Genomic DNA, 144,179 nt, shown 5'->3' with positions numbered 1-144,179 from the left:
AAACAATAATTTTGATATAACGAACAAGCATCCGAAATATGCTTCCCATCAAAGCTCTACGGGCGTTATAAATTTGCATAAATTTCTGTTGGGTGTATAAATTTCGTTGGGTTTTCGAAAATTGTTTCGACTAAAAATGAATTTGTGTCAGATACGTTCATTGCTGCCTCTCTGTCCATTTTTTGTGATCCAACTTCGCTGTGTTGTTTGGGGATCTACTTTTTCACCCTAATTGGAGTTACGATATCCAGTCCTGGTGAAAACGACAAGTGAGACGATATTTATTACTAACATTAATTCTGGATTTTCCCGTGTATCTCCCCGTACCATTTAATTTTAGAATACCGTTTTAATGTGGAATCACTTTTATAAAACTGAACCAATAGAATGGTATAGATATCCAACCGCAACTGGAACTGAAATTGTTATCTATTTTCGTTTATTTTAGATATAAGCTGCAAGCTTTGTTGTTACAAATATGTATCGGTGTTTTGTCAAAGAGTAAAAAAGAAGAATAGTTACAGGACTGATGCTGATCCCTACATTCATGTAAACATGATTCTTCATGAATGTAATAATAATTGTCACACAGCAGGAATTGATACTCTTAAAGGATGAGCACAATGTCATTGAAAGAACTATCCTGTATCCTGTCTTGTATAACAATAATGAAACCACATACAACAATGCCAAAATATAACAACAATAATAATAACATTGACTTCATATGGCATAAATATTACATATAATAAAAAAATATATAATAATGATTAAAAATTCTATTTGTTAAATATTTTTCATTCTATAATATAAGGCTCTTTTTTGGTGACATTTCATTGTGATATACCGCCAATTCTAATCTATAATTCTTAGTTCGTATTGTCTGCAGATTTTTTTTGAAATCTATGCTAGATGCATTTGAAACTTTTAGGCATTATATATATAAGTCACATATTTTCAATGTCAGAGCTGTTAAAAGTCAAAGGAAAAGTTAGTTTTAGTCCTTAGCTTCCATAGATAAGAAAAATTTTGTTCAATTTGAGTTTTTGACACAGATATTAGCTCCACAGAGCTTAAATTCAAATTGTGTAGATGTTCAACCGATTTCTAACACCTATTCCTGTATTTTAAATAAAACTATTAGTGTATTTTTTCTTTTTAATCAGATAGCGAAATTACTCTTCAGGCTCCAAACGTGTTACACTGGCCTTAACAAAATTCTAGCCTTCAAGTTTGTCAGGCGTTTTAACTTTTGCTTCCTTTTAATCGCTTAGAAAGAGTATCTTATTGCAATGGAGTGTTGGATTTCCAACGATGCCAGTACCATGGAATGTGTAAGACTGCCTTCTTTTTCTAGCTACACTTCTATCAAGTCATCGTTTGTGATTCGGCATTTTTAGTGAATAATCTTCAATTTTGTACCAGATTTTTCCTGTGTATTAACAGCTGTCTAAATTCAATCCTTGCGTTCACCTTATGTTGTTTCCCCATGATAATTTCAGTCATAGTTTAGTTTCTAATGATCTTCAGATGTTCTAAATCTATTGCATCACCATTGGCGTCTCCAGGATTTTGCTTAGTTTACCTTCCGTAATAAATTCATAACTATTAACGGTTTTTCTACGAATAAAACTATTATTTATAATATAAAGTAATTATAACATCAAAACTATTTCACGCTATTCAATGTCATTTCAGTGTAAAGCAGACGAAACGGAATTTCATACTAACCATAACAAAAAGTACTGATGTATTCAACATAGCCTCACATTCAACATTTCATTTAAGAGATTAAAAACTTTGACATGATACTCTGTTATTAATAATATGAAATGAAACAGGAAATTTTTATTAAAATATTTTTTTAAATGTTTTCGCCATTATCTTGTTTCCGGCTGTCATTTTGTTATAATATACATAACAAAAATATAAATCGTATTATATTTGTTAAATATAATGCCGCGCCGTGAAGTTTTTAAAGTATAGGTATATGTATGATTGAAATCAATAACCGCTTCCAAAAAAACTTAAGACGTTCTTAAATGATACATCTTGAATATATTTAATATAATGCCTGGAGCTTATATTATAGTGTATTACTTGTAAGTGATTAAAGGGGAAAAAATTATTTTCTCCTATGATCCAATCTATTGTATATTAGTTATACAAATTTTGCAATTCGTATTTTTTATGAAGCGCTAAGGGTCTATGAATTTACCAAGGATCTATTTCCATATTACAAAATGGATTATAACTACATTGTTTTGTTTAACTTAAAAATGAACATTTGAAATCCCAAATTAGATTGGGAAATTAAATTTTTTAATAAATTTGATGTAATTAAATTTTCTTGCGTATCGGGATGAAAATTTTTTGTACACTTTAAAGACCGTAAAGTCTTTTTAAAATTTTACGCTAAAATCTGTGACCAAATAAAACCAACTGGCCCACATTAAAGTGTTTTATTTCTTATTTAGAAAATTACTGAAAATTTTAGCATTGATCTTGTCACACAGAGGAAATGTAAAAATGAATTAACATATTGTATAAAAACACGACTTAACAATGGGTTACTTATTTGTAAGTGATTATATGAAAACAAATGCGACATGCTTTAGCAAAACGTTATTTTAGTTATGTGTACCATCATTATATAATTCTCAACCTTTATATTTAAGGGGTAAAGTTGGGAAAGCTGTCAGAATTTAAAGAAATTATCAAAAATTATCTTAAAAATTAATTTTCATAGAAATCAGGAAAAAAAATTGTACCCTAGTTTGAAAAATATTAGATTATTTCACATAAAGTCGAACAGAAAAATTCCTGTCCTAATAGCATTTATAGAAAGTAAGAAAGGTTTTGGAAACGTTTTCCCCAATTTTAGAGGAGTATCCTAACTTTAGAGAGTACGGGTTTTTATTTTATTCTACAAATAAAAGCACAGTACAGAACAAAAAAAATTCGTGGCACCGAGTGGTTGAAATAAGCATTAATAATTCTTATTTGCTTGGAGTTAATTATGAGTTAGAATAACCCTATTTTCGTAATTTTACTCTAACAGTAACACCGTGAATGTTTAAGCTGCAAATTCTTTAAAATAGATTCTTTAATTGGCTTAAACTACTAATATTTCGTTTTGCTGGTATTTCGTGAATCGTAATTAAGATCAATTTTTAGCCTGCAATATTGATTTTGCTTAATCCAATATAAGATTATTCTACACTTGCCCTGTAAATAATAATATCTGTTCAATAGTATTACCCATTTGGCAACTATCCCCTACATATATAACTACTGTATTTACACAATGATTTCAATAAGAAATGCGCGTATGTACGTACACCTTTTCACTTTTCAGTTTGCTTACTTATTTAACGTAAATATAATACAATAAATATCTTTGCGTACTGACTCCAGCACAAAAAATTGAATAAACAAAAGCATTCTAAGTACAATTACCTATAGATACAGTAAAATAAAATCATTTAGAATGTGAATAACTTGCTCAAATATATTACATTGAGTAAACATATGACGTAGAAGTATACTAATTTTTTTTATGTTACATTGGAAGGTGTTTCCTTCTTTTTAATCTTATTCCTCGTTGCTTGCTCATCGTTTTGTATTCCATCTTTTGTTCAACATTACAAAACAAACATGGATAAAGGTTGTTGCTTTATATTATAGATATTCATACTATCTTGTTTTCAAGCTAATTTACTAAACTAAGTTTATAAATTACAGGGATGTATTAACACAGGAATGGCTTTTTTCAACTCTCAAATTAATTAAGGGTTGGGTTTTGAATTTATTGGTTCCATTTTGATAGCCTCATAGAATCGATATTTTATTAGATCCTCGTCGACATCGTCAAGACCGTTTAATTATTATCCGGAGAAGTAATTTTCAATTTTCTGGAATACTTCATATGTAGTTATATAAATCTATATTTTTTTTTAATGTACTATGATATCCTTTGGGACAAAGTTCAGGATTTTTAGTGAACTGAAAGGATCAATTGTCAATTTGGTAGTCTTTTTATTTTACCGCAAATCAACAGAATTTTGGATATATCAGTTCCTTTTGAGAAAAATTTCTTCGCACGTAAATGAAGTCAGCCGTTGGTGTTGTGATTTACAAAAATTCCTCTAAACTTCTTTGATTCTCCCTGATAGACGTTGAAATATCCTGAAGAATAAGTTAATATCTACGAATACAGAAATGCAAAAAGGCACTCATAGAAAGTATGCAGAGATTCGAAAACCCAACAGCCACCGGTTGCATTTACTTCTTTTTTTTTGGTTTTGTCATGCAAATCCATGAAAAAATCTGTGAAAAATAATTTTTAATTCTCGAATTGTCTGTCTGTGGCATCGTAGCGTCTAAACAGATGAACCGATTTTGATTTTTTTAGTATCGTTTGAAATTAAATTTAATGGAGAGTGTTTTTAAGTTTCAAAGGCGCGTTTAGAGTTCCGTACCCGAAAAACTAACAAATTTACGATGATGCTCAAAATCGGTTCAATTTGGAAAAGGCCTCATGGATAACGGTAATTCAATGGAGAGTTATCATAGATATGTTTCAAGTACAAGTTTAGGGTTTCGTACCCGAAAATATCAAATGAGTTTGAAATCAATCGTCCCACTTTTCCGTACCAATTTTCGTAAAACAGTTGTATATATTGATTGTAAAAATTGCAGTGTTTTAACGAATAAGAATTTTATCATGTTTTATAAATAAAATTGTACTTAATCCATCGCTGTATTCAATTTGTACATTTTTGTATTATAATATTATAAAAGTCATCGTTAATTCATTCATTTCAAGTAAAATTTATATAACATTTATACAACAAATAACACAAACATAACATAACACAAACAACAAACAACAAAAAGAATAAGAATAAGAATAAGAAACATGTGCTTTCTGTTCTGTTGGAAATTTGTTTGACACAAATGGAATATGTTTTACAAAAGTGTTTATTTATATAATAATAATAATAGACGTTTTGTATGTATGTATGAATGTATGACTGTATGAATGTATATGTGAATAAATGATGATCTTCTTCAGACTTTGAAAGAAATAAGAATATGAAGTACTTTTGCACACCTTTGCATCTTAGTTCATGTTCAATTCCACGTTCTTGTTCAAGATATGCGTTCAACGGCAAGTGTTTATGATAAAGTGTCTATTCTAGTTTATAAGATTCGCTTACACTAATTCCATTTGTTTCATTTTTAACCCCAGAACTAAAAAAAGGGATGTTATAAGTTTGGCCGCTATGTGTGTGTGTCTGTGTGTTTGTCTGTGGTATTTTGTAGCGCCTGAACGAGGTTTCCGTATCCGAAAATCAATTCAGTTTGGAAAAGCCATGACATATAATTTTATCATATAAATAATTACTATGGAAATTAATGGTCAAATAAACCTGGCTCAATTTATTTCGAATAGTGAAATGGTAAAATAATTAGGTAATTCAAAACAATAATTCAAAAGAACAAAGTCAACTCAAATATTTCAATTTCAATTAAAATATTTCCAAAAATTTGTCCTAAAAAATGATAGCTTTCTAAGTATCCTTTTCATCTCATCTGATATCCTTGACCATCACTTTGATATTGATTTAGGAGTGTTATTAGTTTAAAGTGTTTATCTGTGCGTCGGTGTGTTTTTCAGTGGCATCGTAGCCCCCTAAACGGTCGAACCGACTCGATTGAGAACATTTTATAGCTAAGTTTCCAAAAATCGGTTTACAAAGAATAAATCTCATTTATCGGGGGTTTGTTAAATTTTGTAAATTTCACTTGTCACGACTCTGTTTTCAGATTTATACGAGTGATTACTGTATAAATGGAGAGTCAATTTTATCGTACTTTTATAATAATACATTTTGATATAGTTTTTCATCTTCGTCTCTCTCTTTCAGATATATTATATGATATTTAGTATATATATGTATGCAATAGTGTATAAAGATTAAAATCATGATTGTCGTCAACATTTAAGTGTATTATATCTCCTACCTTTAGGTATAAAATATCCTGATTGAATAACAAAACAGCTGCAAATATTCACAAACAACCAATGAATAATTATTATTTGTTACATTTTGTGTTTAATATAAATATATGTATCTTTTTATACCATATACATATATGAAATATATCAAGGTATATTAAGGTTAGTCCCAAGTGTGTAACACTTAAAAATACTGATGCTACGAAAAAAACTTTGGTATACGTGTTCATAAAATCATCTAATTAGTCCATATCAAAAAATAAACAACTTTTGTTTGAAACATTTTTACGTTAACATCACTGTTTACCCGTGAGAGCGCAAATTAAGTGCAAATTGTACAGTATGTATTATAATGAATATCAGTTATGTATGTGTGATAAGTATGTATGTGTAATGTGATAGAGTAAGCAACACGGTCTATACATGGTATTTCAACAATTAACTCAGTTAATTGTTTGTTTTCACTTGCTTTTATATTATTTTATTAAAAACATCATGGAACAAAGTATTACATATCAAATATTGAAGATTGAAATCAAATTTATGTGATGATTATAATAACTGAATCATAAACATATAGTGTTTTAATCTTTAAATTATATTACATATCTTATTGATTTATGAATATTTTGTTTAATAATATAATATTGGAATGGATCGTTTTTATGATAGTTTAATCGTGGAATCATGAAATAGAATCTACATGCTTTGAAATGAATTTTAAATAAACCAAAAATTTACTTCTTTAATCCGAGTTTGATTTGGAATTGGGATTATTAAAACCACTATTTGAAGATACACGGTAAGAAATGCATGACGTTTACTACCATGCTAGTATGGTATAGAAGCAGGTATTTATAGTATCTATGTTAGCATTAGTAATATTACAGTATTGCATACGGCTATCTACTATTGTGGGTATCGCCAACCAGTATGAGCCTGACATTCATACTACATTGACTCGTCCGCCTAAATTATTCCTAATGTTACTATTACCACAATGATCAAACCAATATGGTATTCACACCGATACTGACATAATGATAGTCTGACATAATAAATTTTTCACCGATTACGTTGGTGTGTTTGTCCATTCGAATTAACAAATACGATAGTTGCCGATGTTGAATTTGTCATATTACGTGAATTGATGAAAAAATGAAGAAACTATAAGCATTCAAAGATTGTTGCCCACCTCCTTTTAGCAAAACAAAGTTATGTATGTATCCCTATAGATAAATAGGATAATTACGTCACTAAGCTATATCTTCCTCTTTGTTTAATTAGGAATTTTAAACGTTCATATTTTGTGTTCTTCTAAATATTTTCAAAAACCATTTTCACGTTTCTGCCCGTGCAGTAAAACTTTTTCTCCTGTGATAAAAGTGGTAAAAAAATTTTAGTCAACATGCCTATTAACTTAACAAAACTTAACTTATTCAAAATCTCAGAGTGTAGGAATTGAGATTTAAGTAGGGGAATGGGAGTTTATGGTGAACATTATGGAGGTTCTGCTATAGGAATTTGAGTAATTTCCGGTGGGCTATTCTGATAATTTTTCGACTAATTTACAATTTACTTTTTTAGTGAATTTGCTAAAACATAAAATTTAGACTTTATGTAAACCATCTACGTAGTTTGAATTGCTAATTTTATAATGGTCAAAAATATTTTGAGAAAATTAATGGTTTTTTTTTTTACTATGACCAGTTTCCAACATGAGTGAACCACCTTTAAAGTAAGACAAAATTGATAATAATCTACACATACTGATTGATTTATGAATATTTTATATAAATAATATGTAAATGATTGGTTAGTTTTGAGACTTGTTTATCCACTTAATTAGATTCTTTGTTATCAATCAAAATTTAAAGGTGAACCAAATATTATCGTTCCAGGCTTTATTAGCCCAGGTGAAATTTCTTATTAATATATTTCTTATTCATGATACAGGCTAGTTTTAATGTTTCATAGATATCTCAAAATAGAATATAACACATCTAGGGAGCAAAAGTAAATAATGTCTCAGATCTCTGAGACAAATGAGGCATTAAAAATACTAGGACATCAAATGGAATAAAGATTTTTTTTAAATAAACTAATTTGCATTAAAAACAATTTTTAATTGAAAAAATTAAGAATGCATGAAACAAGAACTGTAAATATCTCACGTGAAATTCTTTCAGGCAGATGGACCATTCATATTTACAAATATTTCTACTTATATAATTAATTTAAATTTTGATTTTTACATCAAGATCATTAAAAAATATCTTAATGACAGATGTATTTTTCTAAATTAAAAATTTCAATTTATATATGAATTTAATTTAAAATTCATGTTCCTTTATTACATTTCATTAACATTAAATTCCAAAAATAAAATAAAATTAAGAGAAAAATTTAATTTAGTGTAAATGTAAATTTTAAGTTAAAAAATATATAATAGTTTGCATATCAAATTAATAATCTTTACACCTTTTTAATGCATATGGCAAACTTTTAAAATGAAAAAACGAATTAAAGTGTGTTATTTATTAATTATTATTTAATCTGTTCCTAGGAATAGAGTTTGTTTAATTCATAGTTGTAATTAAAAACAAATAAAAATAATATTAATTTATAAAAGAATTAATTTTTTTTTTGTAGGTACATTTGTATCTGGAATATTAAAGTTTTAGTTTATGTATCTGTGAGTACTGTTATTATTTTGAAGAAATAGTGTAATTTAATTTATATAAGAGAAGGTCGTCAAGGTCTCCCGTTCTACGAAAAAAGTCATTGTGGAAAAAGGGTATTTTGCTTTATATCACTCAAACTAAAATTATAAAGAGACTAATTTCTCCTTTTAAAACAAAATCTATCACGTTATATTCCTCACTTATCCCTCCTTTTGTTCACAATTTTATGGACTTTAAGTTTTTGGTGGGGAACTTTTTTGAAACTGAAGTTTTACATACATTTTACGTACATAAAGGGATACGTACCCCTTAAAAAAATTCCAAAAAGTCGATAAATTTTTTATCTCCTATTTTGATAAAACTCAGTATATAAGATAATTTTGAACCAAAAAGTACAAAAATCGGTTGAATTTGATGACTGGTCGAATATTTTTTAAGATACGGGCAATTGCAATTTTAAATATAAAGATAAAATTTAAATATAAATATATGGAATACCAGAAAAGCAGGTTTTCTGGAGTCAAAACGGTAGTTGAAAGTCAGATAATCTAAACACTTGCAGTATGTCAATCTAGACATACCTACCTAGACAATTGTCTCGTGTATAAATAGATATATTATTAAGTTTTGTAAATTCACCCTATAGCGTTTAGTAATTAGATACTTTTTTGTATATAGTTTCTGAAACTTAAATTTTATTTAGTGTTAAGAATCATTGTAATTATTAGTTTTAAATTCATAGATTCTATACATGCAGATGCTCTAATTTATCAGTAATATATTTTATGTATACTTAAATTAAATTATTAATTACACTTTTTACCTCTATATTCTAGTCTGGATACAGGGTCCACCATTTCAGACTACGAAAAATCGAGGTTAGTTCAACAGATACACAGTTTATACCATTGCAACGACAAAGTGATTCTTATTTCGTTTTTATATTATACAAGATCAATTAGATCTTTGGGTATCAGACCATCTCTTCCCATATATTACTTTGGTTTCGTTAGCAACCAATTATACTCAGAAAGTAGACTTCAAATCAATACAGTTACAAATATTCAATTTAAGCCAAAAACTTCATTAGAGTGTTAATTCTTGTCTATTTAATTTGCGTTTCAGTAGCCAAATTCTTGTATTTTATTGGCTAGTAAAAAAATTTCTAGGTGCTCCTCTGTCGTTCTAAGGATAGTTAAAGATTTTCTTGAAATACAATTTACAAAATAGTTTCTTGTACTTCAAAATGCACTGTCTTTTAGTTTGCCATTTCCTATTTTAAATTATATTTTCCAATATATAATTGGAAGTTGTTTGAAAGACCTGTACATAGAAGTCCTTTGATGTTTCATATTATAATTATTTTTCTCTGTCTGTTTTTAATTTGATTTACGTAGTATAGACCAGAGTAGATAATTTTTGAAACCAAAAAAAATTACAGTAGGATGAAACCCATTAGAAAAGTAGGGGAATATGATCAAAATGAGAGGAAACATAAATTACGGTCGATCCGAGTTCGGGAAGTGGGAGGGGGTGAGCTTTTAAGGGTAAAAAATGGTTTATCTTGATTTCCGGCAAAACTACAAGTCCTATGGAAAAAAGATAAATGGCAAAGTTGTAGGCAATAAAAAGATCTACAACTTTTGCATTTGCAATTTTTTCACATAACCTCAAAATTTAGGTGAAAAATTCAAAAAACTAAGTTTTTGGTTTTTTATTTATATCTTTTTCAAAAAAAATTTTTTTTCTACGAAATTTTGTGAAAACTTACCTTATTATGTCCCAAATACACTGTAATTTATTTGATTAAAAATATTTATTTTTTCGCTTCATTTTAACTTTAATATCAAAAAAGCACCCTAATTTTCAATCGAAAATTCTGACGTCAAAATATCAGCTTTTTTCAAAAAGTTTGGGGGCTTTTTGTTCCTTGAAATATCTACTTTCTGATGGTGTAAAAAAAAATATACATTACTATAGGAAATATTCTTAGAAAATGCAAAAAATTGAAAAAACAAATTCGAAAATTTTTTTTTAATTACTATGTACAATTTCATCAAAAAATGTGATTGCTGCAATTTTTTTTAGTTAAAAAGTTTATTTATTTTACTCAAATTACATTCATGTCATAGAAAATCTCATACAAAATAAATATACATGTAAATCGTACTATTGAATTTAGAAACTGAATTCTGATTACGTTATTCATTAAATTTTTTTTTAAAAACGTTAAATTTGTTATTTATAAATACCTTATCTGAAATTCTAATCAGTTATTCATTAGTTTTTGTCTCGTTGGAGGCATTTCTTCATCGTCAGATTCGACAAATCTTTCCAACTCTAGTTGATCGTCGAAATCTTCAAGACCATCATCTTCGTCTCCAATGTTATTTCCAGTCTGCATTGGTTCTTCATCCATAATTTCCTCTGAATCATTTACTTCCTCGTAGATTCTTTCTTCCATATTGGAGCAATTTTCAGAACCATGACAATAAGTGTCTTAAATTTGTGCATTTTAAACCATGTTTTCGGCAGCCACATTTTAAACTGTTACATCCAGTTTCACAGCTGAAGCAAATAGTTTTGAGCAATACTTCCGGAATTAAATCCTTTTCTGTAAATTTGGGCATAATGCCACGCTGATGTTGCTTCCAGCCCCAATCTGTTGCTGTCAATTCGTTACCCAACCAAGTTTGAAGCTGATAATATGCTCTGTAATAATGTTGTTCTGCTGCTCCTTCTGTGGGTGGGAGGTTTGCCAAAATGAAGAATGATTTAATTTTTGCCAATTGATATTTTTGAAACCTTAATTGATTCAGTGTTATTTTTTCTTTTTTACATTTATAAATAGATTTGATTAATTGTAATCCATTTTTTTTATATTTTCTTTACTTTCATCTTTTTTGTAAAAAACATTGGCCAAATTTGACAAATTTTTCGCGTCTAATATAGAATTAACGATACTTTTCTTTCCTTTTCCGGCAATTATCTTGAAACAGCCATAAATAGGCATCTACAAATATTATTTAAAGAAGATTCTACAACTTTTTCAAAATATTGTAGATGTCTTATTAAATATTAACTTTATTAACTTTTTTGTTTGTTAATTAAGAAGTATATTTTAATTTGCAATTTTTTCGTTTATCAATAAAACATGAAATCTTACGTTTTTTGAGTAATTAAAGTGTAAATTTTAATAAATACCTCAAAATTGTACATAGTAATTAAAAAAAAATTTTCGAATTTGTTTTTTCAATTTTTTGCATTTTCTAAGAATATTTCCTATAGTAATATATATTTTTTTTTACACCATCAGAAAGTAGATATTTCAAGGAACAAAAAGCCCCCAAACTTTTTGAAAAAAGCTGATATTTTGACGTCAGAATTTTCGATTGAAAATTAGGGTGCTTTTTTGATATTAAGTTAAAATGAAGCGAAAAAATAAATATTTTTAATCAAATAAATTACAGTGTATTTGGGACATAATAAGGTAAGTTTTCACAAAATTTCGTAGAAAAAAAATTTTTTTTGAAAAAGATATAAATAAAAAACCAAAAACTTAGTTTTTTGAATTTTTCACCTAAATTTTGAGGTTATGTGAAAAAATTGCAAATGCAAAAGTTGTAGATCTTTTTATTGCCTACAACTTTGCTATTTAACTTTTTTCCATAGGACTTGTAGTTTTGCCGGAAATCAAGATAAACCATTTTTTACCCTTAAAAGCTCACCCCCTCCCACTTCCCGAACTCGGATCGACCGTAATTTATGTTTCCTCTCATTTTGATCATATTCCCCTGCTTTTCTAATGGGTTTCATCCTACTGTAATTTTTTTTTTCATTTTCTACTATCTTTGAATGCTTCGGCACTGGTCTAGTAGGTCGATGTACATATACAAGATAATGATTTATTTTGATAAAAAGTTCATTGATCATAAATTAGTCAAAGTATAATTATAACATGTAGATTTGATATGCTATTTGATATATTCAATTATATTAGATTATAATTTTTTTAATTTGAATCAGAGTGTTTTATAAATAAAAATAAAGGTCTTTGTCTTTGAAGAAATTTATCTGAAGAATTTTCAGAAAGTTCTTGATAAGTGATATATAGATTTTCTGTTTAACACAAAAATAAATATTAGAAATAATGTTACCGCAAATTATTTGGACTTGCAACAATTTCCATATGGTGCCAATTCCAATGAAATCGACACCATATGAAAATCTTTTGGAACTATGATCTTTATCGAACGATATTTGTTTGCTAGTTGGAAATTACAGCCAAAAAAACTACAACAGACACCAAAAACCGACATTTAGGTTACCTAGGAACATTATATGATTGGTAGATGATGTACAAGCGTTTTTTCCCACACTTTTTTATAAAATCGAAATTACTATTCAGCATAAGGTAACTTGTTATTCACCCAGTAGAGTAAATTCATTTTTTCCCGCTCATAAAATACGATATTCCATTAATAAAATCAATAAAATATCAATTACATTCACCAATAAATAAAAAGATAAATGCCATCCTTGTTAATTCTCTTCTAAAAAAAAACGCATACAAATTCTTTCTAAGAAATACTATATGGTTTCTATAAAATTTGGTAACAATTTCTCAGGATTAAAAAAAAGAGGAATCCTTATCGAAAAAAATACCTTAGCTGAGAATATAATCTATCACAGCATATAAAAGTTGCAGAGGTGAGATGATATCCTAGTGTGTTTTGAAGTGTATTTAGTATTTAAAAATAGATACCTTTCGTAACACAAATCTCACGTTGTAATCTTTTTAAATGTAATCTACCGACAAACTAAAGTTAAATATTCAACGACCACCATCAAAGTGGTGTAAGTTTTATCTGCTATAGTCAGTCATCCTTCACTTTGTGGGGACATTTACAAAAAATTACATTACTTATCTGCCATTCACTAGGAGTATTTACAGGGTGGCTCTACTTATTAAATGGAACTTAGATTTAAAACATGCTCGGCAAGATGGGCTTAGCAAGGTATTAATACGCAGAAAGTATATGAAACACGTAAATATATATCAAAATTTCAATTTTTCGAGCCCATCACAATAACTTTCTTATATGGGAAGTTAAAAACAAATAAGCATTTAATATCGAAAACCAAATACATTCGGCAGAAATTGAATGCAAATATATCCCTCTGCAACAGTATATTTTTGTGTAGTTACTGAAAATGATAAAAATATCAAATAGTTTTTGAATTATTTTTTCAAGAAACGATTTGTTATCAAAAAGAAAAGTTTAAATTTTGTCTTCGATTTCTGGAAACCAATTTTAAGAGTCATGATAAAATTCAAAGGCACTTTAGTATAATTCATTTTTTTTTGAGCCCCGCATATTGCCTTTCCAAACATTTTATGGAATAAATTTTAATCTTACAGATTTCATATTGATATCTCTATTTAATCTTGAAGCTCTCGAATCTTGCCTTTGTTTAAAGGTGCATCCAAGTCGGAATAAATTGAATAGAGATTTCTGGTAATAAATTTCAAATTCCAATCCCTTGAAATTTCATAGTTCGAATGGATTTGTAACGTGAAAATGTAACTTTTTTTGTGTAGTGCCATCCTGTTTGACGTACCTATGCATGTGATATATTTGTAACTTAAGCTCTTATTTCATGTAAATATAGGTTTTATATTTAAGCACAGTATGTGGTAAATATTTTGACTTTTTTTTATGTAATTTTGACTTATTTCTTTAATTCAATTTTATACACTTTTTTGCTATGTATAATTGAGAAAATTTTCGGCAAATGTTTCTTTGCTTTTTTTTTTTATTGAGCATCGATGTGTGTGGTAATTCGATTTATTACTCTTATTGATTTAAAACTGATTTATTTCTTAGATAATGCATCAATACATTATATTTTTTTAAACTGGTGTGAAAGTCACATAATTTCTTACACAGACAAAATGGCTAAAACCATATCTAACAACATAAGTCGTGTTCTAAGGGTATGTTACGGATTTATAACAAACGCTTAACCATCCCGGTTGACCTTCAGTTCAATGTATAAGTATATATTTTCGGGGAAACTACGTTTAGAAAGAGGAATGATTAAAAATTAAAGTTAAGTAAATATTTATGTTCCTCCATCTTAGCATTGATCCCAACTAAATTCTCTTAATCTTATGAAATATATATGAAATTTTCCCATTCAATTTTGCACATTTCTTGACGTGCAAACCAAAGACAATACCACAATACAGAAATGCAAACCATAATGGTGGAGGCTACGGGAAGACATATATATTAGTTAGTGTGTTATTTGATTTTTAGTCTAAAATTTGAAACCCATTCATTTTTTAAACTATGGATACACATTTTATTAGCATGTGGACTGAAAAGTACTAAATAAATTATATGATAATGTAAAGTTCATTGTTAAAAACTATATACAAGAAAAAACGCGCTTGCTTAGTCTCTTTAGAATAGAATCAAATGACCTTAACTTTCACTATAAATTAAAAAAAGAACATCAATTTGAATCGATTTTGTACGACAAAAGATGATTTTTCATAAACTAAACTGACCATAAATACTTCTTTTCAATTTGGTCATACAATTGACTAAAAAATTAGCAAAGAAAATGCCGCCTACATTATCCACCCAAAAAGAAGTAAACAAATTGCAAAAGAGAAATCGTTCAATAAAAAAGTCAAAATAGAACATTAATTATAGACCAAAAACATAATTTTCAAAAAAAATAAATAACTTACCTTTCTAAAGCTATTAATTTCATTTTATTACTTTGAAGGACAAGGGCATATGTGATATGTGAAATAGATAAAAAGGACCATATTCTATCTTTGTTTATCATGAATAATACTTACCATAATATGTGATCCTTGGATATTTATTTTTGTGTAATACATAAACAACTGTCAAATAACACAGCATGTACCTATTGAATTCGGCATAATATTGTGACTTTTAATAAAACCACACTGTACCTATTTAAGATTATAATATTATACCACCTATGCATATATAAGGTAAGTAAGTATCTTTACATATGGATTGCGACAAAGTGATCCGACTTTTGAACCTTTCTTTAATCATATATAGTGTGTCCCCGGATAGAGGTAACTATACTTGTAAATTTTCTTATTTTTCATTTAAGAAAAAAGTCATTCATTATAAAAAAAATTTGCTTATTCTGAAAAATGTACAGGGTAGCCAAAAAATTGAAATCAATATTTTTCTTTTTGATAAACTACCCTTTCTTTTTATAAGTTGACAAAATTTTATTCACAAAACTTGCTCGCAATTAACAATTATGACTCTATACAAAATATCAAGAAGATCCGTATACTTTAATTATAGAATCATTTTTTATTTAAATAAAAGTTGTAATTACAAAAAAACGTAACAAAGAGAATAATAATAAATCAATTAACATGTACTATTCGAGAGTGTATTTTTTTTACGGACTAGGTTAAAAAATTAAAAAGAAAATTTATTTTCACGAATAAATATTCACTAAGAATGGAATTGTCAAAGTTGGAAAGATCTTCTTGAAATTCAGTCATGAATTTGAATCTTGAGTCATAATTGTTAATTTCGAGTAACATTTTGTCAACTTATAAAAAGGATGGGTAGTATACCAAAAAAAAATTTGGCTACCCTGACATTATTTAGAAGTTTTAAATATTCCTACATACTTTTCAGAATAAGCAAAATTTTTATAAAGAATGACTTTTTTTCTTAAAATGCAAAATAAGAAAATTTACAAATATAGCTACATCTATCCGGGAACACACTATACATATATGTTAAGGACGAAATTTGTAAAAACTTGATGGCTGCAGGAGACTTTAGTAACAAAATAAAACAACATGTGAGGTATTTTGATGTTAAAAGTTATATATTTTAACGCTAATGTCAACGTTTTAAAAAATAAAATGTCCTTTTGCGGCATTTCTTTACATACATATCATTATTATAAAGGTAAAACTAACTGCTTTGCTTGTTCAATGCATAATGTATGTACGTATGTAACTGCAATACCTATTTTCTTTGATGTATTTTTTTCTTGTTATGAAAACTTCATAATTATTTGAAAGTATTGTTTTGTTTCTCTCTTTTGAAGACTACCTTTTCGTCTTCTTATGTTGATTTTATTATTATCGATAATAATAACATTTTGTCTTTTAAAATATGTAGAAGACAATCATTACGACATAATTGCTTTTGGTATTATTGTTCTGAGGTTAAATTTATTGTTATTTCTAAAGTATTATTTTTGTTTATCAGGCACTTGAGACAGGAGCGGAATAAATCAAGGCCAAAGGCGGGGACGTAAGTCTACTTTGGTTTCAAGAAACAACCCACTCGAGGAAAATGCACCCGACGATATTATATTCAACGACAATTCACCCTTAAAATAAAGTCCGAACCCTATAAAAACATTTAATTTCATTTACACTTTTAACCATAAACCATTATCTAACAATTTCGTAGCATTATGTATCAATATCACGGCGTAGGAATTTTAATGTGGTCGAGTTAGTATAAGTCTACGGGGTTTTTGATCTTTGCGTTAACCTTGTGAATAATATTCATTGTCACTTTTCGGGTTGGTCATGACTGTAATGGAGGTCTGGCTGTAATGGATTTTCAGATTTTTTTGGCTGTTTACTCTGTGATTTTGTCCACTCAATGATCTTCGAGTTTACTCTAAGAGGGATGCGTTAGCCTTACTTAGTTAATTCCACTCACTTATCCATGGGTTGGGCATGCCTCTAATACGACAGAGTTAGCATTGGTCTGCGGATTTTTTGGCACATGTGTTAAGGTTTGATTTGGTGGTGGATCGACCAACGAATGATTTCTCGTGGGTGATTTGTCGCAGATAAAATGATTTGTAGGTGAATTGTCGTGGGTGAGTTATCGTAGGTAAATTGCCTTTGGGTTATTTGTTACTCAGCCGGTTAATTGAAACGATAAAATTATGCTTATCTGTCGTGAAGTCATCGAATTGAAATAGATTTTATATAAAAGCGCCTTTTTTCGTTCCCATTCCTTCGATGAAGAAAAATTGTGGGGTTTTTCTTGTCAAACTAGCGGTAAATGATATAGATATTTAATAGTCAAATCGAATGAACTATTAAAAAAGATAGAGTACTGTTTTCAACAAATTTTTAAGAAGCCTTTTCCAGAACATATCTATCTGAAAAATATTAAAAACTCTGTTATAAGACGGTCACAGCTTTGAATCTGGTTAGCTTAAGTTTACCTGTTTTCTTGCCGGATGATGGTGCAATATTTGTAATGTTTGTTTAAACATATAGTCAATTTTAGAAGATAGGTCCGAATTACCTATGATTGGCTATTTAAAGGAAACTGGCCACATTCTCCTAAATTACACTAAATTATTTAATGTCTACAGATTACGGTATAATTTAAACACACACCTAAGGTAGGTACACGCAATGCAAATATTTATTAAAGAATTGAACAATAAATTGAATAAAAACTAAACGTAAAAATGTGTCGTGTATCACCTGGCAGATACAAAACTGTCACAAATGATCATTAAAAATAAAATTTATTATTTCCATTTCAAATATTCAGAAATTAAAAAGTATAAGTTTAGGTAACTTATATTCTTAATTTTCTATAAAGTGATATTCTTCATTCATTTTTTTGTTTATTTGTTTGTTTATTTAAGTAAGAATCGTGCAATAATACAATGATCAGAATTATATTACATCAAATGTTTGTTTAAACATCTGTATTTATTTAAAATATGAAGATTTGTCATAATACAGTAGAATCTCGATAACTTAAACCTCGGTAACATAAAAACCTCTGTTACTTCAAAAAATACTATGTTCCCTTCCCATCAGAGCCCAAAACCTCTATAACTTAAAATACGCAACCTCAATAACTTAAATAAATAATCTCTGTATAGGTTCTCAGTAACTACATAGAAACATGTACATACCTCTATATTAAGTAGGGTACATAGAAACATGTACATACCTCTATATTAACCTTTACCTAACATAGACACTTGATAACTTAAAACCTCTATAACTTAAAATATTTTGTGTTTCCCTTGGACTTTAACTTATCGAGATTCTACTGTATTTCAGTTGTTGAGGATATAATAGGAAGTCATATATAAAAAAAATTTCTGCCTCAAAGTTATCAAAAAGTTCTTTTCTAAATGCCTTCATTCATTGATTGGAGAGGAAATACGACTTGGAGGCTTGAATATACCTTAATCGTATATTCGCTTCTTCGTTGGTTCATCTTCAATCATACAAAATTTAGTAGTCGTTGTTCAAATTAAAATTTTAAACTGCGCATGGAATAAGTTTATGGTATAAGACATCGAAATGTGACGAAAAAGTATATTTTTCACGGGCAGATTTCGGATATATGTTATCTTAAAGAAATTAAGTGAGATGAATTACGAATGACATTTATTAGGCTATGTATTTGCACCCTATTATCGGTTATCCGATATAAGGGTGCAAAGAAATCACTTTGTTTAGCTAAATTATTTCAAAGTTTAAATTATAATATTTTCATTGCAATCCCCTGAAAAATCCAACACCTCAAAATTACGTTTTTCAATTCTATACATGCTGGAAAGATGGAATTTTCACCAATGAATCAAAATAAACTGAATACTACGAAAAATTTCCGTATCGACATCGTAACTCCTCGAAAATGGGGAAAACTACGCTAAAACTACCTTTTTCATTTTTTTTTACGTTAGAAAGACTGGCATCAAAATAAATTTTGAAATTATGATTATTTCATTATATCAATAAATTATGTTCTTATATCGGATATCCGTTATTATGCAACAGTTTCGAATAACACGATTTCGGCCAAGATTCTGTTATTTAACCAAAACTGAATTTTTTCCAGACAAAATGAAAAACGATTTTTGTTTTTCTGCGCTACCTCCATATTTTTATAATTTTTCATATTTGTTATGACAATCCATTTCCAAAACTATCCTTTTGTGATCCGCTTTACAAATTGATACATTCGTGATTTCAAATAGCAAACCAAATGTCTGCCCAACAATGTATTTAAAACCGTCACATAATTTGTATTCTTAGAAATACAAAATATCAAATAAATTTGTTTTAAAGTGCGAGGTCAACAAAATTGACTAAACATTTGTTTAAACAAACCGATGCGATATATCCAAACGTTGAACATAATAATTTACTCATAATAATATTATTTTTTTAAATATTATTTATTACAATATTTTTATAAAATGAAGTTATATAAATCAAAATTCAACGAAAAACCGAGTATAACATTTCACTCCATACCCAAAAAAAAATAATAATAATAGTTTATCATTAAAAAAAAAAAAGACTATACAACCATCAGCGAACGATTCTTTACAAAAATTATAATAAAAAAATACATCGAAATGATGCTGTCACACAGTGGCGTAAACAAAGGGAGGAGAATTAGACATGTATGACTCGGTAATTTTACTCTCGACAAAAAAGAGAGGTTTTAAAATTGATGCAATTGCCAGTCTTAGAGGTATCGTAGATCCGAAATGGACCAAAAGAGATTGAAAAATGGTGCTTTTTATATAGTAATGAAATATTAAGGATATTATGGAAGCTAAAAAAAAATTAGTCACTTCTATGAGAGTTTCATCACTTGAGTAAAATTGGTTTAAAAACCCAAATTTGGATGCCTTCTTTATACTTCGGCTATCTCCGTAGGTACAATGTGTTTTGAATGTCAGATGACAGTTAATTATTATTACCCGACTGCAAGACGCAAAGGATTGGAAATGTAACCAAACTAGAGACCAAATGCGTTAACTGATTTTGATTATTCTTATGTAAATCGATTTTTCTTAACCTTGCGAGTGATACTGGCAGTAATGAAAATTCAATATGGCGGCCACCAGAAGTCATATTGTGAAAAAGAAATAAATAAAAGTCGACAAATCGTGTTTAGTCCATTATTTTGTAGCTATTAAATAGACAAATCGATTGACTGGATAATCTTTGGAATCGGGTCACATGTTTGGTCTGTCTGGGGCTTATTTATGAAGACGTAATAAGCGCCATAAAGGTCGGGACCCATTAGTAGAAATATTTAAACCGGTCTAGATTTTACTAGGTCCCGACTGTTAAAGTCGCTATGTAAACTTATATACGCTACTGAATATGATGCTGTCATATCTAAATTTACAATTACAAATATTATCTATAACAAACAAGGGACAAACAACAATATAAAAATACAAAAAATAAAAAGAAATCGATATATAATAATTCACACTAATAAATAATTACCTCTCTTTTGTTGTTAGTTAACAACAACAACAACATATAGAAGACTAACAAATTACAAATGGCGGCTAAACCAAACCAAACCAAAAAAAAACATAAATATATATACGTTATGCAGCTGTTATTTTTTCCATGGACCAATCACCGTCATCATTTTTATAAAAAGACCGTAAGAAGAGCTATAGATGTGTGTATGTGTATATATAGCTAACGTATATAAACGTAATATGTTACAGGATCGTTAAAAATGTTTGGTAGATTATCAACATATTAGTTATAGGTAAAGTATAGAGTGCCCTTCACAGCAATTTCATATTACTTACATAGCAGTCAAAACAATTCGAACTAAAGTTGTAATTATGTTCGAACGAAATAAAGAAGTTGTCGAGAAAAGAAGCTTATAAAAATATTGTCAGTTTTCACAATTTGTTGCTACTATTCAATCCGTGCGGAATTTCGCAGTGTGGTAACCGTGATAAATAACAGGCTAGTAATATACTTTCTTTTTATTGTGTTTAGGCAATTTTATTACATATAGGGCATACAAATTATATACTGAACAAAATTATTTAAAAAAAATCAAATCGGTACATTTTTAGGTCGTGGGTCTAGTTTTCGTCATTGTAAGAATAAAGAAAATATCGCGGAGTGAAGGAAAATCAGGTTGGAAAAATAATATATAAGATTACAAAAGGTGATTCAATTTCAATTCCGTATGTTTGCAACTCTGTAAATTAGAGTGCTGTGAATACTTTTGATTGTTTCAAACGTCAAATTTTAGTTGAAAATATTCCATTTACGATATGAATAGTGAACAAACAATTCGCGTCACAGTTCGAGAAAACTGTACGCATTGTAGATAGACGTTTGTATCATCGTAGCTTGCATTCAGCCAAGAATATTCCATTGGATTTATTTTTGTGGAAAAGTCGCGTCTATATCAACAAACCTGCATCGTTGAAGAACCTAAAATAATAACTAACCGTAAGTCATAGAAAAGGGGCTACATAATTTTTATGGACCGAAATAAGGCGGGATGTTTTAAGTGCTGCTTCTTATAAGTGTTTCCTCTACGAAAATTTTCAATTTCATTATCTGGAGTATCTCTCTTTTATGCGTAATAATTAAGTATTCATAATCTGTAAATTAACAATTTTAACAGTTCAAATACTAAAATATAAGTAATTATAAGTAGAATATTTAAGGAATTGATGGAATTGATGGAATATTTAAGGAATTGAGCTCGACTCTATTTTGTAATAATTCTTGTTTCACCCAAGAAAAATGATCATCACAACTGATAGTCGCTATAAGCCCTATACTAATTGACACACTCGTGATCTAAAATAGCACAGCAAAGGAGTTTCTAGCTATACAATAGCAAATGTATACTAACTATACATTTTTAACTTAATTACAGCGAATATCGATTATATATTCACCGATGTAATTCAAATAATGAATACCGCAGTTTAGTGAATCTTGAATTTCAGAATTAATAGCATTGGATAAATAATTCAAGGATCATTGCTAGTAATATTTTAGAGCAATTATTATACCATTGTTCAATATCAGTCATTTTTCTTAATTGGAATGATAAAGGTTTCCAATACAATAGCAAAGCTCATTATTACAACATCAATTTAAAAAACCCCCGATAAGCATAGAATTTTAAAATGCCTGTTTTTCCATTTACCGAAAATTCTTCGAGCTTTTCTTTGCGAGATCATAGACATAACATTCTATTTGGTGGGACAATCTATATAATATTATATTCTTTATATTAATGTTGTATATTATTAACCGCATCCCTTCAAAACAACACACACACACACAAATACATGAACACATAAATATAATAATAATAATACACACATACATATACAATAATATAACAAAAAAAGGTGCCTACCTCATCATAACCTTCGTCTGCTGTCAAAAGACTTGATAGGTTAGGTTAAAATCATTAAATATATGAAATAATATAGATGGTTATAAAAAAAAAAAACATGGTAAAAGTATAATGTATATCGTACAAAGATGATGCACAATGTTAAAACTTTAAAGATTATTATTAAACTTAAGATATATATAAATTAAGTCATTTGAAATAATTGAACATGTTGAGCTTTGAACTTTGAAAAAATCAATGTGACAAAATAGATCAATAAAGCTTCTAATATGTGACAAGGCATCTACTTACGTATCTATCTATTCTCAAAAAATTTGTTAAGACTCTGAATTTCTTTGCTTTAATAAAAGCTTATTTATGTAACAAACAGCAGAGAAGAATTATATTTTTACTAACTGTAAAAAAAAAAACCAAAATAAAAGCCATCAAAGATTTGCTTGTATCTCTTTCTAGCAAACCCGAATTGAATTCAGTATGAAGTTCTCTTGGCAAACATAGTATGTGACGTCAAATTCTATTATCGACCTCTCTGTCGCATTGGTAGTTTAAAATGCTTATATTATCTGCACTTCTTGGTCGATGTTAATGAAATGAAATTTTAATACAAATGAAAGTGTAATTCTTATAAATTTAACAATTTAAACGATAAAATACAAAAATTAAGTAAAAATCTCTAAAATATATTGATGAAATTGTTTTTGTATTTCTAATAGGTATGGGAATAGGTTGTAAAGTATTTTTCACCCTCTTACCCTCCTCGAATGATATTATGAAATGCCGGATATTTCTAATTTTTACTAAGCTTTCCCACTTAATTTTTACTAAACTAAAAATTCTAAGTCTATCAATATCCATATTCACTTGTATATCAAAATATGGTGGAAGCGCATGGAAGAAAAAAGAAATTTAGTTTAGCATTTCTTTTTCAAAATATTTTTGTTATTGGTGCCATAAAGTTGAATAAACATACAGTTCTCGCATATTTCATTGAGTTTTAGCTTTCTATCTTATCGATAAGTACCTACCTTGTTTCTAAAATCCAAGACAGACTTCAGAAAGTGAGTTTATACGCCAAAAAGCTTATAGATAATAATAAAAAAAAGGATGTGATAATGCAATAAAATACAAAACTCTATCTATATTCACTAGTTTGTATATCTTAAATTAGTTTTGATGATGGTAAAACATGTTTTGTAGTGGTGCTTGCTGCTACATTAAAATATATTAACAAAAAAATAAAACGGTTTCATGCTGACTTCACGTTCTATAACACGTCGTCATTTCTATTGTATACCTCTATATCCACTTATATTAATATATTATTGAAACAACCAACCCTTGGAGCATCATCTACACATGTGTATATGTATTATGTATGTGCTTATGGTGAATACCAAGACCAAGGAGGAGATTGACTTGAAAATTAGTTTGTATAGTTTCTTATAACAAAGAATTTTAAAATTAAATCCAGTAGGTAAAAAAAAATGTGTCTGCTGCTACAGATGAAATCCAATAATTATTATTTTTGATTGGTTCTTTTTTTCTTTCTTTTTTTTTTAATTTTATACTTAATTAAGATCTTAATTGTAACATATAATTGATTCATTCAAAATGGATCTTAAGGATAAAAAAATTAATTATAAAATTTAATTATTATCTACAAAGAAATATTCAATTACAGTGAATCATACAAGGTGATAAAATGTTCAAAACAAAATGTCCACGTGCGTCCAAAATAAGAAGCACATAAAAACGTGGACTTCATTCTCCAATTTCTCCACAGTTATTCTCCATAGAAGTTCAAGTGAATTTATTTGAAGCGCTACTTTCTTATGAAATGTACAATAAATTACACATTTATTTAAAATATGTCTATTTTTCAATTGTTTACATGTAATTAGTATAGTCAATGTCAAATGAAAATTATTGAATAATAAAAATTATGATGAAATTGCAGAAATAAAATTTTTCAAATGTAAATTAACAAAATAACTTACTAAATTTGTTAGAAAATAGTATTAAATCATCAATGTAAACCATATATAGAAACCACTTGTTTCTTTTTTCAATTTTATATCATTTTTTAATCATTAAGTATTTTGGACTTTTTGGAACAGAACAACAGGCCTTGGCGTTTTTTTTTAGTGTAGGCCAGATGTAGACTTGAACTGGCGTAGACCAGGTAATTGTATGAAGTAACATCCCATTAGATATCAAGCCTATCTATAAGGATAAACAAAACACTGAGGTTACTCGGTGATTAATCGTAAAATGGCAAATATTCAAGAATCAAGGATGTAGATTTGTTTTTTATTCTTTCAATATCGGTCAATTTAAATAGAGAATTATATTTTTAATTGATAATTCCTGTCGATGTAATTAACATTGAAAATTATTTTATTTGTGTATTGATGTGAACATATTGTTGTGAACAACCGATTGAATTTCGAAGATGTGAATTCTTATTAAAAATGCAAGATAGAGAATCTCTTAACTGGAAAACCCAATAGCCATTACTTCACCCCACCCGCTTTAATAAAATACTAGAACCCTTAAATAAATTTTATAATATACAGACACTGTACTGCAAACAATACGATATGAAAGACATAATAAACAAATTATTGACAGTGAACATAGAGTCATAAATTTATGATTGGCTATCATGTATAAATATAAAATAATAAATAAATATAAGGTACATGATACAAGTACAAGTAAAACTTATACATTACATACACAGAGCGGGCTGGCTGGCTACATTCATTGTAAATAAATAAATAAATAATTAAAAAATGGGAGTAAAAACAAACAAAATGATAATATTTATGTTAATCAAATATTCATCATTTTATGTATATTTATACCATAATAGTTACGAAGAGTTCTTGTCTTTGTAAGTATATAATATTATGAATATATTTTATAGTCCTAAAGCTAGCGAATATTTTATTACCTCGAGTTTATAAACACGCTTTCTTATATGTTTGTCTGTTTGTCTTTAATGATCCAAGAGACCACACAGGGACCAGACTTTCAATCCAGGATACAGGTAAGAAAGAGGAATAGAGTATCCAATTTTGTAAAAATTTGAAAAAGAAAGCAAAACTATTATGTAGATGGAGCAACAAGAAGTTTTGAAATATTATTTCTTTAAGTTTTAAACCAATCCGACAAAACGTTTTACTTAACCAAACGAGCACACTATTTTTATCCCTGTATCATTTTCTTTTAGTTTTTTTAGTAAATTTCTGAATTCATGAATATTTCTTCATCTTTGTTACTCGTTTCTGATTTGGATAGTGGGTAGAACTGGTGTCCTTGTGTTACTTACGTTTTTGATAACACAGGCACAGGGATATCACAATCTGGGGATAATCGATCCTACGTATATTTGCTACGTATATTTGCTGTGCTATGTATATTTTACGCTTTAAATCTTAGATGATGCTACAATCAATACTGAAGATAAAATTGGTAACCGTACTTTTTTGCATTGTTTATGTTCTCATCAATCGTTGACACTTTTTCATGCCTCATTTAATGACAGTTAAGGCATTTGACTAGCTAGATTCCTGTACTATTTTACAAAATCAATCTTGCAATCATTGTAATAAACTCACAAAACCTCTATACAGAAAACCAAATAAAATAATAGTGAAGAAGACTTTCCTCCTTTAAAATTTTTTCCCGTAAATGCTTCTACGCTTAAATTTCAATAAAGTTCATTTTATGGAACATATTTTGAAAGTGGTTTTTCGAAGTATTTCCCAATTGCTACTTGATTGAATTTTTTCATAAAGTTACTTTATTTTGCTAAAATCTCTAATGATGTAATATTTATAACAAAAACTCAAAAAAATTGTAATTGTTTTTTGGGTGTTGGCGCAGGTCAGTATAATTAAGTTTTACTGGATGAATTTTTAAAAAGTTTTCATTCTTATGTTTTGAAAACAAAAGGAAAAGTCTAAAACGCAAAAACTTTAACTTTTTTTAAATTAACTACAAAAATTAAATCTTCATAGATCACTCATATGGACAAATATCTATTATTAATTCACACAAATTAATGACTGAGAATAGTGGTTTTTCGTATATAAAGGATATTGAGCGAATGAAAGCTCTAATGAATATAATCTTTATATGGAAGTTAAATACAAAACAATTTCCTGTATTTTGTCTAAAATTCCATGTTCCAGTCAATTAAGCATCATAATTGACATTATGATTGTGATTACAAACATGTATTGATATTCAATTAAACTATTCCATTCCAACTCCTGGACTAAAGTCACATGTGGCAAGATTATTATAATATTTATTAAAATTTTAAATGAAAACTGGTTGAAATTCGAAAAACAACTACATATAGTATATAAACAGTCGTATATTTCTAGACTTTATAAAAAGATAAAATTATTTCATATATATACACAATCTTTTAAAAGTACATGCTATGCCTTAAAGCGCTTCTGAACGAGAAAATAAAAATGTTACCTTAAAGTTTTGGTAATTTTATAAATTTTAAGTTTTAACAATTGAAAACAAACAATTGACTGAGTTAATTGTTGAAATACCATGTATAGACAGTGTTGCTGACCCCATCGTGGGGCTGACCCCATCGGCGGACAGATAGACAGGCGGACAGATAACCGAAAACGGACTAATTAGGTGATTTTTATGAACACCTGTACCAAACTTTTGTTGGAAGCATCAATATTTTCAAGCGTTACAAACTTGGGACTAAACTCAATATACCTTGAATATATTTTATATACATGGTATAAAAAGTGAACAAATATCTTAACAAAATGGTGGAAGCGATTAGAAGATTAAGCAGTATTCGACAATTGTGCCGGTTATTTTTCATTTTAAAGACACACAATTGTGACAATATGTAAAATTCCTAGACAATGTGTTTTTCCAAGTTTTTTCATAATCAATTTCATAGCTGCATTAATGTATCTACACCAGACTTAACAATATTAGGCCAAAGCAGTAATTTTTAGAATACCCAGTACATAAAGCTCCATCCATTCCAACATATAGAAATAATATTATAAATATTATATTATATATATATTTTTTTAAACATTATACATATATAAATATAAATATAAACATATTATTGCCTCAGGTATAAAAATAATATGAACCAATCAAGTTAAAATATCTCAATAATAAATTTTAGTATTCAGACATCATTATTTTTATATCATCCAACATATAATAATAATAACTAACTCCATAGAATACCCACTGCATTGAACTGTTTATACTTTATACCAGAGGACTTATTTATACTAAATTTAATTGAAACTGGTTTCAAGTTTTTTGTTTTTAAATATATACATTTAAGAAATTGAACTGTTTCAAGATTGTATATAAAAATATATTTCAAAATATGTTAATGAAATTTTTGTATAAAAATAAAAAATATTTTTGTGATGCATTTTTTTTAGCTTGAATTTTCAAGTTAAAAATATAAATATCGAATAAAAAAATTGAATTGAGTTGTAATAAATAATTACTTTATTAAAAACAAATTGGTTTTCTTTGTTTTTTCTAAATAATTTTATAATCTGAAGGTTTTGTAATATTTAATTTCATTTTTCCTGATAAAATTGCAGGTAGATAATTATAGGAATAAATAATACCCACTCGCGGTATAGATTATACCATGACAATATTTTAATGTCAATTTTCAAGAACTGTTTATCAAGTGGAACTATTAATAAACTGCTCAAAAGGTTATATAAAAAATACTAAAAGTATTCAAAAATTTCTAGGGGTATGAGGAAATATGCATACTCATAAATATAGAGGAAAGGGATTCTTTTATTGAAAACCCACTTTCAACGCCTTTAAAAAGATTTATAAACACCTCGTTTTGGTTCCATTTTACCATCACATCGAGGAATATTTGACGACACTTTAAAACATTAGACTTGGTAAAAAAACAAAAAGTTATTTAAGAAAAACAAAATAATATCGAAAAAACAAAAATATTAGAAAATTGTTGAAAGATTTTTTTTTTTGGTTGCGACTTGCGAGCATTCTAACTTTTTTCATCATAAATTTTGATGCCAACGAGCGAGTGAATTTACCTTGAGCACACAAAAGGCAGTAGAGAAACATTCAGCATCTTCTTTTTTTTGTTAGATGAATTTTTTAGTTATTTTTAGATGAAACCAGCATGATCCGTTTTCCCCGGAAAATATTGCCTTTCGAGAGGTTCGGAAGAGAGATCAAAATTTGCGGTAATGCTGAAGATAAGTTTTCTTAATTACTTACTTGAACACTTGCTGAAATATGTTTTGTTTTTTAGATTAAAAATGGTTGAAGTGCATGTAGATACTCGAGATATCGTTTGTCTCCGAACTTATTTGCTCAAACGCCAAATGAACCCGTTTTTTAAATTATCAAATTCTGTGACATAAAAAAGTAATCAATTTTCTCGAGAGAAAAAAGAGGTACAACCTTTAACAAAAATCTATTAACTCGAGAAAAAAATTTTCCTTTCGATTGAATAAAACCAATATTATATACGGTAATTTTATTCCAAAATCGAGGTCATTTAACATTTGAACGATTAGTTTTCAAGATAACGTATAATATTAAAATTTTTATGATATTTAAACATTTTAAGCTTATAGCGAACAGCAATTCGTCAAGGCCGGAGTTTGCTGCTTTCAAAAAACACTGCTTCCTTAATATCGAACCTGGTCAGTGTTCTTAAACTACTTAAAGACAATGCCTACGAAATTTTTGACTCCATACAATTGATCTCATCGAGAAATATATTTTTCTGATCTTTCTATTTCAATGTCGAAATTGAACAAATTGGTTAAAAATCCTAAAGAAAATTGGCTAAAAACCATTCTCTTTTATCTGTTACACTAAACAAAGAAGGTGATAAGTATTTTGATAATAAAATTGATGAGCAGCTATAATTATAAAATTTAATTTCTAGTTATAAATTAGATATATAAAACTAATTTCTAAAATATAATTATATTTAAAATAATTTATATATTACAAATTAATACACTTTTTATTATTATTTGTATCAAATAAAAATTAATTTTTATTATACATTATTTAATAACCTATAGGTTTGCTTTGTGTGAACATGATCACAGTAAAATTGCCGCTGCCAGACCGCTCTAAAATAAACTTTTTTATTATAATTTAATATAGTGTAGCTCTGGCTAGCTATAGGTACTTAATTGTGTTAAAATCATTAACTATAGTAATTTACAAAATAAATTGATTATTATAAGTACATTGAAATGTAATAAATTTTATAAAAATTCTAAAATAATAATTTCATCTCGTTCAAACAACTTCCATTATAGATAGATAACTCGTGTACATAGTTTTAGGGATAGTTTGCAACCAGTCAAAAATTTTTGCTAAAGTTATCATAAGGTTGGTACTCCAATAAAACGGAGCAATAAGTCGAAGAAAATAAACTCTCCCTAAAAATAGAATGGTACACCATTCAAAAATTAATTTTTCTCCTCCCACCGAACGGAAAGTGTCAACTGTTGTCTCGCTGTGCTAAACATAATTGCGGCTTTCCGCGGAACAGAAAAATTGTATATACACCACGGGAGCAACTAAAGAATGTCTCAGTTTCAGTTTTTCACCATCGGGAAAAATAGACCCGCAGTATGGTTGAAATAACGAGTTGGTTGGGTTGATTTTGTCAATTTCTCTATTTTTATTTTTTAAATTATGCATGCAGTCCGTGCATATGTCAAGGCCTATATAAAAGAACGTCTCTAGTATTCACGCTACAATTTAAATTAATAAGTAAACCCACCCTGATGCTGCCATCTAACATAAGGTTTGCAAACTACGGGAGAGAGTTACGAAAAATTCGAAAAGTAGCAAAGTTGTGTTTTTTTTTTAATGGAACACTCTGTATATTATTTCATTTTCAGATTCTTCGATCGGAATAAAACTGAGTTTCATCCAAGTTTGCCTCAAATTCTCAAAGATATATCCGTTTTTCCAACTACTACTAATCCATTGAGTTTTTTGTCGCTATTGTGAATACTTAAATTGCGTATACAAGTTGTCCCGAAATAATGACTAAAAATTTACAAGTTTTAAACGGTAATAACTTATTTAACTTAAATATAACATCATGTATTTTATTAACATCAGGTGCAATTCTTTATCAAATACAATCAACTTTCCTATGGCTAACTTGTTAGGTTTTCATTGATAACACACATTCAGTCATTAATAAATGTAAAAATCGATTCGGTTTCAGTTTTACATCTATAGTAACTGATTAAGTGGATCTCGATAACATTTCTAGCACATCACATTTTAATACAAGCATCCTTTAAAAACATTTTTGAAACTATAACTCTAGATTTGGAATTTTTTTAAACAGGGGGAATAATACGTACTTCCGGCTTTTCTTAAAACTTTACAATTAGATAATATAATGGAAGTATTAAATCGTTAAAAAAATGAAAAATATATATATATTTTTATTAAGAATTAATTTCTTTGACATGTTGTGTTTTATAATTTTATTTTATTTTTTTAATTCGAGAACAATTGTAATGTAACAAAGCTTAAATTAAAAATTATCTGAGAATTCTACAAAAATTACTAATTTTTTTTTGTACATATTTTTAAGTTTTAGAAAGGTGTGTTAATGATTAAATGATGTTTTCTTTTGTTCGTACCGATATACATTTTTTTCAAATTAATATACTTTAAATTTAATAATTTTTTTATTGTAATTTAAGTACTTACGTAAATTATCTTCTTGTTGGTTGGTAATATAGATAATGAATTAGTTGCTTGCTTGAATCTACAGTTATTGAAAAATAATACACTTTTTCATATTTGTGAGAAATTAGTTTAATTATTTCAACAGAATTTTTATTATTTATTACATTATTTTATTTATATTTTGTTGGAACTTGAATTAGAATTGAATTACTTAATAATTCATTTAATTTCATATCTTAAATTTTTTTTAGAAATCATCATCAAAAAGTTTTTTACCCACACAAAAAAACATACATATAAAACGTTATTTTGCTAAAAGAAAATGGGCAACCTTTGATTGCTTATAATTTCGTTTTTTAATCAATTTTAATTTCATTTTCAAGCTTTGTCATGGTATCAAGTCTAGTTTTTCATTTTTATTGGTAATATGGTCAATTCGACATCAATATTATCCCCTATTAGATAAGTTTAGAAAAACAAAAACATTTTTATAGAAATAAATGGCGATCATTCGGCTCCCTATTTCGAAACTTCGAAAATTATTTTAAGGTTTAATGTTATCAAGTGGTCCTAGTGTCCGACAAAGTTCCTGCTGCGTTTTTTCAGAACGATATCTTAAATATGCCGTCATCATGCTCAGTTTGAAAATGACGCACTTTCGAAAAAAAGTCATAGAGAGAATTTTGGTTAACTCGCTAAAAGAAAGTCACTCACGAAATTACACGTTATTCATTTAAAATAGCATCCTTTCTGTCTCATGGTCAAACTGTTTTCCTATATTATACTATTATTGGCACATGGTTGTCCTTAATAATTATATCACAAATTCGAAAAAGAGACTTTCTTTTGAAACAGATATTTTTGCAAATATTACTTACGCGTAAAAATATAATCTCTACAACAGTTTTGAAAATTTCATAATTTTTCTATAGAATTATTATAACACTTCGATAATTATACTTGGAATTATAACATTATTTTACGCATTAGTTCATGCACGATTTTGTCGACATATTAAATCTAAAAGATTGAATAGCCATGTAATTCATAATAATAAAACATAAATGCAAAATTAAATACATTTCAAAATTAAACTATTTCATTTAATATAGTAAGTCGTGTTAATTAAAATACCAAATAATTAAACAATTAACACGTAAATAATTATAAATAGTTATAACATTTAAATGTTAATTAAAGAAATTAAAAAATTTAATTCATCAACAAATATGTCTAACAATGGTACTTGTTTACACTAATTAATTTACAATAGATATTATAAAAATGTTTCAAGATTCGTTTCAATTGCCATAATAATTTTCTATTGAAATAAATAAAAAAACAACAACTTGGAATTACCCAAAAGAAACGAATCGCTATATGTTCAAATTTATTGTAACTTCTTATAAGTTTGGAAATTTTCATGTTATTTAGTTTTTAGACCATTGTATTTTTATCAAAAAATCAGTATAAATATGGTGGGAGCGCATGTAAATATATATGTTTTCAGATATGGAAATCGTTATTTCTGAAAATCCTGACCAGGATAATCAGATAAACTTATTAAATTATTGTATTTTCATCGGTCCTTGATAAGTATGCCAAATTTCGAGTTAATCGGTCGTTTTCAAAAAGGTCAAAATCATGTTAAAAAATTCCGTTATATACTAACATGCGTATGAAGCTAATAAAAACGTGTTAAAAAATAGGAAAATTACCTTCAAGACATTATGCTTAAGTTTTGCTCATGATTTTTGGTTTAGTCTAAAATTTTGAGTGAAAGTAACTACATGAAATATTTATATTATAAGAAAATTTCACAATCGATAGAAAAATTTCTTTTTTTGTTTGTTTATTAATTAAATACACCATAATCAACCCTATATTTTAATTTTATCAAATTTTAAAGAAAAATAAATTTGAATTGGGATTTTGATCCAAATTTTTTTGCGACACAAATGAAAAGATCATGTATAAAACAGTTTTATAACAAAACTGTTTTTATTTTTAATTTTTTCATGATGATTTTAAAGTTACAGTTAGTTTTAAAAGAACTTTTCTAATGAGAAACGAAAACGCCCGGCAAAAAAAATGTTCGTTAAACATCGTTGTGACGTAATAATGTCAATTGAATGGTATACATTGTATACAATTATTAATTATCATTATGATGTTACACGATCTTTTGCGAACTTTATTTTTATCGGGTGTTTTCGTTTTTCTTTGAAAAGTTCTTCAAAAACTGCCTGTAACTTTAAAATTATCATAAAAAAATAAATAATAAAAGCAGTTTTCCAAATCCCAATTATTAAATTATAACATTAATCAAAGAAAAGATGAAGTTAAATTGAAGGTAATTGTCTGGCGAAGCAAATAAGTAACAGCTAGTTTAAGATATAGTTTTTTAATGATTATTAAATGTTTTTAAATGCAATAATAATAATAATACTAATAATATATTTATGTATGTACAAATAATAATTTTATTAGACATGAAGACTAATAACAATAATTATAATTTATACACGTTTTAACAATGTTCATCATAATATTAGTTATAATATTTATAAATTAGTTATTATATTCAAAATATGTGTGTATGAAGAACAGGATGTATTAAAAGTGTGTTGGTGTTATTTTTTATGAGGTGATTGGTAAGAAATAATTGTTTCGTGATCAAAAGTTTTCTTTTGTAATTGCATTTCCAAACATTTAGATCACTTAAAACAAACATGTAGAAATTCCCGCTCATCTAATTTTGTTACTGAAATCATGGAGATTTGAAATTTCTTGGAAAATATTAGAGTCAAAGGAGTAACAATTAAACGACTGGGTACCTGCGATAGTGGACGGTAAGAAATGCATGGCGTGTACTACAATTCTGGTATGGTATAGAGACAGACTCATACTACGAATCAGAAAAATACATAAAGTACGAAGCGAGGAATGACAGTAAATTATAAAATTTTTCCGTGATTTTTTCTATGCTATAATATAATTTATGCTCATGGTTCATCGTTTTTAGAGTTATCTATTTCAAGATAAACAAATTTAAAACACACTGTAATTTATAATAATAATAAAATAAGTATGTAATAAAAAAATTAACGACATTGATGAAACTGATTTACTTATTATAAAATATAATTAGTAATAATTAGCAGTGTCAAAACACGTCAAAATTATATGAGAACATTGCACGCTAACTTACCATATATACCTACATATAGATACACTTACAGATAGATAGATATACATATATCTACAAACAGATACATTCAGATACTTGTACGTTAAAATGTTTTTATAAATATATTATCTGTTGCAGCTTATATTATAATATTATTATTTATGGGTAGTTCTACAAACTAAGTAATTTTCGACGACTCAGCTAAAATATCATGAAAAATGAATTACAAATTAATTTTTTTGTATAACATACCGTAATTACCATTAAAAGTAACAAATTCTCAGAAAATTTCAGTGTCCCTCGAATAAAATCTCGGTAAAAATGTAATGTGATTTATACAACGGCCATTAATTAAACCAAAATAATGAAGTTTTGATTATTTTGTGAGGCATGTTATTATCTTATTTTCCCAAAAATATATTTAAAAATCTCATCCCAAAATTTTTCCCTTGAGTTTTATATCAGATTCCTGTTCAATGTAAAACAAGCGAATATTCAGCAATCTATACACCGAGAGAAATTTTCATTGAGCTAAGTAAATTGTACATACAAAAGACACCACCTATATTTTTTTTATCTGACGTGTTGTTTAATCAGCCCGGTACTGTCAGCATAGGAAGAGGAAGTCACGCCGTAATCAGTCGGCGTCTTTCAGAATCCTAAAGATGTTTATTTACGAAATACAATCTATAATTTTAGCTTTTTGATATATACCTAAGTAACTTACGCGTAATTTGTGCAAATTTTCTAAATCTATGTTTTATTTAATATTATTTTAAAAATCTCAGGATCTTGTAAAATTATATGAATGGATTGGAATGAAATTTGTTACATAGAAAGTTTATAATCTGGATTAACACAGAGAATACTTTTTGTCCTGAGCCTAATTCTATAGTCCGTGCAGATAGACAATTTTTTTCCGCTAATTTCTTTTAAATGGCCATAAATAATTTTTAAAATATTTTGACTGCTCCACTTAATTAATATACGCTAAAAGAAGTTGTATTATACATATTACACTAATTTGTGCAACTAGATTTTACAAAAAATGTCGCTCGGAAATCAAACTTTTTTCTTTAGTTTGTAGAATAGCCCATATATAGCTTGTAACATATAACTTATAGTACAATAGCTGTACTTATATGTGTGTATTTATATGATTAATGATGAGAATAAAATAATTATAATTTCTGCTATATAAATATTAAACTGTATATGTAATTTGTAAATCATAATTCTTACAGAATGTATAAGTATATACATACATTATGTAACAGTGTTTTGTTTTTCAGTTTACCCCCGACCTTGTCCGTCTGATACTCCCAGCGAATTGTCATTTTGAAGAAAATTCGCACTAAAACAAATGAGATGATATTAAGATTAGATTAAGATTTACATTAATCAAACGTCATGAAACGTGCACTCTTTATCTATACACTTCGAGATATTCGAGTTTTATGTAGAAAATTAACATTAAAGTGTTTGAATGGTGTACTTAAATACAGAAATAAGAGGAATGACCCATTTACAACGAATTTTTACCCTAATTCTTAGTTCGAATTACATTTTTTCTTAGAAAAAGTTTGAAGAACACCAATATTCGGATATTTGAGACGGGATAAATTATCACGAAAAACATTTTGTAGGTGAAATATTAAATTTAAGGCTCATTTTTAAAATTAATTAATTTAATTAATTATTGTTAATAACAATTTACAATAATTATTATTCAAACTATCCACAAAATCATCAAACGCAAAATTTGTTTTTTTTTTGTATATAGATTCTTTGGAATATATTTAAATGTATAATGTTTTGAACTTTAATTAATTATTTACAATTTAATAATTTATGTTTATGTATAAACATATGTAAGTACATGTCGTTAATGAGATTTTTTTAGCACACGACACGTAGATTTTTTTTAAATTTACTTAATTCCAAACAACCGCCATATAGAAACTAATTAAATTTTTAAGTCGTTCAAAGTAGGGTTTCTTGCTATAACAACATCCTCAACATAGGTCTTGCAACACTAAAGAAACATAACGATATAAATGATTAAATTGAAAGAGGAATGAAATATAACAAAAGAATCAGCCTTCAGCCATAGAATATAATTTACATAAACGAGAAACAGCTTCGTTAATTATCGTTTATAATTATGAGAATTTGGCGATTGATATTTCTACAAAAAGCAAATAAAATTGATTAGAAATTTATCCTCTTGCCTTTTCTAATTTTAATATTAACGCTAAGTCTCAAGACCGAAGATCAACTCCTAGGATTTTTTATTACACGTTGAAGTTTAAATTAAACTTCTAAAATCTAGTAGATAAGGCGCAAGTTTGAAATGATGCGAGATATATGTGACGGCTGTAATCACGAAGAGAGCTTTTTTCGAGTCCAAGTCCATACGTTCAGTACAAATAAACAATATTGTCAAAGCATCTCATTTTTTAAAATTGTATATAGAAGTTGAAATTAAATTAGTATTCATGTATAATTAGAATTTTTTTTCTTTTATTTATAAAAAAAAAAGTAATTAATTCCGGAATTGATTCTAATAATGATTTTACATTTATAAATGACAATTTAATTGTAAATATAATTTGTTTAAATATTTTATTTCAAATATTTTTATATTTTTATAATTATTTTATTTTGAATATTTTTTATAATTATTTTTAATTATAGAATATGACATATTTTATATTTAAAAAATAATAATAATATTTTTTTATTTTTTTGATGACAAAATTCATTTATTTTATAGATAAATTAGCTTATTAAATTTTTTTAATTACAGTGGTATATGAATGTTATTGTCTATTAAGAAAATTTATTGTAGATAGAAATTTATTTCTGGGTTTTGTTTAAAGAAACATGTAATACAAGAAAGATGTCGCATCTTTTTGTTTGAACTTTTAAAATAAATTATTTTTTGTTTAGATATTTGTCTATTTACAAAGATCCACCTGCTGCGTAGTGGTTTCATCGTTTCTACAAAAAAAAAATTGTTCTAAAATTGATTAGAAAACTTTTTATTTTTACAAATTTTTTATTTGTTTAAATATTTTCAATCCTATAATGGTACACTTTATACATTTAAAAAAATATAAAATATATTTCTATGAATAAATAATCACTTTTGATTAAACAAAGATAAAATTATATGTATTAAATAAAGATGCAGTCATTCTTTTGTATAAATATAATATAATTAATTAAAATTGCAATAATTATATTAATTATTAATCTTTTGTATTTTCTTATATTCAATATTATTTATAACGAACGATATTATTCTCTTTTATATGAATTATGAATAAATATATTCAATATTTTTATAAATATTATGTTTGTTGTTTGGTGATTGAATTTTACCGACTGACAAATGATTGGATCCAATTTCTATAGAAGTTAAATTAAAGTGCTAGATTGCTGAGTATTATAATACAGGTATTAATAATCTTACCAACGTTTATAGTCATTAATTGTATATCAATAAATCGTTACGACAAAAAACATCCATAAATATGACGAAAAACATACAACTAAATTATATTTTCCTACCGCTTTCACCATATTTTTATTTAAATACCCTTTTTTGATTTAACTTAATAAATGCCATTTTTTCAAGGGACTAAACTATATTAAATAATTGAATAACTTTTGCTTAAATAAATATTTAAATAAAATTACCATTTTACTAATAATACAACAAATTTTCTAATTTTGTGTTTCATAAAAGCTTGAGGCGCTCAATTTAAAACATCAAAAATGAATCGGAACGCCTCATCTACTCCACATACCTAATTATTTTTCGATTCATTCTTGATATTAAGCGCCTCAAGCTTTTACGAATTGTCGGGTATGAATGACTCAAAGATAAAAATTATTTTCTACTTTTTAGTACAATAAAAGCTTGTCACTTAAAAGGTATTTTTTATTAAAATTTTTAATTTAAGACTAAAAAAAATGTATGTATATCAAATATGGTGAAAGCGAAAGGAAAATCAGGACGCATTGTCATCCAAACTAAATATGCATGCAAAATTTCAGCTCAATCGGAAACCTGGAAGTGGATCAAATTTGACTTGCAAGATTTTATTACAGGCAGACAACGGGACAGGTGAAACAAAATAAAAGCTTGTAAAAAGAATAATAAAGATTCAGGAGATTATCCAAATATTTGAATCAACCATTTTAGACGGCAAATTCCCCCATTTTCGAAGGCAGATTGCATAACTGTGTTACTAAATTCCGACATTTCATCGATCAATGAACAATTGTATTTCTTTTTTTTCTAAATTATAATAATTTCATTTTGTTTAAAAAAAAAATATACAGGAAATAGCAAATAAAACAATGTGCCAATTATATTTCACTAAACTGTCATAAATATTATTATAACATATTTTGTAACTTGAATAACTTCCCTTATGGTGCTCTTTTTATTTTTTTGTAAATAATTTCCAAAAAAATAAAATAATTATATCAATTATATTATTTTTATTTATATAAATAATATAATATAGTATAAATAAAATAATTTGTTTTTATAAATTAAATTATTGTATTAAAGCTGTTGTAATTCGTGTCTTCTTTTTTTGTATTTTGGTGTTGAGGTTAAATAAATTGGTTTATTGCTTCAGTTGTTTGTTACATTTTGCATGACTTGTGTATAGTGTTCCAAAAACCATGACATGTCCACACACAAAAAAATATATAATTGTCTAAACGATAAAATAAAAATATTCATATTTTTAAGTAAAAAATGGTTTAAGCAGTAAATAAAGCATGAAAATGCCTTTATCTCGCCGTAAAATTGTTCTCCAAAGTCTGGAACCCTCTCTGCGATATGTTTTCATGAAAGATATTTCATAAAAATTAAATGCTTTCAATAAAAAAGCTTTCGGAGAAAAATTATTTTAAAAAGAAATTTATATACAGTCAGTTCCGTGCATTAGAAATTTTAAGACAAAATATTAAATGCAATAAATGGTGGAAACGCATATAAGTAATGCATTAATATTACCTTACTATATGCTTAAATATTTTTTTGCGCTTCCACCATAGTTATCTATAATTATAAACAGATATTTGAATAGTATTGAGGTATTATTTATTATTTTTCAGGTATTGTTAATAGATACTTATTAGAGCTATATGCGAGTGTGGTGCTCCACTCGGCGAGGGTTATGTCTTTGACTGGGATTTATGTATGTATGTTCATCGGTATATTCATAACTTTTGACCTACTTACCATAATTTTACAAATGAGGTATAAGGTAAAGTTTTTAATCTTAGAGGTCTCCCGACTATAATGAAGATTTTACTTATAATAACAATTTCAGTTAATATTTCCTTGTTTCATACATTTTAGAACGTGATTTTGTAGTCTTCGGAGTTTGAATTTTTGAATTTTATTGTGATTTCGATTGAATTTTTTACGAATCGTTTTCATTCCATAAAATTCTAACCATGAAAAATTCTTGTATATCATGAACTATTTAATCAATTGAAATTCATTATGTAGGTATCAACTCTCAAACCTTTCAAAATGGTCCAGTGATTTTTTAAACAGCCCTTATAATAAAGGTTTATTGCATATAAGAGTTTCATAACATTGTTTTAGACATTTAGTGTTTTTATGTTTTTTACAACCATTCGCATCACATGAATGTTTGTGTGCAGTTTTTTAAATACATTTAATGATATAATTTCATTTGTTCTGTAGTTAATTTTCTCCCATTTTTTTATTTTTTTGCTACACAAACCATGTGTCGTCCCATTTCGCTTTTGTTTGGTTCTCTGCTCGCTGTATTATTGTTGTATGCTTATTAGAGGTATTTTTACGATTATATTATATTATGGCCAATTATTATTTATTATTTTTGTTCTGGTTTTCATTTTTGGATTTTTTTTTTTTTGCAAACATAAATCTTCTGAATGAATTTTTTATGATCATGCGCGTATCATCATTCTTCTCTTACAGTTAAGGTAGTTTAAACGTAAAATCGAATTCTCTACCTGTTTATTTATCCGGTTCAAATTTTACATTGGAAACTTAAAGTACTTTTCGTCATTGAAGTCAGAAAAATTCGAAGAAACTGTAATCATGTAATGTAAGTAACATAATAAGGTGGGTCATTTTAATCTAAAATGGCTTACAGCTCGTTTTGTAGTTAACCAAGCAAAAAATAAATTTAACAAAAGTTGCAGAATTTGATGGGAGACATCATGTTCTGACATCAGAATGAACCTAGTTCATCGGGTTTTTCAATAGGCAATTTAGATTCTGAACAGTAAGAGGTAGAATAATACTTTAAATTAGAGAGTTTATCCTCATAAAACAAGAAACATTTTTCAACTAAACAATTTTTTTCGAAAAACGTCAGCTTTTGTAGGAAATGCGACTTAGAAATGTGTAATTATATATAATAAACTTTAAGCGTATTTGCTCTCGATTAAAAGAGAATCAACTTTCTAATTTAAAGTGTTATTCTATCTCTTACCGTTCTTGACTCTCAATTGGCTATAAAGCAACTCGAATAACTAGGTCCAATCTGATGTCAAAACATTATGTTTCTCGTCAAACTCTACAATTTTTCCTTTAATAATTTTTCTTAATTTTTTATTGGTTAATGAGCCATCCTATTTACTCTGATATATTTCATATACAGGGTATACAAAGTTTGTTGTTAAATTACAAATGGTGGTTTTCGTTATTAGTTGTAGCTCTTATTAAATACATATGTAAAGTTTTTGTTTGATGGTTGTTAAATCTTATGCATTATCATGCACGCACATAGGTACTATAATTAATATAAACTTAGCGGCTGGTTAGTTAGTCTAGTCGTTTTGTTAAGTCGATAGTTGCAACATGGTGTGCGCAAGTATCATATTATTATTATTATTCTTGTTATTATTATTAACTAAACAAGTTAAAATATTAACTCTAACAATATGATGTCTGTGTTATTTATGAGCATCATATAACTAACAACTTTTTAAACTTACAAATAAATTATTAAAATATTATATTTTATATAATAGTACAATCATTTTGGGTTTTTCATCTCTCATTTTTTGTAATCTCAATTTTATTTTCTTCGCACATTCAATTTCCCGGATGATGAAAATAACTTTCTTTAACTACCTATAAAATTTTAATAATAATATTAATCATGTTGTCGAATTGGTCATATTACCAGTAAAATGTAAAATTAGACTTGATACCATGACATAATTTGAAAGTGAAATTAAAATTGATTAGGCCGTGCTAATTCTTAGTAAAACGAATTGAATTATAAAATCGACTCCAAGAATTCTTACAAAAATTTCGAAAGATTGAGTTAATAATAAGTAGGTACTCGAAATCACCTAATACAATCAGAAGAATATAGTGCACACACCTAGGTATAAAACGTGTAAGAATAGTGTTAGAATTCCACAATATAAGCTTTCATTTGGTTCTCAACTTGGGTGGTCCACAAACAGACTACACTAACAGAGTCAAGTTTATAGGCAGCAAACAAGTAATAACTATAAGCGATATACACTAAACACATACAAACAACACAATTCAATGATCTTTTTAAATAATAAATAAAAAATCTGTATGACGTGAAAAGACATCAGATAGCCGCCATATACAGATGGGAAAATCATCTTACGATTTCATCTCCAACAAATTGCAAACAAGAGATATTTCGTGGAAACACAGGAAGTTAAGTATTATTTTTGTAATAACTTTATTTTGGCGGGTTGGCAAACAAAACTTTTGGGCGGGCAAACATGGAAAAACCGTTCTACAAACAAATGGAATCTACATTTTGAGAATTCCTTAATAAACAAAGTAAATATTTGGACAAACCGTTGCTAACGAATGGCATTTGAACTTTGTTAAAATTCACATTTGTGGGTGCTGAACTAAATTTTAATTTCTTCTTAGCTTAATGGCATTTGCATTTTATGAAAATTTGTATCTGGGGTTGCTGATGTATAAATTTTTACTTGTGCTACAACTTTCAATTAGAGGGTGGATAAACAAAAATTTTTGGTGAACAAATGCGGACAAATGATCGACAAACGAATTCAATCATCATTTTATGAAAAATCGCATTTGAGGATGGTATTTCCACAGGGTATAAAAGTATCCTTATGCAAAGAAAACTTTTATAATTTTTTGATGATATATAAGCCCTGGAAAGTCTGTTTTTTAACTTTTTCTTTTACACACAAGAAAGTTTTTCCTTAATTTTACTGTATAAGACCAATTCAAATTGCATGCTGTAGCCGAGGCTTTTTTTCGAATCGAATCTCAAATTTCTATAGTTCGTTTACTCATGTTACGTTTGTATATAGAGGTAAAATGAATTGTAATCATTATTCATTGATTTTATTATTATTATGTGAAGATTTCTGTCTATATTATATTATTATGTATATTTTATACCGTGTGTATACATTATATTTACCTATATACAATACCTAAGTTTAGCTAAGTAAGATACAAATAAAATAAATAAATCGTAAACATCGATAAAAATAATCTTTCTAGTTTAATATTACATTGCTGATTCAGCCTGTGCCAAATTCACTTGAAATAAACTCTAGAACTATTTTGAAATGCATTGAACCACTCTAACATCTGGATAAACATAACAAAGGCATAATTGGTTGGATGCCCGGACATTTAGAAGTCGCTGAAAACGAAGAGGCTAATAAATTGGGTAAATCAATCAAATTGGGTACATGTACCTACTGCGTAAGAACGTTTTGGTTCTAAAATAATTATTTGGGATACCGAAAATTAAACATACATTCATAGGCAATACCATGTAACTCTTATAAAAGGCTTATGAAAAAAGGCCTTATAGCGTTTATCACCGAAGAGAAGTACTTTGAGGATACTTATTGACTTGGCTTGATGATACTTATTGCTTTACTCTCTCTCTCTCTCTCTCTCTCAAACGATACCATCACTCGGGTTGGACTCTTATCCAATCAAGTGAAATAAATGTCGTTCAAAAATATGGATCATACGCACATGAACAGCTTGTCTTAATTTTATTTGGTGAATACTATTTAATAAAAAGATAAAAGTAACATTGTTAAATAGCATCTCATAAAATATATTATTATTATTTTTTATTTATTATTTATTAAGTAAATTTATTAGTAAATATTATAGAATTTTATATCTATAATAAAAATTGATTTTATTTTATAAATTGATCGATATAGATACATAAACCTAAACAATATACCTCTTCTCATTATCAACTGATAAATTGTATATCTATATATATATTTACTTCCTTGTCTATAAATAACGATATGGGATAAATATGTTTTTCGTAAAGCCGCTCCTTAAAATACTTCATGTTTCTGTCGTTATCTAGTGCCTTCCACAGTTTGTTTGAAGTAAAATCAAAAATCCATATTTTTCACAAAACTTCATAGAATAGCACTCAATTTTATTATATAAGAATCAACAATACTCTACAAATCCATTACCCATTTTGGACTCGTTTCCATTAAAATTCAAAATTTTCTATAACGCATTTGTTTGAATATCACTTTCAAACCAAATGTACAATTTGGTAACTTACTTATCAGAGAAAAATTTATAAAATGATTGTTTTTGCTTGATAATGACTATTTAGCCGAAACATTTTGTATTATTACAATAAATAAATTAAATAAAAGTGGAATATTAGCTAAAAATATTTTTTGTTCTGTTTTTATTTAAAACATTTGTTTGTTAAATAAAAATATATAAAGCTCCAAGCGATAGAGTTGTGTGTATTTGTTGATAGGCTTAGAGAATGAAAATTTTTTGATAGGTTTATAGAATGAAAAAGTGACAGTAGAAAAGTATTAGGTATAGAAAACATCCTGTCATTCAAATACCTACGTATAAACTGGTAAATATACAGAATTATTTTTCAAAAAGATTCCACTCTTACTCCTCGAAAACGGAATAGAAATACGTATCGGCGCTTTTTAAGGGGGGGTAAGAAAACAGTATTTAGTTTTTTTTTATATTGGGTCAAATAAGAGTTAACTTTCTTTTTAACAGCTTTGATATAAAACAGCTTTGCTCTAAATAACTTTGCCAAAAATTAATGGGATTACATACCTGCTTTATTGAAATCGGAAAAAAATTTCCACGTGATAGTTGCCCAAATCTTATTCAATTTTAATGAATTTGTTTTTTGAAACTCACTAATATTAATCCTTGTGTCAAATGTGGAACCCATAGTAGTGCAATATCGAAATTTATTGAAGATACGTTAAATTTGATCAAAAATTTGAAGAATATGGCCCAAAATTAGTGGAATTACATACTTGATTTATCAATATCTCATAAAAATTGCGTTTGACAGAGAAAAATAAAATTTTTTTGATTTTGATGACGTCATAAAGTATAAAAAATTAATTTTTTCGATATCTTACATAAATCTTATCCAATTTTTATGAATTTTTTTTTGAAACCCACTAATTTAAGGTCATATTTTCTATTTTTGTTGTTAGATATTTGCTAATATTAATCCTTGTGCCAAATGTGGGGCACATAGTAGTGCAATATCGAAATTTATTGAAGATACGTTAAGTTTGACAACAAATTTGAAAAATATGGCCCAAATTTGGTCGGATTACGCACTTGGTTTATCAAAATTGCATAAAAAATGCGTATGACAGATCAAAATCTAATTTTTTGGATTTTGATGCCGTCATAGAGTACAAAAAATCAATTTTTTTGATATCTTGCCCAAATCTTATCCAATTTTTATGAACTTTTTTTTGAAACCCACTAACTTGAGGGTGTATTTTCTATTTTTGAAGATAGATATACGCTAATATGATTCCTTGTGCCAAATGTGGAAACCATAATAGTGTACTATCAAAATTTATTGAAGATACGTTAAGTTTGACCACAAATTTTGAAAAATATGGCCCAAAATTACATAAGTATTATACATTTTGTTTTTTTCCTTTCCACTTTTATTCCGTTTGTGAAATGTAAGGGTGGAAATTCTTTAAGAAATCATCTTGTACAAAATTAAAAATATGTTTAAACTATGATTATAGATAATATTATATAGTTGACATATTAAGTAAATAATATTTATTATACTTAAAATTATAAAATACTTTTAAAAATGAATGAATGCATTTTGATTTCCCATTCATTGACTTTCTAGAATTTCCATTCATAAAATTCAAAATATTTTTACAACAAAAATATTTGTGACATATTTGTTTTATATTAAATTATAATAATAAGTAATTTTATAAATATAATAGTTAATTTATATTTTATTTTAAATTATAGGTATATGACATTTTTTATAATAACCGATAATATTCATATTTTAATTTATTTCGAAATCCATGTCAATCATTCAGTAACGTATCTGACTGACCTGCAATATCCACTATACCACAAGGTTTTGACTTAAGGTTCAATTTTTTTTTTTATTTGCTTGTAACATAAAGTTTCACACTTCCCTAAGGGGTCAAAACAACAAACCAAAAAAGCATCTTTACATCGCGTTTTGTGATTTTAATGTAGAATTTTACTGGCGTAAAATGTGTAAAGTTTATATTCATTTAATTAATTAATTATCAATTTCTGATTAATTAATATTGTTTTATTTAATTTTATATTTATTATATTTAAATTAAAATTGAAATAAATATAATATTATATATCCTGTGAAAAAATACCAGTTGAAAAAGACATGATTTAAATACACGTTCAGCAGGGTTTGCTTGGTTAATTATGCACTATAGGGAGTTAATCCCTCGGGAAGTAGATCACACGTTTGTCTAGCAATAAATAGTATGTAAAATCAGTTTCTATATCATTCACCCACTTTAGTATCGTACCCATTGAAGCTCGATAAGTAGGTATGTAAAAAATCGTAGCGCATTAGTTTATCTTGCATGTTTAGTTTTCGAGATATAACAGTAGGTACATTGGACATGACACACTAAATATACTTACAACAATAGAATATTATTGTAATTATTATAAGTAAATGGTGTAAAATGAGATTTATTGGTACTTCTACTTTCGCCAAACTATTTAAATAAATTTAATACAATAACATAACAATTATTATTTTAATCATACAAGACCTCCCACATTTAAGCAATTCTAATTAAACTTAATGTAATGATTAATACCTATCATAATCATATTATATTATAATTGTTCAAATATTTTTTTTAACTAAATAATGATAATAATTGAATAACAAAATGTTTTCTAACCGATATTCGCACCGTGCATGAGTTTTATTTCAAGAGTTTCCGTGGTAACAACATACTAATTGAATAATAAAATTTTATGTATGAACATATAAGTCTATGGATTACATATATGGTTAACATTAAAAAGTGCATACTTTTCTAACAAATTTACCTAAAAAATAGTATTAACAAGTCTAATTAATTATTATTATTATTAAAAAATATTTTTTATTTGAAATTCACTATACCAATTACATGTAAACAATTGAAAAATAGTAATATTTTAAATAAAAAGTGTGATTTATTGCATATTTTATAAGATAGCAATTCTGTGATCGATTCAGTTGTCACCTGCATCTACTTTGCACACAGCGAATAAGGGGATTTTCAACAGTGACGTAAACATAGGATGAAAGGACGGGTAAAGTGCCACGAGTCCCTGGCTACCCCCGACCGTGAGCACAAAATATCTAAATATTTATTATAATAAAATTTAGTAACATTTATTAGTTTTGTTTCCAATATTGATTCAATACTTCCATCCTTATAAATAACAAAATACAATCGCTATGTCCTTAGACAACAACCTTTAGATATAAAAGGAAATATTGTGCGATGGTATATGTTTATCAGGTTGGAATAGAACAGCTAATATATAAATTTATAAATTCTACAATTCAATGTCAGTCAATTCAAAAAATTATTCATAATCGTTTAATAATGTAATTTAAAATAAATAAAAATTTATACAATAGATAGATAATATAAAATGATATAAACAATTATATATTGTTATTATAATTATTATTATTTTTAATATTCTATTGAATTGAAAAAATAATTACAATACAATTTTACTTTAATTTTTTTTAATAAAATTTATATATTTTTAATAAAATAAGCTTAAATCCTAGTTTTTATCAAAATAGGAACCAAAAAATAGTTTTCGAATATTTTAAGTATGCCTTAGCAAAATTTTAAAAAAACCTAAATTTTTTTGTCTTCGATTTTCATAAAGGTTATTTTTACCCAAATATTACGAAAATTTCCATTCGACTAACAAACTTACGTATTTCAAAATATTAGGCAGTCAATTTTACTGAATTTTGAATTTTAAAACTATGAAGCTGTTATTTCGATACCCAAAAAGTAGAACGTATTTTGGGTGGAAAAAGGTATTAAGAAATTAATTTTTTTGGTCTTCGATTCTTATAAAAATTATTCCCTAAATTTATTTTGAAGTATTCTTATCGAGACAATTCTACATTTTAAATTTTTAACTTTTAGCTTAGTCTTTAAGTATGACTGGCTTCAGCAGTGAGGTACACGTAAAACAGGCTGGAAAATTAATATAATATCAATAGTTATTTACTTTATTTCTTTTGATAGGCAATTTCAATTGCACATATGAAATACAAATTGCATAACAACCAAAATTAAATGTTATAATTTTAACATTTAATTTCTATAGCCTTTATCTTTCCTAAGCAGTACAAGAGTACGATAAGCTTGAAAATGAGGGGTAAATCATGAAAATTGATAAAGGAATAAGAAAAATATCGCATGGAAAAGAAAAAACAGGATCGAGAAATAATATATAAGATATTCAACACCATTTATAAAAGGAAAAAAATGTTCCTGACGAACTGCACGTGTTACGCCAATTTTATCTATAATATTATAATACAGAATTATCCAAGTTATAACAGCAGTCCACCAACGTCCTGTTTCTAGAAAAATCCATTTTAGTTTCAAATTAATCGTGTAACAATAACAAAAATATAAAAAAATAAATAATTATTTAAATAAACAGAAAATTGATTGATTACTAATAATATTTATAAAATTTTAATATTATTGTTATTGAAAAATATAATAATAAACAATAGTAAGTAAAATAATTTACATTAATTTTATAAATATTTTATTTATTGTTAATAAAATAAATATTATTATTGAACAATTTATATAATTATAATTAAGGAAATGTATTGATAAACACAGGTAATAAGTAATAATATTTTGCTTTTCTATATTTGTGGACCATGTAAAATGGTCAAAATGTTTTTCAATATTTTCGAATGTCCTGTAGCCTTCAGGACTATTTTAACAAAATGCCCGTAGCCAGGTAAAATAGCCCTCTTACAAAATCGCTCATAGCTTGATAACATAAAATTGGCGTAACACGTGTCGTTCGTCAGGAACATTGAATTTTTTTCCTTTTACAAATGGTGTTGAATATCTTATATATTATTTCTCGAGCCTGTTTTTTCCTTTCCATGCGATATGTTTCTTATTCCTTTATCAAATGCCATGATTTACACCCCATTTCCAAGCTTATCGTACTCTTGTACTGCTTAGGAAAAAAAAGGCTATAGAAATTAAATGTTAAAATTATAACATTTAATTTTGTTTGTTATGCAATTTGTATTTCATATGTGTAATTAAAATTGCCTATCAAAAGAAATAAAGTAAATAACTATTGATATTATATATTATTTTTCTAGCCTGTTTTACGTAGCTCCGCGATCTTAGCACCTCATGTGCGGAATTTCGATTGACCAATTATACCATCTGAAAGGTCAGAAATTGGTCATAAAAGGTCAGTTGGTCTCATTAATTGGTCAGCATCAGAAAATTTTTTATTAAAGATTAAAGTTTTTCAAGGTCAATTAATAAGTTTAGCACCTCATTCGCAGAAAAAATAAAAAACTCCACCTATGCGCGATCGGGAAGCATTCGCTGATAATTGGTCAGCTAATATAAATAATTGGTCAGTTTAATTTAATATTAAAAAAAATTAAAAAAGTTGTCTCTGTCGTAACGCGCATGCTTTGAGCCGGATGGTTTTATCAGGGCAGTGAGTACTTACGCACAGCTCTTCACTATAAACCAGACAGAGTAGGGGAAATATTTTTTTTATAATTTTTTTTTTTTTGATATGTACTACTATCAAATATACATGTATATTTGATAGTAGTTTTTTTTAAGATGAAATTAATTATATGGAATTATGTGCAAGTAATTCGTAAATAGTTTTTATGTATTTTGATTTCATTTAAATAAAGTTGAAAACTCAAACCCTGTTTTTATTTTATTTTTCCCCATCTCTCTGTAGCTATACAATATTATTTCAGTTAAAAATAGGTGAGTATTTCGAACTTCACGATAGGTAAGTATTTCAAACTTCGTTTGCCATTTTTTTTTGTAATAATACTAATCAAAATTTTCCGAAAATGAGTTTTACTTTTTGTAATAATTTAAGAAAGTCGAAAATATGAATATAATTATTTATTAATACGAATAACAGAGCCCTAATGGTATAATGGTTAGCGTATCTGACTTCGAATAAATAGTTCCTGGGTTCGAAACTAGGTGAGGACATATATTAAAAAAAAGTTCATTAAAACTTTTAAGCAAAATCTGATTTTAATTTTCATTTTTTTTCAAATTTCCACCACAGCATGTTTGCCTAGTAAATGATGAAAAAATTAGTTTTTTTTCGTTCAAAAACTTCAATTTTTTTCACATTTCTACTAGGAGAACATCAAGGACGGACGGAATAAGTAGTACCTGATAGCAAGGTAATTGTTGTCACCTCGCAAGTCAGAAAGTTAGTGGTCTGCACACCCGTGTTTGGTGAGTGTGACCTCTAGTGGGCAGACCAATATCTTTCTGCCAAAATAAAATTTTAGACTTTCGGGGTGAAAACACTTACCCACCTTTCTCCTTATCAGGAACTACTAATTCCCACTTATGTTCTCCTAGTACAAATGTTGAAAAAATTGAAAATTTTTTCGAAATTATATTATTTTTTGAATATAAAAATTAAACTGACCAATTAATTATTTATATTAGCTGACCAATTATCAGCGAATGCTTCCCGATCGCGCATAGGTGGAGTTTTTTCAATCTTTAATAAAAAATTTTCTGATGCTGACCAATTAATGAGACCAACTGACCTTTTATGACCTTTTTTCATGTAGAGTCTGAAAGCATCAAGGATGACAAAGTTACATGCCTGTAAATAACATATATTTTGAACGGAATAAAAAGAGTCGCGTTTTTATTTTTGTGGGATGTATTATAAGCTACAAATTATGTTTTAGTTACATCTTCGACAACTCTCATACGGATATAAGAAGTGATTTGTAAAACATGTTACCATCCACATATCATATAATATAACACCATATCAATATCACACCACTTACCACTTACTTAGTGTTATAGTGGTGTTAATACACCCAAACATCACCACCAAAGAAATATATTTATCGTATTAATAATATATGTCGTTCTGCCCCGTTTATATAAAACGATTGTTTCGTTTTTTCTTTGAGGGTTTACAAAAAAAAAAACGAAACGTAGTAAACGGATGTGTGTATGTGTCATCGTAATAATATAACAACCACCAAAGTGTGTTATGCTATGATAACACCCGAAGAGATTGCACAAACCGTCTCAATATGGTGTAGAAAACATAGTTGGTTATATGTGGTAAATACAGAACGTACACCCATCATTCCGAAAGCTCGTGACCGTTAAGTATATAGTTCTAAAATACTCCAATCATCTTAGGGTTTCACCTCGGAATCTAACGAAACAACCTTTCAGCTATAGTACCTTAGTGCAGGGTCAATATTTATAAATATAAGGTATTAAATAACTATTTTAGTAGTACTTAATGAATAATTAAGGAATAAATAACGGTTAGTACGTCTTGAAGGTCTTGGAAAATGGGGTTCAAAATGTCAAAGAAAAGTTTTGCTAGGTATTACAAAACCTGCAATTCGTCGTTTAGCAAGACGAGGTGGAGTAAAACGTATCTCTGGTTTAATTTATGAAGAAACTCGCGGTGTACTTAAAGCCTTCCTTGAAAATGTTACTCGGGATGCTGTTACATACACTATTTTAGCTTTTTTAAAATTATTTCACATTTTCAAGTTATGAAACATGCACTCACTTTGTTATGCCGTTGAAAACTAAAACCCAACGTTAAAACGGTCGCGTATTTATGTATGGGTGAGGTTGCCTTTTTGTGGATTGTGAAATATGAAATGAATTAGTGGATTAATAAGTGGATAGTGGATATTTCAATGATTTGAATGGATACCTTTATTTTACAAAAGTTTTGCTCAGTTGGGTGGGGGTGATGACTTCTCCCATGGAAACTTTCTTATTATTAGGGGAATTTTTGTAATGAGTTTGAAAATGTAAATAGAAATTCTTAGAATATTACAAGAAAGCGAATTAATATAAACATGATAAGTTATATACAAATAAAGGTTTGTAAATCCAAAACTCCTTCTTTTGCAAATTATATAAAACAAGCTTAACACCCTGTAACATATTATGTACGCCAATAAAAAAGGATATAAGGATGAGCTAATATTAAATGGGTAACACATTGCAATAACTGCCGTTTATAAGAAAAATAATCTTATTATATATATATTTCTACATAAATGTGATATTTACTTGCTTATTTTGTGTGAATATGGAGAGCCGTCCGTGTTCCTGTTCATTCTAAAAAAAATTCTACCCAATATCTGTTATATAAACAAAAAATATACCTACTCAAAGAAAACTAATAAAGGTCGGAATAAGTATCAAATTACTTCTTTTCCTATTACTCTATCTGGCCAAGTGCCAGTTCCTACCAGATCACCAGTCGATAAAATATGTTGATCTATTCTCTTTGCATGTTGTTAAGGCTCACCTAGCGTGATCCGACAAGTCGATTCGGGTCACGCCTAGTATGGCCGTCCACGTTAACCTTTCGACAGAGTACAGCAGTCGTCATTTCGTTCCAAAACAAATGCTAGGATATTAGTGCTGCAATATCGACATTAGCCAATTCAATAACAATAAATCTATATCTTCGGATTGAAATATTTTACATTTTTACTATTGCTACTTTCTTTGCAAAGCAAGTCCAAAAATTTAGAGGGACTTTTGATTCCTTTACTGGAATAGATTAAATTTTTTGTTTGGCCTCATAACAGTGTGTTATAGAGGACAAAATGAATCTATAATACGCAGTCAGGCAAATATTTTAATTGTAACTTAAAAAACCAATAATGGTTCATTAATGATTTTTTCTCTTTCTTTAATTAGGAGTTTTAAACGTTCATATTTTGCGTACTTTCATATTTTCAACAATTTCACTTTTCTGTGCAGTATGAATTATTCACTTGAAGTGATAAACAAAATTTAATCATTATCCCAATTATCAAATATCTTCCCCCTCCGGTTCCAATTTCTTTTGGCAGTCTTTTTTGCACATCTTGAGGTTATTATGCCACGATTGCCTCAATCACCAGAAATCTTGGTCAAAAAAATGTCCCCTAACGCAAATGACATACAAACGTCAATCTAAAAATGGTGTTAAGACATTGTCCTGACCATGAAACGTAAAGATATGATAAAAATTTCCAGTTCAGAGTTAATAATAAATACAGCCCTGTTGGAATAATAAAAGATATCGTTTAGATAGATATATTAAAGTGTTAGGATGATAGTAGGTAGTTCATCTCTATCCATTTGAGACACTCCTCCTCCGCTACACATAACCATTCTGGCTCCATCCGTATGGTACATGGGATGAATGTGGGACATTTTTAATATAAAGTTTTATATCACCTCAGAGTATGGTATAAACGTGACTACGATTTTATTAAAACGCGCTTGCAAGTAGAGTGGTAACATGGTGTTGTTAACAGCATCTCAATGTAGTCGAGTGAACGGTTCAGAATATCGTTATATTACGAATGCTTGTAAATGTATACAGCGTCTTCTAGGCTGATTTTCAGTTCGAAAAATAGGTCGCTACTTCAATTTTCGAATCGTAACTCTTATCAATATAGTTTAAATATCTTTAAATTACGTCAAAGGGTCTTGAGTTTATTTGCGATTCAAGAGTTTTTAAGTTGGCTTTTATTAAATAAAGAATCGATTATGGATAACCGTGAAGCTAAAGGATCTTGTATGTAGTTTTTCTGTAATTCTCTATTTTGTTGGTTGTGATAAAATCTTGATCCAATGAATAAATCCAAGTTTAAAAGATAATGGAGTCTTCATATCTCTAAGAATGCAATATACTTCTCGAATTCACTTTTGAAATTATTTAGCATAGACAATATACGTAACGCCATCTCTTGACAGCTACGTTAACTTTATAGTTGTTAAAGTCATGTTAAATTATGATCAAAATAGACTCCTACTTTATCATCTCTGTTAAAATACAATGAAGCCATAAATATTTTTTTAAAATTATCTTTAGAAAAAAATATGAAATAAATTAATTATTTAATTCCTTTTCTGTGACGTTAATAGAAAAAAAAATTATATTTAAATTTCATTATGAAAATTAAAACAAAAAAGTTTTTCATCATTCTCCAGTTGGTATTTGTTGAAATATGTGAAAATTTGAACGACCATGAAGTTAGACATATGAAAAAATAATGAAGGTAAAAGTGGTTCCTACAAAAACTTTAACAATGATAATATATTATTTTTGACTAAAAAACAAAACTATTGTTAATTCATAATATTAGTTATGATTAACAATATGGTGTTAAATAAAATATATATTATACAAATGTAAGTATAATTTATAAAATTAAAAATATTTTATTGAATTGAAAATTTTATCTTCTTGACCTTCCGTACCGTATTGTATTTGGTTATTTGATCACTTTAAACAGATACAATTAATAATAAAGTGATTTATTATGCAACAATTTAATTAACATTGTTATCTTTGTTATTAACAATGTCAAATATAATTATATAGCTGAAAATATTTTTATCTACAATTTAATTTATATTAAGTCACAGATTTATGTTTTTTGTTTAACGGAAAAGGTACTTTATTATAGAAGTATTTTATAAAATACAGTGTTTATTAAATAAAATAATTATATTTGACATTGTTATAACATCGAATAAACTGGACTAAATTTAGCCTTAATACGATGATTACTTTAATTAAAGACTGCAAACAGGATTTTGGAAGAAAGTTTAATATATAATGTAACTATGTTTAATTAGTTAAATCAACTTTAGTTTATTTAACATCTTCACTTCATCATTAAATTATTTTCTTAAATATTATTCATAATATTGAATTTTTAAATATGCAGGTAAAACATATGTAGTTGCTAATAATTAGGCATAGTAGTATTCCGGTACGGATTGTTGAAAAAACTGTTAAAAATCTAATATAATGCTGGAACTGATACAAAGCTTTTGGTATTGGCTTCTGGAACTATCCAAATTCCTTCCGGTGGAAAATCGTATACCAATTATTAGCGATAAAAATTCTGAGGATTTTACTTTTCAGAATTTCAGTCACATTTTGCGTAAATGTACTGCTGTACCGTGTCCCAAAAAAATAAATTACGATAAATAATTTCCACAATGTTAGAATAATGATCCTTCTTCGTACCATAGAGTGTATATTTGACCTCTAAGTTTAAATTTTTTCGGATCGCTATAGCGAATCGCAGTTTGTACCAGCCAAAAATTGTATCCTAGAAAATACGATATATTGGACACATTATAAACATATTTTGACATAAATATCATGTGAGAAGTTATACTTCTTCGTTAATAACGAATATAATAATTTATGAATAATGTAAACAAATAATACATACTCTAGTTAATTCCTTGATTATTTCATCAATGACAGTGCTATGGTAGACTAATCTAAAATTAAATTTAATTTTTTAGATGGAACGCTATTCGTCATTAAAACCACCACCCAATTTTCGAATATTGCGTCCTTCTTTAACATCTATATCATCTAGTAGTGGAATATTAACACCTGGTGAATTAATAAAAATACGTGAAAGACAAAGTAGAAAATATATGCGATGTCTTGTCATTTTCTTTGGAATCATAACATTTTTATTTCTTCTATATATACCAGCATATCATCAAGTACAAAATCGGGTCGATATGAGAAATGGTATGAAAATTTATTTTTAACTTTCACGATGACTCCATTTTAAAAGAAACGGTGAAATATTTCTTTAACGTGATGCTTTTGGACAAATTATCTTGACTTATAATCAACTCATGTTCATAATTGGTGAGAAATTGAGGAAATAAGAAAATTATTCTTTATAAAATAACAAACAACTTTTGTTGGAAAATTCGATGCAAATCGGATACAAAAATCTGTCAAATTTTGGTAATGAATAGGTACATATTATTGATCCTCAGACCAGAACAAATTTCAATGAAACCTTTTTCCAAAAAACGCATCATTAAAAAAATTAAGCTGCTTCATTTAAAATGAGTCACCCTGTATAAATATATTTCCTGTATAATAATTCAGTGTATGGCTTCCAAAATCATTCAAATTATTTATCATAAGTAACGTATAAAATTTGTTTATAAAAAGGGCAAAGGTTACTTAAACCAATTAGTTTGTTTAGTTTCAAATATGCGATAAGCACATTGATATTAATAAAATCTATTCAATATTTTTCCTACACTCCTCTCATTAAGAAAAAAAGCACATATTTATAAAAAAAAACTTTTTCAATAATAAATCCAGTTCAAATACTAAATCTAAACAAATTCATAAATATCTACAATTTATTTTTTACAACCGTTTTTGCGCATGAACGATGTAGAGCCCAAGCGTGGTGCAGCCCTTTCTTGATGTCTAACACAAGCGTGGTCCTGCGTTTTTTAAAGGAACTCTGAATTTCTCAACGTTTTTATACTGTCTAATTCAGACTTAATAAGTCTGGATAACTCTAAATTAGACAGTCCAAAAACGTGAAATACAGAGTTATACAGAGTTCCTAAAATTTTTTCTAAGACTATTTTCAAATTTGGTTATTTTTGCGTAAAATTTCCTGCACTATGATAAATATTAAATCTGGATTGTTTGTTTTAGCTGGTATTCCTGGCTGGGATTACAATACATCGAGAGAAGTACGAACATATGTACTTCCTGATAATACAACATCGATACATGAAGCATTAAATCTATGCCAGTGTAGTGATGATGATACGACCGAAGTAGTTATACCGGCTGGTCCGGATCGTAAACCAATAGAATTATTAATTATTGTATCTTCGGCTGTTGGTAATTTTGAAGAAAGGAATTCAATACGAAAATCATGGGCTAGTGAATACAATGCAACTAATCATAATAGTACTGTACGAATTGGATTTTTATTGGGATTACCTGAAAATAATACATTACAAGTGAGAAAATATTATTTGATTAATTTAATTTTTAAATGGATGTAAAGTTGGCCAAAAAACCACATTCAGCTCAATTAAAGTTTGATCAAGGTCTGAATCGAACAAACCGCGAACTCAAAAGAAACCATGTTAACAAAACGTAGAAGAAGATTCCGATATACATAATCTTACAGGGAAAGATAAATTACTTAATACCATCTGATTCAGAAAACCGGTCTGGATAGTGAAGAGGCGGCTATGTCTCACGATCGAGCAGAATTCTCTCACCCCTCTCTCTATCTCTTTATGAATTGGATTTACAAAAAGAATGGTCATAACCAATATATTTTTCTGTTGAGATTTAGATTTGAAAATAGTTTGCAAATAATTGGTTTTCATGATTATTTTCCGACTATACGACTACATTTTGAAACAATTATTTTTAATTTTAGGCTAAAGTAGATGAAGAAAGCAATTACCATAAGGATATTATTCAGGAACATTTTATTGATTCATATAATAATTTAACATTAAAATCAGTAATGATGTTAAAATGGGTGAGTTCACATTGTTTATCACGTATAAAATATTTAATGAAAACGGATGACGACATGTATGTGAATGTACCAAATTTAATAAAATTATTAAATGCTAGAATTAATCCTAGAGGAATGTTAATTGGTTCATTAATATGTGGTGCACGTCCTATAGCTGACACCAAAAATAAATGGTAACTATTGATCATTTAAAGTAGTTCACTCGTAAAATAACTTTTTTATTTAGAATTAAAATGCCACAGACTTATAAAATAAATATAGAGTATAGTATGTCATTTTAGCTCCGGCTGTCACGAGTGAACTATATTAATTCCAAACATTCATTTTTATTTGTATATTCACTTTATGCGCTTTTTGTTAGGTATTCACCGAAATTTATGTATTCAGGACGAGTGTATCCCAATTATTTATCAGGTACTGGTTATGTTATGTCAGCAGACGTTGTTACAAGATTGTATAAAGCCGCATTAAAAACACCATTGCTACATTTAGAAGATGTTTACATTACAGGTATAATTTTATTTACTTTAACTAGTTTTAAGGCACCTTATACGCCTATAATGGCAGGGTTCTACATAATATAATATTTCTTTTTTAATGAAAAAAAAGAGATAGATATATAATACCTTCATGATGGATAGTGACTTTTTGCTCACACTGTATAATAAATAATTAAAATATTATACAACTTTACCATTTTTAAATGCAGGTTTGTGTGCACATCAAGCTCATATTACACCACGAAGTAATCCAGCATTCGCCTATGAAATACGTAAATTTGATCCATGTATATATAAAAATATCGTCACCTCACATAAAGTATCACCAGAGAATTTAAGTAAAATGTATATAATGTTAAAAAATCAAACCGATTTAGAAATAAAATGTCATCTACAACATCAAGCTGAATTAATAACATCAGCGACATCATCACCACAATTACCAGTTGCACGTGTGATGGAATCATTTGCACAAAAATTAAGAAATTCAAAACGTAGTCGAATTGTTGTTGGCGCAAAGAGTAAAAATAATTGTTCGTAAGATTTATATACATATTTTAAAATCACAACAAAATAAAAGAATTATATTTTAGATAGATTTTGTATAACAAATTTGTTTTCACAAAATGTGTTTTTTGTGTGTAAATACTCATTTTAATTGGTATTTATTTTAATCACCTCAATAAAATGTGTGCCGTTTTTTTTTTTTAAATTAACTTAATAGTTGGGGAAATACATTTGACTCAGGAATGGATTCCACGCCAGTTGATTTTTATCCAGGGAGGTAACAAATGTTTGCCTGGGTGTACTCAAAATCATATACATTTGAAAACTACTCACTCAGACAAATATTTTCCACCGGCTCCCATGAAAATCAACTTACGAGGAGTTGATTCGATTTTATTTCCTCGAGTAAAAGCCATGTCTACACTGCACTTATATACATTGTTGAACAATTCACTACTGGCGCTTTTTGAATAGATATAAATAAAAGTTCCAACCAAACGTAGTAAGACCTTTTTTGTAACACCAAGATCTAATTTTTTTTTAAATCAAAGCTTAGACCATCTTGAAAAAGACACAACGTTTTATAAGCTTTGAAAGTGGATCAAAATCTATTCCCCTTATTATATATAAATATAAAAATTTTGAAGGTTTTAGCTCACTTGAAGTTTTTTTAAATCCCGTACGTTTTTAAGTATGTACTGTAAAAACTGTAAAATCAAATTTTATTATTATAAAACAAAACTTTGAAGTGTAGACTTAGCTTAATAATAATTATCGCACACTATTTTAATTTCTTATTTATGTGCACAAAGTTGTTTGATTTATAAATATACATTTATATATAAAGAGTTCCGTAATGCACGCATTCAGGCAATACAATAATTTAGAGAATAAAATTTTTAGCAAAATAGCCCTTTATGATCGATGTAAGAGAAAATGAGTTTTATTTTTTCAATATAAGGAAACGATACCTGTCGATAAAACTATCTAAGAATTAAAAAATTCATTCTCTCATCTAGCGATGCGGTACATTGGATCAAATATTTTCTTTATATTATCATCGCTTTGAATACGTGCATGACGAAACATCCTGTATAAGATGATTTAAAATATTTTTGAAAAATTTTATTTTTTAAACTTTTTTAATCGATCGTACAGTGGATATGTTTTTAAATTATGTCTATTCTAAAAATGTCTGCAACTATTATCTTGTACAAGCAGCTTTCGCAACCAGAGCCATATGATTAGCGCGTCAATGTGAATAATGTTTGGTTGGTGTGTAGCTTTTTAACCTCCCCTGGTGGAAGAAATATTTGAAAAAAAGAATAAGTCTTAAAAACTCTGAAAAAGTCTTTGGAACTCTGAATTTCAAAACGTTTTTGGAATTCAGACTAATTAAGTATGAATTAGACAGTCAAAAAACGTTGAAAAATTCAGACTTTTTCAGAGTTCCTAAAGCTTTTCATAGTCCTAAAACTTTTTCAGAGTTTCTAAAACTTATTCATTTTTCAAATATTTTCCCCAGAAATAGACTACTTACGAGGCAACAAATCAATCCATTTTACGATCGTCTATAATTTATACAAATAAGTTTTAATTTTGTATTATTGCTTGCATTTTTAAGCTGCATAAAATTAATTTTAAAGAAAATTGCCAGTGCTATAATATTAAATGACAATCGCTCGTAAATATTTTAGTAAATCAATAATTATCGTAATTATTCTAAGAAAAATATACCTATATATACAATAATATCATGAAATCAATGATTCGTGGCTTGAGGCTTACTCGAATCACGTATCGTTGAAGACCTATTCATCGTGGCTCGAAGTAGCTTGCCAATTACGAATAGCAAACGCCAAGCCAAGATCCATGAGAACAAGGGTAAAAATAACTCAGTAATGAATGTAATTAAACCATATTTGATTATTTTTTAATGGTTTCAGTAATTCTCGAAATACATAAATTGGATCGAACATGAACATATTTTACGTAAGTATAAAATGTTTCATATTTATATAAGTAGTGATTTTTTAAAAGAAAAAATTCACTTGTGAATATTTGGACCAGATCTCACCTTTTTGTTTTTGTATTAAAATTGATTTTATGTAGTGTGGCCATTTTAAAAGAAGTGATTTAGTTTTAGAATGAAAATAGGTAATTTTCATACGACATCGAAAAGGTTTCAGTTGTTTACACTTTTTTTTTTAGACTGTTTAATTAACCGGGGTATATCTCTTTTTATTCATTAAGTACCACCGTAGATCGAAGATTTTTTATCGGCATAATGTAAATCGAAAAAACGTGTGCACTTTGATATACCTGCACGATTATCCAACTATCGGCCGACTATTATTATTATTATTATAGGATCGCTGTTATTCTCATTTTTTAATTTTTATGTAAAAATAAAGATGTTGTATGAGTAAAGAAGACTGTAGGATTTCTATATTTTTAACGAATTAAAAGGAATGTTAACGAAAGACTTTTTGGATTGGATTTTTTTCTTGTGTATATTGTGTATATTTTATTGTAATCTCTGATTCCATCCAAAGTAGAACATAAGTAGTTTTTAGAATTTATCCAAAACCTTCATTTCAAACGGAGATTCGTTTTTTTATTTATTTATTTAAACTCGTATAACTCCTGAATATTATGATTCAGAAGCTTTTAAAAACAGTAATTGTTAAGTAATTTAATTAAAATGTATTCATATGGTTGTTTTTCAATTAATTTACTTGATGAAATTGTAAATATATTTGGTTTTTTATCCTGATATGATTCCCCAGTAAACATTTTTTGGACATTAGCAAAATGTCACAGTTGAATCACATTTTATGTCCAGAATTATATGCAATATGATATTAAAAATTTTATTTCATGGAGGTTTTCATTTGGCATTTGGCCAAACCCGAGGATCAGTGAGTAAACGCAATCATAGGGTTAACCAGGCTTTTGCAAACTAGACCGAATCCATTGCAGGATATCAGTTTTATCAAATCTGCATTCAATTTTATGTGTTCGCTGGGTCATTTATCACGAATCATATCAGAGAATTTGAACATCAAGAAATTATCTGAAAATTTACCACAAATTTGTATATTTTATAAATAATAATAAAAAATTACAAAAAAAAAAAAAAAAAAAATACAAATTAAAAATAGTATAAACAAATTAAACTAACAAATAAGTGAGATTGAGTTAAGCAATTCAGAATTAAATAGAATGTTTTAAAATATTTTTTACACGAGCTTTTAGAAAATATTTTTATTTCTTGATAGCATTTCAAATTTATGTTTTACTGATAAAATACAAACGGAGAAATCCATTATAAATATATGACGTGAAATTTTCCAAATAGTTAATAGTTTTAGTAATTTTAAATAATAAACGACTATAGCTCAATAATTAAACTTAAATCTAGTTTTAAAGATAGCAGCTATTTTTTTATATCCACTTAATTAGCTCATTGAAAAGTAAAGTTACTTTCCATCATGACTATTTATATTGGTAACATTTCCTTCCAACCGGCTCTCTCGAAAAGATCCGCAAATTTATTAAAATAGACGCCATTTGATGAAATTGATAATTACTCCAAGTGCATTATCATTGTAAAAAATTAATCGAAATCGAAAAGACGAGTTCGTAAATAATCTTTTAGTAATGTGCTTTTTTTCTTAAGCTGAAATAGTATTTATCAAGAAAAAATTTTTTCACTTTCAAATATTATCTTCCATAGAATATAAATTTATGCTTTTTTGTTTCTTTTCAAACGATTTGCATCAATCGCAAGCCCATATTTTTTATTAAAATTGGTTCACTCATTTACTGGAGTTTGTTATTTGCAGCTATTTTTTTATTTTTCTTCCCGTAGTCGTACTTGAATAAAATTTATCAGTAAAACTAAAATAAAACAAAGATGTTTGCGCAGGGTGCCTTGAAGACAACATATGTTGGATGCATTAATAAAACGGGTTTTAGGCTTAATAAAATTGTTTGTGTCCATTGAATATTAATCATTATTTTAATAGGTAAATCATTTCGAAATTACATATTGATTTTAATTATAAAAAATTGATATCAAAATGTAATTATAATTTCTATTTTTGTAAGTACAAGATAATGTAAAAGTAGTTATCCCGTTTTGAATAATTTTTACAATATTAACATGAAGTTAATATCATGAAAATTATTATTGCAGATTAATCATACACTTCAAAATAAACTATTAAAAAAATGTTAAAACACTTAAACGTGTGATCGATTATGATTTTCGTGACGTATTCAATACGATATAAAAATTGTTTTATTCGAATAAAGATTATTATTATCGAATAATTACTTTTTCGTTATCTTGTATTAATAAAAAATAATACTCTTTGCTTAATAATTGTAAAAAAAAAAAGTTTAGATTTTTAAATGAAAAAATTAATAAAAAAACACGTTTTTGTTTTGAAAATATATTAAAAATTGTTGAAATTGATGCAAATTTTAGGTGAGTTAGAATATAATATTGTATATTTAAAATATTTCTTGTGAATATATTTTGTAATTATAACTGAAAGAAAAGTAATTCTATTTAAAAAAAAAAAAACGTTGATGGAACGATAACTAATATTGTTTATATTGTTGTAAATATAAATTAATATTAAAAATAAAACAATCAATGTAGTGAGATAAAACACTGATAATAGTGTGCATGATACTTAATATAAGTAGATTATAATCTTTTTCAGTTCACTTCCTTGCTTAGAAAATTCAATTGTATTCTGAGTAAAATGAATCGAAAAAATTAACTCTTTATTGAAATTCATTCAAAACTTCGAATTAGGAAAAAGCAAATTTTTTTACTCATTTGTTTTTTTAGCGTAAGAACTGGTCTGTCGAAAAAAACAGTTGGATTTCAATCAGCAACCATTATGATGGTCGAAATGTATTGACATCAATATATGAAGTACATTTTGTAAACATATATCCCCTTCAGGGCCAAATAAAAACATTCTAAAGGATATATTTCTTAACAAGTTGTATAATATAGCCCACAAAAATGCTTATCTTAATTTGAATAACATGAAGTGCAGCTATTTCGTGAAAAAATAATATAATTTTCGCATTCATTCGTTTTATTTTCGATTCAATTCTCGGAATTCAATTTAATTTTTTACTCAAAATTTTTATTTGTTTCAAAAAAGTGTAGCTAAAAATTATCTAATTCGATTTTAATAGAAATTTTTAAATTAATGTTGTACGAACGCGGTTACTTCAAAAAGGTTAAGGCTAGATTAAAATTAAAACATTTGAAAGTAGATTTGATAACGATATAAACTGAGAAAAGTATTCGCATTCAAGATAATGATATCAAGTGATTAGTTCTTGGCCCATTCTTTACGGTAGTTGCTACCTATTCTTCTGTATCGTGCTCGTATAACCTTAAGTCCATTTACCCTAATAAAACTGTAGTGTATAATTTGTCCAGTATATTGTAAAAAAAATTCAATAATTTCAATAGCATTTAAAATTTAGGGTGCTAAAATTTGTATTAAAGTTTGATTAAAATATAAAATTTCAAATCAAATCTTTAAGGGGGTTCTCTTTTGAAAAATTATATAAATTCTTCAAATTGAATCGATTTTTCGTGAAAATTAGTAATACAACTTTTTATAGGATTTTTATGATTTTTTAAAGGATGCTCTTTTAATAATCTGAAAGAATTTTTTATTCCCGATTTGAATGTTAAAAAATAAAAAAAAAATTATAAAAAATGTTGTAAGATGTAAAAAAAAAATTAATAATTATTGAAACATAAAAAACAATGAAAATAAAAACTCATATTGCTTAGAAAAGTTTTATTAATAATTGTATAAATACAAATTGAAATTTGTATTTATTTATAATAATGCCTCTTTATAGATAGAAACTATATTTACATAATAGCAAAACAAATATTTTTGTAAATTTGAGTAGATATAAAATATATGGGATTTCAATTCTTCATTTTAAACAACCCTTACTCAAAAATCCAACTCCTTGTCAATCTTGGAGTTGAAATGGAAAATGGGTTTCAATTTTTTTCTATTAATTAATTCCTATTGAAATCCTTTCAAAACTCTGAATTGAACTGAAATGGTTTGTACCGCCCAGGCAACATATCAATATTATAGAAGATGTATGTCGTTAATTGGCGCTCGAATCTTTAATTTTCAAAACATAGAATTGTATTGAATGGATTTCAATCGAGAAATATTATTTTGTTTATTTTTATATCATTCAGAATACAATATTCCTTTCAGTTTTAATCAAAATTCCGGAAAGAATGAAAACATTTAAGTTTTCAATCACATACCTCTAAATATTTATCTTAAGTAAAGCTCAAGTTAAGACTACCATGATTTTATTTTTTTAAGTGACTCATTGCATTTTTAAAATGAAAGTACATATATTTTATTTTTATTAGTTTTGAATACTCTTATTTTAATTTTAAAATGGTGCTTCTTTGTTAAAAATTACGTAAATCTTCTGATATTATTATTTATTTTTGTTCCCATTAAAAAAAAATTTTTGCTCGAATACAACAAAAATTGAGTTATAATTAAAATTATGTTGCCTGAACACTTTTTGTTATAAGAAAAATTATGTTGGCTGAAGCTTGTAGGAAAGTGTGTAAGTGAATAGCTATCAATATACGTTAAGAAGATCGATCGTCCACCTTTAGAGAAGATTCTCCTTAACCATTCTTATATATGTTCTGTTTTTCCAAAGAAAATATTCTCCTTTTCATTTATTATTTGGAAACTAACGTGTAAAATAACTAGTTAGCATTTTCGAACACAAAAAAAGGAAAAAGTTTAAATATAAAAAGCTGTTGATGATGAAAAAAAAGCTAATATATCTTAAACCAAATAATTATATCTCAATTATTTAATTCTAACTCAATTTATGTTGAAATGTTTAGAAACCTAGAATTTTATACATATTTTAATACATTAGAGATAAAGTTGATTATCATTTTAAAAAATATTGAGTTTACACTTAATGTTGTTGGAGTATATAAACAATGAAAGCACCCCTTTGAGAGTGAACTGCAGTAAAAACAATTTTTATAATTACAGTAAATACAGTACAGTACCTATTGTAGTATTTTAACAATTTTTTGACTAATTTACATTTCATATGCCAATAGTTAGCATATCACTTTCACATTTAAACAAAAAAAACATACATTTAAAAAAAATCATCAAACAACAAATACGTTTTGATATTATTATAAAAATAAGTGCTATTTAGATGATTAATCAATAATGAAAAACTTTTTTTAAAACCACTTTTGCAACTGTTTCTTGCTATGTAAAAAGAGGCACAATTGTAATCACTCTGTTTTGAATATCTGTAGGTAAGGTTAGAGTGACTGTCCTGGGGGGTGAGACACACTTAGACCATAGGGTACGTTGTGATATCGAAAAGAGTTGGCCCATCCCCGGCCAGTTCTCCATGAACCATTTGGAGCTGTTTCAGAACAGCATGAGTGCTTTGACGTCAACGGACCTAAGGTCGGAGAGGTGAAAAAAAGGCAGGCTCAAGCCAGTTCAAGCGATAATCGTGATACAGTCAGTCGTAGGCCTTCAACATGCCTGCCGCCAAGCCAGTGTCCTTTAATAGCCGCTCGGGCCGCACTTTGTAAGTGAAAAAGATACTATATCAAAACCCTCCGGCCTTTTGCTTGGTCGTTTAATGAGCATCTCCAAACATGGTTATATATTTTGCCTACTGACCAAAATGATGTCACCTTTCAATAGAGTGATTAAATTTGCGCCAATTTTATATTTAAATTTGCCACAGTGTGCCACCTTCTAATAATTAAAATGCTAAAATAATTTTTATGAAATATATAATATGATTTTTAGTGAGATTTGATTTGTTATAGACCTTTTTATTAATAATAATAAAAAAAGAATTTTTTTTCGGGCAGTCTGTAAAAAAACCTTTAAATGAGAAAATGTCATATTTTCTATTTTTATCAAAAAGCGTTGTTAGAAGATATTTGGTATTTTATTGCTTGAATAGTTTTTCGACAACTGCCCGAGATAAATGCAAATCGGTTAAAAGGTCTATTAAAATAAAAACAATGTGTTGTATTGTTCTTTTACATGTACACGCTGAGACATTGAAAGTGGAACGAGTACTGCAAATAATAAATGAATTGTATGTGAAATATATACATACAGAAAACCAAATACTTTGATATCGCACTTGTTTATCAAGCCGGCCTTCGTATTTTAAGTTTCCTATAGGAAAGTTTCCTACTAGAGTAGCGTTCATTACACACCAAACTGTCGTGCGGTAGTATTTCAGTTTCTAATCGTGCGATAGCCTTCTAGCAGTCGACCGACAGTTAGCAAACTAGGGAATATGAAACAAATCATATTACCCAAAAAAATTGTATTTACGACCGATTTTAAATTCTTTGAGTATGCATACTCTCGCAAAGATCGATTAAACAATCTATGCTGTCTCTTCTACCACGTAAAACGGCATTTTAAATTTTGGTTATTTTTAATACAAGAATTAAAAAACAAGTTGTGTCAACTTGAGTTCCAAATTATTGTACTGTTTCACTCTCTTTGTCCTTAAATTGTGTTTCACAGTTTTGATTGTAATCTCACATAAACAGCTTTATATTTTATGCTTGTTAGAAATTACATTCCTTTAATGTATTTGTCTCCCTTTTATTGTATATTTTAATTGCTTTATCCAAAGATTTTTATTAAAAATTTTTTTTTTTAATTTGTTAGGAATTGCTGTGATGTAAGCATATATTTAGATAATTTAAAATAAATATATTTCTTTTAAATAAACTGTGTTAATCATTTAAAATCATAGGTAAAGCATAGATCAACAACAACAGTCGCCCACATTCTCCCGGAATTTTCGACTAATATTGTTTTGTTTGCCTTAGTTAGCATGTCTGTGCACAGGCGTACGTACTATTTGTCATTTCAGAACTGATTTTCATTTTGCTTTCAGAACAATTTTTAACAGCGCAACAGGCTTTAATGTTTATCGAGGGCGATAATCCAATAAGAAGATAAAGAAAAAAAAATGGAAAAATCATTTTGTCCAACACCCAACTTTTAAGATTTTCGACAATGGTCATTTCGTTTTTCACTCATCTTGTTATTGATAAACCAATTTTAAACCGAATAAAATTTATGTACAAAATTTTTTTAAACAATAGATGTAATAAACTTACAATCTGTGATTTCAAAGCAGAGTTTTAAGAATTCTAATTGATAGATAAGTATATTTTACAAAGTGGGAACATCCTAATTATCTGATGTCATCAATACTATTCCATTAGTTTCTGCCCCAGGTTTGCGTATACGTTATGTTATTACCAGTATTACGGAGAATTTTATTTTGCACCCAGTTGAGGAATCTTCCCCCTGTCTTCCTGCGCCGTCATATAACTTGTAATAAAAGAAAATTTGTGTTGAATTTCGTTTTATTCCGAAGATAAATATACAATTTACAATATATTTAAATTTTTCTTAATAATTACCAACAAACACTTATAAAAAATAACACAATTACAATTTATTATCGTATTAAGTAAATCTGACTGTATTTTATTATTTTAAAATAACATTAAAATAAATAAAGACGGAATTTTCTTTTAATTGTTCTAAAACACAATTTTAGTTAATCCGACATGTTAAACTTTTCTAGTGAATCCGAAATTTTAAGCAATTGTTTTTTCATTCTTTTTCCTTTTTTATTTTTTATTTTATGTTGTTTAATTGACGATGTATTTTTAACAACAGATTTTTGTTCTTCTTCTATCGATGATGTACCAAGTTTTCTGCGTTTATTTTGTGCATTTTCTGATTGTGGACTTTCATAAATTTTCGTATCTTCGTTTGGATTTCGTACTCTTTCGTATTTTGAATCAGCGCCTATAAGCAGAATAAAGAGACATCGAGTTACAAATCTCCATCAAATCAGAAGTTCAATTTTTTAACTAATAATTTTAATGATTTTTATTCTCACTTAATTTATTGATAAAAAAAATCGTCAAATCATGGCGCCACGGATAACATGATCGTGCTGATATCAGCATTAGTATTCAACGAAATTATTTTTACTTTAATGAAGATTGATTGTAGTTTTTTCATGCCTTACCTACATACGCTGGTAACGAATCGTGTATGCCATTCAATTTTCGTTTTCCCAATTCAGATTTTTTTACGTTCGTATTACTGGAATCGGCGTCAAATACACTACATCGGCATCGTTTATGATTACAAAATTCACACTTTTTAGATTTTTTTAATTTTGGTCCAATTTCAATTAGCGAATCGTTTAATCCAATTGAAAAGGGATCCGTTTGTTGTTTTTTAGCAGGAACTTCTTCGTCTTTTTCTATTAATAATGGTGATACTTTAGACTTTTTCTTACTAACATGTGTTTTTGCATCCGAATTTCTTTCTTGCATTTTCTTTAATAATTCTCTTTCCTGTTCTTCGATACGCGCTAATTTTCCTTTTAGATTCAATCCGTGACGAGCACCTCTGAAAATTTTTTTAATACAAAATTACTCTATTGTAGAATTTTTTAGTGAACTTTAAGACATTAATTAACAAGAATTTATAATTTTATTCGTTAATTTTTGACAGAATTTTTAAACCTATTTACCTGCGATTTTAAAGATAATTGTTTATAAAATTGAAGGCATGGAAACGACATTGAAAATTATCTGTTTACAATATTTAAAACATGGATATAAGAATATTTTAAAAGGGATTGAGTATAACCGAGTGGGGGAGTGTCACTCAGGGGGAAGAGGCAGGGTATCATTGTGCCTACTTTCTATTGGCTGTTAACTAGGTGCATGCTGAAAACATGTTTGACATATGGTTGACGTGTGTGGACAACATAAATAAGTATTCTTGTATTCAAAAGAAAAGTAAAATTTGTAAAGAAAAATAAATACGTGAAGTATTTATGGTTGTTTTAAAACAATTTTTTTAACGATATAAGTAACCTAAACGCAACAATATTCTATTAAATTTAGTGAATATTCAATCTTCAATCCTAGTGTTACAACTATTATAAGTTAACTAATGAAATTTAAAAGAAGACTTAACAATGTCTCGAAAATACGTCGATTAATTTTCAATACTAAATTTCAACGTATTATAGAATTTTTAAAATATGAAATTAATGTAAAAATTTATTTGGGGAAATTATTACTTATTTATGTATTGAATTATGTACCCGTGAACCTAATCTTAATTTAAATAAGTGGAGTTTTAGTTTTATTATTTAACGAATTATTTACATAGAAAGATTTTTTGCTCGGATCAATCTACAACACACGCAGAATTCGCTACTCATTTAAATTTTCCCGCAATTAAGAGTGCGAACAGCCGCAGCCAATCAAAAGCAGGCATATTGCTTGAGGCAATCTAAAACCATGGATATAGAAATATTAAAATCTAAAAACACGAAATATTATCTTTCTATTTGAATTTCCCGCAAATGAGACCCGCAGCCAATCAAAAGTAAGCACATTGCTTCCCTCCTGAGTGATACACCCCCTTGTCTAAAGTAGAACTTTATACAACATTCCTACTATAATTACTAGATTCGTGGTTTAAAACAATGGGTCTTTTAAAATTGAACACATTTTTAACTGCCGTATTTCGATTGCAATGTAGTGTTCATCAAATTAACTAATCGTAGTTATATTCAAAATTATTGGTGACACTTTACGAAAATGTCAAAAGACGCTTTTAAAATATCCAGGCTTTTCATCAATTATCGTTAACATTACTTAAAAGTCTAAGTTATAGCGTTAAGAGAGTTATCCAATGGAAGCTATTTTTCCCTATTCTTTCACTTCTAAATTGAGCGAAGTATTAAAAGGTTGTAAATGTATTATTAAAAATAAAACTAACCACCTATACTTACTTATGAGCCGTTCGACCGCCACAGGCTGCAAATATTTCTTCATCAGTTAAGGAACTAATTCCACTGTTACGTTTTGACTTTGGTTTTGAGGTATCATCAGTGACTTCTTCAATTATTTCTTCTTGCGTTCCTTCAATTAACTCTACTCCCGATGGAGTAAGAGTAGACTTTTTTAAGAACACACCATATTCCATTGTATTCGAATTATCCTTGTTTTTACTCTTTTTAAACTTTGTATACTTTTTTGTTGTGATATTTATTGAATCGTCTTTTAATTCTACTGATATCGAATCCTTTGTTTTCTTTACCTTTTTAGAGAATAAATTTTTAACGATTGAGTATAAACAATTTTTTGATAAATCACATCGAAGTGTCTAGAAATAAACACATTGAAATTAAAATCGACTTACATTAATATTATTAGCAGCTTGATTATAAACATTTTCCCACCAATGATAAGTAAATTGTTCGGCTTGATCATGACCAATTCCAGCACTATCAAATTTTAATTTTGGTCGAATTGCTTTTGAAATACCATCTTCATTCTTTCCTAATCCTTTTCCTGAAAATATATTGCAATTGTTAGTCGTTACACGCATAAATTTGATTTCTTAAATTAACCTTCTGCCCATCCATATTTTTCCAGCTGTTTTCTTGCAAAGTCCATATTAGATAATCGTAAAATTCTTAAATCAGGTAACACGTGTGTTTTTATTAATATTTAAAAACATAAGTGACATGTAATGTACATTTATATTATTAATGTACTACGAGTTCTATTCTAACTATATGAAACAGAATTTACATAAATCTTTAGTATTCCTAAAAGTATATATTAAATATTTACATTTAAAATTGTTACTTTTTTCTTTGTCGACATTATTTAGTTGACAGATAACCTTACTAATGGAATGTTCGTCTGGCGAGCGTCTCGCAGCAGGATGAATTGGGCTGCCGACACCAACTGTGACAATGACATAATCAAATGTTACTGCCAATTGCTCAATAGACCTTTTTCACATTTTTTTTTAAATGAAAGTAAATGTAAAATAAAATATCGGATGAATACATGTCATAGTATGTATCATAGTCGGCCATAGACATAGACTTATATGTCTATGTAATCGGCAGCCATAAGTTCACGAAGCATTAACTTATAGTTGATTACGTGCAGCGTTGCCAATTCAGTGATTTTACCAGTAAAACTAGTATTTTTACTCTAACTTTAGTTGGAAAATAATTTAATATTTTAATATCAGCAAGGTTTGTGGTAAAAATACTTTTTTATTTGAAACTTTACGTTTTCTACCGTCTATTTAGTTAATGGTGGTTTAGTGGGCTTGCGAATTAAAAGTTGGCATTGGTTGGCATCACTGCAAAGCTTTCTTGACAGAAAACTGCAAAAAGCGTAAAAGAATAGCAAATAATTTATTTGTTGAGCTAAACAAAAATATAAAAGGTAAAAAAGAATTAAATTCAGAATTAACTAAGAAAAATAAAATACCAGAAGGCAGAATTAATGATATAATGGAAGAAAAAATACTTAACAACAGCAGTATTAGTGTTAAAAATGAACCTATTCATGAAAGTGAAAAACCCGCGATTAATTATGAAAATATTAAACTTGGAAATCAAATACATACAGAATTAATAATCAAAAATGAAATATTAGAAGATAATTTTACGATGGAAGATGAACGAATTCAAGATAAAATATTAGAAGACAGTAGAAGTGATATAATGGAAGAAAAAATACTTAACAACAGCAGTGTTAGTGTTAAATATGAACCTATTCATGAAAGTGAAAAACAATTACCCGTGATTAATTTTGAAAATATTAAACTTGAAAATAAAATACATACAGAATTAATTATCAAAAATGAAATATTAGAAGATAATTTTACAATGGAAGATGAACGAATTCAAGATAAAATACCAGAAGACGAACCCGTTCTAGAAAATGAAAAAGTATCACATCGGATTCATATCGAAGATGGAGATAAACAATTTTTATGTGATATTTGTAATAAAGCATATACTACTAAACCCGGTTTAGTTATACATAAACGAATTCATAGTGGAAAAAAACCATATTCGTGTGATATTTGTGATAAAACATTTAATACACCAAGCCTTTTAGTTATACATAAACGGATTCATAGCGGAGAAAAACCATTTTCATGTAATATTTGTAATAAATCATTTAAGAACCAATATGATTTAGCTCGACATAAACTAATTCATAGTGGAGAAAAACCATTTGCATGTGATATTTGTAATAAAACATTTAACCAGCGCAGTAATCTAATTCAACATAAACGGATTCATAACAAAAAAAAATCATTTCCATGCGATATTTGTCAGGAAGTATGTACGACTAAAACCGGTTTAATTATCCATAAACGAAGTCATAGTCGAGAAAAACCATATTCGTGTGATATTTGTAATAAAACATTTCAAACACCAAGCTCTTTAGTTACACATAAACGGATGCATAGTGGTGAAAAACCATTTGTATGTGATATCTGTAATAAAACATTTAGCCAACATAGTAATTTAATTCAACATAAACGGATTCATAGCGGAGAGAAACCATTTTCATGTGATTTTTGTAAAAAATCATTTAATAGACAAAATCATTTGGTTAATCATAAACGAATTCATAGTGGAGAAAAACCATTTTCATGTGATATTTGTAAGGAAGCATTTGCTTTTAAAACTGGTTTAGATAAGCATAAACGAACTAAACATTTTTGTAATTCTTAGTGGAGAAAAACCATATTCTTGTGATATTTGTAATAAAATATTTCATACACCAAGCAATTTCGATAAACATTAACGGATTCATATTGGAGAAAAACTATTTTCATGTGGCATTTGTAATAAAATATTTAATACACAGATTATAGTTTTTAATTTAAAACAGATCTGCAACTCCCTGTAAAATTTTTACTATTTTCGTTCTCTGAAGGTACCTTTCTCTAGGTGGCTCTACACGTTATATCCGTGTAGAGCCATCTATTAGTTTTGATAATAATTTATCCATTTCAATGGTTGTTGGGGAAACAATATTTTATATATTTTTAAATAAATAAACAATAAGTCTTTCAAAATTCGTTTGCATGTCATTAAAATTCGTTAAATTTCTTTGTGTGTATTCTCAATTGATTGTCTTTATTAACATTTTGTGGATTATTTGTATTCGCTCCGTGCGTGAGTTTCGTTTCCATGGTAACGATACACTATTTTAATTATAGAATTGTATGGATGCATATATAATTGTATTGATTGCAGTTATGACTTACATTGAAAATTTCATATTATTGTCTCACAAATTTAAATAAATAATTATTATAATTTACATTTGAAAAATAATATTTGTGCAATTTGATTTCTTATTTTCACAATTTTTAATGCATTAAGTTTAATTAATTCGTGTTTTACAATAATTTTAATTTGACATTTGTATAACATTAACATGTAAAGAACTGCAAATTAGTAATAACAGCCCCCTTTAACGCCAAAGTGATGAAAAAATGAACTAAATGGTTGGTTATCATGAGAAAACCAAGGATTGGCGGATTTATTCCTTCACCCTTACTGAGTATTTAAAAAACTTATTGGTCTCTATGGTAAAGTGTAGTAATTGTGAGTCATCTGAGAACGGCTGTAAATTTCAGAGTTACTAGTCAGTGCTGCGTCTTCAACCGTGTCTATTCCGCATTCTCAAAACGGGAAGCTTTGGCTTGAAGTGTGTGTCAAAGAGGTAGTGTCTCTCCTAAATTTGATGATTTTAGGATGGTAAAAACCCATTTTAATCGACATTAAATCGTGAGGTAGTCCGAAATAGTATTGTAGTGGGGTGAGGTGAAGGAGATTTTTTTAGGCTCCGTTTCACTTGGGAGTAAATTCCATAAAATTTTTATAAAAGATAATTTTTTTGGAAACAGCTCCCATACAGCTTAAATAAGTTAAATCATTTTTTAAATGAATGTTTTACAACATTTTCGTTAATTGATACCCTGCTGTTATTGAATACTTCTAAATTCATTTTTATTTATTAAGTTTTATCTTACTAGTAGCTGTGAAGGTTGGGATATAGTATAATGTAGTATGTAGTCGGCAGTACTAAACTTAATGATGCCGAGGCTTTACTGTATGAGATTTGTATCTTAATTTATCACAAAAATTCACAGAAAGTACAAATAAATTATAAGTTTAAAATTATTTTTTGCATTAATTAAACTAAGCAAAGTACATTAATGAATATATCCTATTATAATTTCCAAAGCTTGTGAGGATGGATTAACCAGGATTAACACATAGCATACTTTTTATTCCGATAGTATGATCCCGTGGGATAATTATTGCTGACCTTTCTTTTTTTTGAGTACTTTATAATACTTAACAGCTACTTCCAATTAGTAGAATTACTCAGTGGCGTAGCGTGCCTTGTCGGGGCCCCGTATAAAAATTTTTTTGGAGGCCCTTATATGGAGGTGAAGATTTTTCACAAAAGAAAAAAAATATTGTGAGAAGTAATATTTATTTATCACATAATTTACCCATTTTACAAATAAAAATCGAATGTTAAATATTCACTCTCCTTGCCTTTTTATCGACAAACTGATTTATTAAATCATTTATGGCTGATGATGATTTTAGTTTTTCTAAAGTTTCTGCCTCTATGGACAATAGTGAGATGTCTGACAGCCGTTCTTGTCCCATCGAAGTTCTTAAGTAATTTTTTATTAGTTTTAATTTTGAAAAACTTTTTTCTGCCGTTGCGGTTGTAACTGGAAGGGTCAAGAATAAAAAGCATGCTGTGATTACCTCGGGAAAACTGGATGCAAGACTATTGAATTTTACTAGCAATAATTCAATGAGTTCTTTAATGGAATAAATTTTTTTAATTTCAGAATTTAAGCATGTTTTTAGAGCCTTTAATTGGTCACAAAGATTAAGTGAGATGTCTTTACTGTATTTAGCAGACAGTTTTCCGGAAGCGTTTAATATCTCTTCGCTTGAAGAAGATAGGAGTTTCTCCGGTTGTAATATTTCGAATATTCTACTCAGGTTGCAAAGGCTCTGAAATCTTTCTTTAGTTTGAGAAATTAATATATCTAAACAGCAATAGTATACATTGACTTTGAAATAGGATTCCGGGTCGGAAATTCTCTCATCTTGTGATAACTCATCAAAAAAACGCTTCGTTATCTTTCGCCTACTGTTTTTAAAAACAGTTGTTACCCCCCACTTTTTTGCTAAATCTTTGGATTCATTTAGCAAACTATTAAATGAATTCTGATTTCTTAATTGGCACAGTCTATTTAAAAGATTACTTAATAAAATACTAGATTTCTGTAAGTCATTATTTTCATGCTGTAGAGCTTTAGAAACAGGATTAATAATTCGCCCGCCATAACGATGTAGTGTTGCCAACTTTTGAACGCACGCTTAAGGCGGGAAAAAAAGGAATTGCTTTATAGAATTTTGTCATTTGTAAAATAAAATAAATTAGAAAGTTTTTATTCTTTTTCCTTACACACTTTGGGGGCCCCCGTGGCCCGGGGGCCCCGTATAATTGATACGGCAAATACGGCGGTAGCTACGCCCCTGGAATTACTAGAAAGTTACCAAAAACCAGCCTTGGCGGCTACTTTTTGTGAGGCTTTCGCGGTTAGGCCTTCGCGTTGAACCGGAAAAAAGATCAAATGGACCAAATAAATTTTTTGTAGTTGGTGCATATAAATAATTTTAAAATGTGTCGGATTTCATTCTGTTATTCACCTTTAATATAGGTATTATATACATTTGCTAATATTTCAAAGAAAAGAGTTCAATGCTTTTGCGTGCTTAGTTCATAGCGTGACTTTGTGATTATAAAGAAATATAATTTTATTCCTGTAGTAGGTACTGTAATAATTATTTTAACATTTAATCTTTTCGTAAACAAAATTATATATCATGAAATAGGTACTGACAGCAAAAAATTTTTCAGTTCTGATAAGGGTATTATAATTGCATTGAAACATTATATGTTTATTACTGGTAGAAAACCTTTTATTCCACAGTGTCCAAAGTATATTAGTATTGGAATTAGGGATAGTTTTTATTGTTTGAGGATGTATGTGCGGCAGGGTAATTTTTGATAAAAGACTTGTTGGTTTTTTATATGAAGTTGGACTAAGTCTAAATCAATTGTGAATATTTTAGGGGGGAAGGAAGCAAAGCTCATTAATTAACAATTTTAATTCAAAAATTGCATTCCAAGCACGCTTGATGAAAATGGAATTTGGAGGAATCCATACGAGCTTTTTAATGGCGTTTTTTGAGTAGGGAAATAACAGTAATTTCATTTCATATATTATATCCTGGACCCTTGGTATAATTTAATTCTCATTATTGAATGGATCCAACGGCTTTCCAAAGAGTCAAAATTTTCTGACTAGGGTTTGAAAATTATTTTTCTATTGCTTGAAATCGTCGACTTCAAAATCCAATAAAATAAATATGTATGCAATTTAAAAAAAAGAAGATGAATATTACGACGGATAATGTATAATTGACCCTACAGGTCAATCGCGCCTGTCTACACTACAATATGCGGTCGCCAGCAGAAAGAAGAAGCTCCGATAAAACTCCCACCTATAAACTCAATAAAATATTGGCATGTATATATTCTGGCGAAAAGATTAATTTTAATACCATTGCAGTATTTAATAAATATTATTAAATCAAACTTTCTCCAAACTATTATTTTTTTTATAATAATGGTAAATCTGTCACTTTATAAATGTGAAGATTTTTTACATTTGATTGTTGGCATCGGCTGCACGCACATTTATTTTAATGTTAAATGTTTGCCAATTGTAGAAAATTTTTGTGTAAAATAAATCAAGGTACGAAATATCGCCAATATAAAAGTAAATGCAAAAAATGGAAATTAAAATCGGGCCTTTAAGTGTTGCACTTATTAGTGTCTTCACTTCAACTTTATAAATATTGATTTGAGCTTTAAATGACTTAATTTAAATGCAAGGTATACTGAGCTTAGTCTCAAGTTTGTAACGCTTAGAAATATTGATGCTACGCACAAAATTTTGGTATAGGTGTTCATAAAATCACCTAATTAGTCCATTTCCGGTTGTCCGCCCGTCTGTTCGCCTGTCTGCCAACACGATAACTAAAAACCAGTAGATATCAAGATGAAATTTTTATAGCGTGCTCAGGACGTAAAAAGTGAGGTCGAGATCGTAAATGAGCAACATAGGGCAATTGGGTCTTGGGTAGGACCGTAGGACCCATCTTGTAAACCGTTAGAGATAGAACATTCCTTATAAAAAAATAACCAACTTTTGTTTGAAACTTTTTTTCGTAAGCATGACTGTTTATCCGTGAGGGCGCAAATAAGGCGTAATTGTATAGTATGTATTATATGGGAATACCAATTATGTATGTGTGACATGTAGGTATGTGTAATGTGACAGACTAATCAACACTGTCTATGCGTGGTATTTCAATAATTAACTCAGTCATTGTTTGTTTTCACTTGTTTTCTTCTAGTTTTGCTATTTGTTAAGAATTACTAGTCGATTATTCTGTTAATAAATATACATCCTTTATGCACAATTAAGTACAAGACTACGGGTGCACATTTCAGTACAAATTTGTATAAATATAATCAGACATTTAAATGTCTGATTATATTTCATGTACACTAAAATGAGCAGTCTTTTCTACGTAAAGGGTTTTTTAACTAAAATGGTACCTATTAATATTTCTAAAATATATATTTCTATTAATTTCAGGGTGAGATGAGACATAGTTCATATCTAGCTCGGGCCTAGCCCAGCCTTAGTTACTTGAAGACAAACAACGCGGAGGATGATTATCGATGTGTTTTGAATGTTTAAGTAAAGTGGAAATAACATTTTTGTAGTGCTTCAAAGTATAAAATTTTTCTTTTAATATTATTTTTATCTATAAGTTGTCTATTGTTTTTCGTGTACTAAATCACATTCCATCTAAATCATTATTTATTGGAGGATATTTTTAACCGACTTCAAAATAGGAGAAGGTTCTCAATTCGACTGTATTTTTAAAAAAATGTTTGTTACCTGAGAACTTTCGTCTAAGGGAATCGATTTTAATGATTCTTTTTTGTTTAAAAGCTGGTACTTTCCGTGTAGTCCCATTTCTGATAATTTGGTCTAGTTCTGACAATGGCATCCATGAGAAAACCTTTTAAATTGATATGATATGGACTGTGACTATAGGATATTGAGTGTTGATTTGAATATTTTCATTTTCGGTTTCTGGCAGTAATTATTATAGTGTTAATAAATATATAGGTATTATTATTGGTACATAATTATGCATTCGCATACATAGTATGTCTAGATGTACTCATCATGACTTGTGAAGTTACCTCCTTATAAAAATTATAAGTACAATATATCGTCAGTTCAAACACAATTTTCAACGCCCATAAACAATAATCATTTAATTATGAATGTTTCTGACGTGATTTCAAGTTAATTTACATTTATATTTTATACATATAATTATTACGTATTTTTGGTTAAAAGTTCAGAATAATTTCTTTTGAATTTTGCTGAAGAATTCAACAAAATTTTACTTCAATTTATTTTTTATATTACGATTCCTTTTAAATTGCGTAACAAAATTTATAATAAAAAATTGGGTAGCAAATTTTTGTTTAAATACTAAACTAGTTTAAATGTCCCACGTTAATTTATAACTTCCTAGAACATTCTGTATTCATATTTTTAAATGTGGCTTAACTGGTTTTAGTGTACTAACATCCGTAAGGTTTCTATCAGCTACGAATGCGAGTTTAATCCCCGTTGTCGCAATTAACATATTTTGCTCATCTACGAACTCGGCCTCACTTTTTACGTCCTGAGTGCGCTGTAAAAATTTCGACTTGATTTATTTTTTCGTTTTTGAGTTATCGTGTTGACAGGCGGACAACCGAAAATGCTAATTAGATGATTCTATGATCACCTATACCAAATTTTTTTTCGTAGCATCAATATTTTTAAGCGTTACAAACTTGAGACTAAACTTAATATACTATGTATATTTCATATACACATGGTATAATTAGTAGATATTTTTTAAGTTTTGATGATGCAAAAAACGAAGCGTTAGCTAGAAGAGCGACTTTTGTGGCTTGTTAGAGTAAATTTTCTGCCATTCTCAATCAGTTTCCATTAACAGGATTTTGGAAAATTAAAAATAGCCAGAGCAGATAGAATATGAATACCTTTAACATATCTCAATTTCAAATCGATAGAGTAAAGAGTATAATGGCCAGTAGCGGATTTAGGGAAAAAGGTCCAGTGGGCAAAATTTCTTCAGGCCCCCCAAAGAGTTCAAATATTGCAATGGACTGTGCTTGGTTGAATCAAGTTCTTGTGAAAAGTATATATCCGAAAAACTGATTAACTCGTACTTTTGGGAAATTGTGAAAAAAGTTGGATATTTCTCTATCAATTTGCACACATTTTTGTCAAATTCTTTCTCTTCCATGTTTTTGAAGACATCTTAATGCCTTCCGTCGGAGGACCCAGTGGGCAAGCACACTTTTGCCCACTTGTTAAATCTGCCACTGATATTGGCAGTAGTCGAAATTCTACTTTTTCTTATCTGAAAAACCGCTTTTCTTTATAAATCAAAGAATGATTACACGCCAATCAAAAATATGTGTATAGAAGAGCCTTAAAATTAAAATTTCAAAATTGACATTCACCCCCATAAATGGAAATTTTGGTGGAGTGCAATATTTAACATCCATAATTAAAATTTGAATTGGTGGGTTTTTAATTCATTTCGAGAGAAATTCTATCGTTATATGGACACCCTGCATGCTTTTAAATATTCAATTTATATGCAATGAGAATAAATTATTGAATCGTAGGCGTAAGAAACATATTTATTATCTCAACTGTAGTAAACTACTTTAAGTGATGATGCTGTTTTTAGTAAAAATAAAAATACTTGGCTATTGATATGTAATTTTTTTTCTTCTCAAGTAGTATTAGTAAATAAGTAAACTCTATAAGAAAAGTTTGAAATTATTTTGTAATTTTGTAATTTATCTATATATATATAGGAGACTTTCTATAGATCTAGATAGTCACTCATTTTTTCGCGTTTTTGAGCTGTTAAGAATAAATTTTATGAAATTCTACTCCCACATGTCCGTGCGTGGGCGTAAAATTAAAAAAAATTGTACCTTTTAATCTATAGCAGCTAAAGGATTGAAACTTGGCCAGAATGATTTTTTTGGAGTTTTTGAGCTGTAAACGTATATTTTACGCCACGCGAAGCGGGCGGGTAACAGCTAGTTAATAATATTAAGGGAACCAATTGTAAGAAATCCTACCTGAGAGCACTGAAGTTCATTGTTCAAGTGTTTTAATTTAAAGTCTTTACAATAAATGAAGAGATTCAGGGTTACTTATCCAAAAGTTGTATGCGCGCGTATTAATTGCACAAAGCTCATCAATTATCACTCTCACAGCTCTGCTAATATCTTGAAATCTTTTTGTCTGGTAGATAAACGCATACGATTTTCGTTATTTTTGGGTTAAAATAGCCCTAAAAATTGGTTTTCAATAAAATTGGCAACATAATATATTTTTCCAAATTTCGAAATTTTTCGAAGGGGTACGTACCCCTTAAAAAAATAGCAAAAATTCGAGAAAATTTATTTATATCCAATTATGATTAAAACATGGTTTTAGACTTATTTCAACGCGACGAAAACAATGGCGAAGGGTAAAATACGACCCGATTAACGGTTCTGAAGATATCACTCTCACAGCTCTGGGATTCCAAATTCGAGGACTTGAAGATCTAATTTCTTGAAATCGTTTAGTCTGGTGGATAAACGCATACGATTTTCGTTATTTTTGGGTTAAAATCGCCCTAAAAATTGGTTTTCAATAAAATTGGCAACATAATATATTTTTCCAAATTTCGAAATTTTTCGAAGGGGTACCCCTTAAAAAAATAGCAAAAATTCGAGAAAATTTATTTATATCCAATTATGATTAAAACATGGTTTTAGACTTATTTCAACGCGGCGAAAACAATGGCGAAGGGTAAACTAAGATCCGATTAACGGTTCTGAAGATATCACTCTCACAGCTGTGGGATTACAAATTCGAGGACTTGAAGATCTAATATCTTGAAATCGTTTAGTCTTTTGGATAAACGCATACGATTTTCGTTATTTTTGGGTTAAAATAGCCCTAAAAATTGGTTTTCAATAAAATCGGCAACAAAAAATATTTTTTCAAATTTTGAAATTTTTCGAATGGGTATCCCTTAAAAAAATAGCAAAAATTCGAGAAAATTTATTTATATCCAATTATGATTACAACATGGTTTTAGACTTATTTCAACACGGCGAAAACAATGGCGAAGGGTAAAATACGATCCGATTAACGGTTCTGAAGATATCACTCTCACAGCTCTGGGATCAACTGCCACACGCGCGCCCCTTTGTAAATTCACGGCTTTAAGCGCGAGCCTAGTTTTCCTTGCGGATAATCCGTCTCTAAAATTCTCTGTTACAGGTAGAATTAAAGACCTTTGGTGGCACAATAGTCGATACCTTAATTTTGTTGACTTGTTTATATAAATCACGGAAATACTAGTAAATACAGTCATGACTGTGGCAACAACGATCAAGCTATCAATTATTATTAAAATCAATTCAACACGTTACTTTTACTCAATGTAATTGATTGTGCTATATTTATTTATAAAAAAAAAGTGAATTTCTTAGGTTTCTATTTAACTGCAAAGAATGAACATACGTTCATTTTTCCAAAATTTCAAAAAACCAAACAAAAAAGTAATCGGTTTTTGATTCAAATAGTTATATGGATTTAAAAAAATAAATCATCCTTTGATTTGACATGATCTCAACTCAAAATATACTTCCACAAAAGTAAAACATAAAGTTAAAAAAACATTGCATTAATATCTAGAGATTTTCTTTTAATCTGACAATTTTTTTATTTTGTTAGTTAAACTATGCAAGGGTAAATGCCTTCATTATTGGCGTCTTATCTAAGGCGATTAATAATTCTTAATCATATTCATTGAAAAAATTAGCTAAATCGTTTAATAGCTTATAATTTATTTCAATAATGTTTATTACTTCAAAAATTTGCATTTATATTTATGCAAATTTAATGAGTATGCTTAAATATTAAAGAGATATTTATAATACTTGCGTCTTTGTATCTTTGTATCCAGATACAACGGGGTACAAAAGTACTAGTTTTAAATGAGTGATATTCTTCCAGTTTTGTTAAGTACGATTGAAAATTAATAGCTATGGAGCTTGTAACACTTTTTCGGTCAGTCACTCGTCCTACTATTATAATTTATTTATTGATTAATTAGGCATTGCTCAGAATCAGACTGATCGCAACATTGTTCCAGATTTGACATTTATTCTTAAATACATAGAATTAATATTAAAGACAAGAAATCACTCCAAACAAATGTGCTATTATTCCCAAAGGATATACAAAAATATTTAATATTTTATATTAACAGAATATGGTGGGAGCGCAAGTAAATGTTTTAAATTAATTTTTTGTTCTTTAATTCACGATGATCAAAGGTTCGTCGTAGTGAAAGCTCACAGGGCTCAATTGCGAAAGCGCAGTGAAATAGAAGATTCTAAGACAATTCTAAGAACAAAGTTTCTTTATAGTTTCTAAAGAATCGTTATCAAGATATGGCTTCGCTAATTATCGTTTTAAATTTTGAAAATTTCTCGATTAATATTTCTTTGAGAAGCAAAGTTAGCAGAATTGTAATTTTTTTCAATCAAAACATGCCCGAAGACATGATATATGATTTTGGAATAAATGTTAAACCAACTCTAAGGACAGAATTTATCAATCTGTTTTTTCGTAAGTGTATCAGGAAATTTCATTAAAAATTCTTAAAAAATGAATCGTGAAGGCGAGAAAAAAGGATGTAAAATGGAAATAGGAAAATAATATTGCATATGGTATAAAATTTCATAGCTCATCACCTGAATGCTGTCTACAATAAATTCTTTCGATATAAGATGGTAACTTTTGTACCATCCAGTAATTTAAATATAATGTATACGGTAGACATAAAGTATACTTTATTACATAAAATATTATTTATGAGCTCGCGGTATTACTTAACACTTTTTACAATTATTTTTTAAAATATTATTAACCTATGTATATGTGTATACGATACATATCACATGCTCATGTATACTTTACGTAGTTCAAACGGTGTAAGAAAATTATGAATATAATCATTTTGTTGACATATTATAATATTTTATTTCTAAATTTATATTTATGTATATGGTCTAATCTCTTGGTCTTCTGGACTAGGGGATAAATAGTTTTAAGGATGTTTGAGAGGCATACAAAAATGTTACAAAACAAATGATTTAGTAGGATAATCGTCAATTAATGCTAAAGCTACTCTGAATTTTAAAACGATTTACAGTGTTCGAGAATATTTTAGAATATTCTTGAATGTTATAGAATCATTACGAAAGTTCGAGAATGCTTAAGAATTTTTTAGAAAGTTCTAAAATCTAGAAAACTCAGAAAGTCTCAGAAAATTTCAGAAATCTCTTACAAATTGTAAAAAATATATATATCTTTATATATACAGTTTTAAAAAATACAAACTGTATAAAATGCTTGAATAATCATTATTATTAATAAAATAAAATAATATATCATTAACTATTTATCTGATTTAATATAGATATGAACTTACTTATAGGTACCATGTAGCATGTAGTACCTAGAGCCCAATGTTCCTTGAATCATTCAGTTCTCCTGTTCAGATATTGAATATAAGTATTAACTGAAAAAACTGAACAGCATTTGTATTGAAATGCAGATCTTTTATCAGGCAGGCTCAAGACTGGTATTCAATGTGGTTTTGTGTTCGAATAAACTAATAAAGAGTTGAAAAAAGTAAAAATTTTTTTGATTATCTGTTTAAAAGCTGATGAGCACTTTATTGTATAAATCGTACTGAACGTAAATCATTGATTATTGGAAGTAAGTTGTTATATCATATTTTACTTTTAAACAAATTAAACTTCGAAGAGGTAAAGTTTCAAATATGGAAAATGATGTATCTTGAGTCCAACAACATGATGTACCTTGGATGGATACATGGTATTATGTATGCACTAAATTTTACAACTATATTCTTAATTTTTATGCGTTACCAAGTATAGTTCAGAGAAGTATAAGTGGGGAAAAGGAGTCTCAATCACAAAGAATCATTAAGAATATCATCTGCAGTAGATTTTAAATTATTCAATTGTATACATTCTATGATACTGTTTTCCCTACAGTGAACTTTAACGATAACATGTCGAATAGGACGGTTCTAGATAACTAAGGATGTGATCATCAATGTGATCCATGATGTTGTACCATAGTTCAAATATCATGTAGGTACCATGGTTCATACGTTTTTGAGTCTAGATACTACATCTTTCCCTATTATTTAAAGAAACATATGGATTATGATCTTTGTAACATTATTAAATCATATAAAAATGATAATTAATTATTTAAAAAAAATATATTTATGACTTAATTAAACATAATCATCTTTTCACTTATATATTATCATCATAGTTTTCAACGATGTTAAAAAATAAAATCACTAATTCCCATAATAGTAACTTGTTGACATACGTATCTGATGTATTATTTATTTTATTTTAGATGTTTGCCTTTGGCATTAGTTGAAATGATTATTTAACTGAAATTGTTTAACGTTTAACACTTACCTGCGTGAGAGTTAAATAAAGAACGTTTTAATTTATCAATAATTTGAATTCGGAATAATGACGTTTACACGAATGGTACATCTTTTACCAATGAATCTGAACTTCACATTGGTATCAACCAAATTTATGATTAAAAAGGTATGGAACCCGCATTTTTTTAATGTTTAGTTCTCCTATTTCAAAAAGATCCAGGTACAAAAGAGTTGTATGTTTGAAAATATTTTCCAAACAAATAAAGGTGGCTCGTTTTTTTGCCGTGTAAAAATTCCGGTTTCTGACTACTTTTTCGTAAATTAATTAAAGATTTAATTGACAATTTTTTTAACAAAAAATTTTAATGAATATAACAAAGGCTTTTAAATAATACAAAGACCATTTACCTTAGAGCAATCAAAATTTCTTCTCATTATCAAAAATTTGTCTTTTGTATTACACAGAAAAGATAGTCACTTATATCATCATTGAGATACGTGATAGTTACATGAAAGATGTGATGTGATTTATGCCTAAAGCAATAAACATTTTTATTTTTATAATTATTTTAGATATAAATTTATTGATTGGCTTCAATCGTAATTGAGCCAAAATAATAGAAGGTGTCTTCTAAATACATGTACAAGACGGTTCAAAAGTTATTAGTTAATCGTACAATATCTTATTTTGGGTTCTAGGACAGATAATCCACATTGATAATTATGTGGAAAATGAAGTCCAACTTTGTTGAAATTACTGTTGATCTACTGCAAGTCGAAATGTTGCCATAAATTATTTTTTATCAGACTTTATGAACGATGACTTTTTTCTCATCGATTCAAAGTGACAAATGAATATATCGTTAAAATTAATGAAAAACAATGCATTTTCCAATTTAGTTTCTGTAATTTTAATCAAATTTCACGTTATTTTCGTTTTTAACATCGATTAATTTTGACAAGACAAATGAACTTCACTTCTAAATATGTAAAGAGCCATAAAAAACTACTAACTACTACAAATAATTTTTCGATAGATTATGGACAATTTTGCGTAGCTCTGTATATATATACCAATTTTCGAAAACTTAAAGCAATTTATATGTATTTAAAAAAATATATTATTTTGACTTAATTATATAAGTTATATGAATTCTTTTTGATAGAATAATTAGGTGTGACACCATACATGCTTCAATTAAAAACAAGCATTTTGATGTGTAATAAATGATTTAACGTTATACCATTTCTGGAAAAGGTCAAATAGACTTGAGCTATGTCTTCTAAATCATTTATTATTTTTAATTTTGAAAATAATATGGTACAAATAAATAAATTATTGATACAGTGGTAAAAGTCCATTTTCGCAATCTTTTTGGCTTCTTAAATTGAAGGGTATTCCTTTTAATTATTGAACCTTTTACTATCGGAAAAGTGTGGTAATGAATTCATTATCGTACTAGGGCGGTGATGAACTATTTTTCCTTCGCATGTTGAGTGAGAGAAGTAATTATTATCTCCCGGCGTAATTTCTTTTTTTGTCATTTAAAAACGACTTATACAACTCTGGAATCGTTAAAAAAAAAACTTTATGGATTTAAAAATTTTACTCAAACATTTGATATACGTTTAGTTTTTGCCATTGATTTTCTTTCAATTAAACCAACTTAAATCCGACTGTTTTAAAAACGATAAACTTAATAATAAAATAATAATTATGTAGATAAAATTTCAATCAATTTATTTTGAAATCAATACATTGAATGAAATAAATATCTAGAAGCTAAAAGATGAAGAGAACGCCCAACCAAAATGAACTGATAAATAAATATACGCATAAATACATAAAGTATTATAATAAAGCGTAGATATTTTACGTAATCATATTTCAGCATCTGCTGCTTATATTTGTTGTCTTGTAACAGAAAGAAGTTAAAATCTTAAAGAGATTTAAAGAGTACTTTTGCAACGAACGAACATGTAACAAACAAATAAGTTACGAAGTAGCTACATACACAAAACTTTAGAAAAAATAAATATTAATTCTATCTTATGAGTATGAAAAAATGTACTTGTACAGTTTGTAGCAAACAAATATAAGTTATGTAAGATGATTATAAGTTCAGAGGGTTGTAACCTGGAAAAATCTCACTGGTTTGCAGTACAAAAGTGGTCGTAGTAAAGACCTTCTAAGACTCCTAACAGAAATCTATAATCACAGAACAGTTTAGGCTCGCTTCTTTATTACTTTCTATCGCAATAAAGCGAACTAAAAATATTCAAAAATGTCTATGTTGAAGTTCGACAACTTTGAACATTTATTGCAGCTTACAGAGACGGTAAACGATTCTACATTTTGTTTACATCTATATATGACCTCTTTGTAATATTTCGTACAAAACTACTTTTAGTCACATGCCGTTAAAAATACTTTTAAGAACAGGTCCAATATTGCCGTTAATTATTATTTGTGTTTAACAATATATATCGTTAAATTGTACTTTTATCGTTAGACGTTATGTTACAAAACCCCTTTTTTTTGGGTCTGCTAATTGAGAACCGAATCGATCTTAATGAATTGAAGAACTGAACCGATCTTTAAAAAAAATTATAGCAATTGTAGGAATGCAGATGGATGCATTCTAAAAAAGAAAAATTTTTTTTTTCTATATTTCATAGTTTTACCAGATTTTACTAGAAAGTGGTGAAATCGTAGGAAAAACAAACTTACTGACGGATGTCGCTATTTTTCTATCGGATGTCGCTATCGATAGACGGATAGACGGATGTCGCTATCTAAGCAGAAATCGTTAAGGAATTAGAGAACAAAGATACAGGCATAGTTGTAATAACTTTTCTACTATCAGACTAGCCGCTATAAATTGAGTTTAGAATATTTTTCCCACAAATATTTATGTAATCCTATTTGATAAGTAACAATTTGTATTTTTTTATTTTTAATATTATTTATATATAGTTGCATTGCAGTAGCTTATAATTTTTATACATTATTGAATAAATAGATATTAGACATTGTTAGCTACATAAAGTTTAACTATTGTTGTTGTTGAATAGTACAGGTTATATTATGTATGTACCTAGATATGTATGCATGTATGTTGTTATGTATAAAATTATTTATATAAGAGAATAAACATGATTATAAATCTATTGTATCTGTTTGTTTAATAATGTTTGCTGTTCAAATTGCTAAGATCTTGCTTTGCTTCGTTAAAGACTTCTTTTTATTTATATGTTTTAAAATAAACTACTTTTCGATATAAAAACATTTCCCAGTCGTTTATTGAGAGTCGATAAAGCAAAAAGAATTAGTAAAACAGGTAAGAGCTTATGAGCCTTGGCATCTTTTACTTGTTTACTTTTGGTTTTTACAGTAATAAGAAAATTTTGGAAAATCTTAAATAACTTTAAAACAATTTAATACTGCTAACGTTCGTTTAGCAACAATACTGCATACTTTGAAGTGAAACGGGGGTATTAGTCTTAGTTCTTTTAAAAGTGTTTTTTTTTTTGCATTTGGCATAAATTCCGTTTCAAGTGTGTAAAGTTTATAGCAATTTTAAAAACATCATTCGAAAAAAATACTTGGTTTGCATATTAGTACAAGCAATTCAAATTATGAGCGCAAAATAGCAACTCGTTAATAATTTTAATGAATGTAAAATAAAATGTCAAAGTTGCTGTCACGTAGAGCTTTTGGAAAATTAGAAAAGGAAATAGAATGGAAAACTGAAAATAAGAAAAATAGTTTTATTTCAACACTTGTAAACTTTACATTTCTGCACAATTTCATTTTTATTCAACAAAATTACCTAAGATATTATACTTTTTACGATAAATACTACTCATGTTATTCTATAAGCTGATATGCGTGAAGCCCCAATTTCTAACAGTTTTTCGTGGATAACTTGAAGATTGTACGTTAGATCGAAAAGAAAAACATGATATCACTAGAAAGGTTATAAAATTAAAAGAGATTCAATTACTTTTCTGTCGTACTTGTAAAAATAATACTTTCTTAGCTATGGCTCATTCAATGTTCGTCATAGCGTCATAGCTGTGAATTGTCATATTACTGATGTCTGCTGTACCTCATTTTTAAGATATCTTCTTCTACACTCGTAAAAAATAGCATATCTCAATGTGCAGAATTATGTCAGGTACCTATCTAAAACTTATTTCAAGTCGTAAAGTTTCCAAGTTCTTGGAAGAAGAGTCCTTTTCAATTTTTAATTTCTTAATTTTCCAAAAGCTTTACATTGTCAGCCACTTTATCATGTTATTTTACCTCCTAAGGCAAAATTTTCAGTGAATAACTAAAATTTTTGAGGTCAGAGTTAGTTAATGTCTCTATTGCTTGTGCTATATGTGAAATATAAATAAATTAGTTTTAATCTTGAGACATATAGTATATCGAATTACAAAGAATATCTGTTCCTTTAACGATTCGAGACAGAATGACTTATATGACTTTGAATAATTGCTTTATAACTAATAACGGTAAAATAAGATAAATTTTAATTTAAAACTTTTTTAAAAAATTCATATTTAAGACAAAATGGTGGTCAAAAAATTTCGAGCCTATGGGAAAGAACCGTTATTTATTTTTAATTTCATTGGAACATCATGAAACCATCATACCTTACTTTTTCGTTTATTCCAAATAGCTACTTTACTATCGCAAAAAGTCTGGAGTGGTTAATATTTAGAATCTTCGAAAAGGATGGCGTGATGATTTTTGTTATTATGTTTTCGTAAGTTATGTGAGCTTTAAGCCCCAACAAGTAAAAAGGTATGTTGCTTGTGTCATTTTTTAAAATTCTCTACTGTAAAATGAGAGAAGTTTTATGTAAAAATCGTTACGAAAACCGTAATCTATCTGATAGCGCTATGACCATCATTTTCTTGTCAATAATTTCTTAATTTAATCTATTAAGAAAGTCTATATTTTTTCGAACTGCGTTTGCCCTTCAGAATTTCTATTGTATGAAAGATATTGATTAATGATTAGGGAGTATTAAATTTAGTTTTTCGATTTTCTCGTTTCGAATCACGTGAAAAGAAAAGCACGAACATCAAGAAAGTTTTTGTAAATTTAAGAAATATTTCTGGTATTGTGTGTTATATTTAGAAGTAAACGATCGAAGAATATAGTTTGTTTATTGTAAATTATGTATATTTATTCATTTTTAGCATCTTAAGCTGCACTTTAAGCTGTATTTCATGATAGTACGACCAAAAATCAAAGACTGGGACCTTTACAATGGATATTAGAGTAGTGAGAAGAGAGGAACTGAATTCACAGAAGAAATTTTTTTGCTACGTTTTCCCTAAGGACTTGAATTCACATATATGGTCGCGGGCATTAGCTAGTATAAAATATAAGTAATGAATATAAGCTCTGTAAAATGTGCATGTCTTGTAGTTCTTCTTCATTCATGATACATGAAGAATAATAATTTTTAGCACAAATTTCAATAAAGTATTTAATGACATAAAAGTTTTAAAATTAATTGTTTTATTTAAAATTATTATTATGTTATTATGCATACAGTTTTAGGTATAAAAGAAATATTTATACATATACATAAAATTTATTTTATGTTATTTATGTACATAATATTTTATATTAAAATAAAGTACATAACTTTTTTCTTTTTTTTTTTTTTAAATTGACAATTTACCAATTTTTCAATATTTATAAATTTGCAATACAATATGTAGAATATATTTCACTTCCATATTTGTCAAAGGTAAAAGTATAATAACTGCGTTTTTTATTCTGCCTTTGAAAGAATTGAAAATGGTTATTTTGGTAATGAAGGAAATCGTAGTTTTAATAGTGGCTCGAATGTCGTATTAAATCAAGTTTTCCATTTTTTTGCTACCTACCGTATATGTTGAAAGAAACTCACTAATCAGAACACAATTTTGAAAAAAGAGAAAACGTGTTTTCTCTTTTCGAAACAATTTTTTTAACGTGCCTCATTTTCAATTCTTTCGACAAGTGCAAACTTTCTATCATCTTTTTTTTCCGTCTTATATTCGTTATGTCTTTTTTTAAACATGATTTCAATTTCTTTTCAAACTGAAATTCGTAGAATTTTCTGCGGTTCTTTAAGGGCTTACAATCATTTTGAGCTTTTGAAAATACTTTGTTTTGAATTTAAACTTTTCTTGCAGTTTAAAAGATGTGGGTAGGTTTTTTCTTATTTTGTTTGCATACCTATAAAAGCTTAGATTAGCCCTGTCGTACTTTTAAGTTTTAATATTTGGGTGGTAAAATTCCTTTTGCTAACATATAAGCTTTTTCCCAAACAACGTTCTTGCCAATCAGTAGTATATTTGTAGAATCAAGTAGTATATTTTCTGATCAATGTACTTATACATTTTCACATTTTCATTTTCAAACTTCAAAACCTCGAAAACTAAGCAATAAATTGATATATTTTCTGTTACTTTCCGTATAATTTCGTCGAATTCATAATCGAAATTGGATAATGGAATTGAAAATGTTCATATCATTTTAACTTTGTCAAAAAGGTTTTCTCACTTGTTCGTTGTGTGCGTAGTCATGGTAGGGACAATAAAATCATTGCCAACGCTTCCAGATAAAATTATGGCGATATAGGAGGCTGTTATGACTAATTTGCAGTTCTTTACATGTTAATGTTATAGAAAATGTCAAATTAAAATTATTGAAAAACACTAATTAATTAATTTTAATGCATAAAAAATTGTGAAAATAAGAAATCAAATTGCATAAATATTATTTTTTATGCATAATACGATGTTTTAAAATTGTAACTTTTAAATGGTAACATTTTGGACAAAGTGTTTTTTGGGACAAAATGTCTCCCATTTACGTGGTATCGTCCTTGTACCATCTCATTATCTAAAAATTTGAATGACTTGTATTTCATCAGATCCATATAAGAGTGTGAGAAAATTTCTATATGAGTTCAATTTTTTGTGTTTCAATTATTCGATTTTACAAATGGAAGTACAATTTGTAATGCATAATATGATTCTAGATGCCGATTTTTTATATACAAAATAATATGTATCTACGACAGCCGCACATTCCAATAGTTTTGCAAAATAATTTATGATCTTATAAATAATAAATAGCTATTTCTTCTGGTTTAAATTTTATACTTATTTAATTTATTAGAATGGTTATTAGTTATTTTTGTAGTACTTTCCGCCATAAATCATTTGAAGCGATCTTTATAAGATATATATATATATATATATATATATATATATATATATATATATATATATATATATATATATACGCTTTGTAGTATGTATATGAAAACGTAATTACTTTATGAAATTAATTTTATATACCAACGGGGTCGTATAGTTTTGTTAAAAATTAATTTACAATAAATTATAATCACTGTCGATCGCAAATAAATCGTAAAAAACATTTAATGTAAAAAATAATCTGTGGAAATGGAAGCAATTATTTAATTTTTAGAGAAAAAATAAATTGAGAAAATTTTTTAATTTTGATGAAAAATAAAAAAAAAAAGTTTCTTTTTTTATTTTATTAAGACTCAATTGACCAATGTTTCTCATTTACGAAATCGACCTCAATCTTTACGTCCTGAACTTGCTATACAAATTTCAGCTTGATATCTTTCTGCGTTTGTGAGTTACCGTGTCGAAAGACAGACAACCGAAAATGGACTAATTAGATTATTTTATAATAATTAATACGTATACCAAAATTTTGTTTGTAGCATCAATATTTTTAAGCGTTAAAAACTTGGAACTAAACTTAGTATACCTTGGTTATTAAAGACAAAAATGTCAATTTTTTTAAACACAATTATTTCATATTTCCACATTTATTTGAAGTTTTTTTTATACCTTGTATATATGAAATATACCAAGGTATATTAAGTTTAGTCCCAAGTTTGCAACGCTTAAAAATATTGATAATACGAACAAAATTTTGGTATAGGTGTTCATATAAGATATCAAGCTGAAATTCAGGACGTAAAAAGTGAGGTCGAGTTCGTAAATGGGCGTCATAGATCAATTGGGTCTTGGACCCGTAGGACCCACCTTGTAAACCGTTAGAGATAGAAAAATAGTTTAAATGTAAAAAAAAGTTCCTTATCAAATAATAAACAACTTTTCTTAAAACATTTTTTTGTAAACATCACTGTGTACTCACCAGGGCACACATTGGATGCAAATTTTGTAGTATGTATTAATATGGGACTATCAGTTATGTATGTGTGACATGTATAGCCTTATGTGTAATGTGATAGAGTAATCAACACTGTCTATACGTGGTATTTCAACAATTAACTCAGTCAATTGTTTGTTTTTCACTTGTTTAACTTGATATCGGGATATAAAATTTTATTTTATATCCCGATTTACAAATTTAAAACATTGAACTGTTTTAGTTTATTACATCTCTTTACATTATATTGAATTGTTCCCATGCAATAATTAATTTGTTGCGATCCTATTTGAATTTCATATAATTGAATACGAAATTGATAAATTGATGGTGATTTATCAAAGAATTTAATCATTTAATATAAATACCTACGTAGATATCGTTGTTGTAAAGTAAAATCGCTGTCTTCTCTTAAAATAAATGTATTTTAATAAAGTTATCTTTTGATCAAAATATTTTTATACAGCATAGTTGATTCATGTAAATATGTACGTATAAGTATATTTTTTTTAAAAATATTTTTAACAGGTAACTTTTTACTTTTATCATATTATTATATGACAGTTAAAATGTATAATATAATAAAGATATTTTGTGTTAATATAGGGAATAAGTAAATAATTCATTTTAAAACATTATATTTAATATTAAATACTATATTACTTAGGATATATGAATATTGTTTTTTTATTATCTTAAAAAGCTACCGAATATCTAATAAAATGAGCTCTAAACTTAAAACTTCAGTTCTCAGTTATCTCCTTTCGTTTTGAAGATTTCTAGCTAACGAGTAGACGAACTTGTAAAATGGATTTATTTGATTATTTTAATCTATGATAGCGCTTAATAATACTTCAATATTCCGCGGGACAGCACCCTTTTTGTTAAATGACCAATACATAATTGAAATTTTGTGACTGGCTTCCTTTTCGCGAGTCTATCAAACTTTCTCTCTATGGCTTTTTTCGAATGTGATGCATTTTCAAATGAGCATCATAGCGTCATATTTAAGCTATCGGTTTGAAAACTAACGCAGCAGGAAATTTTTCGGACACTATGACACGTAGGTTAGGTTAGGTTTGGTTATATAGGCTGTCCACGAAGGACACACTTAGGGTATAGAGCCCAATGTGATACCATATATTTGTTTTACCACCTTTCTGCTGATGACACTTATGTTTAATATTAATAATAGGACAGGAATTAAGGACAAAGTAATATATGCCAGATGATAACCATGGATCTGATTGATCTTATATAAGATCAATCCCTATATTTTATAAATGTTAAAGAAATGATGCTTGTTTGTTTGTTTGTTACGCTTTTACACAAAAACTACTGAATAAATTTGAATGAAACTTGACAATAATATAGCTCAAACATCAGAATAACACATGATCTATAATTTATAAAGATATATACAAAAAAATTATATTTATTGTTTTGACATTGCATAAAAGAGGGTGATGGAGATACAATATATGGACAACCAAAGTTATCAGGCATACTTCTTACATTTTAAAAATAGTTTATATATTTCTCAACAAATTAATTTTTTTGTAAGAAATATGTCTGATTAGCCTTGGTTGACTAGATGTACATAATTTGTATCTCCTCAACTCTTTGTTTCATATTATATTATTCACTTTTTAATGTTCTATGCCAGTTATTTAAGGACAAAAACACCAGGTCGATATAATTCATAAACTGCAAATGTTGCTCTATATGCTATATTCAATTTTTCGCCATTGGTTCAAGTACATCTATGGCTTAATACTTTTTGGAGTTATATAATATTTTACACTGTTTTACGAATTTTATTTCTACAGAAATAATTTTTTTTTATTACCTTAATAGATATAAAATGAACTAAGTATTAGATACATGAGAATACTACTTACATACTTTGTATAAAGTCTCTGAAGTAGATATGTGTAAAAAAAAAACAAGAAAATCCTAATGAGTGGGATTGATATTTTATATGAGTTAAGTTAAGTAAAGAATAATAATGATGATGATACTTCTTCTACTCTTTCCTTTAACATGTTCATAATATTTTATTACTTGTATTTAAGATATAAATTATTTTCTCTCATAAATTTAACATCCTTCTTTTGACTTCTACACATCACCACCACATATTAACCAGTACCACCAAGATGAAAGAACTTAATATTACATACTATGTATATAGTATTTTAAACATGGCATAAGAGGTGGTTGTTTTTATCAAACCCAGTCGTTCATATAAAAGGTAAAATTAACAAACAAATTTAATTAGGAATTATAAATATAATAGTTTGAAAAAAACTAAAAAAACACGCTTTTGTCATTAGCTGAACTAAAAAGTAGAAAATAATTTCTATTAATTCAAGAAAAAAATCATTTTATCGTAAAAAAGCGTGAGATAAAATCAATATGATAAAAGTAAAATCATTATAAAATATTTTAAAAAGCATTCTATTTTTTTTATTAATCATTCTATTTTTTCTTATGAACTTATAGAAATTATTTTCTACTTTTTAATTCAGTTATATACAAAAGCTTGTATTTTTAGTTTTTTTTTAATATTATTTATTTTCTACTTTTTAGTGAAGATTTTAGCTACAAAAGCGTGTTATTTTTATACCATGTATATGAAATATACCAAGGTATACTAAGCTTAGTCCCAAGTTTGTAACGCCTAAAAATATTGATACTATGAACAAAATTTTGGTATAGATGTTCATAAAATCACCTAATTAGTTATTAATAAAATATTCTGGTTATTGCCTGCCTGCCTGTCTGTCGTCTTTCTATCCGTCTCGATTACTCAAAAGACCTATCAAACTGAAATTTTTATAGCGTAAAAAGTAAGGTCGAGTTCGTAAATGAGCAACATTGGTCAATTGGGTCTTGTAAACCGTTAGAGATAAAACAAAAGCTTAGATTAAAAAATGTTCCTTACAAAACAAGAAACAACTTTTGTTTGAAATATTTTTTCGTAAATCACTGTTTAGCCGTGAGAGCGCAAATTATCCGCAAATTGTATAGTATGTATTATAAGGGAATATCACTTATATATGTGTGACATGTATGTATGTGTAATGTGGTAGAGTAATCAACACTGTCTATACATGGTATTTCAACAATTAACTCAGTCAATTGTTTTTTTTTTCACTTGTTTAAACTATTATTTATTAATTTTATCGAATGTTATCTGCGCTTCCACCATCAAATATTTTTAAAGTTAATCGTTAATCTTGAAGATTCTACTCAAGATTATCGGATTAAATTATTGTATTGTCATCGTTTCTTGATAAATTTCCGAAGTTTCAATTCAATCCGACGTTTTGAAGTGGGTGAAAATCACGTTCAATGAATCCGTTACATAGATACAACTTATGGCTACAGAAAAAGAACTGAAACAACAAGCAACACCAAAATCACAAACATTAAAAATCGAAAATATAACTCACAAGTAACGAATAAAAAAAAACCTTAAAATTTTTGGTGATTTTTACTTTTTTTTTTTTATATTTCTTTCTTATAAACATCCTTTAAAACATAAACTTCTTTCTTATATAACATGTGATATAACAACATTCCAACACTACAAGTACAATGTAACGAATTAAACTTTTTTTTTGTGTGTGCAAGTAATACAAAACTTTATTTTTAATGTCAAATCACAAATTGTGGTTTTATTGTCATGTGAAAGAATGAATACATTGTATGTATACTCGTATACAACATTCGTTTATATAAAAGAAAACATCGCGTATTTTAGCATTTATACACACAAAAAAAAAACGAAGAAATATTCGAAACAAAATAGCCGTTGGCATCTTAGACTGAGGCAAATAGGCGCACTCTGTACGAAAATTAAACGAACTAAAATTTTCTATATGGTCTAAGAGGTAAAAGGTCGATTTTCACCCATCTGATAACCAGATGAAGCAAATTTTTATGAAATTTTATTTATTTTTGAACACTCCTATCAATTCTATCGAAAACTGTTCATGGCTAGTTTTAATTAAACAAATTTAAATCAATTTTTCCCATGAACAATTTTCCTGTAGGCAAAGTTATACCATTGCATTATTTCTATGTCTATGCTTAATGGTTTTTGATTTATGTCAGATACTTTCAAACATAATTACATGATTGTACAGAGCTCAGATTAAAACTAGCCCAAATAGATTTTGGGATGGTCAAATTAATATTTTCATCGAGAGCTCAACACAAAAACGTATCTGCTTGCTAGTTGAAAGCATTAAAACAAAGTGATTTTCAAAAGTATTTTCAGGAGCATCAAAACAACAAGCAAAACTTTTTCATTCTTCATACAATGCTTCAATTCACTGTTTTTGTCAAGGATCTGTGTGAAGGAGGGCCATATTTTAGAATAGATAGAGCCACTGGGAAGCGAATGAATAGATTTGATACCTTTGAATAGATATCAAACCTTGTATCCATGAAAATTAATTTTTGAGAGCGGTTCAATGACAGCAATGCCTGAGAGTACAGTGCTAGAAATTTATAAAGCTAACCGTAAAGCTTAATATATTTTTTTTAAACATGAGTCCATATTCCCTATTCTATACAACAATTGGTGTGTAAATGTTTGTTTCTGTTTTATTTTATTGTTTTTCAACTAAATTCGCACTATCAAAGACCAACACATGATGAGAGGTGAGGATGACAGCCTATTGAAAACTGCAACAGCCTATTGAAATGTCATTTTATATTTATACATAAATAGAAATCTAATGTTTGTAGCTTAACCACTTCAAACATATTAATCATACTTAAGATAATTGTTTCTATGACTTAATAGGCTACAAATTATATTTCATGATAAATTTTAGTATTCTAAACACAAATTTGTTCCCCCATTTGCAAAAAGACTCCAAGTTTTAATAAAACTGTACAAATTAAACAAAAATTTGAACGTCCAATTTTCCCGAAAATAACTAGGCAAAATGAGACCGAATCGAATATAATGAGTTGTTGAGTAGTTTTTTAAAGAAATCATTAAAGGACCATATGATCTTGAAAAAGTGATATCGTCTCATTTCAAGATTAGTTTGGCATTCTGGTCTAGTATGGAAATAACATAGATGCCATTCTGGTCTGGTCTTGTCTCGTTTCTTATCACGTAAAGTTATAATTCATTGATTTAGTTGGTTGGTTTCGCTCTTCCATTTTTGCCAATTAAAAAATTAATACAGCTTTGATCTAGAACAATTTTGAGAAAGCAAAGACGATACTGGATAAGAATCAATCGTATTTATGGAGATATAAATTGGAAGTAAGAATTTGATATCTAAAACGTAATTAAATAAAATTACAAGCGTATAATTATTAACTTCATAATTAAATAATAATTAAGAAATACAATTAATTTAATGCCTATCTAAAATGAATATTAAGTGTTATATCGTAAGTTTGTAATATATTTAATTGTAAGTATATACTTAAATCTAATTACTGGAAATCAATACTCACCATTTTATTTTATAGATATTTTAAACATATTTAACATTTTAATTATATAATCTTTGAAGTGCTTACTTATACATATAATATTGATTTCAATTATATATTTCAGTATTAAGAGAGTTGATAAAGATGACTTTGGGTTTTCAGAAAAATGAACATTGAGTTTTTTATTGTTTGTATTTCGTTTTTCGTAATGTTTTAAACTACGAAAAACTGCACTTAATTCCTTAGATCGTTGCAATCTATCTACCCTTTTCTTGCTCTGTGTAATTTGCTTGCTCTGTGTAATTAATCTTCTTTAACTTCAGAACAAGCAAAACAAATTGTCGAAATACTAAAATAGAAATCTATGATTTGAAATGATGAAATCTATGATGAATTCGATACTCAACCCATGATTGAAGCCTCATTTTTCTTTATAAACAAACTTACCTTTATCAACCCTCTAAATGACAAACGAAAAAAACTATAGAGTTTCGCTTCATTATGGGTTCACGGTCAACATACAGAAAAATCAACGTATATATTAGAACAAAATGCGTTTGGCCTTAAATCCAGTATATATTTTTTGAAATTATACGCTATCAAAGTTCATTATGTATGGCAATGCTCTCCATTTCAGCCTAGAGTTACTCAAGGGAGAGTAACCGATAATAATTGAAATTTTGATTCGGTCATTTGGGCTATCAATATCTACTTTTTGCACAGGTTTCAGCTGTGGTAGTCAGGCTAAGTATTTGACAGTATTTTAGGACAGGTGGAATTTTGAAGGGTCGTTCCTAACAACTTTTACTTCTACTTTTTATTTTCACGGCACTGTTGCTGCAAATAGTAATTAAAATAATGGCGGAAGCGCAAAGTAATCTTTATTTTATGACCGCTTTTTTCCGAGTTGAGGGAAAAGCTATGAATTCAAATTATCAATATCTGTAAGAATTGTTACTTTTCATGCGTGAAGATTAATTTAAAAGAAATATGTATTAAAGTTATTTTTCTATTCTAAACACGTTACAAATTTCATTGTAAAATAAAAAGTTATGTTTGCGTTTTACTACAAAATATAATTTCCTTTACATGAAATAAAATATTACTAAAAAACAGTAATATCTAGTAAACATTCTTGCAATTACAATAAAAGTACAAACAGATATACAGTGTGTTTACTGATGCAACGCCGCTACATATATTTTATTTGAATTTAAATATAAACATCATTGAACTGCTTCGTAGCATTTTGGATTTGTTTTAGCAAATCATATGTTTGGATCAAAACATTTGTACATTGCGACTAGTTAAATATGCTTCAACTGTTTGAAATAATTTTTGAAAATGGAAAAACTTTTATTAATCTGTTCAGTAAGAAATTGGAAATGGCTGGTTTGACTTGCAGTGGGGTTTTTGAATCTGCTATGACGAACCTTTCAGTGTGCGTTTGTTTTCTATATATGTGTGTCAAATTCTTGTTCTTGATGCTTTCAGACATCTTCATATCTAAAAACGAAATCGAAACCATCTTTATCAATTTCTGTTAAGAAATCGATTGAAGGGTATACCTATGGATTTTTTTTATCTGTGTCAAAATCGTAAAGATTTCATCGACATACCTATACCAGACAGCTGGAAAGTAACTGAATCTTTGTTAGGCTTGTTTCCCTAAATCTGTCATAAAGATGTTTGGCTAGAAGTTTCTGTAGAATAGTATACCAACTTCTCTCTTTAATTATAATTATCAATCGATTTTATTAATTTCTTCGAACCTGAAGTGATGTAATCTTATCAACGATTTGTGTGTAGTTTGGTATGTCAATTTGTCGGCAAACAGCGATAACAAGATTAAAATTTGTATACCCAGTATATGGAATATATTAAGGTATAATAATTTAAGTCCCATGTTTGTTACGTTTAGCAAAAATATAGATGATTCATTTTTTTTATGAGACTCGTTTTTTGGTAATATTATTGGATAGCTTTATCAGTGATCATACTGTACTTTCAACTATTATTATTCATGAATTCGTTTAAGTACATCTCGTTAGACTAAAGTACCTATGCACAATCATCTCCTTAGAATATTATTTCTTTTTTTTTTTTAAATATATTAATAAACACCAACCATTTAATAGTTTTTGAATAAAATTTGACATTAACTATAATTAGGGTTATTTAAAACACAAATACGTATAAAAATAATAATGATTATTAATAAACATCTTTTTAATATCATTATAATAATCATTAAAATTATGATACTTAATTATGGTTATGGTATTTTCAGTGTGGTAGGTCTTAATACAAGATGGGATAAAAGTTATTAATCAATCAAAAGATGCCTGTTTTTTCAATTGGACTACATGATTTATAACCCTCTTTGAGCGATTGAGTATTTCCTGGATTTGCTCGAAAAACATTCGAAAAACAGAAACTCTTAAACATTAATTCAAGTTCATGAAAGTCGCTTAATATTTCTTTTTCTGCAATTATTTTAAGTATCGTGTTCATATGAACAACCTGCAGATGTTAGCCATTCTTAAGATTAAGATCGGGCCAATAGGCGATAATTTATTATCAAAAGCGCACAGAAAAATTGTGAAAAATCTGAAAAACGAACCCGGAACTATATAGACTGTTTAAATAAATATATTTAGCAAAACATTTTTCAAACACCTTTGTCCCCGGTAGATTAGCCTTATTTCTAAAATTAGTTCATATTCTGCTCGGTTTATGGCTTTTATCCGCATTTTCATTTCTTTAAAACTATCTTCGATTATCGTTTCTTTGGAATACTCCAAGTTCTACGTCGTACAGGATTGTTATAAGAAATTTTAATCACCACTTCCTCTATTCTTTCCAAGTATCCCAATCTTGTGGTTCTGTACATGCACATAATTATGGTATTTTTAATAAGTGGTACCACATAAGTGGTATTTTTAATAGGATGATTACTTTTGTGTCACCTTGTATGTTCTTGAATTTATGCTTAACTATTCACAGAACGAATATTCTATTTCTAATTTTAAATACACACTTCCTTCGTTCAGTTAAGGATTAACTGTGAGATGACACGGAGAGTTGGAATTTCGCTTTTGTTAAGGTTTAACGTCATATTTTATTATGAAATCATTAAAACCTTGACCGAAAAATATGTGTTATTCAATAAAAAGATTTATTACTTCCTCAAGATGTCATTGTGTATTCAGACAAGGGAAAAGAGAATTGTAGAAACGATAATTTTTTTAAATTTGTACTTGTAATTTTTTTAAATTTGTATAAAGCATCAATAATTTCGAGTTAGTATATAGACCTGTTTTAACGATATATACTAAATTATTAATCCAAGAAATCCAATGAAGTCCGTATTCTGTAAAATAAAGGGTAGCACACAACGAAGCAGGCGTGTTGCAGCTAGTTTTTCTATAATTGTATAAATTTCAATTGATTGAATAATTATATTATGTGAATTTGAAACAAAATAATTTCAATTGTATTTTTATAATGAATCTTGATTGAAACTTTCTATCTCTAAATGATTTCACAGACAACAATAGATAAAAATATTTATATTTAAATAAATAAATAAATAAATAAATAAAACGATTCTGTTCGTCACGATCAATAAAAACAAATAGCTTTTTTAATATGTAGAAATTTAACAAGGTCACGAACTTATATTTGAAATGTAAAAAGTATATTAGAAAATTAAAAACTCACAACGGATTAAAACCACCAAAGCGGACACTATCCTATCCTTTGACTTTCGAAAAATAACTCTAAAATTTAGAAAATGTTCCATGTTAAGTAGTCCTACGTAAGCATAAAACTTGAAAAAATTGTACCATTTGTGTGATTTTACACCTGTGCATGATTTTCTTTGAGGATATCGCTAGTTTGCTCCGATATATTACATACATGAGACTAATCTCAGCTCGTTTAATTAAGAGGAACGTTTCTCTTGAGAGTTGTGAAAATTATCTCAAAAAGATCTTTTATTTTTATTCAATAAATTTTTTAAAGAGACCTCGGCCTGCCAAATTTTCACAGTACTTAGACTATACTCTAATTTTATTTATTTATTTATCATTTATTATTTTTATTTTTATATTAATTTAACTTATACGAAAGTTTTTAATAGAAGATTGACAAAGAAATTTTTGATTTAAGAAATAAGTTTATTTTTAAAATTATTATCTATTTTTTGTGCTTTTTTTAAGGTCAGTTCATTTTTTCTAAAATTATACGAAGGTTTATACAAATGTAGCAGAAAAACTGTGGATTTTAGCATGCTTATTTATAAAATTATTATTATCTTTGACTTGTAAGATTCCTTAGTATAGTTTAATATGTTCAGACGTTAATAAACGCCTACTTTTCTATATCAAAATCAAGTAAGTAGTTTTGGTTTCTATAATAAAACAGCAGGATTACATTTTAACCATATTTAAATAATATTTAAATATTTTATCTGAACCGGTTTATGGTGTGCAAAATGAAATGAATATAATATGAAATTTTTTTATTTTAAAATATCATATTATAAGAAATTGTACTTTGTGGTGAAATAAATAAGTGTAATTTCAGAGAACCATTACTTACTATTATCACAATTTAGAAATTAACTTGGTGTTTTAGTACATCAATTAACAGGACTACATTATAGAGTTTTTTGAAAGAAAATTCAAGTATTTGGACTGATAGCTTAACTTTTTTTTCAAAAAAGTTCTTGTTTAATTAGGTGATAAGCTTAAATTTTATATTAAACAGCCGTTTGTGGACTAGAACTATCTATATGTTCGATAGATTTGAAAAGAAATTGAATATTCCTTAGCATTTATAGTAACATTCGCCGGTAACTAGAAATAACAAGTGAAAACAAACAATTGACTGAATTAATTGTTGAAATACCATGCATAGTCAGTGTTGATTTTTCTATCACATAACACATACATACATGTGACACATACATAACTGATATTCAAGTATGGTACATACTATAAAATTTCCGCCTAATTGGCGCCCTCACGGGTAAACAGTGATTTTTACGAAAAAATGTTGCAAGCAAAAGTTGTTTATTTTTTGATAAGGAACATTTTTTACATTTAAACTTTTGTTCTATCTCTAACGGTTTACAAGATGGATCCTACGGACCCAAGACCCAATTGACCTATGATGCTCTTTTACGAACTCGACCTCACTTTTTACGTCCTGAGTACGCTGTAAAAATTTATATCTTTTTTCGTTTTTGAATTATCGTGTCCACAGACGGACGGACAACCGGAAATGGACTAATTAGGTGATTCTATGAACACCTATAGCAAAATTTTGTGCGTGGCATCAATATTTTTAAGCGTTATAAACTTGGGACTAAACTTAGTATACCTTGCATATTACATATATGCATGGTATAAAAACTTACAAACTTGTGATAGTTCAGCAATAGTTCTTAATCGGCGGTAAGTATAAAAAACATTCGTGCAGCCCTGTTAATGGGTGTACCTGCTAAGAATAGAAGTGTAATTGAACATATAGTATATTATTATCATAGAACATAAATTATTATAGACGAATGAAGCTAAAGCAAGAAGAACACCACTTGAAAACATAAATAAAGTATGTTGTACACATGAATTAAGTGAGATAAGTTAACCTTACACATAGGTTAAATATCCAAATAACTATATTTTTTTTAACTACAAGTAGTACGTAATTAGATACATTATTTACATAATAGGGGATGGTGTAGTACCTACCTAGAATCAAAATTTACATTTATGTATTTATTAAAGCCCATCTATTAAAATATCACAATGGAAATTGCCTCTGTTTACACCACGTTTAATTAACTCTTAACAATATGAAAATTTTTTTAATATTCAACAATTCACTATAAAAACGAATGATCTTTGTGCATGGTGTGTGATCTGTGGTACAATATCATTATGCACCATGACTCGTAGTCTTATGTCCCTATATGGAATCACTCCTGCTGATTTTACTTGAAAGTGCTCTCTGCATCACTCTTTTCGTATTTGAAATTCTCTGTTTTCAAATAGGCAATCACAAGGACCTAAATTTGTTAATTTTTTTTTTTTCTTTTGTTTGTTCGAAAATAAAACCACATTGACAACCAGTCTTCAGCCTACGTCCATTTTATAAACAGTTTCATTTTTCGACAAATTTTGTAAAGTAAACAGCAATCTAGAAAATGATTCAAGTGTAATATGATTCAAGGTGCTACATCTTACCTTATCAATTTTTTTATTTTAATTTTTGTATAATAAATTTGATTTTTTCGATATATACTTTATGAGTATACACTAACGTTTTCTAGTGAATATAGCCAAGCACAGCTTTGAAATAGATTTGTAACATTACAATCATTTTTATAGGAATGACTTTTAGCCGATAAAAGACTGAGAATTAAGAAACAATTAGGCTTAAGAAACTTAGACTGAGTCTTGAGTAAAAGCAACCAAGACTGTTTTAAATCTGTTATATAGAAAGGTGCTACTACCTAAATGAAATTTGGATCAAACAATAAAAATCGTAGAACACACACAATATAGCTGAAGATATGGAAATTTTGTAATCTTATTAGATTTTGGAAATAGTCTCAAAAAACTGGTTACTGGTTAACGTTGGTATAAAATAAAATAAAATTTAGACTATAATATTATGACGGGGGACTAACCACTATTCAATCTTCTATTATTTTGAAAAGTTTCTCATCATGAATACCATAATACTTTCAAGAGAAATAATAGACCTTTTTGTAGATAATCAAAAAAATTGATGGATGCATTTTTTAATTGATTTAATATATTCGTGATTTCCTTTAGACTGAGTTCAAACACATATAAATCACAAAATGTAACTATCAAATAACCCAAAGAGCATCATATTATGTTCTTTATGTCGACATACAAATAGTCCACAGTACAACGCCTTTTTTGATAAGTGATTACAAGCTCCCTGTGTCTTCGTTTTTGAAAAACGTTAAACATTGTTTATTTGGTAAAATTTTGAAAAATGTTTCTGGTTCTTGTAGATTTTAATTATTTTACAAAAATAGGTATTGCATTTTCTTATTCGAATTACAAATAAAGGTTATTAATTAATTTTATAATTTGATTGCTTTAAAATTAAAGATTGTCGCTACCATACGAAAATAAAAAGGTTTTTAGTTCGTCCAAATTAAAGCACATATAAAGTTTCAGTGTATTATTAATCAGTTATGAAAAACGACGCCTGTACTGTAGACTAAAAGTTATATAAAACCAAAAATTCAAACAATACTATAATATTATGATAAATTTTTAAATTAAATTGTATAAAATATTGTAAATATGACATTTTTGAACTCTTTAAATAACACATATAATATTTTTAAAATATTGTATTTACATGACAGAATGACAGGCTGGTTGGCTGCAGCAAGCTGGCTGGCAAGCCGCAATTCAATGATTTATTTTATACAGTAAACAGTTGAAACTTATTTTGTGTAAAATTACAATATCATTTGAAATGATCAGATATCAAAAGTTTAATATTCGATAGAGTGTTGCTCAATACAAGTTTACTAAAGATTTCGTAACGATGTGGGCATTAAGGTAGTTCTAACTACCAGAGAGAAACGCAATATCTTAGAAAAGAAAAACAGTTCTTTCAATGGTACTTTTATTAGCTCTGTAAATCTGTCAAGGCTACAACGAAAACTATGATATATTGCTCATCTGTGTTCATAGTATATAGTATACTATATGTTCATGCCGCTTGTACACTTTACTCTTGGATTAGACTAAATATTCGTTAAAAAGTAATCTTCGTTTATTTTTTTTTCCGTAAACTAAAATGTCAATTACATCCGAGTTAGACTCAAAGGCTCCCTAATTTGTCTATTTACATATATCTAGTTTTGTTTGCAAAGTTACTTTTTATAGCAAAAACTTATTTTTTAAATAATCAACTGATTTAGAAAGTTCTTGATCTTTCTTCCAAAATCCGAATTCACTACGACTTGTTTTACATCATTGTATTATATGAATTCGGTCATCGTAGGATTGTGTATTTCGTGGTACAGTACCCTAAAATAGACATGTATCGTCAGCGATCAAATTAATAATAATTTTTTTATTTGAAGATAAGAGATGTATTGTGTTTATCTCATAGCAAAATCGTGACAAAAAGTGTCAGATATATTTAAATAAATGAGCAGGAAAAAAATTCACTTTCTACGACTGCATGCTACAATTATGTAGGTACTTACTCTTAAAAGTTCAAATTAGTTTAAATTTCGCGCTAATTTTCGATTAGTGCCATATAGGTAAAACTTCAAGAACTGTAAGTGTAGCTACTGGCTTAATTATTGTTATAAATATCTATGAATTTTTAGTAATTTAGAAGTATATATCGTTTTCTTCTTATATCGAATGAAAATAGTATTAATCTATCATAATGACTTATCAAAATACTCTTAGCACAGCACGCAGTGATGAATGATTGCAGAGAGTAGCATCTTATAATTTGCTTTCTATTATGGACTTACCCGGTCAATGCTGGATATTACTGCCAGTGTATTTAAAGATAGATTTGTAATTTAATGAATAATTGTTTCGAGAACCGTAGAATCTTATTAATAGTAATAGTAATTAATTAAAGATATATTGTTTTATTTTCAATTTAATTTCATTAAAATTTTTCATATAATATGAAAGATTAATTGCTTTAAAGTAATATTATAATTAATTTGAAAGAAAGTAAATCTAATGAATACATTATGTATGGACAAAAAAAATTAATTGTCTTAGTATGAAATATGTATTTGATTTATTACCATAAAATAACAATTAAAGGATAAAAAAAACTGTATTAGTTTCTCTTGAAATTTAAAAATGCATATTAATTGTTATTTTTCTAAATTATGCTTTTTTTATATTTGAGTAGAGAATAAAATTCTTTAAAGAAATTTGCTTTTCGATTCTATGTGTAAAAAATTTTACTTAGTATTCTCTTCGTTAATCACAAAAATTTTTATAACAAAATGGTAGAAATAAAATTTTTCTACAATATACCATCATTTTGAATACTTAAATTTAAATTTACAGAGACATTTACGTTCAATCTTCTGGAAGGCAAAAAATACAAATTTTTTGAAAAATATCTTTATACATAGGTAATAAATTTAAAGAAAATAGGACCAGAAGATAAATTGTGGAATTTATAAATAATTTAAGTAGTAATACTTTCCAAATGCCATTCTTTTCTAGAAATGCGACTTTTCTGAATTTAAACTTTCTTTAATATTCGAAGATAGCTACTGATAACATAAATACGATAGAAGCTTGTATAAAAAAGTTATCAATCTTTTCTTATCAAAAAATAGTTTATTCTACAGTATATGTTTATAAATAATAAAAAACGAAAATTACATGATGGAATACGTACGAGCAATTTACAAAACATTTTTTTAAATAAATTTTGAATACCTACAAATCAAAATAAAATTTTTTTAAATAAATATTTAGAGAAATATAATAAATAAATTTGTTAACAAATAGATAATTAATAAGAGATGTTAGATGATAAAAAAAGGCACGCGTGAGATTTAATGTTAAAAAAATTGAATGTGAAATTCCTGATAGAATATTATTGTAATGGATTCAAAAATCGAAATCTAAAACTTAATGATCCATACCTTTATGCTTTGAGATGCTTCTATTTATTTCTCAAATAATTTTTTTGAAAAGGATGTTTAAATCTTCCGCTGTTTTCCTTGAAGCTCATTTGGCTTGCATTAAATTTATTTTTCTTGACAATAGTGGAAAAATTATCGCTGTCTTAGAGAGCTGAAATATATTTCAATTTTGAAATATTTTTCCACGAGTTAAAGGCTTCTGTTTTAGCGATTCAAAATGTTTATCCAATTTTCTGTTAAATTTTCTTGGCATAAATTTTATTTATATAGAAATACACCAAGGATCCTCAATTGACACATGTTTGCAAACCAACAATCTTACTTAATACATCTATGAACCTAGTCTACATGGATTTTATACCCAAGCTGAAAGCGGGAAAATATAGTTTTAAAAAGTCTTTCACGCCTGGCTAGAACTAGTTATTTAAAATGGATTCTTTCCATAACATTGGTGAAACAAATGGAAGATAAAACGTTATTTCTTGATGACCAATGGAGTAAAACGATTCTACAACTTTCAAAACAAACACATTATCTTAGTTCGCAACAAGAAAAACAAAATAATGAAGAAATGCACTTTTTTACAAATCTAGTCAATGTATTTTCTCTTTTTGAAAATCCACAAACGCTGATAAATGGATCAAGATATTTTTTTTAAAATGAATTATTAATTATTAATCTAAAGATTTGACTATATAGAAAAAAAGCTGATGAGATAGAATATTTCTACCAACACTTTTAGATTTAAGGAAGATAGGCTTCTGGCTTACACATTTCTGTACATTTCTTTCGGAGCGTATAAAAAACAGTTGGAAATTGTAAACTTGTGTGATTATTGATCCAACTTTTACCAGTCATACTCACCAATGTTTATAAATTTAAGTACATAAATTGCATTGAATAACAGATCCAGCCAATTGCATTTTAAATAAATTATTCAATTATTTACATAAATAATTTAATGATTACATGATATCTATAATAATAAAAAATATTCCCACCAATTATAATGAATACAGATCCAAATGCGATACAAACTCTTTCTTTTTTTTTTTACCCAGGTGGTGGTTACAGATGACACCAAGGATGGGTAAAAAGATTTACTAATTAAATATCATTGCTAAGATGTGGGGAAACAATTGTAAGTAACCATCGTACCCATCTTTTGATTCATATAAAAGACAATAACAATAAATGTTTTAAAATTATATTTTGTTTAACTATCTACCGCTTAAGTAAGTGGGATCGTATCGGGACTAGATAAATTTTTATTTTTAATTTCAGGTAGGTTTTGTAAATAAGTAAATATTAAAAGAAAAACCTGATTATTGCGAAAAATTTTAAATTTCAAAATAAACAAGAATTTTTTTTTGAATTGTGTAATTTTTTCTGTAAAGTGATTTTTAAAGTGAAAGTGTGGAACTTTTTCTGGTGTTTAAGTGCAAAATTTTCATAATTTTTTTCTATTATTTTCTAGGATTTTTAGGCAAAATAAAACAGGATGATTCGAAGAATATGCTTCTCAGTTATTTGTCTGAGTAAGTAATAATAAAATTGTGATTAAACCAGCTTCTTGTCTTTGGAATAGTTTAAACTAAATTTGTGAATGTTTTATACTCCATGAAAATCAATCTGAGAAAGATTCGCTTATTAAAAAATAATAAGGTTTATAACTTTTTCGATATTTTGGCATTATTTTAAAGAATAAATTTTATAGTGGATCAGTTTCAACAATAATAATCCGCTTTTAATGATCGAAAATCATTTCCAGCGGTTGAGCTGTTCTACTGGTATTATTATTAGAATATTAAACAAGGAGTTAGTTTGATTTGAAAATTCGCAAATTCCTAAAGTTTCAATATGTAGCCAGGATACCTTGCTGTGGTTTCAGTATATTATTTCTTAAGTACAGAGACCAATTTTTTATCTATCCTTAAAATTAATACCTTATAAATAAAATCTGGAAGATATATTTAGTAACTTAAAAAATTAGAAGTAATTATGCAGTGTCCGTGATTCGATGCCTTTAAAAAACGTATTTTTTCAATTATTTAAAATTGAAAACTTGCTATACACTTTTATATAAATCTCTATAAATTGTGAAAATATGTCACGATTAATTAAAAGCATATTGTACAATTAATGTGATTTCTGGCACAAAAATGTTTAATAATTGCTTATCAAAATTTGGGAACGATCTGTTATTTAAAATTATGCTACTATAGTTATTTCTCGTGCAACCACAATAAAATCAATATAGTTGTTTTTATTTAACAATAAATATACAGTGTGTTTTGTTTTTCTCTTTTTAACTCAAAAAAACTGATTTTTGAACAAAAAACTGATGTTAAAAACACAATCTCTTTAAAACTTTTATGATAATTGTATTATAATATTCTTAATAAATGTACAAAAATTTAGAATTTAGAAACACCAAGCCCATAGCAAGAAAACAGCCTTAATACGTAATTTATACTAATTAAAATACATTTATTTTCTGTATAGCAATGGCCTATGTTTTATGTAAGCCAATTGTTGAAGATCAAGAAACACATACAAAACAACATGAAAAAATTTTACATCGTGCAAAACGTTGGGAAGATTTTCCAAATTTAACATTTACATTCGATTGTTCAGATCGATCTGTTGGATTTTATGCTGATACTGAACATCATTGTCAAATATTCCATATGTGTGATGAAGATGGTCGAAGAATTCCATATATTTGTGCCAATGAGACATCATTTAATCAAGAATTTCGTATTTGTGATTGGGAGTATAATTTTGATTGTGCAGACGCTACTAAATGGTACACTAGATTCTATAAGAGCGCATCCAAAAGTCATGTTTTCTTAACAAGTCAATGAAGTTTACGAAAATCTATTTTACACATTTTGAAAAATTAGAAAGTCGAATTTTTTGATTTCATCCAATTCTTATGATTGGTCTGCTTCGAATTAACAAGCAAGAAATTATTTTAAACGTTATATTAAGCTTTTAAGTGAGATAGTCAGAAGCAATTCAATTCAAAACTGAGAAAACTATGAACTTTAGTAACAGTGATAGGGTGCAAAAATTTTTAAACTGATCAAATAAAAGCGATTTTAAAAATAGCTAAACCAGTCAAATTGGTAACGTTTCGTATTTTTAATTAGTTCGTTAAGAAAAGTTTAAAAAAATTTCGTAATTGTGCTTCGCAAAATACTCCCTATATTTAAATTTATTTTCAAAAACTAATATTTTTTCTTTGTTTTAGGTACTACTTAAATGATTTAACATACGTAACGGATCCACCAAAAGAAAATAATCTTTAGAATTTAATTTAGTAAATAGAAGTAATATATCGAAGCCAGAATTAAATAGCTACGTAAAAAAATATATATTTTTGATATTCTGGAACTTTCTTTTTGTAAAAAACATTGTTAAATTGGAATTGCCATAGAATGTATATCGTTTTTTATTTTGTGAGATTTGTACCTATATATACCTACTATTGTTTTGTAAGAAATATTTTATTTGTTAAAATGTTGGATTTGTATAAGAGCTATTTTTGTATTATATAGAATTATGGAATTTATTTTTAAGATATCGAACTATATTTTATAATAAAACGCTATTTTAATATGTTATAATGTTTTTCATTCGAAAAGGATGCCCTATTATCAGAGAAGAGTCACCTATTTTATTACTGGTGCTTAAATCGTACCTGTTGATTTTCTCACCTCTGGTGTTTTTTCGGGAAATCTGAAGATCAATTCTTAAACTAAATAATAGAGTTTTCATGTAGCGAGCTTTCATAATTTTAAAAAGATCATCATTGAAAAGTTGAAACCTTTTGATTTTTTATGATCCGTTAAATCCGTTATGACGAAGGGATGCTATTTTCATAATATAAAGTTGACAGCAGAAAATTTCTAAAAGGAATGATAATCTCGCCCCCCCCCCCTGAGTAGTCGATTTTTCGATACGAAGCTATTACAATTTGATAAGCAACTGCAGAAAATTTCAAAGATGCAATATTTTTTCCTTATTGTAATGCTTTTTTAAATAATTTTATTGTACTATTATAAAGAGACCCATTCGAGAAACAGTGGAAATAAAGCCACAATGAAAATGCGTTGAAACTAAATTATTTATCACTATACGTACACCCCACGAACCAGTAAAGTCTATAATTTTATCTTTATAGAAAGACATCTTCAGTTTAAGTTAAAAAATATGCTGTTTATTAACTGTAAAATTATTTTGAAGAAGTTGAATATAGAAAGTATTGTAAAAGATGAGTATATACAGTATCGTAACAAAGATGGCGTTTTAATTAACTGCAGTGTTGTCATCTACCGAAAACTGTACAATGAAGGTACAGTATACAGTATAAGTTATATGGAGACATCAACTCTTGAGTATATTGCAAACCCAGAGACATCAACGTACGAATGTATCACAAACCCAGAGACATCAACATATGACTCCGCTACAAACCTAATTCAATTTTAATTAAATTTCATTGTATTTTTATCATTGGGCTATTGCTCTTCAAATGATTCTGGATGGCTTCGAAAAAATTAGAACCTACCTCAACTTCTGTAGTGGTCATGTTGGGATGGCTTTATCCAAAAAAGTACACATTTATTTTTAAATTTGAAATTTTCATATTTGGTTTAATGTTTGGCCGAAGTTTTTCATTTTCCAGGATCATAATTTAGAAAGGGCAGCTCTCCAAATATCTCCCTTGCAGAGTTTTCGTAGTCTACCTAAAGACTACGCCTACACAATTTTTTTTTAACGTCTTAAATACTTGTTTGCTAAGAGTTTCATATTTTGGCAACGCTCATTACGGAACACTCTATATATGTTTTGAAATAATTGGAGTATCCTACGTGAGCAACAAGCCGTCTTTATGGCACCAAAACGTTTAGGGAAAGTTTTGTTGCTATAAAAAAATCCAATGAAGTATCATATTAAAGGTCTTGATCTGTTCAACTGATGTCAACAGAAATTTTGATGAATTTTATTTATTTTTTCTGTTTATGAATTATCATACATACATTCAAAGTAATTTACAGTTAATAATTTAAACAATACAAGCTGGCCGCTTGGCTCTTACTGACGTCAGCTTACCGTAAAGTTAGGCAATCTTCCATCAAACTGTAACCTGTTTTACTTTTAGATGTACAAAACATATAATAATATAAACATATCGTTGTCTCTTTTACACTTATATTATCGGAAATAATATGTTATTTTTCGGAAATAATTTTATATTTATAATTATGTATCAATCAATAAACGCGCCAATTTAAGATTTCATCTATTGTTTATGACAATGGATAAAATTTGTTTATGGACATTGCAATTGTTATAGTATTGATTAAATATTTTTCTAATAATAATGCGAAATACCTGATGAAAAAGAGAAATAAAAAATAATTATACAAATATAATTTATGATATAGCAGACTCAAATCGATTATGAATACCTTAAAACCGCTGAGTGCATTTTTTCTTTTGAAATATTGGAGAGGTTCTCGCATTGATCCTCGGAGTATTAGAGAGTTTCTCAAAGTATTCAAAGTCGTTTATTGACTTTTTGCGTAGTTATGGAAGGTAAGAAATGCAAGGCGCTACTAAAATGCTAGTATGGCATAGAACAGATACTATAGTATCTATGTTAGGATAAGTAATATTACAGTATTGATTACGACTATTTACCAAAAGTATTGTGGCGTTCGCCAACAAGTATGGGCCTGACACCCATACCACCATGGCGTTCACATTGATAAAGTATGGCGTTCATATCGATACTGACAAAGTAATAAACCCAAAAAATTTCTCATTGTATGGCAGAGAGAATCAGATCGACGCCAGCGCTTCCAGTGGATAATTTTGGCGAAAAAGGTGTCTGTTATGAGTAAAATAATTTAAGTATTGGCGCGAGAATTTCCAAATACTTAGACCGATATTAGACTGTATCATATGTTCGATCTTGCCAGTGGCATCTTGCGAAACCGAATTTGTTATTTGCGCATTCTAAAGGCAAAAAAAAATCATGTGCGCATCTTCTTTTTGCTTATTGAAAACCGGCTATACTTTGTCTATAAAAACCGCGGATACGTTATAAAATACATATATTTAAAATATTTATTAGAAAACAGTGGCGTAGGTATGATTTTTACATTTATTACAATGTAATAAACGAATTATTATACTTTTTGTATTCAGTAAATTTAAATAAAAGAATAAATTTACACCCGCCACTGAAAACAGGACATCTAGATCTGTGAGATCTAATTTTCCATAATGGTAAATATTATTGTATGAGTAAAACCAGAATTGAGTGCATGTAAATAAACTTGAAATAATTTTTAAGCAAAATGGCGACTTTCAAAACAAGTTTTGAAAGTTTGGATGATAAACGATTAATGCAACATCACGATTTCAAATAAATTTTGTTAGTACAGAATTGGATGCAATTAATTTTCATATAATGATTTGTTTTTAAGGTCACTAAGACTATATTTCTATTTATCTTTTTAGACAATTATATTTTGAAGGTATTATAAATATTCGAAATTCACCGTGTCATTAAACAGCGGTCCAGAATATCTTAATCTTTGAAAAGAAGAAGTTTTGATGGTACGCGACAGTTTTATTGACTTAAATAACTGACTAAAAACATTTGAAGAGTGCGTTGTAGGATCAGTTTCTAATTCTAATTGTAGCGTCAGTTTTAAAGATACATGCAATTCAATTGACGGTACCGTCTTTTCTACGAATGTTGTCTGTCTTATATAGAAAAAAGTGTATAAAAGTAGAAACATTCGTAAATCTTGGCATCTATAAAAAGATTGATCGCATAGACGGTAATTTTTTTATTTGACTGACACTTGTTTCGGTCAGCAGTTTCAAGTACCCTCACCTCTTGCCCTACAACGAAGATATGATATATGATAAAAATGCAGGAGCGCTATGGGTATATATTATAAGATGAATTTTTGGATGAATTTCCAATTTGTTTTGTTTCTTTAAAATATAAATATTTTAAATATCTACACCACTGGTACTGGATTCTATTGGATACTAAGATCAAACACATGTATAGCTTAATACCTTTCAGTTTATTTATAAATACAGTTGAAAGGAACTGTATTCTATTCAACGGCAACAAACAACTTTAAACAGAATTTCTTACAATATATGTAAAAAAAAAAGAGAATTTAATTAACAGACAATAATAATTTCATTAAAGAGAGGAAGGAATTCAGTTAAAATGATACAAAAAAGTGTTCTGTTAAAGTATTATTATTAATGGAATCATATTTATATGGAAGCGACATTGAATTTTCGGCGTTTTTTTTTTGTGAATTTTTTGTAAATAAACACGCGACGACAATACGTCATTGTTATGTTGAAAAAGTGTAACATATTTTTTTATGTTTATAAGAAAATGTATTTCAATCATCGATTATCATTTAATACATAAAACTGTTCTAGTGATGTATATATTATATAAAGTTTTGATGAGAAATTTTGTGTTAACTCGTTTTTTGGAATAATCTTTAAAAACTGTAAGTAGGAAATATACTAATCTATTTGGATAAAATCATCATTCTCCAGGTTCATATTTTTTCGTATTTGTTACTTTCCTTCTTGTGGTAAATCATTTCCGGCGTTAAACTAACCGCTAGTAAGTCGTTTGAAATAGTTCATATTCACGAATTCGAAACGTCAATCCACTTAACAAAATAATTCATTTAATGAAGTGAATAGTGGTGAATTTCAAACGTCTTTAATGTTTTTGGATAATAGTTTGAAGCAAACAATAGTCGGCCTGCTTTTGTTTAATTTAAAAATTCGAATACAAAAATTTGGTTGCAATACTTGGACTATGTATGGAAAAGAAAACCGTTGTTGAAAAATGGCCATCGAAAATACTGGATATCTACAACATAATTTATAATTAGCATCATTTTAAACCAATGTTTTAGAGTTCCAAAATTAATTATTTTGGTCAATATCACTTTCTAATCATATTGAAAAAAACAGATCCAACCAATCTAAATTACTTTACATGGAATTTTTAACTAAAAAACATTTCTTTTTGTGGCTTATCTGTGAGCACATAAAGCCAATTGTAACAGAGATACTTTGAATCCTTTAATTTATTCATTTCTTTTACTTTTCCGTATTTTAAGGTTTAAAAAATTTAATGCTTTAAAATAAATCAAATAGTCTGGCATTTTGAAATATTGTTCAGAAATAGTACCGCTGCCATTAAGAGAACTTGTTGGGTCTGTTTTTATCTTAGAACAAATGAAACAAATAGTCAAACAGCTAGGATAGTTTTTGTTTTGAAATTATTTATATTCAAAGTAAAAATTTGTGAAGGTGGTAGGTCGTTTGACAATCATGAGTAACCGAAATTTTTAAATTATAAATTATTTCAGACTACTTTGCAACAAGTTTACTACAGAATAAGCAATTAACGTCCAAAAATAATTTGTAATCTCAATCATTTTGCCGTTTCAAAGTTTCGAGAATGTTGTAAACCAAATGTAGTCAATTGGCAAGCGAACAGCACGAAGTTCCCATGTTTTTAAAACAGCAGTTTTTTTACTGATGAATTTTTCTGTATTGACGGACTTGATAATAAAATTTTGCGAAAATTAAAAAAAAAATACGCTGGCATTAGGACTAAATTTTTTTTAATGGCTCTTATAATAATATTATGAATCTAAACTTTTTATTTCTTGTAAATTTCAGATTTCATTTCTAAAAAAAATAATGAGGACAATTTTTGTATATTAATTTTTTAATTCAAATTAAAATCATGTTTTGAGATACTTTTTAATATGACGTGATTTGTGGGAGTTAGGTGGTATTTCGTAATTGTTGAAATTTCCAGAGAATCTAATTGAAATGAAAATCTAGGTTTTATTTTTGAACCAGTTCTTTTTAATTATGATAATAATTATTTATATGGGTAATCAAATTACTTTAAACTGTAGCCGTTGGCTATTTAATTGTATTACGTAGTTTTATATCGCAGGAGTGAATCTAGAAATTATATCATTCAGTGAACGAAATCGAAGTTATTGTTGTCTATGGTTATAGCATGTAGAGTAATTAAATACAAGTTTCTTAAACCGGTGCGATGTTTTACTTTATTTTTAATATCATTTTGTAGAAACTATAACAATGTGCGTAAGCACCTTTAATAATGTATCCCATTTTTCAATATACCTCGAGTTGTAGTCATTAATCCAAAATAATTTCTAAAAGAAAAGATGATTCTTCGCAAGCTGTACCTTCTCTGTTTACACCTGTCTAGTTGATAAATACCATATGTCAAAATTAATTGTCTAAAGAAAACTTTATAGAATATATGAATGAAATTATAAAAAATTCACTTATGTATTTTATCGGTAAATGTGGCAGTAGTTTGAAGGTGTTGTTAAAAAATCGCTTACATTATTTATTTTTTTTGAAGTATATAAATACACAAATACAGTGGTGTGCCTATAGGGTCGAAGCTGAGTTACGCATATTATAGCTGGAAAATTAACGAATTTGGAAGGAGTATTTTAAGGGGAAGTCTCGATTTCTGTTGTATTTGTGTGCACCGTAGTAAAATGACACCATTAATCCAGTAAACATACGCCGAAATTTGATTGCTCTCGTAAAGTTTTTAAAGTCAGAAGTATATTTTTTTTAATACGCATAGATTCTTAACAAAAATTTCCTAGGAGCTTCAAAGGAATAAAAGCCTGATTGTATGAAATTATGCGCCCTATTTTGATTTTTTGATTTTGTGGCCTAGGTCACCTCTACACAGACTTCTTATAAAAGCGCAGTAAAAAAATAAAATAAAATTTAAAAATTTTAATTTCTAGAATCGATATAGTTTCCCACGATCGTAAAATTATTAATATTAATAGAGGAAGAAAATTACTGGAAAGTTAATAAATGACAGTGATTGTAAAATGATTTCCTGTAGAAAATATATTAAAATAAAATATTTAGTTATTTATCAATTTTCTTTTGAAATATATACGTGTAATAACCTGTACAGAGTGTGCCAATAGTCAAGGGTGACTTTGATGATTTGTAAGACTATTCTAGGTAAGCTTAGGATTAAGAGTTTTACTCGCTGATGAACGGAGTATGATTAATTTGGTTATCAAAAATATAACCAAACCCATTTTTTGGCTGTATTTTAATCCTTAGGCTCGAAACATTACCAGCTCAGAGGTGTCACGCACTGCTTATTCGAAACTTCATTATCTTTTAGAACTCTATTTCTGTTGATTCTTTCAGACCCCTAGAAAATGTTGGCACAAAACGAAGTCTGTGATTTTACAAGCTTACAAGAGTTTGCCTGTGGTCGAAAAATGTGTATCTTTTTACGTTTATTTATTCCAAGTCACAGTGTCCGGGCCTTATTTGAATCTCCTCGATTTTGCTGTGTCTTTTTCTATTTTGCCTAGTTAATGTGGTATACAGCCTTCTTTAATGCGTTGATCGTTGAAAATGCTAAGTCTAAAGCATCCGTGCTTTTATTTTAAACTAAACATAAAGCTTCAAACCACTACGATAAGAAGTTGCTGATGTAGAATCTTCTCCCAACAGCTTCAAAATTAGAAACTCATAAATGTTTGGTTTGTGATATTGTTTTAAGTCATGCGTTGCCTTATCAACGATGACATAGAATTTTGTACATTCTGTATTTATGTATCTATATAAAAACGTTTCAAAAGTTTGATTAAACTTAAGAAAGTTAATAGGAGAGAATATTTTACCTTCTACTATACCAACGATAGGTCAAGGTCGGCATTATAAAATTTCTTTTAAGTCAATGTCTTATACATTTTAAAGTGACTTATTTCAAAACTTAAAAGTGGTGGTTTAAATTACATTTCTCTTATACAATACTTTAATAATTTTATTCTTGTAACAAACATTGATTAAGTTATAGTAACAGTTTAAGTACTCTCAAGTTCAATCGTTGTGTAACAATTAATTGATTTATTTAAAACTTTAAAACAGTTTGTGATATAAGTTAGTTTTGTGCTGATAAAAAAAGCTGATTATACAAAGGTGAGAAAAGAAATAATTTTCCATCTTTTAAATAAAAAATATTAAATATTAATAAAAATATGAATTAGAAATAGGAATATTCCTCTTATTATTATTAATGTCTTTTATCTTTCAATTGTTTCCTGCGCTTTTCAATTTTTTGAACTGGAAACTTTTTCCCCTAAAATGCATAGTTTTAAATAAAACCTAAAAAAACTGGAAAACTTTATATAAATCGAAATAACCAGTTTTCTCTAAAATACATAGAAAATTGTTGATTTTGAAATTACGCTATTTTTTCCTACGTTTTAATTCTACAACATAAAATTGGCGTTTTAATTACGAAAAAAGCTACAATTTTGCATAACTGGTAGGGTTGCTGCTTTTTAAATTCATTTTCAAGCATTTTGAATGCACTAGATGTAACAATAGTTACTTACTCCCCGAAGAAGGGACTTCAAAGTTATCTACATAAATGTATAGGTAATTATAAATTTTTAGAAATGAAGAAGATGTATACATGAGTGATCCACTTTTTGTATATAAATACGGAAATAATAGTTGAAAGTGATAATTTCCGTTACATTATTTAAAAAAAAGTGTTTACAAATATTTATTTATTTTCTCCATTACTTAAATTACAGTTCACTGCAGGAAATTAACAACATTGTAATTGGATTAACAATAAGTAAATACGTTTATAAATATGCGGTTTTTATAAATGAGTGTTGTTCATTTCTATAAATTATCAAATTTTTAACAAGATTTTGTGGTTTTTTATAAATTTATTTTCACACTTTTAAATTAACGAGGTGTGAATTTGACAAAAATAAAACTTTTTATTCAGTAGTGATAGATACTCTGAGGGACGACCGAAACTAGACAAAGAGCAGAAGTTTTTCCTATGAAAAGATTTACTAATCCCAAAAGAGCAATTATTTTGGGTGGTAACAATTTAATTTGTTTAGTCTTTATTATTTCAATAAAAATGAAAATAGAAAATTTTCAACCGTTGAAAGGGGCAGAAAATACAAAAGATTTGCTACTTTCATCTCGTCTTATCTCTTGATAACTGTTCACTTTATTATTTAGAAAATGGTTCCTAACTATTCTGCTTCTTTCATCTTTGCTTTATCGGTATATCTTGAAAAGAAATAAAGGCATGAAAAATGAAGTACCTTTTTGATTATCAGTTTTTTGATACTTTCAACTTGTTATCATGTTTTGACTTGGCTTTGTCAGAACTTCCAAACTTACCTTCTCAATGCACCAACTGAAAAAGAAAATGAATTCCAAATCGTACAATCGTATAAAGGATAGTACGCATCATTTTGCATATGTCCAAAATTCATTAAAAATTACTGATTTAAGTCAATAAAATTACACTTTCATCTAATAGATAAAAAATGATTTAAAAACTAACAGTAACAATAAAGTAAGAGTAAATTCTTCCGTTTTTCTAAACTGATTTTGTACCTAAATCAAATATTTTTCTAAACAAATCAGTATTAAATACAGTTATACTAAATACATATTTATAATGAATATGTTTAACAATTGCTTATGACCATTCTTATGGAGATACGCGCTAATTCTTTAATTTTTTATATTAGATTATACTTTCATTAGTAGTTAAAATTATTAATTGTATTAATCATCCTATTTTAAAAAGAATGAAATAATTCAATTCAGTTTTAATTAAAGTTCTTAAAATGATTTTTAAAATTGCTCCAGATATCGAAAAATTTTATTTTTACTTACTTTTTTAAACTTGTATCGCGATTACAGTGCTTATACAACCTTATTTAGTTGGACACCACAGGTTATTTTTGTTTTCAATAATTTATTAAGGTTTAAACGTCAATAATTTAAATAGCTTCTTATTTTTTTTATTTCTACCGACTAATTTTGGACAAATCTTTGAAAAATTATCATCCATCTACCGTTTTCCCATAAGACCAACATTAAATATGCCTACTTTTGAAGTCATGTATTTATTTCAATAATAGGGCAACCGTCCTAAAATTATATATATTCTTAAATCAGCTTTTCAAACTTATTGTACTCGTCATATTGGTGGGGGTGCAAGGAAATATGTTAAACATATCTATTTGTAACTAAATTAAATGTTATCTGCTCTTCCACCAAAATTTTATTCTCTTAGTCGAGAAATTACAAATGTAATGAAATATAGTTATAAGTTTGGTATTTATATTTTGTTTTAAAGCTCTGATTATTGTATTACTTTGTGTCAAGAATAATTCCACGCCTTTACACATTAAATATACATTAAATACATTTTTCATTTCAAATCACGAACACATCACATTCATGAAACTATTTGGTAAAATAAAAATAATGTCATTTACGGTTCACCGTCATTTATAATTACAAAAAAAAAACCTTTAATATAAGGAGAAAGTCCATTGATGAAAAAATCCATTTTTTATAATGAATAGAAGATATACCACAGAAGTCTGTTCTTTACATATGGTTTCAAATCTCTTTAATAATGTTATGATGACTAATAAAATTATTAAAAAATATTTTTAGATATAATACCTATATTGTTTGAGTTGAGGTATCTAATTTATTGTTAATATAAAATTAACCTACATTTTTAAATAGATACAATGTATATGTAAGTGTGCATGTATGTACAGGGTTGGGCAGCGAAGTGTGCAATTTTGAAAATGCCGCAAAACGAAATCTCATAAATTTTTTCAATTTATATTTTACCAACTCAAACTACATTAAAAAAATATGCAAAAATTAAGTACTGAAGAATATTAATTGTGTTTTTACAAAAATTATATTGTATTTTTAAGTAAATTCAGTTAATTTAGTACATGTAAGGTATCTTAGGTAAATAAGGCCCAGAGGGTAATAAGGTCCACATTTGAAATTTGGTGGTAAAATAATGTCATCACATTTCACTCTTTCCTCGTCTTAAGACGATATAATTTAACGTGATATAGGCGAAAGGAAAATGATACCTATCTACTGATTTCACTAAAATTTACGAATTAGCAATCTTGACTTAAAAACACAATACAATTTGTTTAAAAACTTATCTTAATGCTGTAGTTTAAGATAAAAAGATTAAAAAAGTTGATTTTTATAGCTATTTCAAAATCACACAATTCCCTGCTCCACATTGTATTGTTTGGTTAATAAAACATTGGAAACAATATTATTTAATGAAAAAATAAAATAAATATTATAAAAAAGTTACAAATATTTATTTATCATATAAATAAAATTCCGTACTCTTAAACTGTTGAATATTTTTAAGTATTTGTCTTTTCAAAATCGAAGTATATAAGCCGAAATTTTATTTATTTTTTGTAACATTCTTTACGAAAATTTAAATTTCAAGCATTATATAGGTAGCAAAATAATCAATTTTTTACGAGTATAACCTATGAGTATAGATTTAGTAGCGGATTAAGAAATATAGTTTTCCTAGCTCCTTATTTGTTGAAGCAGGTACATCTGTTGTAGATTTTTACCTCGTACCTATAATGATATTAGTAGCCGTACACCGATTTTCGGTCCTATATTGATTTTCCTAATCAATAAAGTTGATACTTTATTTCCTATCTGTAGAGATTATTGCTAGATTATCTAATTGCTCTTTGCTTCTGTGCATTCAATAACTTCAAATTTGATATGAACTTGACTACGGAACCATTTGTATTTTGTGAACAATGCACTTGGCATTTTTTTAAGTCTTGGTAATTAAGGTTTCTTGGAACATGATGTAGGTATTATTATTTAAATTTTAATACTTAAAACGTACGTGATTCTGAGGCATTCCGCCATGATACTTTTAAAAATTTGTAATTTAAATTCAAAATGTTATTAGTAACACTTACAAGTTAAGTAAACCACAAAATATGATTGTAGAATGATTTTAAACTTTTTTAATCAAACAAAAAACTTTTCGCTTATAATAGCAAGCAATCAATGATTTAAAAATGGGGCAGATCAGGAAATTGATGAACAAAATTTAAGGAGGCGCTATACAAAAACGATCACCAATTTGTTTTAAACAGTTTGTGCATGTCAATTTCTCTTTCGCTTTCTGAAGATTTATTTTAAATAAATCTCGCAATACTTTCTTTAAGTTAAGGTGATTGTAAACCAACAGTATTGTAAAAAAGTTTTGGTTTATTGCACGGTACATACATCTATAAACCAAATACATGTTTGTTGTTATTTTTGGCTTTACGATACCACGCAACTACAAAAATATATAATATATTGTGTGCAAGTGATACTTATAAATTTGATAATATATATTTAAAAATAATGCTATCACGTTTTAAATAGAAATATCTTTAGAATTGGAAAAATAATGCATTATTATTGTTTTCACTTTTTTCATTCAAAATTTTTCACACCTTCTTAACTTTCTTTGAGTGAATATGAACAATATCAAAGAAAAAAAATACACTTTTATAATTGTTCAGTTTGATTGATCATGCGATTAATGGATATATAAAAAAAAAAGAGTACCGTATATTAATTATTATTATGATTAAGCATTTTAAATTGATTATTAATTCATTTCATTTTTACTTTTATATGTTCCATACAATAATTATTAACAGATATTATTTGATCATTGCATGTGGTTTTTTTTTTACATGTTGAATAAAAGATATTTTGGTTGGAATTTTGATGATTAAAATAAATAGTAACCAAAAAGTTTCTTATACGTTTGTAAAAATGGCTGAAAATAAAATTCTTTATCATTGACATGATTAAACCTTTACAATTAAAACATGAATCCATTTAAAACGGAAAAACAATAATTAATAAATATTAATACACAATCATACCTGCTTTCCAAAAGGATAAAATTTCTCCCTCTCCATTCTTTCAGTCATTCAAAAACATGGCCTATTTTTATCAATATTATACAATGTTGAAGAGTGGTGAGATGTGATTCTCCAGATTATAGGAGGTGCTATGCTGGTTTAAACGTATAAAAAAACCATTGATCTCGAAAACTATATTCATAAACTATTTATAATTAAATTTTTAACTTCCCAGTATAGAAAGCTTTTGTTGTAAAAGGCCCGATTTACGATATCGAAATTTGCATCATATTTTTACGTTCTATAGTCAGGATAGGGCAATTTGGAGCAGAAGTATGTGTGTCCTTGGTAATTTTTTTCCTAATCGATATCGCGCGAACAAAAACTGATATCGAGGTGACTTTGTTAAGGTGCCAATCGAAGCATATTACGGCAAATTGTTGAAAAATGTTGAAAAAATTACACTCTGTCTAGAGCTCATGTCAAGAGGTCTGGGTTCGAGACCTGGTGCAAGTGTATATTTTTTCAATTCTTTTTAATTAAGATTACGCTGCAAGAAATTTGTCTTTATGACATTTTACCATAAATAAACATCAATTTTATCCAAAAAGCTTTGACGTTAAAATTGTAATAATAATTTAAAAAAAGATTTTACAATCAAATTTTTTATTTTTAAATTGGTCGCTCGTAAAATCTAATGCCCTATTATATAGCCTACTAAGAATGCCCTATTATATAGCCTACTAAGACTACACCAAAATCAGCCACCACTTTTTTCGCTTCTAAGTTAATTCCTTGTTAATTCTTTATGTTAATACATTTATTTTCAATATTATTGATAAAATTTTTTTTGATTTCAGAGCCAAAATAAAAAGCCAAATGTTTGTGAAAACCAAAAATATATCGTAAAAAAATTCTGTTTACATACAATGAAAAATTTTTTAAATCTAAATATATTTATAATACATGTACTATTCATAATAATAATATATCAAAATGTTGAATGTACGACAGTTGAGAATAATGGATTTAATGGAACAATATCGGAAGTTACCAAAAGTATTTACACACAAAATTCTAATAATGGATTAAGTACATTTCGAAGAAGGATTGGAATTGAAATTTTATCAGCAGTTGGACGAAAATTTTTTAATGATTGGTTACCATCATTTACGAACTATGTTCAAGGTAAACAAAATTTATCACTTTTTCAACGAGGAAAAAGGGTGATCGTTGCATGGTTAAATATTTAGACATCTTTTGAATCATAAATATTTAATCGTGGATTTTTTTCGGGACTTTTTTTAAAGAGATCAGATTGTCTACACTCTTGATGATGAATTAGACATGCCCTTTCTCGTGGGTCATGTTTATCTTAAACGCGATTGGAAGGCTGAATACAAAAACAGCTTTAGTGTTTAATGTTTATGAAAAGGCAAGGTTCTTACCTCTCATTCTAAGACATGACATAGTCCTTCTATTCCCTTCTTTGAAGGTCTTTTGGAACATGTGCCAAACTAATTGCAAGTGGTTGAATTTCTATTATTTGTGTTGATTTTATTTTTTAATAAAATCAGCCAAATGAAAATAATACTTACTACTAAGGCGTTTAACGTTTACCTCCTTGAAATTTTAACGTTACTCAAACCTTTATAATCTGTATCGACAATTTGTCAATCATAATTAAAAGGTTATTGATTTAGAATTCTTATCATAAAGTCGACTTCAAGACTGCCGACGTATAAACTTCCAGGTAATAAGTCTTAATTCGTTTATTCACGGAGAGAATATTGGGGAAAATAAGCAAAGAATAAAATGTAAATGCTGTTTATGAACTTTCCACAAAAAATGGGATTCCCCAATTTTTATCAATTTTGTAATTGATCTTAATTACTATTCTTACAAAACCGTTAAATATTATTTTTGTAATATTATTATTATTTTAAAATTTATATCAAGAAAGTAGATTAGATCATTTGCTGATTAATAAATAAAAAAATTAAAATGTAAAACAAATAAAAGTTATAATATCAATGTTATTACTTTAATAATTTGAATTTGACCCCTCAAGATCTATTTTGCTTGCTAATTTATATTCTTTGAACGATAATTATAAACTAATTTCATATAACATTAACTTTATTTATTTAATAAAGTTGAATGTAAATTGAGTTGAAAACATACTCTGCATAAATAAATACACTTGTCATATTTACCTTATTTATTGTAATAAAAACCAGATGTGTACCTAGGTGACACTTGACCTCTCTACACAAGACTTGACCAAATAATATGATTTTCTAAATAATAAAAGTTCTATCATGAAATGTTGGATAACATCCACTTAGAATTAAAACTTCTTACCCCAAACAAATTTTTTCATGTCATTGCTAGATAGAAAACCTGGTTTTCTATGAGGTTTTCTATCTAACTCATTTTTATCTCATAGCTTTCTCTTAATTTAAAAAAAAAATTCATATTAATTTTTTAAATATTAACAATTCTTTGGTAATGTTTTTCTGTTTGTTTTAGGTCGTTGTTTTGGAGCAGTTAGAAAAATACAAATGACATTTATACCATTATTCTTCAAATTAGGTGTTATCAGTACAATTTTAATATTTTTAACAGCAATGACAGCAAAGGGTCTTTTAATTGGAATTACATTATTATTTTTCAACTTTACTGGATTCTTTGCAAAATTTTATTCTAATAAATTAGGTAATTTAAACAATTGATTTAAATATTTCTAACTAGTAAGGATTGCTAATTAAAAATATTAACACTATTTTACAAAGTCCTTAAAAATGTTCGAGTTAATGTAAAACATGTTAATCCCTCACTCTGAAATTATCTGAAAAAATTTATTATCGGGATCAAAGTTTAGAACGTATGAATTCTAGTTTGAACCAGATTTGCAAGACATTTTTTAAGCCTTTCACCAATATTTAGCTATATGGACCGTTTATACTTGGTTTATCGCATGCTTGGTATCCCCTTTTAAAATGTGAGTTGTAGACTACAAGCCCATGCTAAAATTATCAGGTGAAATGATTCACCAGGAATCATGTTGATCCACAGATGAGTACAGTTGAGAATATGAATGTCACAATTCTTGGTAACTAACTTTGAATTCCTACATCCCTAACTCTGCATAAGTATTCGAAGCGAATTACATAAATGTGGTACAGATATAAATCCGGTAAATTTTGATCTCCCGTCAATTTCCGAAGCCCTAAGTGATTTATTTCTGTACGGTATTTATATAATTCGTTTCAAATACTTATGCAGTGACATTCATGTTCTCACCTGTACTCACCTGCACCGCGCAAAACTGACGCTATGGTGCCTAAATTTACTTTTAGGATAGGCAATATTAGGCTTGTAGTCTATTGGTCATATGAACCTTACTCAAATTCATTCGCTGATTATAATAATTGATCCACAAATATTTTTTGGCGTATTTAGGATCTCAACATTCAACACCAAGCTGGCATTACCCACATGCAGCCAGCAGTTGGGTTCAACCCACAGTAGTAAAACCTACAATTAAAAATATCCATGTTCATGTTCATCCGCCAGCAGCGTCTTCACACCATTCAGAAGATCATAGTGTCCATTATCCAATCGAAGAATATGGAAGTACATTACATCACCGTCCTTCCTCATTATATGGACATAAATTATCATCATTAGATTCAAATGATATTTATCAACATTATCCATCAGTTAGCACTGAATATGAAATTCATAATCATCACCAACCACACGTATTTGAGCACAAAATGGATTATGTTGGTAATTCTTTACTACCTGATTCCACTGGAGCCATGCATTCTACAAATATCTATCAACCGAATTTACTTCAACGATATGATGATATATCAACGATATCATCCCCTGGTGCTGTTTTAACCGCTGAAGAGAATGCGTACATTCAAAGGATACTTAGTAAATTGTCTTAGTTTGTGTTTCGTTTTAGAAATCTATTTAATTTTTGACGAGATTGTATTTGCTGTGATATATTTAAATATCACTATTCAACTATATCAAATTTTGGGATATAATATAATTTGGGATATAATTTGAAAAACATTTTAGCATTTACAAAAACGATGGGTTGTCTACTATTCTCGGGCTTCCTAGAAGAGCAATGTCGTTTTTTAGCGCCTATGACATTGCAGTGTTGGTTTGTAGTAAAATTTATTAAACTAAGGAAAAATGAACGATTATATTATACTTCACTCTATATAACATAATAACGCCATCGTTCTCCGGTAAAACAAAAGTTTTGGGGTTGGAATTTTCCATGAAGGGGTAGAGCTGATTAAACAAAAATAGATTATTATATTTAATTTGTTAATCTTATTGTTACAGTTGTCAAATATGTGCCGAATCATATTATTTATTGTATTTATTAAAATTAATATTTATTTTATAATGGTGTTTAATTTATTAGATTATACAATTTGAATGCCTAAGTTGTTTTTGCCCAATTTCCTTCACAATAATTACAAAGATTTAAAAATGCCATTAAAGGATATAGATCATTTATGCATAATTCAATACCTTTTCCCGTTTTATTTCAGATAATATAAATGTTATTTCAAAATTTGAATTTTCTTTAAAAAGCTATAGTTTAAAACGGATAAATCTTTAAATGCTGTCCTGTCGGTAATGTTATCCTGTCAGATTCAATCGATGGCATAGGATTTGTATTATCCTTGTTAATGCCGAATTTTGATCAAGAAAACAAATCATATTGACTCAAGCCCTATGATTTAGTAATAAGCAATAAGTAACAGCTGATCTGTTAGCAAAAAGGCACGAATACATTCAACACAGCAACCAGCCCTTTTCCTTCCAGTCCATTCAAAATTATACCACACTAAATACCATCAAGATCACAAACAATGGATTAGAAGAAAAGTGTGGAACATATTAAGGAACGAAAAAAGGCGGGAAATGAAAAAACTTGTGGGAAAAGTTTGATACTATAACTGACCTTCTGAACATCTGCAAAAACATCTGCAGTAGCCGGCTTTTGCCTTTTGATAAATGGTTGTTTAGCCCAACACTTACAAAGAATTGGATATTGTGAATCATTCTTATGTAAAAACCATTGCACCTTATGTAAAGGTGGTAAAATAGACATAAATAATTTCAGCATTTACCAAAGTTATTTGTAAAACTTCATGCATTAGATAATAATAACGGCGTATTTTTAATTCGACGCAGCTTTATTTCAGAAATTTGCTTGAACGAGAACGCCCCACTTATTAGAATTTTTGTAGCTAAAATAGTTGGTAGACTAAGCACAATTAAGCTTCTAGAAGTACATCTATCAATGACAATTTATGCTGCTGACTAAATTAATATTTTCTGGAATAAAATTACTCTGTTATATAATTTTAAATTTTATTATTGATATTTTATAAATATGAATCGTTAATCTGTAACAGAAATTTAGATAAAAACGTGGGAAAATGTGGAATCTAAAAATTTTGCAAAATATATTCAAGTAATTATAAGCAGTATCTTGTTATGGCAATAACAATGCTTGCGTATAATATGACATTGTTTCATTCGCTGTTATATCTAGAGAAGTATTAGCAATAATTTGTCATTATTGTAATAGCTGTTGCATACACTATAACTTAATGTTCACGATACTATTGTTACAAAAATCGCTTGTTCATTTCAACTAATATTTATATCAATCGACGCTATTTACAGAAAACAAATTCATCTAATTTAAAGTAATTTTGTAGTCGACTCACTATATCATAGAAAGAGGAAAGGAGTAAATGCCCTGAATTGGAATATCAGGAAACATCATTATGAAGTCTCACTTGTAGGGTAATATCATTTTGAAAAACGCATCGGATGAATTTGTGCATTATAAGAGTTTTATCCTTAATAAAATTTATTTATATTTTTAATTTTGTCATATTAGGTATTTCATATAAGAGTAAAGCATTTGCAACTTCTTAGAATACAAAATATCATCGGTACTGTGCTTATCACAGTCATAGGTGTTATAATTGTACTACACAGGTATAGCATAGGTGCTATAATTGTACTACACATTGTACTCATTAATGTTACACCAGTTTAATTTAAGATTATATTAAAATTTTTTCTACTGTCATGAAAGTTGAAGCAAGAGTTTATCGTAAGTGTTATAGCGATTGCATATACAACAACTATGTTAAACCAGCCGTTTTTCATTAAAATCGATTAAATTACTTTTTAAACTTACTATAGTTTGAAAAGGTACATCCCAACGTGTGTGCCCTTTCTTTTTCTTTGAATTTTGAAAACTAAGAACTGAAACTAAGAAGTCGAAAACCTCAAATTTATGCTTAAATAATTAAATACGTTAAGCTTTTTTAATTTAGGCATTGCTATAGTATTCTAGAATTGAGCTACATAAATTACGATACAATAATTTATTCTTTTGGAGCTGAGAATAAAATTGTTAAAACAATTGAAAAGTATTATATAAATATATGTTAATGTATTTTTTATGGATTTAGTTTAACACCTAAACATATATTATAATTAATAAACAAAAATGAATTCATTAAATAATTTTTACAATTTCAGTGCATGTAATTAGGCATTAATAATACTTAACACACTAATTCAAAAATTGATTATGTATCAAGAGCGTAACCATGATTTAACAGACAGAATAGGACCAAAATTCGTAAAAAACCTAAAAAATATTTTCATTTTAAACACTAGCCTAATGGAGTCATATTCCCTTTTCGACATTTAATTGCGTCTACCGTATAGGCCGAACGATTAGCCGGTTTTTTGGATTTATAATTTATCAATGTCATGACAAACCGTGAATCCATCGGACTGTTGGTGTAGCGAATAGTATAGGTGAACAAAGTTTTTAGTGAATCTGAAGTACACTAACTAAATTGGAAATTTTGAATTGGATTTTCGTCGGATTTTTTAATCAGGGTTATCACTAAAAAAAGAATGATACTGAGTTATTCGTTCATTCGTTCGGTTTTCACATTGATACCATTGTCAGAACTGGACTTGAATTGAAATGGGACCACATGGAAAGCACGAGCTTTCAAATAGAAAAAGAATCATCAAAATCGGTTCACCCAGTCAAAAGTTCTGAAGCAACAAACATAAAAAAAAACAGTCGAATTGAGAACCTCTTTCTTTTTTGTTTGAAGTCGGTTAAAAATTGCAATTGACTCACAAATCGATACAGAATAAATGCATATTTTACAGAGACCCGTGTGAAAAGCCGTGGGCAGTTTTGATGGTTAGACGTAGAAAAGAATATTATAGAATTTTATTAATGAGGTTATAGGTATGTATAAGAATTCCAATCATAAAATTATTCAAAATTCGTATTTGTTAGTTAGAAACGGATAAGTCTTTTTAATAATTTTATCTAATAATAATAATTCACTAAAATAATGTTTTAGAAAGTTAAAAGCATATCATTATGATTTGATTAAAATCTGTTTGCTTATATATTTTACTTCTTGTGTTTTAATTTTTATATTCAAAAGTAATTATTTGAAGCGACATCCAATGACATATAATTTTTTATTTTTGTTTTTTTTTAGTCATATTTTTACCGAAAATATAGACATATGCATTGTTATCGAAGATAAACGAGGAAGGTTGTTTTATAAGCATTTGAAAATGATATACGGGGTTTCGGGGAAATCTGATCATCCTTCTTTAGTTCAAATGAGCTGAAATTTAGTATGTATTTGAGCAAGAAGTGTTAGAAATATTTATATGTAAGTTAATATGGTGCCAGGGAAGATTTTTGAGGGGTTCATATCAATTTTTTTAGCCACTCCGTTTTTTATATCGTAATATAATTTTTTTTGGTGGTTTTCAAGGCTTTGCGTATATCTACAGCACTTCCAAATTGAATAGCAAGTGACATTTTTTTGTCCCTTATGTGGTTTATGTAAATATTTAATAATTTCATAAAATTTAAAATACAAAAATGCCATTTCAATAAAAAGCATCTAATAATCATGAGAAATATGACCTTAGTGATGGAGCTCTGCGGATCGTGGATTTTTTTGTATTCATTTTTTTCTTTAGCGAAATTTTTTTTACATGCATTCAGCAAGTTATTATTTATTATTATTATATATTCAAATATTGTCATTACGAAAAAAAAAAAAAAAAATTATAGGTGTCTAAATATTTTTAGCATAAAAGGTTTTGTGTATTTTTGAATAGAAAATATATTACTATGCTTAATAAAAAAAGAACATTAAAATCATTAAAATCATTATTTACGGATCATTAATTGAAATAAAATGTTTTAATTGTGTATTGATCACAAACGAGTTTAATTTTATTGGGGTTTAATTTAGTTGACATAATTTTTTCTTTATATTAAACTGAAATAAATATAGTTTAGGCTGAGGCTACTCGATGTGTTAAACTATGCTTTAGTAATGCATTGTGTGGATGTTCTCATGGGGGTAATTTTAGGTAAACATTTGTATCTACTTTCAAAAAAATATAAAATTACAAACATCGGATTGTGGGCTATAAGCACTTATTCCCGAGTATCACAATCAAGAATTTAAAAAAATTTATTTGCGGGTCCAGAAAATATCCCCCTTAGTGCACTATCTTGACCTGTTTCATATGTCGAATAAAGTCAACAAAAACATGCTGTCAATAAATGTTTCAATTGAATCAGTATTACTAAATTAATTGAAATACTATGTATTTAAATAAATAATTATTTGAATTAATTTAAAATCTATTTTTGGTTTAATCAAATATCATCAAAACGATTAAATATTACTTTAATTTTTTGTTAATTTACATTTGAACAAGTGACAAATTTTCTTTCAAATATATTAAATTATACAATATGGACAAATAATTAAACAGCTGTTTAGATAAAGTCGCTTCGTCCTTTGTAGAGTAGTTCGAGGTTGTGGCACTGATCCATTATAATTAAATCGTTTACATCAGTTATCGTTTTTGTTTTGAAATACAAAAACGATAATGCAAACTTTGCTTCAGAAATTGATTGGTAAAAGTTAGAAATAGTCTGGCTATGTATCTTTGTATTCTGTGTGCTAGCTATGGCATTGTAGCTCCTAGGATCGTAAGCCAATTATGATTTCTTTGTTTTAAAAGGTTGAAGGTAATTTGAACGAGGGTGGTATTTGTTTATGTTTTGCAACAAAAAAAAGCAAGCAAAATAAGTCTTTTTTTAATATGTTATGATAGGCGAATGAATATATAATAAAAAAAGTGGGATAAAATATATAACATGTTCTCCTATAACAAAATTTTAAATTTTAGTCTTAATGAGCGATTTTTTAATTTTATAAATACATATTTTAATATTTTGTAATAGGAGAATATGAGTGAGATAAAGTATATGACATGTTCTTCTATTAAAAAGGTTCAAATTTTAGCATAGCCAAGCCATTTTTTAATCTTTTTAACAGGGAAACATGATTTTAAAGAGTGAGATTTTAAAGATATATTTATGATTATTTATATTCCCACCCCCTGACATAATAGTGATTTATGACATATGTATAACTGACGTTATTTATTGCAAGAGGGCGGGTTATATAGATAATTTCAACTATAAAAAGACTGGAAAATTTTTAACATCAGGAAAAGTTTAATTAATTTAATAGTAAAAATTTTAGTCACAGCAGGATACGAACCAGCGTACCTTGACAGCGTACCTTTATCAGAGGCAAGTGCTATACCCACACAACCACCTAGCTTATTAAGTACTATTCAATAAATTTAATACTTATCTCTACTAAATAATTTGAAAATTGATAATGAAAATATCGAGGCGAGGGTCCCGAATCTTAAGTATGAAGAAATTTTCCAAAGTATATTGATTTGAAATTTCACATGTAATAAAATATAATATTCATGATCCCATGTTTACCCTTTACAATTTCCACTTTAATGTACTACATAAAATTAATCCTAAATTACTATATATGATATGAAAATTTATTATACGAAACATTGCAAAATCAAAAATTTCCTTGGACAATCAGTATGAACTACATTATCGCATTGTTGTGTGTTTGTGGCGCAGTAGTTATTTCTGGCTTCAGTATAAATGGTAAGTATTGGTAACAATTCATACTTGAACAAAAAACTTCATTTCTAAGATTCCGACAATCCCAATTATAATACATAAAAATATTTAAAAAAATTGGCTTAATATGTTCAGTATTATCAGTACCATATCATGACCTATCGAAATACAATATGACCAACTGTCCCTTTATATAACTTTTAAGCACGTAAAAGTCAGAACAAAATCTAGTTTCTTTTCATCTCGGTTGATAAAATAATATGTTATTTTTTAGATCAAGAAATTAGACTTCGCTACCTACTTGCGAGTGGCTTCGGTGGGATAGTACCATCTTTGGATCCACTTCACATTGATTCTTTTAATTTAAATAATACTCTAACCAACGGGTAAGTACAAGTTGGTGGTGTAGCGTAAAGAGTTAATTTGAAAAGGCTGTAAAAAAATTATTTAAAAATATTTGAAGTTTTTAATTATTATTATTTTTAATAATAAATTTTATTTCTTTATAGATCTCACTTAATAGCACACAATGCAAAAGTTTCTGGTTTAACGACATTCGATAGGATCAACATTAATGAATTATACGATAATGGAAGCTTCGTTTTTCAAATTCACGTACCATCAATCAAATTTGAAATGGTAGTGGAGACAAATGATGTACAAGTCGATTCACCATCATCCGGACACAAAAGCGATAAATTCAGGTACTTATTGTACTATAATGAATATTTTGCGAAAGTTCTTTAGATAATTTGGTTCTGCTTTTTTTTTTTAGCGCAACTTTCAACAACATTAATATAACTGTAACCGGAATTCTTGAAATTCTTGATCACTCAGTTAGTCACATATCTGTGGATGTCCAGTTTTCACAAAACGTAACAAATGTACGTAAAATTTTTCAAAAGATACCCTAATTTTTACGAATTTTTTCAAAAAAGACCCTAAACAAATCATAAAAATTTATATAACAACATAGATTTAAGTTAATTTTGACCCAGCGAAAACGATGCCGAGGGTAAAAAATAGGATTTATGGTGAGAAAATATCGTCCCCATGACGGTGACATTCGAATTCAGAAAAATTGATGGGCTAATATTGACGAATGCATAGCTCTGGTATTCAAATGAACGGGAATTTTGTAATATTTAGGTAAAAATATGCTAAGAAAATGATTTTCATGAAGATCGGAAACGATAATTTTTTTTTTTGATTTTTCGAAATTTTCCAATCGATACATACCTCTTAAAAAATCGTGAAAATTTGAACAATTTATTTTCTTTCCTATGTTGATAAAAACTTGGATTTAAGCTAAATAAAAAACAGCGAAAACGGTGCTATGGGTCAAAAAGTACCTGATTTATGGTTTACAAAATATCGTCACCATGATAGTGAAATTCGAATCCAGTAAAATTTTCGGGTTATTATTGACGAATACATAGCTATAGTATTCAAATTCATAGAATTCAATTGGTACCTTTTTTTATCAAAAATCCTCAAATCGTTTAATCAAATCTTGAAATACATCACTTAAAGTATCGAACCAGGAATTAGTGTATAATACTTTATACACTAACTGAACGTTTTATTTTTATCGATAGGGGATAAAACATTCTGAGTAAAATTTTAATAATTTATATGAAAATCAAATTTTAGGTTGAAATAAAAGACAGTAATGCTGATAATATAAATTTAAGATTAATAACAGTTTTTGGAGATGCAATCCACCACTATCAAAAAGAAATTTGTAGATTTCTTTGTGATTATAATAAAAAACTTGTAGAACATGAACCATAAACTGTTCGATACAATTCATACATATGTGGGTGGTCCTGCAGATAATTGATGAAAATATAGAATTTATGGAAAAGTTCTAGTTGATGATTAAAATATAATATTTAATATGTTGAAAAGACATTTTCGGTTTGATCCTTATCGGTCAAACCGGTAACTTCTTAATTAAATAAATTTTTGTATTCAACGATAAATTATAATAAAATATATTTTCTAAAATTTTGCATATCATAATAGTGTTTCTATAAAACTAACACTTTCTGAGTAATTTTTTAAGAATTAAAATCTATTACTACATCCTTGGCATACGACCGAAGCCTGTGGAATAGAATGTTAATCAACGCTTGGTTCAACCAAACATGACACTATCATCGTCATCATCATCACTACATCCTTATAAATCCTTATACATTTGTTAAAAAAAGTGTATAAGAAAGATACATGTCGCATGTCCGTCATAGCTACAAACACGCATGTAATGTCAATGTCATGGTCAAAGTCAAATTTAAGGTAATCGAAAATCGTCCGGTCGTTGAAAATTACGCAAGAATGAAGGTGCTTTTGAATAAAAAGGTTCAAAGAATAGAATATCCATCTGTTCCGTTTAAATTGTGAGTAGACATTTGCATTCAATTTCTGCCCTATCTATTAGGTTTAAGAAAAATTAGCCCGATGCTTAGGTTTATATTCGTTAAACTGACATGTATAACGTGTAAGTTTAAGAAAACGGCTCATGAAATTTGTAGGAGAGTATGACCCATCAATTTTACTAATATTTATTAAAAATTTCTGTAAAAACTAGCCGCTTGTTGATAAATTTTTATACCCTCTTTTTTCCAACATGTTGGGGTTAGGAGTCACACCGAACGACCCAACATTTTTGTAGGCCTCTATTATTCTCTCTTATTAAAATCATTTATCTTGCATTCAAGAAAATTGCAAATGGTTTTTCATATTTTCTTCAATAGGTCGTTTAATTGACATGTTTTCCGCTTCCACATTTAAAACGCCCCAATTTAAAAGGTTAAACTGAAATGAAGCCACTCATTAATTTTCGTAAGAGTGTTATTCACGAAACCACACCCCCCCCCCCACCTTTTTACTGTAGACAATTAACAAAGCTACTAATTAATTATAAACTGACTGGGTATTTAAACAATTAATTTACTTTGCTGGTTATATATTTTACGTTGTAAAATAAATGAATTTCACTGTATATAAAATAGTTAATATAAAAGATTATTTACGATTTCTAAAATATATATATAATACTTGAAGTTAATATTGTATTGCAGTGTCCAATACCTACATATAATCCATCAAATTATAACGAGAAAGTAGAAAATATATTAGTTTTCATATTATCTAAAACTTGTTCAAAATACCCATATTTATCAATCTTCTTCCTTCTGAGCCTCTACCTACCTACATACAAATCACACTACTTAGTAAAATACAAGTTTAACAAGATAAAAATTTCTTTCAATTATTTTATACAATATCGCAGAAAAACTATCATGGTTTATATAATAAAGGATGTACCGAAATGGTCTTTATTCGTTGAATACACTGAATACAAGTAGTAGTTAATAATCGCTACATATTTGTATACCCTGTATATATGAAATATATATGGCAAAGTATATTAAATTTGATCCCAAGTTTGTAAAATAGAAAAGAGATATCGAGCTGAAATTTTAATAGAGTGACTTTGTAAATGAGCAATGTGGTCAATTGAGTCTTGAATCACAATTTGTTTCTTTCTTTTCAGATTTTATTTAACACAGTCGGATTTTTATTTTCTTAATTATTTATTTTTTATCCGTGAATCTAGTAATTAATAATATTGATCATGATCTTCTCAACAGATTTGTAATGATTTGAAACAAAAAAATTATACTATTAAAATATTCTCACGCATCATATTAAAAAAAAAAATCGAAAATCTTTAGATGATCTTTAAAATAAATTGATTTTTTTCTCTATCTAATAATGAATCTAGACAATGTATTTCGAATATAAATAAAATGCTGAAAACAAAAAAGGGAGATATGAATAATGAGTTACACCTTTGACTTGACACGTACAAAAGACTTACCTTACAGTAAAAGTTTATATAAAAATAAGTTAAGTAAATTACACGAACTTTATAAACAGCAAAATTTTACTAAAATTTATTCACATATTGCTGAGTGGTTTTCTCATGGCAAGTGATTTTTATGCAAAATCTGACCATCCTAGAGTGTGTAGCATTTAAAATGAAGACATCCTCATATTTTCATTATTTATAGAAATATCAATTTGAAATTTAGCACCAGTCATAAAGAGTGACTGGTAACATTTTTTAAGTCCAAAGTCAGAACTTTAAACTCAGCCTACTACAAATTGACAAATATGGCCGATTCTTAATATTTTGCCTAGCGTCAGAGATGATATCAAAAAAACTATTAGAAAAATATATTAAGAATCGGCCAAGTTTGTCAATTTGTAGTAGGCTGAGTTTAAAGTTTAGAATTGGGATAAGTATCTTAAAAATGTAACCCATCACCGTGGGTAACTGTGAAAAATTAGAGGTAAAAATAAAGCAGTTAAAAAAGCAGGCAAGTTTAATCTTCGCATTTCTTGATTCTATACAGTCTTTAGAGTTCACGCAATTTACTCCCGGCCAATGATAAATATAAAATTGTTAACTCATTCAATAAATTGATTGTTTGCTAAGTAATATAAATATTAGTGATGTATTAATTTATTATTGTTGTTATTAGCGGTACATATTCATTGTTTAAAAAAAATTGTGATATGAAACTAAATATTTCTATCAATTTTATTCCCTGTCAAGACCAATTGTATTCTAGAACAAATACAAAACGCCACAAAAGTAATCATAATATTTTGGAAAATATTATGAGTCGGTTGGAAACTAAAAACGATTTGAGATCGATTTTCTTTCAAAATTATAACATTTGTGATCTATCTTGGCTCTATACAATCCATAAACATTTTTTGTCATAGGGATGCATTTTCGTAAGTGCGTTAAAAAAAAGTTTATTAGTTGGCAAACAATTGATGTTCAAAAATTTCCTCCAGCACGACTAGGTTGTACATGTCTGAAATTTCATACAAAGATTGAATACCGGATGTTTCTTAATTTGAGTATGAAACGAAGAGAAACAGTTAGCAAATGTTGAAAACTTACCTGAAATTGTTTTGTGTCAGTTTTCGAAATAAAAGAACTACTTTTCTGATTTTCGCGATCTAATTTGAAATACAAGAGACCATTAAATAATACGATTTTCAAAGTATATGCAGAAGAAAAGTTCGTAAATCATATCGCTTTGTTTCTGAGGGTTTTAAGTTCTAAGAAAAAAATCTTTTTGTACAGTTTCTGAACTATCACAGATATGATGAAATTTGGTCCACATTTTACACATCTGGAGGCATGTTTGACCACAAATTTAGGAGACATATATCCACCGTGTATCTTGGAATAAACGCCATTGCAGACATATGTTCACATGAATTTTTTTTTATTAAAATTGCCTCAAGAATATTTTCTTTAAGTGTTTATACACAGTCAAGAAACATTCTGCAAATTGCAACCAAAATTTATTCGCGAATATTCTCGATTAATTTTGCTTCACATAGTATTTTTACAAGGTATCAATAAAATACAATTTTTAATACTATGTTTTTACTACTATACTTTTGCAGATATTGTAAACTTACGTATAAAGTAAGTATTTTATTTATAATTCTATTTTATAATTGTTTTATTTTAAATAATTATTTTAATTAAGGCGGTCAAACTTAACTTACAATTGTAATAAAATTATTTAAATTGAGATAATTGTTAAATTTTAATTTCATTTCATGCATGTCATAATAACAAAAAGTTGAAAATATCACACATTTTAAAACCACAAAACTAAATAATTATTTTATTATCAATACGATGACAATAATTCAAAAAATTTAGTGAGAGTTTGGTCTGATCTAATTTTCTTATTAGAGTAGTTGAACGAGGAAAACATCCTGTTTGACCTCAGTGCGTTGGCACAGAAAGATTAAGATTAAGTGCCATAACAACCCCTAAAATATATTATTTCGACATAAAAAAGGGGAAAGGGTATCCAGGAAGTTGGCACCACCAAAAATCCTTTATATATATGCGCATCAAGAACATGAGTTCCAGGAGTCTTGAAACGCATTTATAGCACACCTCGACCGACCCCTCCTCATTGACTTTGTATACAATACATAAGTCTACATTTTTGGAGAAAATATGACTAAAGAATTCATTCCATAGTCTCTTTATTTTGATAAAATGGAACCAAGTCAATGAAAAATTTCTTAAACATGATTAATTGATGACTCATACACTTACAATGTCTATAATTTTATTTAAACACCTACAAAATCTTTTTATTTAATTTTTTATAAGATCAAAGCAAAAGATTTGTCACTAAACTATAATATAAAATTTTTTGTAGGCTATATGTACACCTCCATATAATCATCAAATACGTATATTATTTTATGTTCCTAGTGCGATATCTTATCAAACATAGATAAAATAATAGTAAAATCTTTGTTATCAAATAACCAAATCTATAGGGTGGGTCAAATATTCATCACTTATTACCTACTTATTTTTCACCGCTTATTTGTAAATATATATTTTACAACATTTTGGTAAATGTTTTTTCAATGTATTTGTAGGTAATACAAAAAATTTTCAAGTGCAATTTTTTACAGCTTTTCAAAATAGAAATTTCAGTTTGATATCTCTTTTCTTTTCAGAGTTATCGATTTCACGAACAGATGTACACATTGCCAAACGGAAAAAAAGAGTAATTAGATGATTAAATTATGAACACCTATACAAAAATTTTATTATAAACTTGAGACTAAACTTAATATACTCTAATATATTCCATATATACAGGGTATAAAAATTGTTACCGTTGAATTTTCTAATTCTAGGCACATATAAATTTATTTATGTATCAAAAATAAAAGTTAAGATACATATCTGCTGTCCGTCAGTCAGTCGGTTGAATACATTTTTATGTCAAATAATAAATTTAGAAAATATTATTTTAGTTTATTATGATATTTTTGGCTTAAAATTATAATTAGAGAAATATTAAAAGTAAAACTTTACTTACGCATTTAAATAAATAAGTTTTGAATATGTTGTTAATCATATTATCTTATCTTTAAAAATAATTTATTAAAAATTGTATCTAATTATTCATAACTAGTAAATGCAAAAAATAACAAATAAACAGCTAAAACTCAATAGATAATTTGAAAGCTCATTTTCAAGAGAAATAAACAAACTTCCAAGTGGTCTTATTAGATTTGTTGTGAACAAATTATTAAAATTAATACGCTTCTGAGTTTGATATCAAATTTGGGGATAACATTTCTTACCCTTTCCATCCGCAATACAAAGCGATAAGTGGTAATACAAATTTCTGAGTAAATTTCGAAACTATAAAGAAAAGTTTTCTATTGAACTGTAGAGGATAACATTTTTTAATAATTTTAAAACTGATTTTAGACATACATCTGCATTTGTGTAGCACCTAGTTTGAAATTTCTATGAATTGAAATTGAAAATGTTGGTTTACGACAAAACACATTCGAATATAAATTTGCTTCTAATGGATCTTATTTTTTTACCTACGGATTATACGTGTAAATAAACTTGCGATCAGTTTTCATATAAGTTGACCGATTTGTAACCTAGTTTTAAACCACGCGTATAAAAGAAAAATAAGAAATTATTTCATATTAGGTCACTTATTTCTTAAATATGTAAAACATATATGTATACATATACATATAAAAATGACATGATTGAATATCTATAGGCGTAATAATTCAGTAATAAAAGTTATAACTCACTTACTGAACCATTTAATTTATGGATATTTAATTTTTTTAAATAAAACATTTGGCTCAAATAATTAAAATACGCCTATAATGCCCATTGGGAGTGCGTATAATAATAGCATTCAAAACAATCGACCTACGACAAATTTTGAAATATTATCATCTTGATAATTAAACTAATTTTTTTTTAAACTAAAAAGATAGTCATAGGTGTACCGAGAGAAGGATAGATCAGACTACCTTCTTAGACTTGGATTTACCATTGATTTAGTTGGATAAGTATTTATTTAATAATTAATAATTTAGTCCACACTCCTTATTTACTCGACTAGTATACTATAAACAAACTTAGCTATTTATCATTTTAAGTTGGATAGTTTTCAATTAACTATTTTATCAAAATATTTTAAAAATTAATAATGTAGACAGAATACTTTCTCGTTCTAACTGTAAGGAGCTGAGGGTACATAATTTAGTATAATTGTTCATAATAAAAAAGTAATAAAAACAAAGTAAAGATTTTTAAAAACGTACACTGTAAATAAAATATTAGTTGTAAGAAATGACGTTCTGAACCTTGATAGCAAATAAATATTCAAGAAATTTGTATGCAGATAAATTTTCTTGAATTAATAAATGAGATCTTTGACTCAAGAAGTATTAACTTGTTCTTAGAACATAAACAGCTAAGTTAATGCGTTTACTACAATCTAATAATTATTTTTTACAGTGTATCATATTTGACATTGCAATTAAGAAAATTTTATACCCGCATCCACAGTGATAAGTACACGAAACAGTTTATTAATTATTCGTAGAAAATTGATAATTACTGTGTTGTTAGATTAATTAGCAAGCTACTACAAATACAGGCATTATTAAGATTTCTTATTTGACCCAAAACAATATACAAAATTATGTTTCATTCCGATGTTAGATGTCTATAATAGTGTCATTATAAGGCGAAACCCAAGTGCCCTTAGGTATATCTCTATTAATGAAACCTGAAAAATTATTTTAAATAACAATTGCTGGATTTAAAGGGAAACAACTTATCGATGCTTTTAGGGGAAAGTGTCCTATATTGATCCCCCTAAGAAAATGTTATTTATTTCTCCAAACTATTCGAGATATGTATAATGTCGAAATATTTTTGGTTCGTTTATTCCAACAAACATTGTTGCAATATTGGCATACCAACTTATTTTGATTTGTTCAAAACTATTCAATAATTCTCGAAAGGGGTCGTTTTACCAACTTTGTAGGAATAGCACTTAATATAGTTCGAAGAATTTCATTTTTTTTCACAATAT

The 144,179-nt window shown here is 27.7% G+C and overlaps 6 protein-coding genes across 6 annotated transcripts; 5 read left to right on the top strand and 1 right to left on the bottom strand.

Annotated features, from left to right (window-relative positions):
• Window positions 1-54,737: 54,737 nt before the first annotated feature.
• Window positions 54,738-61,433, top strand: LOC123300160 (beta-1,3-galactosyltransferase 1-like). The gene is made up of 7 exons (XM_044882661.1): window positions 54,738-54,789; window positions 55,924-56,161; window positions 57,104-57,417; window positions 57,849-58,126; window positions 58,315-58,463; window positions 58,663-58,986; window positions 60,907-61,433. Exons 2-7 carry the CDS (start codon window positions 55,924-55,926, stop codon window positions 60,939-60,941), a joined length of 1,338 nt encoding a protein of 445 aa, XP_044738596.1. The 5' UTR covers window positions 54,738-54,789; the 3' UTR covers window positions 60,942-61,433.
• Window positions 61,434-68,582: 7,149 nt separating this feature from the next.
• On the bottom strand, window positions 68,583-71,855 carry LOC123300239 (G patch domain-containing protein 4). Its single transcript, XM_044882771.1, has 5 exons — window positions 71,549-71,855; window positions 71,338-71,489; window positions 70,928-71,235; window positions 69,137-69,525; window positions 68,583-68,910 (listed from the first exon to the last, which is right to left on the bottom strand). The coding sequence occupies exons 1-5, from the start codon at window positions 71,592-71,594 to the stop codon at window positions 68,657-68,659; spliced, it is 1,149 nt and encodes a 382-aa protein (XP_044738706.1). The 5' UTR covers window positions 71,595-71,855; the 3' UTR covers window positions 68,583-68,656.
• Window positions 71,856-72,438: 583 nt separating this feature from the next.
• On the top strand, window positions 72,439-73,693 carry LOC123301054 (zinc finger protein 271-like). Its single transcript, XM_044883782.1, has one exon. It carries the CDS (start codon window positions 72,455-72,457, stop codon window positions 73,691-73,693), a length of 1,239 nt encoding a protein of 412 aa, XP_044739717.1. The 5' UTR covers window positions 72,439-72,454.
• A 36,994-nt stretch (window positions 73,694-110,687) lies between these two features.
• LOC123300897 (U-scoloptoxin(01)-Er1a) lies at window positions 110,688-112,484 on the top strand. Its single transcript, XM_044883561.1, has 3 exons — window positions 110,688-110,708; window positions 111,676-111,979; window positions 112,427-112,484. The coding sequence occupies exons 2-3, from the start codon at window positions 111,678-111,680 to the stop codon at window positions 112,482-112,484; spliced, it is 360 nt and encodes a 119-aa protein (XP_044739496.1). The 5' UTR covers window positions 110,688-110,708; window positions 111,676-111,677.
• A 15,148-nt stretch (window positions 112,485-127,632) lies between these two features.
• On the top strand, window positions 127,633-129,061 carry LOC123300889. The gene is made up of 2 exons (XM_044883553.1): window positions 127,633-127,790; window positions 128,538-129,061. The coding sequence occupies exons 1-2, from the start codon at window positions 127,637-127,639 to the stop codon at window positions 129,032-129,034; spliced, it is 651 nt and encodes a 216-aa protein (XP_044739488.1). The 5' UTR covers window positions 127,633-127,636; the 3' UTR covers window positions 129,035-129,061.
• Window positions 129,062-135,084: 6,023 nt separating this feature from the next.
• On the top strand, window positions 135,085-136,995 carry LOC123301443. Its single transcript, XM_044884181.1, has 5 exons — window positions 135,085-135,198; window positions 135,449-135,560; window positions 135,684-135,878; window positions 135,950-136,058; window positions 136,828-136,995. The coding sequence occupies exons 1-5, from the start codon at window positions 135,132-135,134 to the stop codon at window positions 136,966-136,968; spliced, it is 624 nt and encodes a 207-aa protein (XP_044740116.1). The 5' UTR covers window positions 135,085-135,131; the 3' UTR covers window positions 136,969-136,995.
• The last annotated feature ends 7,184 nt before the right edge of the window (window positions 136,996-144,179 follow it).

The sequence above is a fragment of the Chrysoperla carnea genome, chromosome 5, assembly GCF_905475395.1.
Source record: "Chrysoperla carnea chromosome 5, inChrCarn1.1, whole genome shotgun sequence".
NCBI classification, from domain to species: Eukaryota; Metazoa; Arthropoda; class Insecta; order Neuroptera; family Chrysopidae; genus Chrysoperla; species Chrysoperla carnea.
This window is presented reverse-complemented; position numbering and strand designations above follow the sequence as displayed.

Bases quoted from the DNA above. Each gene is read 5' to 3' on its own strand.
- LOC123301054 (XM_044883782.1), top strand. From the start codon at position 72,455: ATGGAAGAAAAAATACTTAACAACAGCAGTATTAGTGTTAAAAATGAA.
- LOC123301443 (XM_044884181.1), top strand. From the start codon at position 135,132: ATGAACTACATTATCGCATTGTTGTGTGTTTGTGGCGCAGTAGTTATT. The intron at 135,561-135,683 runs GTAAGTACAAGT...ATTTCTTTATAG, and splicing joins AATAATACTCTAACCAACGG to ATCTCACTTAATAGCACACA. The intron at 135,879-135,949 runs GTACTTATTGTA...TTTTTTTTTTAG, and splicing joins CACAAAAGCGATAAATTCAG to CGCAACTTTCAACAACATTA.
- LOC123300897 (XM_044883561.1), top strand. From the start codon at position 111,678: ATGGCCTATGTTTTATGTAAGCCAATTGTTGAAGATCAAGAAACACAT. The intron at 111,980-112,426 runs GTACACTAGATT...TCTTTGTTTTAG, and splicing joins TGTGCAGACGCTACTAAATG to GTACTACTTAAATGATTTAA.
- LOC123300160 (XM_044882661.1), top strand. From the start codon at position 55,924: ATGGAACGCTATTCGTCATTAAAACCACCACCCAATTTTCGAATATTG. The intron at 57,418-57,848 runs GTGAGAAAATAT...TTTTAATTTTAG, and splicing joins CTGAAAATAATACATTACAA to GCTAAAGTAGATGAAGAAAG. The intron at 58,127-58,314 runs GTAACTATTGAT...GCTTTTTGTTAG, and splicing joins GCTGACACCAAAAATAAATG to GTATTCACCGAAATTTATGT.
- LOC123300239 (XM_044882771.1), bottom strand. From the start codon at position 71,594: ATGGACTTTGCAAGAAAACAGCTGGAAAAATATGGATGGGCAGAAG. The intron at 71,490-71,548 runs GTTAATTTAAGA...ATATATTTTCAG, and splicing joins AAAATATGGATGGGCAGAAG to GAAAAGGATTAGGAAAGAAT. The intron at 71,236-71,337 runs GTAAGTCGATTT...TTCTCTAAAAAG, and splicing joins AAGCTGCTAATAATATTAAT to GTAAAGAAAACAAAGGATTC.
- LOC123300889 (XM_044883553.1), top strand. From the start codon at position 127,637: ATGACATTTATACCATTATTCTTCAAATTAGGTGTTATCAGTACAATT. The intron at 127,791-128,537 runs GTAATTTAAACA...TGGCGTATTTAG, and splicing joins ATTTTATTCTAATAAATTAG to GATCTCAACATTCAACACCA.